This window comes from Podarcis erhardii (assembly GCF_964252035.2).
Source record: "Podarcis erhardii genome assembly, chromosome: 14".
Lineage (NCBI taxonomy): Eukaryota > Metazoa > Chordata > Lepidosauria > Squamata > Lacertidae > Podarcis > Podarcis erhardii.
Genome location: NC_138503.1, coordinates 1,388,402 through 1,532,580, shown reverse-complemented (window position 1 = coordinate 1,532,580; position 144,179 = coordinate 1,388,402). Strand labels below are relative to the sequence as shown.

At 43.2% G+C, this 144,179-nt stretch overlaps 1 protein-coding gene across 5 annotated transcripts; it reads right to left on the bottom strand.

Annotated features, from left to right (window-relative positions):
• Window positions 1-48,069: 48,069 nt before the first annotated feature.
• Window positions 48,070-143,967, bottom strand: LOC309328751 (neuronal acetylcholine receptor subunit alpha-7). 5 transcript variants are annotated; one of them, XM_081839078.1, is made up of 10 exons: window positions 142,309-143,966; window positions 135,304-135,443; window positions 100,028-100,072; window positions 83,938-84,047; window positions 64,207-64,286; window positions 61,826-61,993; window positions 58,187-58,381; window positions 52,080-52,166; window positions 51,003-51,112; window positions 48,070-48,842 (listed from the first exon to the last, which is right to left on the bottom strand). In XM_081839078.1, exons 1-10 carry the CDS (start codon window positions 142,361-142,363, stop codon window positions 48,324-48,326), a joined length of 1,509 nt encoding a protein of 502 aa, XP_081695204.1. In that variant the 5' UTR covers window positions 142,364-143,966; the 3' UTR covers window positions 48,070-48,323. The 5 variants fall into 5 exon arrangements, with proteins under 5 accessions (XP_081695204.1, XP_081695207.1, XP_081695206.1 ...); XM_081839081.1 differs by having other exon boundaries at window positions 142,887-143,964; XM_081839080.1 differs by lacking the exon at window positions 61,826-61,993 and having other exon boundaries at window positions 142,309-143,967.
• Window positions 143,968-144,179: the final 212 nt, after the last annotated feature.

The following is a 144,179-nucleotide window of genomic DNA, read 5'->3' as shown; positions in this document are numbered from 1 at the left end:
TGAACCTGTTGCACAATAAACTTTGATCTACAGCTTTTTGCTCTGGTTGGTGGCTGGACTCCTTCTTTGTTCCACAGGGACCCATGGGCTTAGCCCAATGAGCTGGGTGGCTGAGCAGCCTCGCACCCTGAATTTTTCATAACATTGGGAACATTGGTTTCTGGGCGGGAGTTGATCACGGTGTGGATTGCCAAGCATGCCTTCCTCTTGGCACGTTTCTTCCTTGCATCCTGAGTTCGAGTGTCTTCAAAGCCCATGACACCTTTGGTAAAGGCTGTTCTCCAATTGGAGAACATGTTCCCAGATTTGTTCCCAGAGTTTCCTGTGAAGCAGATTTGTTTATTTATTCGGAAAATTGCTTACACAAATGCATACATTCAGAGAAATGTGCATGAAAATGCGTAAGATTTCTGTATATCTAACAAACAAAAAAAACAAGTTGATGCAGAAATGGGACAAACTGAAATAAAGATTGGAGAAATTTAAAACTGAGAGAAACTGAAATTTGTTTGTCCCTAAAACCTACCATCAGCTGCTGGTCAAGTGTGGAAAGCATAGCTGAAAGGGCATTTTGACATGGCAAAGGAAGTCGTGGCATTACCACGTTCCGAACCAGGCAGCTTTTTGATAAAATGAAGCCTTGTTTGCAGGATTTTATTATCCCTTGAGGACTCATACATTTCCACATAATCTTAAAGTGATGTGTGGGAAGTCAAGTCCCACAGCCACAGCCGGAAACCCTACTTTATTGATTTTGTTTAGGATTTTTTCTATCTCCAGTACTGTACTAACTAATCTATGACAGATAACTAATCTCTCCCCCCCCCATCATAATCTTTCTGCCAGATAAAATATTTTCTGCTGGTAGGAAACAGTTGGTTTATTAAAGGGAAGATCAATATGAATTTTCTCTAGCATGACATCCCACCATTTATGAGCCTGTGATTTGTGCATTTATTTAGTTTGCTTTATCAACTGCCAAAGATAAATCACCTATTCATCTATTTTCTTTCTGTGTCTTTGTAATTGCATTATAATGGGGAAGGAGAGCTGGAAATAATGCCAATATATTTCACATCTGGCAACCAATGAGTCCCTTTGGTTTCAGATAGTACATGGGTAGATGAACCTAAAAAGCCTGGGACAGAAATTTTCACAGTCCTCTGGTGGCTCTGGTGGCTCATTTACCAGCAGTAATGTATTTAGCGTTAACTCTGGAAGTGTAGACTCAATTCTGACCAAACTCACCCTCCTTGTGCATATTTTGCTCTCCTCCCCCCCTTTGAAAATGGAGAGATTTGCCTGTCTCCAGTCTGCAGGGACCTCACCTGTTCCCTAAGAATTCTCAAAGATTAGACTGAGGCTCCCAGATAACATCCCTTGGATGCAGCTCATCAGGCCCTGGTGATTTGAATTCATTTAAATTAGCTAAGTGTTCCCTTACTACCTCTTTTCCAATCTTGGGCTGCAGCTTCTTCCTTCCATCATTTATTCTCTTATCTCCAGGCTGGGCATCACTTTCCTTTTGAGTGAAGACAGAGGCAAAGTAGGTTTTGAGCATTTCTGCCTCCCTCTGCCCCCAGTAGCATTTCTCCATCTTCTACAGGCAGAGGATCTACCACTTGCTTGTTCTTCCTCTTGCTTTGCATATAGCCAAAGAAACCTTCATTATTATTTTTACCTCTCTTGCAAGCCGGAGCGCATTCTGAGCTTTAGTCCACCTGACATTCACCCTGCAACTGTTGGCTACTGGTTCCTATTCCTCCTATGTGATGCTTATGTATTGGCTCCTTTACATGTGATGTAAATTATTTAAAATGTGACACGTCATGCAGAAGGCAAAAGCATGACTAGGTCAATGAATTTTTTAAAAATGCCAGATGGCAGGGCACATCAAAATGTAAATTTCCTCAAAGATCCCACTCATGTGTTAACTCAAAACTGGTTACCTTGGCAAGATCTATTAAAAAGAAGAAACCTTCACAGAATGATTAATCTCTCTGAGAGGTAGAGAGAGGGGTCTATTGTGTGTGATGAATATATATTTTCTATGAGGGTGTTGTTCATGTATTCAGGAATTTTTAGTTGATTAATCATCTAGATACACAGGTGGGTTGGGGTTGATAAGTCCATTAAGACCAGGATTTGAAACTGCCTTGCTACATCACTGCCATTAGCCCAGTATTGCCTGCTCTGACTGGCCTTTCCCATCACCTGCCACCTGACCCAGCTGACCATGCAGAAGATCAGACCCACCACCTTGTACATGCAAAGGACGTGCTTTACTTCTGAGCTCCTCTCCATTCATCCCCCTCCCCACCCCACATGTTACATTCCTGCCCCTGCCCTTTCCTCCTCCAAATACTTATTTTGCTTAAACTCCCTAGAGAGGTGGCAGGTGATTCTTATACTTGCCACTTGACAATGCTCAGATGATCACTTTCTCCACAGAACTATGCACTACAGTCATTTTAAACATCCCCCAATTTCTTCTGTGGGCTTTCAAATGCATGTTGGGTTTAATCCACATTTCAGGAGGTTCATTTATTCAATAATACAGTTTGAATAGACTTTTCTTATTTCCCTTCAGAAAAGAGGAAAGATATTTTTTCTAGGAAACATCTCTGAAAAGATTCTTTAATTATGAAGCATTAATCCATATTTGCTACCACCATCATCACCTCAGTGTCAGATTAGGAAGTGTAAAAGAATTGCTAAGAAAGCACCAAGAGTAACGGCTTTACCTTCTGCCTACTTTCAAAGTGCTCCATTAGTTCTTTTTTTAAAAAATAATATTTTTATTAATTTTCATCAAGAAAAATACATATTGCACCACATTACAACTTTAACAAATTTTCTCATTTTTGGACTTCCTTCAGCCTCTCTGACAATCATCCAAATTAAACTTTTTAATTACACATTTCCTAAATTTGCTATTGCCTTTTAACATACCCTTCCACACCTGTTTTTCTTTCTTACAATATTTCTTAGGTTTTTACAGAGCTTCTTTAAATGCCACTAACATTATTTCATTATCACTTATACATTCCCAATATTCCACTAGCTTTCCCCAGTCCTCGATGAACTTTTGATCTCGTAGATATCTGATCTTCCCTGACAGTTTATCAAGTTCTGCATAGTCCATCAGCTTCATTCTCCACTCCTCCAGTGTTGGTACTTGTTCCTGTTTCCATTTCTGGGCCAGTAACATTCTTGCCGCTGTTACTGCATATTGGAAAAGTTTTTTCCAAAGTGCTCCATTAGTTCATCCTGATGCTCATGCAAGTAACTTCTCTTTTTAAAGGGCATTAGTTGCCAGTGAGGTCTTACGTTGGTTGGAGAGTGATTCTCCTAGGGAGATAAAGTAGCAGGATTTATGTGTGGGAGAGGGGGTGGGGGTGAATTTGTGTGAATAAGCAAATACATCTTTGCATTGCTGGATTTTAAAATAACAATATAGCAACAAGATTTGCAGGATTCACCAGTGACATTGTCTAACTTGGTCACCAACCTGACCCACAGTAGGGGGCATACCCTCAATCTGATTTTTGCTTTGGTGTTGAGGTTAATGGTCTGGAAATAGGGAGGGTTTCGGTGACCCCATTGTCATGGACAGACCACTTCCAGTTGACGTTTGGGCTAACCGTACCAACTTTCCCCTGTGGGGACGGGAGACCTGTCAGCGTGGTCTGTCCTTGGAGACTTATGAACTCCAACGGATTCCTGAATGCTCTGGGGGATTTTCCAGCAGATACAACTAGTGATCCTGCCCAGATTCTGCCTTGCTATGGAACAGCAAGATGTGGAGGACCATAGATGCGGTTGCACTGTGGAGCTACATGTGATGAAACACACTAGGGTGCAGGTGACGGAAGTAACACTATGAAGATGACCAAACACATGCTAGAGCCCATACGGGTACCTACTGAATGGCAAGAAGAGGGTCTTCTTCATTTCTTCCATCCATTGGCCAGTGAAGCTCTTCAGGGTGTCAACAAGTATATCAGAAGATGGAGCATGGGACACCTCTATGATTTGCTTCCTGGGCACTTTGAGGACAGAGTCATTTGTCTCCACAGAGAGTGAGATACTAAAACTGATGCAGCCCCAAATGAGCTGTCCAGTCCATTCCATTTGCATAGGTCAGGTGGCTTGAGAAAGTAAGTTTGCCATCTGTTCAAAATTTGCCAGAGACTGGACTTTCGGTGCTTTCTGCCATAATGGAGGCAGCTCCCATGTTAGCAGAGACTGACAGCGGATCGCAAACAAGGATGAATGAGGGTAATTGTCCTTGCAAGCCCCCTCCAGGGTCGGGGGGAGTTGAGCTCCACTCGCAGATCATCTGATACCTGACTCTCGTCCTGACACGGAGACAGGATGCAGGAGGCACTGAGTGCAAAGCAATTTGCTTATTGGTAACCCTCTGACACAGCCATTATAGGCAGGGGTTCTTCTGTTTATTGGAAAGAAATTGGATCTAATTAACAGACGTGTACTGGACTAATGAGACAAGATAATCTGCTAAATGAATCAGCCACTGAGCGGCAACATTTTGATCTGGAGAGAAGAAGATTTTCTTCGTAATGAAGTGCGGTATGTTGGGGGAGGGGAACCTTTACCCTTTCTTTTTATATACCATGTTTGCTGCGTTATTGATTCGGCAAACCTCCCCCTGAGAGTTAATGGAGTGATAAAAAGCAAGAGGAAATCACTGAGAACAAGATAATATTTATGGATTATTACAAAATATATGGAACCGTGAGATAATATTGATATGATTAAAGCATCAAGCTCCTAATGAATCACAATGAGAGCTATGGCTTTTGAAGATCTACCATAGCTTTGCTGGGATGCCAGTTTGTTAGCTGCTGAATGTGGGATGAGAAAGATAAGCTGGAGAACTACCCGGGGCTATGGCGGGATGCCAGACCTTTTGTTAGGCCTTGACAAACAAGATGGCGTTTGACATGGAAAAATGCAACACTTGTGAGCAAAGAAGAGAAGAGAGAGAAAAAGTGGAAGCAGAGAGCCGTATATGGATTACAACATGAAGAATGAAGAAATAAAGAGAAAATAAACATCTCACAAAGAAATTTGCAGGACATAAACTCCTCTTGCAGAAATAAAATTTATTAAATATGCAGTTACAAATGAAAGTCATGGAACTAGTGGTTGTAAAATAAAGGATCAAGATCAGAGCTGTTGTAATTGGAATAATCAAGACTATGGAAGCAGAAAGAAATAAGAACTTTGTACCCTTCAATCCAACACATGGGAAGTCACCCAAAATTGTTTAATTTGTTATTTGCATAATTGGCTGTTTACAATTACAATTACAATTACAATTACAATTACAATTGCATTGTAATTTGGTATTGTGATAATGTGGCTATTTTGGATCATTGTACGAACTTAATTCATTCCAGAGGTCCGTTCTTAACCTGAAACTGTTCTTAACCTGAGGTACCACTTTAGCTAATGGGGCCTCCCTCTGCCGCCGCTCAATTTCTGTTCTCATCCTGAGGTAAAGTTCGAAGTGTTTGTAACCCGAAGTGTTTGTAACCTGAAGTGTTTGTAACCTGAGGTACCACTGTAATTAAAAATTAATAGAAGTTGTTATACAAAATTTGCCAGAGACTGCTAATGTTTGGTACCAGATCCAATCTCCAGAATCTCCAAATATTGCCAAGAAAAATCCCTGTCTGAAACTCTGGACAGCCACCATCAGTCACTGTAGACAATATTGCGCTTGGTGGACTTGGTTTAAGGCAGCTTCCAAAGTTCCTATGAGATGCTACACATGATGCTTTCTATTTAAAAGAACAAGAAAGCAAACAGGGCAACCCTGTGCCTGCTTCCATTGAAGCAAGTTGCACTGGGGTCAGTACGATTTACGCAGATTTAGTGGGGCCTCTAGCGTTCTCTAGAGGCAATTCAAGGTTTTTCATGGTTTTGATAGACTCCTATTCAAGGTATGTTTGGGTCTATATGTTGCAGAATGCAATGCTCAGCATTGACAAACTGAGCAAGCGTGGAGAACATGGTGTTTTCCTAGGATATGAGAAAGGGTCTTATCGTGTCCTGATCACAGACACGAAAACCATAAGGCTGACCAGGAGTATTGACGACAATCCACAATGGGACAGAGTTGGTGTTTTTCAGTGCCATCCCATTTGTGATGATGGTGCAAAAGGGGCAAAGAAAGTTAAGAGGGAGGCAAGTTCTGATGTGATTGATAATTCTGATGCCAATGTAGATCCAGATGATGGCACAGATTATCAGGGCCCAAAAGCCTCAGGTGAGTCTGACGCTGATTCAGACTTAGCAGCTTCATATACTTTAGCTCCCCATTCTCCCAGAGAGGAGGAAGCACCAGAACAAGAGGATCAAAGAGTTTTGCGCAGATCCGAGAGAACAACCAAGGGTGTACCACCGAAAAGGTTTTCTGAAGAGTTTGCTAAGGCTGCGGTCACGAGCAACTTTGGTGGGGTTTTTAAACCTAGCATGAAGTACATTTGAAAGATCAGGATTGAAGGAGCAAACATGTGTTTGAGTACTGAAAGTGGTTTGTTCAAATCTGCCTAATTAGAAATGTCAATTTGTATTTGAGAGGAAGAAATGTGTGTGAAGATTTTTCTAGAAGCTGCTTATTCATTTGTGTGTTCACAATGTGTATTTTGTGTAAACTGCAGATTGAGATTTATGTTTTAACCCTTTCCTAATGGACACAGAGTGGTTGCAGTAACTGTTAAATGGTATTATTAAAGTGTCTTATATAAAGGGGGAGAGAGATACCTACAGATATGTAAACCAAGGTTGTAAGCAGAGAACAACTTTTGGAGTGTGTGTGTAAATTGCAGTTATATTAAAGACTCTTGAAATGGTCGGATGAAATGGGGGAGGATGAGGAGATTTCACGCCTCCCATATCCAAGAATCTCCTGACGAGTCTGCTGATTCTCCAGAGAGGAGGAGCAGTGTTCTGCTTTCTACTTATTCAGCTCCAGCAGCAAGTCGGTCAGTCAGTGTGTCGGAGAGAGAGAGAGACTGAGTGTTAGAGATCGTGTGTAGAGATAAGGTTGCTGCTAAGAGCAGCTGCAGACACTCAGTGCAGCATTCATTTATGCTTAGACCTATTTAGCTCTGTATATAGTTTTGTATTATAGTTGTAGTTATAGAATAAAAGAAGATATTCTACAGAGCTGCTCTCCAAGTCGTGTATACACTGCCAGACTATACTCTGCTGTGTGACGACTGTATTGTGGAAGTGAATCCAGTGCTCACAACTCTAAGCTGTGAGTCCACAGCACTTTGACCTGTTCCTGTGTAAAAGGTGGTCTCTGGAAGTGCTACCCAGCTCGCCTAGCCCAGTCGGGGTTGAAGTGCATGAGTCCAGAGGAAAAAACAGAATGAGAGGAAAGAGAAAATTTGGAACCTAATAAAAGAAGGGGAGAAGAAACTGAGATCTAAGCCTAAGTCTCATGAGATTTTAAGAGAAATAAAGTTTTATCAAACACAATATATGGAACTGATGAATCAGGAAATAGAATGGAAAATAAAACAAATGAGGCAAAAGACCTTCGAGTCAGCAGATAAATGTGGGAAGCTACTGTCATGGCAATTGAAAAAGAGACAAAAGCTCAATACGGTGACATCACTTGAAGTAGATGGGAAGTTTATTAATAAACCAAATGAGATAAGTAATTGTTTTCAAAGTTTTTTCAAGAAACTGTATAAACAAGGGCCAAAGAATGAACAAGAGATAGAAGAATTTATTGAAAAATACAGCCTACCAAAAATTTCGGAAAAAAACAGAAGGAGTTTGAATGAGAAAATTACAGATCAGGAAATAGAGAGTGCCATTCAGGATATGCAACTAGGGAAATCACCAGGACCAGATGGACTAACTGCGAGATACTATAAAGCATTGAAGGAATGGTTATTACAACCATTGAAAGAAGTTTGTAACCAAATCTTGGAGGGGAAAAAGGCTCCCGAATCGTGGAAGGAAGCATTCATCTCACTTATACCGAAGACAGAAACTGAGAAACATCAAGTCAAGAACTACCGCCCTATTTCACTTTTGAATGTGGATTATAAAATTTTTGCAGACATTTTAGCAAAAAGATTTAAAAAAGTTTTGTTAGAGGAGATTCACAGGGACCAAACAGGCTTTCTACCAGGTAGACAATTGTCAGACAATGTGAGGAACATTATAGACATTTTGGAACTTCTGGAAACTGAAATAAATAGAAAAGCTGTGTTGATTTTTGTGGATGCAGAGAAAGCCTTTGACAATATTTGCTGGAGTTTTATGAAGAGGAATCTCCAAGGGATGGGGGTAGGCCAAAATTTTGAAAACGGTATAGGTGCAATATATTTTGAGCAAAAGGCTAAACTAATTGTAAATGGTATGGTTATGGACGAGATCCCAATAGAGAAAGGGACACGACAGGGATGCCCAATATCCCCCCTATTGTTTATATCGGTACTGGAGGTTTTCCTGAATATGATTAGAAGGGACCAGCTGGTTAAAGGAATACAGGTCGGAACTAAACATTATAAGTTAAGAGCATTTGCAGATGATCTAGTTTTGACATTGCAACAGCCAGAAGCCAGTACAAAAAGAGTTTTGGAATTAATTGAAATATTTGGTCAAGTAGCAGGTTTCAAATTAAATAAGCATAAGACAAAGGTGTTGGAAAAAAATCTAACGATGGGGGGAAAAGATAGTTTCCAAAGAGAAACCGGTTTGGAAATTGCAAAAAGAGTAAAATATCTGGGGGTGAATTTAACATCTAAGAATGTGAACTTATTTAAAGATAATTATGAGAAATGTTGGTTGGAAGTGAAGAAAGATTTCGATATATGGTCTAGGCTGAAACTTTCCTTGTTAAGTCGAATTGCTGTAATCAAGATGAATGTATTGCCGAGATTGTTATTTTTGTTCCAGACATTGCAAATTTTAGACAAGATGGACTGTTTCAAGAAGTGGCAGAAAGATATATCTAAATTTGTCTGGCAGGGCAAAAAACCCAGAATAAAATTTAAGATTTTAACTGATGCAAAGGATAGAGGGGGCTTTGCCCTGCCGGACTTAAGACTTTACTATGAAGCAGCAGCTTTTTGCTGGCTGAAACAATGGCTACTTCTTGAGAATACAGATATTCTGGATCTGGAAGGTTACGATAACAACTTTGGTTGGCATGCATATTTATGGTATGACAAGGTAAAGGTTCATAGAAACTTTAAAAACCATATTGTCAGGAAAGCACTGTATAATGTATGGAACCGATATAAAGATTTGTTAGAGAGTAAAACCCCCAGGTGGTTGTCACCAATGGAAGCCAAGGCGGTAAAGAGACTGAACATGGATTCAGACTGGCCAAAATATTGTGAAATTATAGAATATGATGGTGAAAAGTTGAAACTACAGAGCTTTGAGAAATTGAAACCTAAAGTCCGAGACTGGTTACATTATTACCAGATTAATGAGACCTTTAAGCAGGACAGGAAACTAGGATTCCAGAAGGAGAGGTCAAAGTTAGAAACAGAATTGTTAGAACCCAATACTAAGAATTTGTCTAGAATGTATAATTTGCTGCTAAAATGGAACACACAGGATGAAACGGTTAAATCAGCCATGATTAAGTGGGCACAAGATATTGGTCATGATATTATGTTTGCTGACTGGGAGCAGTTATGGACCACAGGTATTAAATTTACGGCATGTAGTGCCCTAAAAGAGAATATAATGAAAATGATCTATAGGTGGTACATGACCCCAGTCAAGCTTGCAAAGATATATCATTTGCCCAATAGCAACTGTTGGAAGTGTAATGAATCCGAAGGAACTTTTTATCATCTTTGGTGGACCTGCCCGAAGATTAAGGCCTACTGGGAAATGATCTATAATGAAATTAAGAAAATCCTTAAGTGGACATTTGTAAAGAAACCGGAGGCTTTTCTCTTGGGCATGGTAGGCCAAATGGTTCCAAAGAAAGATAGAACATTTTTTATGTACGCAACAACAGCAGCAAGAATTCTTTTGGCAAAGTATTGGAAGACTTACCTACTCTGGAAGAATGGCAGACCAAGGTGACTGAATTTATGGGACTGGCAGAGATGACCGGCAGAATCCGTGACCAGAGGAGAGAGACAGTGGAAGAAGACTGGAAAAAATTCAAAATCTATCTTAAAAATTGTTGTAAAATTTCGGAATGTTAAGATGTCAAGGGATTGGATATAAAGAATTACAGCTGTAAAAACTTAAGCTTAAAAATTTTTTAAAGGGAATTAAATATAACAATGGATGAAGGATTGCTAAAAAAATTTAAAACAAGAATGCAGTGAAGGGGAGGTTTGGGGAAGTCGTGTTATGTTTGTTTGTTTTTTGTTTATGTTGTAAAATTAATAAAAATTATTTAAAAAAAAAAAATGAAGTGCATGAGTCCAGTTGGTGACACTGGCTCAAGGGCGATGCTGACATGGGCATCAGATGCTGCAGCCATATCCTCACAAGATGCTTTCAGATACATATATTACTTGGGAGGTACATCAGTGCCTGTAAAAGGAATGAAAATACTGAGTGCAGTCAGAGTCAATCCATATTCGTTACTGTGAGTTATTATAAGCATCCAGTAAGGGAAACTAATCCATTTTGAGTTTCACAGTCTGTGTGTGTTTTGTCATTCAGAGCCCTGATTATATACTTTCCTGGTTTTGACAATAAATGTTCCCTTAGTGAACAGTCAAAGAAGCCTGTGATACCATAAATAAATTCATGTCTTTGGAAGTATTTATTGTGTATGGCAAACTAAGTAGCTGATTTAAATTCACAAAACTAGCAACCTGTTTTATTATTTCTCTCTCCACCCCCCACCCCCAACTGCTCATCTCAGTGCATTGCAAAATTATTATTGCATTCTATGAAGGGAAGCCCATTTTTAAATTTCTATTATTCAAGCCTATGTAGACTCTGCTTCAGGGACAGGCAACCATTCTCAGGCACATTCACCTCCATGCAACCCCACAAGGGCAACAGGCGCATGGTGAGCATAGTTAAACTGCAGCAGTGCAAAGTTTAAACTATGGAACTCACTGCCACAAGAGGGGGTGATGGCCACCAATTCAGATGGCTTTATAAGAGGATTGGACAAATTAATGGAGAAGAGGGATCAGTCCATGCTAGGAGGCAGCAATGCTTCTGAATGGCAGCTGCTGAAAACCACAGGAGGGGAGGGGGCTCTTGTGCTTGAATCCTGCTTGCCGGTTCTCTGTTGAAACATCTGGCTGGCCACTGTGAGAACAGGATGCTGGGCTAGATAGGCCATTGGCCTCATCCGGGAGGCTCTCCTTACGTTCCTGGTCCTGCAGCCAGCAGGTGGGCTTACCAAAATGGAAGGGCCCTCTAACTCAGCCGTCAGATGAAACGAGTGAATAGTAAGAGAACCCATACAAGTAACACTGACACAACCCCCCCCCAAGTAGAATAATAGAAGCATAACCACCCAACCCAACCCCATTCACCATTCCCCCCCTCTGCCCCCCTTTCTCCTTTTTCCTACTTGTTTAAATCAATTCATGAACCAAGAACTTATACATTGACCATTAATAATGAAACATAAGTTGTAGATATTTTTCCACATTTATTATGCTATTTTTGTGATATACAAACGACATGAGAAAACTTGGTATACTTATTTGTATAACATTATTCTTGTTTATAAAACCCAATTAAAAAAAAAGCTCTTTTTCTCAGCAAGCTCCCAGTTCATTTCCTTCTTTGAATCTTCTCATTCTCACTGTTCTTAGCACTTCTGCCTATCATACCTTTCCCCCTCAGGGTGCCAAAATTCCTCATAAAATTTAATTAAGGCTTCATAATGCTCCATAAAAGATAACCCAAGTTTATTTTTACAAAAACCTTTAGGATGAAAGACTCAATGTGCTGAGTCAAAGAGGAATAGCCCTTTCTCTGTGAGGAGGCCACAGATACGGAGACGCCAGGCTAATCAACATGCCTGCAAAGCCTCAGTCAAAGCCTTCCTGGGATCCTGCCTACCTGCCCCACATCACTGGCTGCGTATTGTCACTCCAATCTGACACTTGCAGGAGTTGGTCTCACAGTAAACCTTTGCTCATCTCCAGCCGCAGGAGAAATGTGGGTGTCTCAGCCGTGCCAAAGGGACTGGAACCTCGGGAAGATGGGAGAAGCCTTGAATCCAGCTGTGGAACACTGCGAGTGCTTGTATTCTTGTTAAATGTGCAGGGACTGTCTCACCTGTTCTCCATGTGCTCACCTGTTTTTTCAAGGTACCCTCTAAAGTTACATGTATAATAACATTTTTTCAAGTTAAAATTATAACAACCATTTCACATTATTAAACATGAGTCAACATCTGTTGAATTATCTCTGACAAGACAAATAACGCCATTATCACTGATATTTTCCCTCCACAAATATGCTTTTAAAAGAACAAATAAGTTTAAATGAAATAATCTCTTTTTGTCATTGATAAATAGGGAATAAACAAAGGGGGAGAAAGTCCTGGCTGTGTTTGCTATGTACCTCCTTTTTTATCGTAATTACTATTATTTCCTTCTGCTGACCTGCCGTCTGAATGACCTTGAATAACATATCCCCATGGTTTTTGTGTTCCACAAAAGAGTAAATCAAAACGGGTGGACCTCTGATGGACAACCCAATTTGCTTGCTGCCTGAAATCAGTTCTTCAAACACCATGAGGCTTCCTATTATGCATTGCTATCTTCCACTTGTGGTGGACTTCAGGAGACAGAAGAGCAATGTCCAGCCACTTTGATTGATGGGGTCTGTGTGGAGAGGGTAACAACGTTCAGATTTTTGGGTATTGAATTACAGGAGGATCTGTCCTGGAGTGTCAACACAAGGGGGCTTGTGAAGAAGGTGCAGCAGAGACTGTACTTTTTGAGAATCCTAAGGAAAAACCATCTTCCGCAGAAACTGCTGCTTGCCTTCTATCACTGTGCCATTGAGAGCGTGCTCACTTATGGCTTATGTGTGGGGTACGGAAGCTGTACTACCCAGGACAGGATGGCGTTGTGCAGAGTTGTTAAGGCAGCAGAGAGCATTGTTGGCTGCCCACTCTCCACCTTAGAGCAGATTTATTCCACAAGGTGCCAGAGGAAGGCACTGGACATAGTAAAAGATCCATCACATCCTGGTCACTGTCTCTTCGAGCTCCTGCCGTCGGGACGGAGATACAGGACGATGAAGACAAGAACGAGCCGTCTCAAGAACAGCTTCTTCTCCAGAGCGATCTCGGCCCTGAATGGGAAACCTGGACTTTGAAAGTCATCTAATCTTCCTTGCTGTATTATACTGTATTGTTTTAATTAGTGTTTTTATAGTTGTTCTGATTTTGAGTGGAGTGCCCTACCTGGGTGGATGGAGCAGCCAAGTAATTCCGTTGTCCCCGAGAGGGGGCAATGACAATAAAGATGATATTATTATTATTATTATTATTATTATTATTATTATTATTATTATTCTCATCAGATTATGGTATTCTACAGGCAAAGTGGGTGGTGAAAGTAAGTGGAGCATACTAGGCAGATATGTTTACCCATTATTTAAGTCAGACTTTTTGTTTAAGTGAGGTTAGTACTATGGGCACAATGTGGGCACACACTTTAATGGAACGTAAAACTTTCCTGTAAAAGAACCAGTTATGGTTATGCATGGCTTTCAGCAATATTACCTACAGGGTGAATTTCATATTGGATGCATTACTCCCCATTAAAACTCCCTCTAAAAACTTGAGGTGGCATATTATGCTGTTGGGTTATTACATTCAGATTCAGCTTTGATTAATTGGGTAACTTGAAGCAGAGGCCTTGGGCAACAGTAGCTAGATGGTGAAAACACAAAGATTATGAACATTGAAGACCATAGTGAGGTCTTTCATTGAGAAATCTGTGGTAACTCAATGAAAGTTAGGTGTTGACAGACTGGGACTCTCTGTCAAGCTTCTGCAGTATACTTGAGTCTGCTCTTACATGTGAATGCTTGTATTTTTTGTACTTCTGGTTTTCCCATCACAAAAGGATGTTTGCTTAGAAGTGTTTAGGAGTTTAGGATGAGGCCTTTGCACCTCTCAGGTCTCGAGACACCCAAGATTGAACCTACCCAGGTGGCAGCTGAGGGATGGTAAGTCCTGGCAGTAGCTCACCCTGGCATGGAGAAGGATGATGTAATGGAGGCTCCCCCCTCCCCCCCCGAGGTATCATCCTGTGGCCCTGAGAACAGCAGCTCTGGGGGAAACCAGAGGACTCCTGATGCCAAGAGGAACACTTTCTCTGCCACTACAAGTGCTAGCGCAACAGCAAGAGGAGGGCCCCCTGAGACCATCGGGCATGGCATTGACATCAAAGAGGGCATTTACTGATCCTGCCCCTCCTTCCTTTGCCCATCCCCTGAGGTCGCCTGGTTGTTCAGGTTGGCAGATTCAGAGATCATTCAGAGATCATTCGAGTAGACTCGAGCTGGCGCGTGATGCTACAAGAACTTCGTCTGCTACAAGAACCTTTTTTCTTTTCTTTTCTTTTCTTTTCTTTTCTTTTCTTTTCTTTTCTTTCCTTTCCTTTCCTTTCCTTTCCTTTCCTTTCCTTTCCTTTCCTTTCCTTTCCTTTCCCCCCTTCCTTTGCCATTTGTTTTAGTTTTTTTATAGTTCATTGTTCCATGATAATATTTAAGTTTTGCTTGCTTACTGTTAGATGTTTGATTGTTGTTCTCCCGCTATTTAGGTGTTTTTTCTTCCCTGAATGTATGTTATATGGTAGTTCTGTTTTGTGGTTAATTTTTTAATTTAATTAATTGGTTTGTCTAATATTATTAGGCTGACAAAGAATATAATAGTTTCATATAATCAGAGAGGTAGCTGATGTTTAGCTGGTTTGTTCTACTCGACTAATTACAGTTATTGAGTTGTTTATACTATAAGCAGAATAACTAGGCTGGGGAAGAATAACATCAATTGCCATCAATGGAGGCTAGTATGAGGCTTGGGATTGCTACCGTGGAGGGGCGAGGGAGGTATGGTGGTGGGGGCAGATGTTATAGGCGAAGGGGATTGAGATACGGATATGCTCATACCACGTCCAATCTGCGCCCCATCCCAAGGGACGAGGGTAGGGTGAGCAAGGATTACTCACCTCTGTCACTGGTGTTGTGCAATGCCAGGTCTATAGGCAACAAAACTGCCGCCCTGCAAGATTTTTTTACCTCGCAGGGGGTCGACCTGGCTTGTGTGACGGAGACCTGGGTGCGCAAAGGGGAAACAGTTACCTTATGAGAGATGGTCCTCCACCAATCCCGGACTGTGGGCCGGGGGAGAGGGGTGGCATTATTAATCCGGGAAGATTGTTCTTTCAGGGCTCTACCATCGCCATCGATCCCCGGCATTGAATGTGTTGGCCTGGTGTGGGGTTCTGAGGAGAGCTTGGCTGTCTGGCTGGTGTATCAGCCACCTAGCGCACCAGCAGCCACCCAGTCAGGCCTACTGGAGGCGGTGGCTGGCTGGGCCTTGGAGTTCCCTAACCTATTGGTATTGGGGGACTTCAACATCCATGCTGATGCCACTCCTCCCTCACAGGCTCTGGACCTGGTGTCTTCCATGGCGACACGAGGGCTCTCCCAGCTTGTTTCAGGCCCCACACATCAAGCAGGCCACATGCTGGATTTGATCTTTGGTGTAGATATAGATGTGATCATGTCTCCTTCGATGAAGGTGCAATGGTCTGATCACTACGCTCTGAAAGCCAGGATTGACTTTCCACCCCCACCCTGCTTAGGTGGCGAGCTGATTAGGGCTCACCCGCAGAGGCTGATGGACCCTGATAGATTCCGTCAAGCCTTGCGGGACCTTGCTCCCCCTGGCGACTCATTGACTGAGCTTGTTGAGGGCTGGAATACCCAGCTCCTGGCAGCCATCAATGAGATCGCACCTAAGCGCCCTCTGCGACCCCACAGAAACCGGGTTTACCGAGGAGCTCCGGAAAATGAAGCAGGACCTCAGACGGCTAGAGTATGGCAGGGGGCCCATGACGGAGGGGCAACTCCCATCTCTTGCGGGGGCGCAATTAGTGCCAGCACCGTCCGTTAAGAGTTTGGGTGTAATCTTCGACACCTCCCTTTCCATGGAGACACAGATTGCAGCTATAACAAAGACGGAATTTTTTCATCTCCACCAAGCTAAGCAGTTGGCTCCTTACCTTTCTCGCCCTGACCTAGCCACTGTGATCCACGCAATGGTCACCTCCAGACTGGATTATTGTAACTTGCTCTATGTGGGGCTGCCCTTGAAACTGACCCAGAAACTCCAGCGGGTGCAGAATGCCGCGGCAAGACTCCTTACAGGGTCTTCGCTGCAGGATCACATTCACCCAGTGCTATACCAGCTGCACTGGCTCCCGATGGAGTACAGGATCAGGTTTAAGGTGCTGGTTTTAACCTTTAAAGCCCTATATGGCCTAGGACCCTCGTACCTACGGGACCTCCTCTCCTGGTATGTCCCACAGAGGACCTTACGGTCTTCAAACAAAAACATCTTGGGGACGGGCCACAGAGAGGATTAGGCTGGCCTCAACCAGAGCCAGGGCTTTTTCGGCCGTGGCCCCGATCTGGTGGAACGCTCTGTCACAAGAGACTATGGCCCTGCAGGACTTGACATCTTTCTGCAGGGCCTGCAAGACAAAGCTGTTCCACCTGGCCTTTGGCCAGGGCACAGCCTGACCCCCTCCTTTGGCAATCCTTACAGAACTCTAGCCCAATGGTTGCCATTAATCTGATTTGAATTGATTTTATAATGAAATGATTTTAGAATGTTGAAGGAATGGGTTTCTGTGCAGTCAGTCTGAAACAGGACCCAAAATCCACATTTTTCCTTCTCCGAGGGAGCATTTTTAACTTGAGCTCTTGAGCTAATGCAAAAACAGAAACCCAGCTGTATAAACAAGTGCTCAAAGCCCTCTCCTTTATCAGTCCGTGACGGCAATGGATGGCCTTGCCAGTTCCGAGTGGAGCAGGGATGGCACATCTGGGTCTTATCTTACACACTGCCACACAGACCTTGTCAGGTCTGACAAGAGACCCGGGAATGGTGCCAGGAGTGCTCTTAGAGTTGGTGACCTTCCTGCCCCAAGATAAGAGTATAGGAACAGGAACAGGAACAACCTTTTATGGTCAAGAGTACCGGAACAGGAATATCTGTTTATGGTCATGGATGTCAACTTACGTGTATAAGCTGACGTGGTTGGATTCCTAGGGAAGGGGGACAGGGTGCCTGGAGGATATATATACTACATGAAATTTCTCATTTCTTTGGACTTGCTGTGGACTGACCACGCAATTGCCTTCTGCTATCTGGAGAGCAGAATAAACTCTTTCTCTGAAACAAACTTCAGTGTCATTTGACTTCCTTCCTCCCGTCTGAGAGCAACGCTCACCCAACCAATCGGTAAAGTCCAATAAGGCTACATTTCAATGTTGTTAGCTGCTCTGAGCCCAGTTTCAGCTGGGGAGGGCGGGATATATATATATTAGTATTTATTAAGTGGGGAAATGGTAGTGAGAGCTGTCTGGTGTTGAATTCAGTCGGTTTCAAATATATAATTGAATTTGGTGCTCAACTTGTATTGGCTGTAGGATTCTGAAATTCTGAATCCATTGACATTGCTGGAATGAACTGTATCTGAGGTAACTATCATGCTATAAACAACCACCAACACTTCAATCCTATGTACAGTTATTAATGGGACATATTATTTCATCCCATCAGGGTTCCTTCCTGTTTGTTTCCTGCTTAATTTTCTTAATGTTCAGCTGAACTTCCTGGACTGTTCAGTTGGTTGGAGCAGGTGCTGATACATTTGATTCCCATATGGGACAGCTGTATATTCCTGTATTTAAGGGAGTTGAACTAGATGATTCTCAGGGTCCCTTCCAGATCTACAATTCTATTATCCTAAGTGCCCTCCTTTCTTTCTAATTTGAGAACAAGTGGAAGGGTCGGTATTTTATTTTATTAAACATGGATTGATTTTTTATAATAATAAAAAACACCAATGATCATAGAGCTTGGGGAAAAGAAGAAACCCCCCCCCCCAAAGAAAAAGCTGTCTGAGAACAAATTGGTAGACTTCTGCTCTCTCTCTCTCTCTCTGTGTGTGTGTGTGTGTGTGTGTGTGCAGCACACTAAATTTAGAAAACAATTACTTTCACCTGCTTTTGCCTCTATTCTTATTTGAGTATAACTCCCTCAGACCATGGTGGCTTATAATCCGAGGCAGCCATGGTCAAAACTGAAACAGAGCAGTCTTTATTCTGGATGAGTACTTCCAGAACCCTTTGCCTCTGGCCCCCTGCTGGCATGCAGCCCCACAACTTCCGCCTGGGGGAATGGGACCCTTGACAGCAAAAGGCTGCCCATTCTTAAGGAAGGGCTCAATGGCTGAGCATCTGTATTGCATGCAGAAGGTCTCTGGCTGAGTCCCTGGCATCCCCAGGCAGAACTGGGAGAGAACCCTGCCTGAAACCCCGAAAAGCGGCTGCCACTCTGTGTGGAAAGTGCTGAGCTAGTTGGACCAAAGATCAGACTCACTAGAAGGCCACTTCCTACATGTTCCTATGTTATCACAGAGCAATAAACCCAATTAGTTTATTTTTAAACTAATCAGGATATCCATCAGAGATGCAGCCAACCTTTTACAGACATCAATTTTCACAAATGAATGAATTTTCAAATAAAGTTCTGGAAAGTTTATAAATTTTGGCTACATTGTGTTCTGACATTTTAATTTCATGAAAGTATTTCTGATACCTTCATTGACTATGCAAAAGCCTTTGACTGTGTCGACCACAGCAAACTATGGCAAGCTCTTAAAGAAATGGGAGTGCCTGATCACCTCATCTGTCTCCTGAGAAATCTCTATGTGGGACAAGAAGCTACAGTTAGAACTGGATATGGAACAACTGATTGGTTCAAAATTGGGAAAGGAGTACGACAAGGCTGTATATTGTCTCCCTGCTTATTTAACTTATATGCAGAATTCATCATGCGAAAGGCTGGGCTGGATGAATCCGAAGCCGGAATTAAGATTGCCGGAAGAAATATCAACAACCTCAGATATGCAGATGACACAACCTTGATGGCAGAAAGTGAGGAGGAATTAAAGAACCTTTTATTGAGGGTGAGAGAGGAAAGCGCAAAATATGGTCTGAAGCTCAACATCAAAAAAACTAAGATCATGGCCACTGGTCCCATCACCTCCTGGCAAATAGAAGGAGAAGAAATGGAGGCAGTGAGAGATTTTACTTTCTTGGGCTCCAGGATCACTGCAGATGGTGACAGCAGCCACGATATTAAAAGACACCTGCTTCTTGGGAGGAAAGCAATGACAAACCTAGACAGCATCTTAAAAAGTAGAGACATCACCTTGCCAACAAAGGTCCGTATAGTAAAAGCTATGGTTTTCCCAGTAGTGATGTATGGAAGTGAGAGCTGGACCATAAAGAAGGCAGATCACTGAAGAATTGATGCTTTTGAATTATGGTGCTGGAGGAGACTCTTGAGAGTCCCATGGACTGCAAGAAGAACAAACCGATCCATTCTTAAGGAAATCAGCCCTGAGTGCTCACTGGAAGGACAGATCGTGAAGCTGAGGCTCCAATACTTTGGCCACCTCATGAGAAGAGAAGACTCCCTGGAAAAGACCCTGATGTTGGGAAAGATGGAGGGCACAAGGAGAAGGGGACGACAGAGGACAAGATGGTTGGATAGTGTCTTCGAAGCTACAAACATGAGTCTGACCAAACTGCGGGAGGCAGTGGAAGACAGGAGGGCCTGGCGTGCTCTGGTCCATGGGGTCACGAAGAGTCGGACACGACTAAACGACTAAACAACAACAACAACAACAAATTTCTGATACCTTTTTGTTATAATAGCTTCCCTCTAAAAAAGTGTTAAAATGTCTTCTAATCCTCAAAATAGCAATCGGTGTCAAGGGTTCCCGAATTGAAATATCCCTGACTGTATTTAAGAGATGATATAATAAAGGAAAGCAGTATATTCATGGTCTGCAAGCTGGCTGAACCACAGAGACACCGATAATTCCCTAAGTTTTGGAGAAAGTTGCATTATTCATCAGGTGGCTGATAATGAGCTCACATTACTTGAAACTTTGCATCTGTTTATAAGCCACATTGCACTTTATGAGACTTATCATGATACAGAGTGGGGGAGGCTCTTCAGTACAGAGCCCTGGGCCTGACCTCTGATTGCCTAACATACGCTACCACAACGCAAATAATGAATTCCTCACTATGGAGATAAAAGTGTAATGCAGAGTATATTTTTTCAGTTATAAAAAGTCCTTTGTTGCCAAGCTAATAAAATGTGATAGCTCCCCCACTCCCAAGATTCTCTCGGTAATTTTAAAATTTTATGAATGCTCGGATGTCTGAAAAGGAATTAAATGGAAATTGTGAAAAAGGAATCAGATGTGCTTTGTGTACCAATCACCTGTTTTTCATAGCTGGGAGGATCTGGTTTAGGGCTCTGAATGCAGACGTGAAATGAAGATTCATCAGCTTCTGATGTTGCTACGGCCACTCAAAAGCAGCATGAGTGACTGCAGTATAGAACTTGAGCTAAAGAGACTTCACCTTAGATTGGCCTCCCCTACCCAATGTCCTCCAGCTGTTGTTGAACTGCAACCCCATAATCCCAGACCACTGGCTAATCTGGTTGAGGCCAATGGAGCTGGCAGTCCAGCAACATCTGGAGTTGGGGAAAGCTGGGTGAGATGCCATTCAAGAAAGGACTTACAAAAGTTGACAGATTTAGCAATGGTTGTTTAGCAATGCCTTATCCAATGCTCTCTGCTAATGCAGGAGCTCTTGTGCTAGAGGCAGGTGAGCTTTAATTATATAAATGTAGAGTTGAAAGAGACCCGGGGGTCATCTAGTCCAAACCCCTGCAATGCAGGAATCCTGCCTACAGCTGTCACAGCTGTGTGGGCTTGAATCGCCAACCTTCTGGTTAACAGCCAGACGACCTGGCCCATTGTGCCACAAGGCCTGTTGCACAACAGAGGAATCCAACACAGCAGCTCACCTAGTGGGAGCCAATGTGGTGTAGTAGTTAAGAGTGGTAGACTTGTAATCTGGTGAACCGGGTTCACGTCTCCGCTCCTCCACATGCAGCTGCTGGGTGACCTTGGGCTCATCACACTCGTCTGAAGTCTCTCAGCCTCACTCACTTCACAGAGTGTTTGTTGTGGGGGAGGAAGGGAAAGGAGAATGTTAGCTGAGTTGAGACTCCTTAAGGGGAGTGAAAGGCGGGATATAAAGTCCAAACTCTTCTTCTTCTTTGTGGAATTCCACCGCCAGTTGTGTTACAAGGTTATCAGCAACTGTTCATGCATTCTCTTGCTAAACAACATTCCACCGCTGCAAACATTTCACAAGCAGAGCAAAGTATACTGCTAAGTTGCTTTAACTTAGCACTGCCTTGGATAAAACCCATGTCTAATAATAATAATAATAATAATAATAATAATAATAGTAAAATTTATACCCCGCCCATCTGGCTGGGTCTCCCCAGCCACTCTGGGCGGCTCCCAACAGAATTTTAAAAACACAATAAAAGATCAAACGTTAAAAACTTCCCTAAACAGGGCTGCCTTCAGATGTCTTCTAAAAGTCATATAGTTGTTTATTTCCTTGACATCTGATGGGAGGGCATTCCACAGGGCGGGTGCCACTACCAAGAAGGCCCTCTGCCTAGTTCCCTGCAACCTCACATCTTGCAGTGAGGGAACTACCAGAAGACCCTCGGAGCTGGGTCTCAGTGTCCAGGCTGAATGATGGGGGTAGAGATGCTTCTTCAGGTATACTGGGCAGAGGCCATTTAGGGCTTTAAAGGTCAACACCAACATTTTGAATTGTGCTCAGAAATGTACTGGGAACCAATGTAAATCCTTTAGGACAAGTGTTATATGATTTTGGCGGCCACTTCCAGTCACCAGTCTAGCTGCCGCATTCTGGATTAGTTGTAGCTTCCAGGTCACCTTCATAGTAGCTCCATGTAGAGCACATTGCAGTAGTCCAAGTGGGAGATAACTAGAGCATTTACCACTCTGATGAGACAGTCCACAGACAGGTAGGGTCTCAGCCTGCGTATCAAATTGAGCTGGTAGACAGCTGCCCTGGACACAGAATTAACCTGCACCTTCATGGACACCTTTGAGTCCAAAATGACTCCCAGGCTGCACACCTGGTCCTTTAGGGGCCCAGTTACCCCATTCAGGACCGGCACTGTCCGGGCTCTAAGCAATTGGAGAGGGCACTTCGGAGCCAGACAGTCGATAGCCCTGGTTAACTCCGCATTCCAGCGGGCCACCAGGGACTCAGATGAAAGGCCATCAGTATGGGATAAAGCATCCCCTACCACTCTCTGGAAACCATTTGGATCCATCAAGTGGCGGGGGTGGACTATCTGAATCGATCCCACCTCCCTGCAGAGGGGAAGGGTCGCGGAGAAGTCCAGTTGTACCAGGAAGTGATCTGACCATGACACTTATTTTGTTTCTCTTTTACTTAATGTCAGATCACCCACATCAATAGAGGTGAACACCAGGTCTAAGGCAGCTATGAGTTGGACCAAACTCATTCAGGGACAACCCCATGGAGGCCATGCTTTGCACAAAGTCCCGAGCAGCCCCTTGTAAGGTTGTGTTGACATGGATGTTAAAATACCCTAGGACAACCAAACTAGATGTCTCCAGGAGAACATTGATCATGACCTGAAGCAGCTCGGGCAGGGAATCCTTGGTGCAGTGGGGAGGTTGGTACACCAAAAGGAATCCCGTACTATCCCTATTGCCCAACTTCCAGAACATGCACTCAGAAAACTGGGTCTCCCCGACAGGACACCTGGTGCAAGCTAATGACTTCCTAAAAATCACTGCAACCTCCACCCCCATGCTGCTGCCCATATGACCTGGGTTGCTGTGCATAAGAGAAACCTGGTGGACAAGCAGCAGCAAGGACAGGCCCATCTGCTTCATCCAGCCAAGTCTCTGTTACACATCAAAAGATGGGGCTGCAGAATTTCTGGTTTGAAACCCTGGAGAGTCAATAATATCAGACCTCTCAAGGATTACTCATTCTGACACATATCTGGTCCTATTACCTCACTCTCATGTTTACTGAGGCAGGTTGCCACACTTGCCACAGGCTTCTTCCTATGTTCCAACACAAAATGCCCATTATCCCTAGAAGCATCTGTCTGGCCCTTGTTAGAACGCTGAACAAAATAGATCTCTGTCCAATCTGAATAGGCAATTATTATACCTTTCATAACAAAATATCCAACTGTCTTCCATATTTTACTTGTCTGCCTGACTTAATCTTGACATCCTGGATGAGCACCCAAATTTGAATATATTTATCCTATGGGTTTCATGCCACATGAATGCACTGGAATAAGATACATATTCAACTGTAACATGCATATGCAAATCTGGTTTTTGTTTTTGCTTTGTATGGACTTTTGTTTTTAAAAATGACAGATTAATGCAGAAGGACAAAATCAATGTAGGAATGAACACATGCAAAACTGACTGGAAATGGACCACTTGTGGGGAAAGCAATAGGATCAACAGGGCGAGCTTGCAAATTTCTGGCTTCAGCATTTATGAACTTTGAGAGAAAGATTCTCAAGCACTCCTGAGACCTAAATGTATCGGAATTTATAGAATGAAAGTACCTGTCTCTGCACATTTTAGGCTGCCAGTATCCAACTCAGGTCACCAAGAGAAGAAAAAAAAGAAGCTTTTTCTGATTATCCTAATGCTTCCATTTGAGCCTCTCTATTAGAGCTGGAGATTGTTTTCATTAGGTTGCTGGATGTGTTTAGCCAGAGGGAAGTATTGCTCTCACCCATATTAAGTCTCTGCCTGAAATGAGCATCAGAAAATGGTATAGTTGCTGGCCAGAAGCAAGGGCTCTCCCTTCCCTGCGTTTAGAGCTACACTAGAGATCTGTTGTAGCTCAGCTGTAGCTGTGGGTGAGGATTATTCACTCACCAGAAGACAGGGTGGTAATGAACACTCCATGGCTTTTTGTGATCCGTGTCAGAGGTTCTACAACCCCTGTGGGGACCAATGAGGTGGGGCACCAATTCCTGTCACACTCCCTGATGGGCTGCAGCGAGGGACCAGTTCAGGTGCTTAAGCTCAGGAGGGCAGTGAGAAGTGACCCACAGATGGGCTGGAGGTTAGGTAACAGGTCAGGCGGGTGAGAAGCAAAGACCAGCAATAAGGACAGAGTCAGAACAGAGTATGTACACAAAGGGACATGTTCCTTCACCTTCAGTGGGAGTGCCTGGAAATTAAGACATTTTGAGATTAAATTGGATCTGAAATACAAAAACATTATACTTGGTCATGTTGAACTTACACCACAACTCCTTTTACTACCTATCTTTGAGGGTGCTAATAAACAATGTGAAACAAAAGAGCTGTTAACTTATCTGTTAACTGCAACCTGTCTATCCATTGCTCCAAAATGGAAAGAATTCAAAAGGATTCAAACAAAAACATCTGGAAATGGGCTAACACACAATCTCCATGTTGCTATAAGCACAGAGAAGCCAGACACTTTCTTTATGATTTGGTGGCCTTTTATTTCATTTATTAATGACAATCATGGGACAGACAAATTATCATCCATTCAGCCACAGATATGGATATCATAGCATAAACAAATGAACATCAAATAGCATTGCTGTGAAAATTCTCTGCTGGCCTTTCTCTTCATTTCTTTGGGAAATTGTAGTCAAACATAACTATGCATGTGTGCTATGTTAGTGCACAAAGTAGTTAAGACAATACAGCTGGATTCCTAGACTCAGCTAAGTCACACACACCCCTTCTCTGACAAGGGAGGAAGTGAAGCCTTCTTTTGCTGCTCCCTCTCTCATCCGTGCCATGTAACTCATCAAGGAAGATGTGCCTAAGCAAGCTCCAAGCTTAGAGCATGAGTTTGAAACTAACTTTCTGTATTTTCTAACCAATAGTTTCTGCCTATGTTCTCCTTGCTGCTGCTTGGATAAATGCATGAATTTGACCTTCAAATCTGTAAGTAAAGCATTTTTTAAAAATATATTTTTATTAAGTTTTCAAAAGTTTAACATATATATTTCAATACATAATTTTATCTTTTTCTGAATTCCCATCCCATTTTCCATGGTGTTTCAATTTCTCCCTTCTGCTGCATAATACCTTCTAAAGCATGTTAAACTCACTTAGCATTGGAGAGTGAGTTTACCCCCCTGTGTTTTGAATCCAGGCACCCAGCTGATTCTTTTGTTATTTACTCCACACACAGTGATTCATATTTTCCACCAACAATTTCCACTACAATGGCAAATAAAACTCTACCCAGACTCATTCTGATTACTTGTAGTTGCACAATGAAATGAAACCAACAAGCATTAGAATTTTTAAATGACTTGTATGTAATTGAACAGTACCACCGACGGCTACAGAGATGGGAGAGTGGGGGGAATCTGTGGTGTTTCCTTTTAATTATTATGCTTTATGTTTTCATTTTTAGCTTTTTAAACCTATAGAATCCAATCATCTTTTTAAAAAATAAAGAATAAATTGAAGGCTGCATTCCAAAAAAACAAACATAGGGTTGGAAAGGGGCAAAGACCACAGGCAGGCAGGGTGGTAGTGCTAAAGGTAAGCTGTTTGGACATAAGCTAGCTTGGCTTTAAGGCATTATGGGGCCTGGTGTGTCCCAATCAGTTTGCAAAATCAGCTGCCACTGTGCAAGCCAGGAGATCATCTGATTCTCTTCTGTGGCCCTCCATTTGCTGCTGGACCCCAACTCCCATCTTTCCTCTGCCCATTGGCCATGCTGAATGGGACTGATGGGATTTGGAGTCCCAACAACATCTAGAAGGTCACAAATTTCTCATTCTTGCCCTACGGCCTCATCTACCTGACCTCCTGAAGAGCCAGAGTGCAGCTGCTGCATGAAGGAAGGCTCTAGAGACTGGATACTGGCTGCTCTAGTTTGAGTCCCCAGATGCTTACATTCCTAGCGGCAGAGTTCAGCTGTTCAGCCATGCTCAGACGGGGGTGGGATTATGATATCATCAGCTCTGCATTGTAGTGCATGTATCATCTTCTGACTCACAGCGACAACCTCCAGTAAGGCCATTGACTCCCTCTCCTCCAACACACCTCACTGGCTGCCATCATTGTTTTTGCCCTCACTGCTGCTTCACAAGATCGTGACCCACCCTGTGTGTGAGTTGACAGGTGCCCCCCCCCCCCCGAGATTGTAGAAACTTGGTGTGGTTCAGAGAAATGGATCTTGAATTCAGTAAGAGCCCCGTCTTTGGTCATTCATTTGTGATAGCGGTTTACTCTCACCAACATCTCATCATTTGATGCTTACCATCTAATAAGCAATGAGCATCCATGCTCATGAACTTGATTCTGAATACTCATTGAAGACATCCAAATGACTAGCATTAAAAGATTCCAAGGAGCATCTCTGTCTCTCTATCTAGCTATGAATCACAGTCTCTTTAAATTACTTCTGTCCATTTGAGATTATAATGCTAGTAAATTCCTTATCACATTCCTATAACAGCTAGCAGCCCTTTAGCACATAAAAGTGATTTCTCTGTAAAATCTCCCTCTATTTTCAAGTCAGCATATGTGATTGTGTTCCATTACATTTGAGTGTAAGTTCATTGCATGGAGCTCCTTGAGGAACAGAAGAACTGGGTCTTTTAAAGGTGGGATGTAATCAGCTTGTGTTCTTAAACTTTCATGTCTCTTTAGGTAGAAACACATGGCCAAATATGGTGACAGCTACTTTCCCTTCTGTTGGACTGCAATGTTTTGGCTTGTTTAGTTTATAACACTTGCTTTCCCATTACCTATACTCCAGGGATGGAGAACATCTGGCTCTCCAGACGTTGTTGGACTCCAACTCCCATCAGCCCCCACCCAGCATGGCCAATGGTCAAAGATGATGGTGGAGTCTCCTTCTTTGGAGGTCTTTAAGCAGAGGCTTGACAACCATATGTCAGGAGTGCTCTGATGGTGTTTCCTGCTTAGCAGGGGGTTGGACTCGATGGCCCTTGTGGTCTCTTCCAACTCTATGATTCTATGATTCTATGAATTGTAGTCTGGAGGGATCATCACTTGGCTTAGAATTCCCATCACCTCTGAACTGCATATCCAGCTATTCAGTGTTGCTGATAGTGTTTAGATTTGCAAATGATATATAATAAGCACAATCAGTTTCATTCTGAGGCAGAACATTCTATTAAATGTTTTTCCCCATTTTTTTAAAAGCTATTTTTGAAGTTGTCGATACACCTCAATCACCGTGAAGAAAATGAAAATGATTTGTTATTTATGGCTAAATGCTATATAATTATTTCCCACAAAGGGCATCAAAGTTCATTCCATAACTACTACTCTGCCATGAAAGATCCTCTTTTTGCTTGAAGAGCAGGAAACAGATAATTTAGGTATTAAGGACTGCATAATAAGTACACCAGCTCTTTGACGACAAGAAGGTTACACATCCAGATGGCTGGATACCATTTCATGATAGCACTGAGAGGAGGGGGAGATATATTCCCCAAATGTTTATACAGACAAAATCTGAAGTGAAGGTAATGAAACATGAAGAATTGACAGGAGTAATTAAAGCCAGGGGAATATGAATGAGACTAGTGAAGGGCATGGCAGCCAATTCTTCCCCATATCATCGTCAAAATACTTACACCAAACGACAGAGAACTTGGAAGAGGGCGACTGGTTAGAGAAAAGATTTATGCTTTGCTGTACAAGTAATATAATCTACCTTCTTTAAAACTCAGTCATAAAGGTATCATAAAGCCATCTTCAAAAATGCGTACAGAATGATCATAGAATCATAGAATCATAGAATCACAGAGTTGGAAGAGACCACAAGGGCCATCGAGTCCAACCCCCTGCCAAGCAGGAAACACCATCAGAGCACTCCTGACATATGGTTGTCAAGCCTCTGCTTAAAGACCTCCAAAGAAGGAGACTCCACCACACTCCTTGGCAGCAAATTCCACTGTCGAACAGCTCTTACTGTCAGGAAGTTCTTCCTAATGTTTAGGTGGAATCTTCTTTCTTGTAGTTTGGAACCATTGCTCCGTGTCCGCTTCTCTGGCTAGCCGAAAACAACCTTTCTCCCTCCTCTATGTGACATCCTTTTATATATTTGAACATGGCTATCATATCACCCCTTAACCTCCTCTTCTCCAGGCTAAACATGCCCAGCTCCCTTAGCCGTTCCTCATAAGGCATCGTTTCCAGGCCTTTGACCATTTTGGTTTGCCCTCCTCTGGACACATTCCAGTTTGTCAGTGTCCTTCTTGAACTGTGGTGCCCAGAACTGGACACAGTACTCCAGGTGAGGTCTGACCAGAGCAGAATACAGTGGCACTATTACTTCCCTTGATCTAGATGCTATACTCCTATTGATGCAGCCCAGAATTGCATTGGCTTTTTTAGCTGCCGCGTCACACTGTTGGCTCATGTCAAGTTTGCGGTCAACCAAGACTCCTAGATCCTTTTCACATGTACTGCTCTCAAGCCAGGTGTCACCCATCTTGTATTTGTGCCTCTCATTTTTTTACATTTCTCCCTGTTAAAATTCATCTTGTTTGTTTTGGCCCAGTTCTCTAATCTGTCAAGGTTGTTTTGAAGTGTGATCCTGTCCTCTGGGGTGTTAGCCACCCCTCCCAGTTTGGTGTCATCTGCAAATTTGATCAGGATGCCCTTGAGTCCATCATCCAAGTCGTTGATAAAGATGTTGAATAAGACCGGGCCCAAGACAGAACCCTGTGGCACCCCACTAGTCACTCTTCTCCAGGATGAAGAGGAACCATTGATGAGCACCCTTTGGGTTTGGTCAGTCAGCCAGTTACAAATCCACTGAGTGGTAGCATAGTCAAGTCCACATTTTACCAGCTTCTTTACAAGAATATCATGGGGCACCTTGTCAAATGCCTTGCTGAAATCAAGGTAGGCTACATCCACTGCGTTCCCTTCATCTACCAGGGTTGTAATTCTGTCAAAAAACGAGATCAGGTTAGTCTGACATGACTTATTTTTCAGAAATCCATGCTGACTATTAGTGATCACAGTATTCCTTTCTAGGTGCTCACAGACTGTTTGCTTAATGATCTGCTCCAGAATCTTCCCTGGTATTGATGTCAGACTGACTGGGCGATAATTATTTGGGTCCTCTCTTTCCCCCTTTTTGAAAATAGGGACAACATTTGCCCTCCTCCAGTCTGCCAGGACTTCGCCTGTTCTCCAGGAATTCTCAAAGATGACTGCCAGTGGTTCTGAGATCACATCTGCCAGTTCTTTTAATACTCTTGGATGCAGTTCATCTGGCCCTGGAGACTTGAATACATCTAAACTAGCCAAGTATTCTTGTACTATCTCCTTAGTTATTCTGGGCTGTTTTTCCTCTGCTGAATCATTTGCTCCAAATTCTTCAGGTCGGGCATTGTTTTCTTTATCGGAGAAGACTGAGGCAAAGAAGGCATTGAGGAGTTCAGCCCTTTCTGTGTCCCCTGTTTGCATTTCACCATCTTCTCCTCTGAGTGACCCCACTGTTTCTTTGTTCTTCCTTTTGCTACGAACATACCCATAAAAGCCTTTTTTGTTGCTTTTAACCTCTCTAGCAAGCCTGAGTTCATTCTGTGCTTTAGCTTTTCTGACTTTGTGTCTACACGTGCTGGCTATTTGTTTGAATTCCTCTTTGGTGGTTTCCCCCCTTTTCCATTTTTTGTACACATCCTTTTTAAATCTTAACTCAGTTAAAAGTTCTTTAGATAGCCACCCTGCCTTCTTTAGGCACCTTCCATGTTTCCGTCTCATTGGTATTGCCTGAAGTTGTGCTTTCACTATCTCCCTCTTAACAAACTCCCAGCCATCATGAACTCCCTTTCCCTTTAGTATTACTGTCCATGGGATCTCACCCAGCACTTCCCTAAGTTTTGTGAAGTCGGCTTTCTTAAAGTCAAGAAATTGAGTCCTAGTATGCTTGGCTGCTCCTTTCCGCTGTATAGTAAACTTCAGAAGAGCATGATCACTCGTGCCTAATGATCCTTCCACTTCTACCCCACTAACCAGGTCATCAACATTGATCATTATGTGGCCATTGTTAATAATTTCTCTTCCACCTTCAACCCTTTCCTTGCACTTCCATGTGTCAGCAAAGGGGAGTGATGTCTCTTGAAAAGAGGAGCATCAGCAGGTGACCATGTCAGACCACTGGACCATCTAGGCAGGTTTTCTGTATTCTGACAGGCACCTGTTCGCCAACCCATTAGGCAAGTGGAACCCTTTGCCGCAGGTGGCAGATTGTGAGGGCCATGAGTCAGGGTCCCCTGGCTCATTCACATCTGCCACCTCCACCCACCAAGAGAACCACTCAGTGCTGTTTTGCCAGCTGGCCAATTAAGTGTTGCTGTGGTGAATGGAACTGCTGGTCAACCAGCCACTACTCCAGCCCAGATACAGCTGCCTAGGGCTCTAAGAGCAGCAGCACCTGAAGCAGAGTGGCTCTAGTGCTCATAAATCCCTGCCTTGGTCCAAGGAAGGGACCTTCTGTGGAGTGAGGTGTTTGGAGTGAGGCAACCCTGGAGAGCAGGAGGAAGGATACCATGTCTTTCAGAGCAAGACAGTACTGAGGTTAGAGGAGGAGGTGGGGGCAGGTGGTTAATGGGGGGCTACAGCTGTCACTGTGTATAGGGAAGCGGAGGCAGCTGGTCTGCCTCTGCTCAGGTGGCAGAATGTCTTGTGCCAGCCTTGGAGGCCTTTATAAGCATCATCCATTTTAACTGAAGGTGTCTGGCGTTGGATTTGGGTCATTTGGCACACAAAGCACGTGCTCTGCTACTGAGCCAGGGTCTCTCCCCTTGATAGGAGTTTGAGCTGAAGCCCAGGAGTTGAGGTGCTGTTTCTTCTCATAGTGCTGCTAAGCACTTAACTAAAGAGGAATGTCAACAGCTGCATCTGTGATTAAAAGAAATGTGAAAGTTGCTTTGGTTTCTCAGACCCCCTGTTCTAGAGAATGGAATCTACTGAAAATATTTTTTTTCTCTCTGCTCCAACCTAACCTTGTTTTCTTGTTTAAGAAAACCAGAAACTTAAACTGTCATCAAGAACCAATCTGGCAAGGCAGAATGAAACTCTAGAAAGAGAGAAAAATATTTCCTTTGGTGCATGGGGCTTAAAATAAGCTATTTGCTTGTGCAATTTATTTCTCTATTTACTCTGTTTCACATGCCTCATATTGACAAACCAGAGTGGGAAATATTAAAGACTATAGTGTGTAAATCGTTTTACACTCCATCTGAAATGTAAATGTGTTTTAGAAAGATTTCCCTGTCTGTCAGCAAAATATAAAGCCACTGATTGTTCCATTGCTGTGGAGAGCAGAAGGCTGCAAAATGTAAATACTTATTTACATTCATACTAATTATATGAGTCTTCAAGATATTTCTGATACAGTTGTGCTCTGTTTTCATGTGAGGGAATCAATACTGCTGTTTTTATTTTTCCTGCCTTACAGAGAATTTTTTTTGGGGGGGGGGTGTCTTGGAAGAGATTGTCCCCATCTGTTGAAGCATCAGCAGAGGGTACTTCAGCACCTTCAGAGACAACCAGTTTAACTAAGGCAGGAAGGACTCATTTCATCCCCAGCCATTTGTGATCTCCCCACCACTTGTGGGGCAATCCTATACATATACTCCCCACTGAGTTCATATATGCAGCCCATGTGGTTCACAGGGGGGAGAAGAATGAATCCCACCCATCTTGTAAGTCCCCATACACACATTGAACATCTCTGCAAGAAGGAGGCCTATCTCCATACAGTTCAGTCATGCCACACAAGGCAGCATTTATTTTCATGTGCAGCCAAAAACATGGAATATGGGGAGTGTGTGGTTGCAGTGAAGACTAGCTGTGCCCTGCCCTCTGTGTTTTGCTGTCTTCTTTGAATGCCCCAATGACCCTTTCTCTTCTTGCTAGAGACAACACTTTCAAATCTTCCTCTATCTTCCTCTATCTTCAACACCATTTCTTGCCTTTGACCACTGCCCCCGATGGTTGTGGTGGTGTTATTTATACCCCGCCCATCTGGCTGAGTTGCCCAAGCCGCTCTGGGCAGCCTCCAACACATATAAAAACATACTAAAACATCAAACATAAATAACTTCCCTGAGCAGGGATGTCTTCAGATGTCTTCTAAAAGTTGTATGGTTATTTATTTGCTTGGCATCTGATGGGAGGATGTTCCACAGCCCGTCCAGTTCAGCACTCTGTCCTCACAGTGGCCAGCCAGATGCCTCTGTGGGAATTCTGCAAGCAGCACCTGAGCCCATCTGCATTCCCTTACCTGCCTGAAGTTCCCAGCAACTGGTATTAAGAGGCCTGACACCTGCAACAGGAGAAGATTCAGGACAGGTAAAAGGAAATACTTCTTCATACACCACATAGGTAAACTATGGAACTCACTCCACAGGAAGTGATGACCATTAACCTGGACTGTGTTAAAGGAGGATTTGACAAACTCATGGAGGAAAGCCCAGTGAATGGTTACAAACCAGGATGGCGCTGCTCTGCCTCCACAGTCAGAAGCAGCAATGCTTCTGAATCCCAGTTGCTGGAAGCCGCAGGAAGGGACACCTGCTTTTGTGCTCAGATCCTGCTTGCAGTTTTCCCAAAGGCATCTGGTCAGCCACTTTGAGAACAGGATGCTGGACGAGATGGGCCAGTGGTCTGAGCCATCGGGCTCCTGCCAGGTTCTTATGAGACAGTGCATGAGGTTGAGGTGCATGGACCACCCTTGTGGTCCCACCCCTCCCTGCTTGAAGACTACATCCTAAAACTTTGTCCCGTCCCACACCCGCCATCCGCATAGGAAGAGATCATGCCTCTGAGTTGGGAATGAAATTTCTCCTAATCCCATTACCATTTTAATTTTTCTACATTTTAACTGTATTTCTGGTCCAATGAGAACTTGTCACTAGAGATTTATTATCATTCCCCACCCCCACCCCACCCCGGCGGCCTTCATTTATTTTCCTTAAGCAGCTTGATTTTTAAAAAAGGACAATCTTCAAACCAAATCCCTTCAAATGATTCTCTACTTCTCCATGCCTTCTCTCCTACTCCCCCCTATGCCTCATTACATGAGATAAAGTCATTTAACAAGGAAATGTCTATTTTGGCAAACACTATGAGGTAAATGATAAAAGTTCTGGAAATATTGTGACTTCAAAAAGAATAAAGTAAAGGTAAAGGAACCCCTGACCGTTAGTTTCAGTCATGAATGACTCTGGGGTTGCGGCGCTCATCTCGCTTTACTGGCAGAGGGAACTGGCGTACCGGCGAGTCATGTGGCCAGCATGACTAAGCCGCTTCTGGTGAACCAGAGCAGCTCACGGAAACGCCGTTTACCTTCCCGCCGGAGTGGTACTTATTGATCTACTTGCACTTAGACGTGCTTTCGAACTGCTAGGTTGGCAGGAGCAGGGACCGAGCAACAGAAGCTCACCCCGTCGCGGGGATTCGAATCGCCGACCTTCTGATCGGCAAGTCCTAGGCTCCACCCGCCACCCGCATCCCTCAAAAAGAATAGTTCTGCCTTAAAACATAAGCATAAAATTGTCATTAATGGGCTGGATTTCGGTTGTTAAGATGAATGTATTGCCAAAGATGTTATTTCTGTTCTAAGCCCAATTACAGAGAATGTGAAATGTTTTAAAAAACGGCAGAAAGTTTTATCTAGATTCATCTGGCGGGGGGGGGGGGGGGACGACAAGAAATAAATATAAACTACTTACAGACTCTAAAGAAAGAGGGGGATTTTCCCTGCCAGATTTGAAAATCTATTTTGAAGCTGCGGCGCTTTGCTGGATTAAGAAATGGATACAACTAGAAGATACCAACGTTTTAGATTTGGAGGGATTTGACAATGTGTTTGAATGGGATACATATTTATGGTATGATAAAGTAAAGGCCCATAATACTTTTAAAAACCATGTAATTAGAAAATCTTTGTACAATGTATGGATAAAATATAAAGATCTCTTGGAAAGGAAGACACCCAGATGGCTTTCGCCAATGGAGGTGAAGGCCCAGAAAAAGTTAAATATAGACACCAAGTGGATGAGATATTCAGATTTGCTAGTGGAGGACAAAGAAAGTTATAAATTAAAACCATTTGACCAAATTAAAGACAAGTTAAATTGGTTACATTATCACCAGATTAATGAATTGTACAAATTAGATAAGAAAAATGGTTTTGCTTCAGAAAAATCTAAGTTGGAAATGGAGTTGTTGGACTCTAAAGTTAAAAATTTGTCTAAAATGTATAATTTACTGTTGGAGTGGCATACAAAGGATGAACAAGTTAAATCAGTAATGATAGACTGGGCAAGAGATGTGGGACATAATATAATGTTTGAAGTGGGAAAGATTGTGGAAGAAAGGGGTCAAGTTCACTGCATGTACGGTGTTAAAGGAAAATATTATGAAAATGATGTATAGATGGTACTTAATCCCTGCAAAATTAGCAAAGATTTATTACAATAATGATAATCAATGCTGGAAATGTAAAGAAAAAAAGGTGCCTTTTTTTCATATGTGGTGGACCTGCCCCAAGGTGAAAGACTTCTGGGAGAAGAGTTATAATGAACTGAAAAAAATGTTGAAATATACACTTACTAAGAAACCAGAGGCCTTTCTTCTTGGAATAACAGGTTTGGAATTGCCCAGTAAAGATGTTAAATTATTTTTGTATGCCACAACTGCAGCAAGAATTTTGTTAGCGAAGAATTGGAAAACACAAGAAGTACCAATAGTGAAAGATTGGCAGATGATAGATTTTTTGGAGCTGGCCGACCTGACTGGAAGAGTCCGTGAACAGAAGGAGGAGGAGTACCAGGAAGAATGGATGAAATTTAAAGACTATTTAGCTAAATATGTTAAGATAACTTAATTGGAAAAGCTTGCAAATAATAGATAGGTTTAGGATTTAAATATGTAAGGATAGGATTTAAGATGTTTAAAGCTAAATTAGAAAGAATGAAAGATGTTAAGTGATCAAGTTAATATTATGAGAAAATCGATTTTGGAAAACTGTTAAAATAATATATAATGAAATTCAACCAAGGGGATTTGAGGATGTATGGATGTATGTATGTTTTAAATTTTTGGAAAATCAATAAAAAAATTGGGGGGGGGACCATAAGCATATGAGAGAAACAGCATGGATATTACTGTAATATGCTATTCAAAGCTGCTATCTGGGTTTTTAAAGAAAGATAACAAGTTTGAATGATATGAAATGCATTTTGTAGTGATTCTACAGTTCAAGCTAGCTGGTTTAATCCTCTCCCTCCCCATCCCCTATGACCACCATCCAGGCAACATACTCTGGGCTTAAATTTTAATTTTCCTTTTCTCCTAGAAAATTGGAAACATGTATACAGTAAGGCAATCTATGTGACCTTTCCAAAGCAGCAGTTATAAATAAAAAATTTCCCATTGATTTCCTCACTTGAAATTAGTACATTATTACCAGTCCCCTCTTGTTTTCCACAAGGAAGAGTATGCATTGGCATATCAGACATTTACGGTCTATGAAACTTTTGCATGTGATCAGTCATAAGAAGGGCTTTTTTTCAGCTGGAACTCACCGGAACTCAGTTCCGGCACCTCTCAGGTGGGCACCATTGCCATTCTAAGAGAACAAGGGAGGCGTTCAGGGTGAGTTCCGGCACCTCTTTTTCTAGAAAAATAACCCTGGGTAAGTATCCTCTACCCCAAGGAAGGGCAACCTTATGCCCAGAGGTGAAATGCCACCCTCTAAGTCTAAGCCTCTTCATCTGGCTCCCAGGACTTCCCTGCGGCTATAAGTCCGCCTCAGCCCCACCCCTTCCCCCAGGCCATGCTGCTCACCAGCCCCACTTTGCAAAAGCAAAAATGCTACCTTTTAGTGTTTCTTCCTGGCTGCACACTTTCCCTGCACCTCGGAACACTTTCCCTGCGCTCCGATGATGACTCTTGTACCACAATTAGTGACCTTGTTTTATGTGTTTTTCTTACCACTGGTGGCAAAGCCATGAAATTCAGAAAAGTGTCTCCAAAATGAATAATTGGTTTATGTCAGTACATAAGTTCTTTAACCCTTGTAGGAGTTTACTGAGCACATGTGGATTAGTTGAGCTTTAACTGTTATTTTACTAGGCTGTTTAAAATTCAGCCATTGCCCAATCTGATATACATTCTTTTTGTGAGTCACAGATGTTGGCTGTCCTTGTTCAAGTGATACATCATTGCTGCACACCTCACAAGAAGGCAACTAACTCATTGTTCTGAATCTCATAGCAACTTGGGTGAGAGTGCTAAGAATTACATTGGTGAGTACAAGTGCCATCTGAATGAGTCAGTGCAGTGTAGTGGTCAGTCTGCTGGATTAAGAGCAGAGAGATCTGGGCTTAAAGCCAACTTGTACATGAAGCTTGCAGGAAGATCAGCTGCTACCTGTCAGTCTGACCTCTCTGGCAGGGTTGTCTTGAAAATTGCATGGAGAGAGCACCTTGTCCCTAGAGACCCTACAAGAGCAGAACAAAGCCAAGGCCAGTCTCCCCCAGGCTGGTGTCCTCCAGATGTTCTGGACCACAACTCCCATCCTCCTTGGCCAGGTAGAGGTTGCTGGGAATTGGAATGGGAATTGGGGGGCACTGGGCTGCAGTTAGGCTGGCCTAAGACCTGAATATTTTCTGCTAGCTCTCTATTTTGTATCCATCCCCTGGAAAGAGCTCTAAAGCCATCTGGAGTTATTGGATGGACTGTGGGAGACCTTTGTCTTCTTTGATATATTTAATGTAATTGTCCACCCTCTCTTTCCAAGCAGATTTAGTCAATGAGCTCTATAAATAATGGTTCCTGGTGACTAACTGTCATTTCCATCCTCACATATTTCCAAGCCTTTGCTTACTCAGCAAGGGCACATTCTGCACTTCGCCAGAAAATAACAGCCTGATTGCATCCTTTTTTTTGCAATGTGATAACTGAAATATATTAGCACATGGTTTCCTCTGGACCACTCTTCTGATGAAAAATAGAGCTGGCATCCATGGGTTTTTTCTAAATGCAACCTTTGGACATCTGTTTCTTGTTCCAACTGTCTCAGCCATTTTATCATCCTCTGTTAAACACAGCACAAATCAGAGACATACTGAAGGATTGCAAGTGTTTAATTCTTATGGGGCTGGGAAGAAAGATCATAAGGAAGATGAAATAATGGCTTTATATGGAGGGGCTCATAGCATCAACACCCCAGCAGAGATGGCTTCACAGCTTAGGAGGCAACATACAGAGCAAGCCTGCTTTCTAACCCAGCTGTCACACAACCAACCTAGCTGTTGTCCTTCTATTTGCCACCCAGGGGGGAGGGAGGAGCCCACCTATTTATCCTCCAGCACAGGGTAATACTAATGAAGGTACTTAGGTAGCAAACTGAGTCATTATCTTAGAATTGCCTAGTTCAACCAAAGACTCTTCCATCAGATTTTAACCCTTGATGAGTACAGGACCCCAAGAATTGGGAGGGACTCAAAGCATCGTGCAGCCTGACCCCCTGAACCTACAACACTCTTTCTGTGTGTATCTCTGTTTATATTCTGCGATAGCTCAGTTGATAGAGCATGAGACTCTTAATCTCATGTTTGTGGGTTCAAGCCCCAACATTTGGCAAAAGAGTCCTGCATTGCAGGGGATTGGACTCCATGACCCTTGTGGTTCATTCCAACTCTACAACTCCTTGATTCTATGATTATATCATTCTGCCCTGTCCCAAGATAACAAAAAGCAAAGCAGCAAACAGTAACCCTACAGCAAAACAGAGCACAATTCAATTTAATCTGATGGCATTTCTCCTTTGTTCCTCTACTTCAGGGGTCGGCAACCTAAGGCCCATGGGCCGGAAGTGGCGCACGGAGGCCATTTAACCAGCCCACAAGCCGCCCCCGAACCAAGCCACCCACTCGGCGAGTTCCCACATGCTGCACTAAAGCAGCCCAGCACGGTGTGAGGACTGTCTTCCGTGGTGGCGGAAATCACTTCTGTGCATGCCCAGATGCCAAAAATTGCTTCTATGCAGGTGCAATTTTTGGTATCTGGCCATGCACAGAAGCGATTTCCAGTGCTGCGGACATGCGCAGATGCACTGGCCCGGACCACAGAGGATCTCTACGGGAGTGATCCGGCCCATGCCCGGTAAGCCTTGCCGACCCTTGTTCTACTTCATCCTCATAGGTCAGACTCTGAAAAACCAGTTACTCAAATCTGGACTTTGGTGGATCTTTGGTGGGAAGAATTTCATAATTTGGGGTGGGATAGTGGAGCAGCCACTGAGAACAGCTGCTCCTCCCCCCTCCCCATAACCCTTCAGGGTCTGATTCCCTGTGTATGCAAAAGGGACCCTGAATTGTATCCTTTCTCATTATTCTTCCAATATTGTCAAGGGTGGACCACTAGAATTTTTAAAAGAAGTCTCATTCCAGCCTCAAGTCAAGGCTTAAAGTTAGGTTCCTCTGCCATGGGCCTTGATCTATTGCATTCACTCATGCCGCTTGAGTTTCAGTCAGATGAATAGATTTGACATATTCCTTATTTAAGGAGAAGGGGAACATTTTCAAATGGTTTTTATGGCATGTCTACTTTCCTCCCCTCTCCCCCCGAGGAGAATGGGAAATCAATGTTGCTACCATCTGTGGAAAGGGGCTATAGATTATTTGTAGACTTGTGACAGTTCCTGGCATACATCATTTCGCAATTCAATTATGCAGTTTGTGACGCTGCAGCAAGGGATATTGATGGCTTCTGAACTCAACTCATGGAAGGGATTCGGGCCAAAAGTTGGGCCAAAGAAGCAAAAAATATAGCAGGGGATTTTGGGGGCCTGGTGAAATCCTGAGGTCAAGAGACTGAGTTCTCAACTACATATCTTGTTCGACATCTTTATAAATTACTGAGATGAAGGAATTGAGGGAATGCTCATCAAATTTGCAGATGACAGATTGCTACAGAAAAAACCTCGGGCCCAAACTAACAAAACAAACTAACAAAATGAATTTCAATAGGAACAAATGTCAGGTTCTGCTCTTAGGCAGGAAGAACCTGATGCACAAATATAATATGGGAGACACCTGTCTTACTAGTAGCATATGTGAAAAGGATCTAGGGGTCTTGGTGGACCACAAGCTGAACATGAGTCAACAGTGTGATGCAGCTGCAAAAAAGCTAATGCTATACTGGGCTGTATCAACATTAGGAAGAACTTCCTGACAGTAAGAGCTGTTCGACAGTGGAATTTGCTGCCAAGGAGTGTGGTGGAGTCTCCTTCTTTGGAGGTCTTTAAGCAGAGGCTTGACAGCCATATGTCAGGAGTGCTCTGATGGTGTTTCCTGCTTGGCAGGGGGTTGGACTCGATGGCCTTTGTGGTCTCTTCCAACTCTATGATTCTATTTTAAGTCTAGTGTCCAGATCAAGTCATATTACCTCTCTATTCTGGCTTGTTTCAGTCCCCATGTGGGGACTATGTCCAGTCATGGGCACCACAGTTTAAGAAGAATGTTGCAGAGGAGGGAAATCAAAATGATAAAGTGTGGGGTAATTGAGCATTATGATGAATGTTTAGAAGAATTCAGTATGTTGAGCCTGGAGAAGAGAAGATTGAAAGATGAAAGGATCTTGTTTTCTGCTGATCCAGAAAGTAGGACCTGAACCAACAGATACAAATTACAAGAAAGGAAATTCCAACAAAACATTTGAAATAAGTTTTAGTTCGTAAAAGCTGTTTGACAGTGGAACCAGCTCTCTTGGAAAGTGGTGGACTCTCCTTCATTGGAGATTTTTAAACACAGATTGCATGGGATTCTTTAGCTCTGATTCCTGCATTCAGGGGGTTGGACAAGTGACACAGGGTTCTTTCCAACTCTACAAATTCTATGATTCTATGAAATCAAGAATTCCAGGTTCAAATTGTACCTCAGCCATAGACCTACTAAGGAAACTTAAACCTGGCTGCCCTTCTGTAATATTAGGACAAACTGTCATGTTTTACAAGTTTATTGTAAAGATTAGAAATTAATATTTCAATGTTAGGTTTTTTAAAGAGGTCTTTTACACCTAGAATTTTAAATTTTTGATGGCTGTTGAAATCTTGACTTAAAAAACCCAACAACATCCAGCTTCCTGGTGAGTGAAGGGCTATACCCAGGTATTTAAAGCGGGTGACCTGCTCAATCTTATGTCCGTCGATGTACTTACCATACACATGATTTGGGCCTCTTGGCAAAGACCATGATTTGGGGTTTTTGGCAGTTGAGATCCAATTGGCTCTCTTTACAATACGCAGCGAGTGTTTTCATGGCTGTTTTAAGGCCAATCAGTGTTTTAGAGAGGATTGCAGTGTTGTCTGTGTAAAGCGGCACCGAAATAGGATTTCCTGTAAGTTTTGGAGGATGGAAATTTATATTGCGGAAAATAAGGGATCATATCATTTATAGAATAATTGAACAAGGATGGGGCCAGTATGCATCCTTGTTTGACTCCTTTCTCGGTTTCTATTGCATTGCGTAAGTGGCCTTGGGAGGTACAACACACTTTTAATGAGGTCGCTTCATGTAACATGTGTATTAGGTATAGCAGGCGTCTATCTAGTGTTGAGGTCTCCACTTTTTCCCATAGCTTTGTTCTGGAAATAGAGTCAAAAGCTCCTCTGAAGTCAATAAAGGCCACAGAAAGAGAAGCAGTTTTACTAGATGAGTACTTCTCTATTAGATGTTGGAGAACTAAACACTGGTAGATGGTCGAACGACCCTCTCAGAATCCCGCTTTAAAGGGCTTTAAAGGTCAGCACCAACACTTTGAACCGTGCTTGGAAACGTACTGGGAGCCAATGTAGGCCTTTTAAGACCAGTGTTATGTGGTCTCGGCGACCACTCCCACTCACCAGTCTAGCTGCCGCGTGACCTTAGACTGCAATTTGTACTGTGATGTATGGAACATATAAAATTGTCTTATACAGAGTCAGACCATTGTTCCGTCTAGTTCATGGGTAGGCAAACTAAGGCCCGGGTGCTGGATCTGGCCCAATCACCTTCTAAATCCAGCCGGTGGATGGTCCAGGAATAAGCATGTTTTTACGAGTAGAATGTGTGCTTTTATTTAAAATGCATCTCTGGGTTATTTGTGGGACATAGGAATTCATTCGTGTGTGTTTTTTTCAAAATATAGTCTGCCCCCCCCCCAAGGTCTGAGGAACAGTGGACTGGCCCCCTGCTGAAAAGGTTTGCTGACCCCTGGTCTAGTTCATTGCTGTCTACATTGATGGGCACTGGCTTTCCAGTGTTTCTGACAGGGGACATTCCCATTCCTACAGGGAAATGGTGGGGACTGGAATGGGGAGCTTTTGCAAAGAAGACAAGCGCTCTACTACTGAACGACAGTCCACCCCAAAAGGCAGAGTTGCATAGTCACAGAACATGTGGTTGTGATCAGGTATTTGGGAATGAAAACAAGGAGCGGCATTTAATCGCCAACATCTCCCCATGCTACCCACTGATCAGTTCAATTACTGGTTATCTAAGTGGCCAGACTCTGCATTTTGCAGCTCTCCCCCCTTTTTCTTGTATTTTTGTTTTTGCAGCACTACGCATTCATTCTTGACCTTGTTCAGTATAATAAATAATAATAATAATAATTTATGTATACCCCGCCCATCTGGCTGGGCATCCCCAGCCATTCTGGGTGGCTTCCATCAGAATATTAAAAACAGAATAAAACTTCAAACATTAAAAACTTCCCTAAACAGGGCTGCCTTCAGATGTGTTCAGTATATTCAGACATAACCAGCATCTTCAACATAATTTGGCTCAAAGTGAAGTTCAAAGCTGAATTGCAGGCATTCTCATTTTTAACAAAATCTCAGTGGGACTTTGCAAAAAATCAAATTAATTTCAGTTAGGAACTTAACATAACTTTGGGTGGGGATAGGGCGGTCTAGTCTCTTGGGCTTGCCAATCGGAAGGTTGGCGGTTCGAATCCCCACAATGGGGTGAGCTCCTGTTGCTCTGTGCCAGCTCCTGCCAACCTAGCAGTTCAAAAGCATGTCAAAGATAAATAGGTACCACTCTGGCAGGAAGGTAAACGGCATTTCTGTGAGCTCTGGCACTTGTCATGGTCCTCCATGCACCAGAAGCGGTTTAGTCCTGCTGGCCATATGACCCGGAAAGCTGTCTGTGGACAAACGGTGGCTCCCTCGGCCTGAAGCGAGATGAGCGCCACAACCCCATAGTCACCTTTGACTGGACTTAATCATCCAGGGGTCCTTTACCTTGTTTGCCTTTACCTAGGGCGGTCTAGTTCCCACAGTTGTCAGTGGAATTTCAAATCAGACTTGGAAGCATCTCTTTGAGCAAAATATTTAACGAATATTGAGGAAAGCCAAAAGATTATTGAGAGTAAGAATATTTTTTCAGTAAGATTTCAAATGCCACATCAGTTATTTATTCATGATGCGTTTATATCCTGACCTTCTTATAGATTAGAACTCAGGGCAATGGACATGAGGTTCCTTCCCACGTGGTTGACTTGACTTCCCAGGCATTGACTTGAAACAGACATGTTTTGCTTCAGAAAGTGTGGTTAGATATGCCTTCAGACCATAGCTATTCTTTGTCATCAATAAGATTTTTATCATGAACCTGGACAAAATTCAGGATATGAAGCCATGTACACGAGTGAAGTGTCAGAGGAGGAGGAAGAACCAGCTTCAGTGATGAGTCCAAGTGACGCCCCTTTGCACCAAGAGCCCATCTCTCTACCATCTCCCAGTGTGAGGAGGTTGTACTCCCATCATCCAAAGCTTTTTGCCCAGAAGTCCCAATGAAGCCACAGGGGCCACCATCCCAGTGAAGCTGACGGTTGCTTAAGCAGGCAAAGCCCCTTCAACAAAAAGAGCTAACCATCCAGACAGGTATCACTCTGGGACTCTACCTGAAGCAACATTTGAACCTGCTCATACAATTTTCCAACTTGAGAGCCTGCATGGGAGCACTCTCCAGGGCGCTAGCTAGAACCTGAACTAAACTTTGCATTGCTTTGCCCTGAGCTTTGCTTCAGTTTCGTTTGCTGAGCCTTCAGTACTAGTCTGTCCCTCCTCAAATTGCTTGGTTTAAGGGAGCTGTTTGCTTTTGCTGTTGAGTCTGTGTACATTTTTCCACCTGCTGTTCAAACATTGTTTTTATTTGGTTGTTTTATAGTTATTGTACTTTCCCTTTTATGTTCTCTACATGGCTTCCAGAGGCCTTTCTAGGGTGGTTTATAAACTATAATGTCAACTATCAAATAATAAATAAATGTGATGGGTCTGACCTAATGTAGGCCCATTAGCATCTGGTTCAACGTGAAAGTGTTTTGACAGAGCCAAATAGCATTATTGAGCCAAAAAGAGCTGTTAAAATGTGGTTTTTAAGAAGGCTGAACCAAAGGTTATCCACAAAAAGCTTCACACCATGGAAAAGCAGGGCTGAATGCTACCTGGCAATTTTCAAGGGGGTAAAATTGGGGGAACCATTACTTCACATTACTATTGAGCTCCTCTCAGAAGCCCCATTGGTGACCACACTTTTCTCACCTCAAAACCCCTCTGATGTTACATTACTTGGTGATGTAGTGTCACTGTGATGGAGGCTTCTGGGGGCAAAAAGGGGTGCAGCCATTTTGTTGCAAGAGTCCCCACCAGATCATTACTTTGTCATGATGTAGCATAGTTCCTGGGAGGGGGAAGGCAAAGAATATCTCAGTGCTGAACATTATTATTATTATTATTATTATTATTATTATTATTATTATTATTATTACCCCGCCCATCTGGCTGGGTTTCCCCAGCCACTCTGGGCGGCTTCCAACAAAACACTAAAATACAATAACCTATTAAACATTAAAAGCTTCCCTAAACAGGGCTGCCTTCAGATGTCTTCTAAAAGTCAGATAGTTGTTTATTTCCTTGACATCTGACAGGAGGGTGTTCCACAGGGCGGGCGCCACCACCAAGAAGGCCCTCTGCCTGATTCCCTGTAACTTGGCTTCTCACAGCAAGGGAGAAGGCCCTCAGCGCTGGACCTCAGTGTCCAGGCAGAACGATGGAGGTGGATACGCTCCTTCAGGTATACTGGGCCGAGGCCGTTTAGGGCTTTAAAGGCACCAGCACTTTGAATTGTGCTTGGAAACGTACTGGGAGCCAGTGTAGGTCTTTCAAGACTGATGTTATATGGTCTTGGCAGCTGCTCCCAGTCACCAATCTAGCTGCCGCATTCTGGATTAGTTGTAGTTTCACCTTTGTAGGTCACCTTCAAAGGTTGCCCCATGTAGAGCGCATTGCAGTAGTCCAAGCAAGAGATAACCAGAGCATGCACCACTCTGGCAAGACAGTCCACAGGCAGGTAAGGTCTCAGCCTGCATACCAGATGGAGCTGATAAACAGCTGTCCTAGACACAGAATTGACCTGTGCCTCCATGGACAACTGTGAGTCCAAAATGACTCGCAGGCTGCGCACCTGGTCTTTCAGGGGCACAGTTACCCCATTCAGGACCAGGGAATCCTCAAAACCTGCCCGCCTCCTGTCCCCCCAAAACAGTACTTCTGTCTTGTCAGGATTCAACCTCAATCTGTTAGCCGCCAACCATCCTCCAACCACCTTCAGACACTCACACAGGACCTTCACCGCCTTCACTGGTTTCGATTTGAAAGTGAGGTAGAGCTGGGTATCATCCGCATACTGATGAACACTCAGCCCAACCCCCCTCTCCCAGCGGCTGCATGTAGATGTTGAAGAGCATGGGGGAGAGGACAGAACCCTGAGGCACCCCACAAGTGAGAGCCATGGGGTCTGAACACTCATCCGCCACCACCACTTTCTGAACACGGCCTAGGAGGAAGGAGCGGAACCACTGTATAACAGTGCCCCCAGGTCCCAGCCCCTCTAGATGGTCCAGAAGGATGTTATGGTCAATGGTGTCAAAAGCCGCTGAGAGATCCAGCAGAACTAGGAAACAGCTCTCACCTTTGTCCCTAGCCCGCCGGAGATTATCGACCAGTGCGACCAAGGCAGTTCAAGTCCCATGATGAGGCCTGAATCCCGACTGGAAGGGATCCAAATGGTCCGCTTCTTCCAGGCATGCCTGGAGTTGTTCAGCAACCACTCACTCAATCACCTTGCCCAAGAATGGAAGATTTGAGACTGGGCGATAGTTGGCCATATTGGCCGCATCTAAAGATGGTTTTTAAAGAAGCGGTTTAATAACCACCTCTTTCAGCAGATCTGGGAAGGCTCCCTCACAGAGAGAAGCATTCACCACCCACGAAGCCCATCGCCCAGCCCTTCCCAGCTAGCTTTTATAAGCCAGGATGGGCAAGGATCAAGGAGAAAGGTGGTTGGTTTCACTCGTCCAAGCAGCCTGTCCACATCCTCGGAGGTAACAGATTGGAATTGATCCCATGCAACTTGACTAGACAGGACTCCAGCACTCTCCCTCCCCAGCCCTGCTCCCACGGTGGAGTCTACCTCTTCCCAAATCTGAGTAACTTTATCCGCAAAAAACTTTGCAAAATCATTGTAGGAGATCATGTGGCCCGTACTAGGCCCCAATGTAGCAGGTGGTTCCACTAAATTGCAAACCACCTGAAAGAGTCTCCTGCTGCTGTTTTCTGCAGATGCAATAGAGGCAGTGAAGAAAGTCTTCTTCGCCATCGCTACCGCCACTTGGTAGGCTTGACATTGAGCTCTAACCCGTGTCAGCTTCAGAATGAGTTATCCGCCACCGGCACTTTAGCCGTCTCATCGATTGTTTCATCGCCCTCAGAAACCACGGGGCTGTCTGGGCTCCATGCAATCAGAGAGGGCGCTTCGGAGCCAGACAGTCGATAGCCCTGGTTAACTCTGCATTCCAACGGGCCACCAGGGAATCAGCTGAAAGGCCATCAATATGGGATAAAGCATCCCCTACCACTCTCTGGAAACCATTTGGATCCATTAAGTGGCAGGGGTGGACCATCCAAATTGGTCCCACCTCCCTGCAGAGGGGAAGGGTCGTGGAGAAGTCCACTTGCACCAGGAAGTGATCTGACCATGGCACTTCTTTCGTTTTGCTTTTACTTAATGTCAGATCACCAACACCCATAGAGGTAAACACCAGGCCCAAGGCATGTCCACGGCTATGGGTTTGGCCAAACCTATTCAGGGACAGCCCCATGGAGGCCATGCTTTCCACGAAGTCCCGAGCAGCCCCTTGTAAGGTCATGTTGGCATGGATGTTAAAATTCCCTAGGACAACCAAACTAGGTGTCTCCGGGAGAACATCCGCCATGACCTGAAGCAGCTCGGGCAGGAAATCCTTGGTACAGGGGGGAGATCGGTACACCAAAAGGAATCCTGTACTGCCCCTATTGCCCAACTTCCAGAACATGCACTCAGAGAACTGGCTTTTCCCAGTAGGACACCTGATGCAAGCTAGTGACTTCCTAAAAATGACTTCAACCCCCCTCCCCACCCACAAGGCCTGGGTTGCTGTGCGTAAGAGAAACCTGGTGGACAAGCAGCGGCAAGGACAGGCCCATGTGCTTCATCCAACCAAGTCTCTGTTACACATGCCAGGTCAAGTCCTCCATCCATGATCAAGTCATGGATGGCAGTGGTCTTATGAATCATTGACCTAGCATTGCACAGCAGCACCTTCAGGTCATGTGGGTATCCCTTGCTGATTCTAGTATACGCCCAGTCAGGACCAGACCCGGAGGCAGGGATAGTCCTCAGACAACGACTAAGCCTGCCTCCTCTGTAATGACATGGTCTGGTCTTAGCTTAACTCCTCCTCCTACCCGTGATCACTGAGATCGGTTGTCCCAGTGCATCCCCCCCTGTGGAACATGCTCCAGCCATTTTGTTGGCTGGGACCCACTCCCCGGCAGCCCTCCCCTTAAGAACAAAATAAAACTCTTTTTAAAAAACACACAATAAAACAATACTAACAAAAAACTGTAAAAATTACAAACACATCAAAATCAAACAAATTCCCGAGCCCAACCAAACATCCATCCCACCCCCCACCCCCCCAAAAAAAAAATTCAAAAGGGAAAAAGAAAATTTCAAAACATTTTAAAAAGAACTCTGCACCCCTCCGAGTCCTCCTGGACAGCAGCAGCAGTAGCAGCAACCGTCCTTATGAGGCCTGTCAGGCCCCACCCTGGGCCAAGTGGTGAGTGGCAGGAGCAGGGCCCTTAGGCACTCATGCAGGAGTCCTTCCTATGCACTGGAGATTGTTGTCCATTGGGATTTGTGGGGTGGAAGGAGGAGAGGCCAACAGGATGTGGAGCCAGAGTCAATGACAGGCAGAACCAATTAATAGTTTTGTCCCAGTCTTCCTCCCTACTGCTGAGATGTAAAAGGGGCAATACTGAGATCAAGGAGGATGGAGCTGGCAGACAAGGCAAGCCCCTTGACTACTTGTAAGTAGGAAGGAAGGCAGGTGGGGCTGGCTGAGGGCAGGCTGAGGTTGGTGGGGCAGTTCCCCCTGCCCCCCAGTGGGCCAGCCTCCACTGTTCCTATCAGTAGTCATCAAGACCAAATCTGGTAACCATTTGGCAGGAACACAAATGATCAGAGTTGCCTATATTCTGTATGTACTCCAGGTGTGCTAGCTTTCCATGTATGGAAATGAGGACCTGGTGCTCAATTTGCCATCCCAATGGCCTCTGGTTCTCATCTCTTTTGAAATAAAGACCGTGTCTAACATGTGGGGTGGGAAAGTGTGAAGGCATATAGGAACATAAAAATAAACAATACAAAGAAGATGCAAATAGACTTAAATAATTTATTCTGGGCACCAGATTTGGTAAATTGGGGAGATGGTGCCGTATACAGAAGGCCCCAGCAGTTGCCAAGGCTATTAACACTGATACTGTCCGTTTCTTAGGCTGCACCTCCCAAAAGAAGTTTGCATCCAATCATCCTATATAAGCCAAGTGCACTAAATATGCTATTGCTACTTAACATATTTTAATAGATTGCCAACATAAAAAACCCCCTTTTTTTGCAAGTCCACAAGTGCAGGTCAAGCAAAATCTTTAGAAACAGCCTCTACAAAATTGGGGGCCGACATTAAGATGCCAATGGTACAAATTATTGTGAAGACTGAAAACGCCATCAAACAGAGGCGGTCCACAACAGAAGCAGCAAACTTCCATTCATTGCAAATGGCTTCTGCCTCATCCTGGTCTCGGAACCGGTTGGCAATATATCGGACCTCCTCTAGGATCTTTGCCAGTTCTGGGTCAGTTTCAGACGGATGTCCACTGTGAAGGAGGTTGTCTTCGTCAGTCGGGGAGCAAGTCATTCTCCCACAGATCACACCGGAATCAGTGGTAGGGGTGCAATGGACACCTTCCAGGCCTCTGAAGCCTATGTAGAGCATATTCCCATTACTGGATTGCTGCCCACTCACAGTGTTTACATCTATGCTGGACATACTGCATCGACGCTGTTTATGCTGGCATGCTGGTCGCACTTTGTCCTCCCCTGGTCTTTTCATTCTCAGGAACCAGGCACACCAGTTGAGAAGGATGATTCTGGTCTGGGAAACATGTATAAAAACACACCGTAGCTATTATATCTTGGAAGATATCTGGCCCCTTGCATGTTACTTGCTTGTCTAGCAATGGTAAGGTCATTGACCAATGAGCCCTGTGCCTGCACTCCACTCTGGTTCATACATTCAGTTGGGGGCTAGCACTACAAGAGTGTGGAGGAGGAGGAGCAGTCTTTAAAGGGGAGCCCAAAGGAGCACATTCTTAGCATGCAGGAGGTGCCAGGTTCAATGCCTAGAATATCCAGCCGAAACAGGGATGGGCTCCTGTGGCTCTCCAGGTGTTGCTAGATAACTTTAGGAAGAAAGTAAGTGCTGTTGGACTATGAAATGGACTACCGTAGAAGGTGGTGGACCCTCCTTCACTGGAAGTTTTTAAATGGAGGTTGTATGGCCATCTGCCAGGGATTCTTTAGCAGTGATTCTTCATTGCAGGACATTGGGCTGGATGACCCCTGGGTTCCCTACCAACTCTACAGTTCTACGATTCTTTCCATCCCTACCTGTGACCCTCCAGATGTTATTTGACTCCTGCTTCCATCAGCCAACATGGCCAATGGTAAGGGATGATGGGAGTTTTAGTTCAGCAACATCTGGAGGGCCACATGTGCTAGTTACATGACTAGCCAGTCACATGAAGGCCAGCTTACACAATTCTCCCCTCAAAATAGTGTGGGAAAGATCATATTAATTAGGTACACACTTGGATGGCCCAGGTTGTACTGGATACTACAAAAAGGCTCCTGTTGCTTCTCTACTTCTTCTACTGCCAAACTGTCCTATCCTAGCTGAATGTATGAGCAGGGCTGGCCCACCCATGAGGCAAGATGAGGCAACCGCCTCAGGCAGCAAGATCCACGGGGGCAGCAGATTCCAATTTAGATCTTTCTCTCCCCTCCCCGCCCCGTTCCTGATGTAGTTCTTCCATCACCCTTTCTTCCCTAGTGAGGAGAGGGGCTCCATTTTGGGGTCCACCTCAGGGGCCAAAATGTTTTTGGCTGGCCCTGTGTATGAGCCAGGGTCTTGTGAAATCAAACCTCCCCATTGGCTTCTGAGCCACACATGTGCAAAGTGTCTTCCAGATAAACTACTTTACAAAAACCTTTTTGTTCAGATCTCTCTCTCTCTCTCTCTCTCTCTCTCTCTCTCTCTCTCTCTCTCAAGACAATAATGTCTAGGCTTTGCAATTTGCCCAGTTTCCTCCTGTTTTCATCTCAAACTCTCCAAAATCAAAATACTGTTTTCAATCATATTTAACACACTATTTTTAATCATCTTCAGTTTTGCTTTTTTTATTGACAGTTCAAACTCTCTTGGTGCAGGAATGTTTAAGAGCTATTCTTAAACCAGATGTTGGGGATATATATATCACCTAATGCAAAAAAAAGATCTCACAGAAACTCATAAACCACTTTTGAATATCCTGTCTTCATCCTCTCTACTGTTTGTTTGTTAAGAAACTACCTGGTGATTAGCAAAATCAATGGTCCATCTTGCCTAGCACACGCAGCCCTGACTGGTAACAGCTCACAAAGGTCTCAAGCAGAAGTCCTGAGATCATTTTTATGGGAGGGCATCATGATGGACCTTGATGCCTTATTCCATACAGCCTAACATACTGCCTTTCATTTGACAACATAGAAGGAGTATGTATTTAAACATAGTGAAGTCTGAAGACACAAATGCATACATATGTTTGTTTGGGATGAGTAGAATCTGCTCCAATGGCTGAGATCTGACTGCAGTTTGAAGCACGTCCAGCTACTTCATAAGTAAAGATTTTTAGAAATGTTTTTTGAAGTTAGAAGGATAGGAGACCAGGGACCAGGCAGAAAAATCCAAGGTTCAGGTCCCCTGAGCCACTCACTAGCAATGCTCCTGACCTGTTGCCTCCAGAACTCCACCTCCCATCATCCTTGACCATTGGCCATGGTGGCTGAATGGCCACAGGTCCCCCATCTCTGATGTATGGCTGAACTATGCTTGCAAAGACATATGTGCTATCAATCCATTTCCGTTTGCTGCCTCATCCAACTAATATCTGGGGAACAAGAATGACTTGCCTGCTCCTGTAGCAGGACTGTGATCTGCAGGGTTTCAGTTATATATAGACAGGGAGGGGAAAATATGCATCATCTGGGCTCTTACCCACTTGGGCATTTTCCCCCCATCTGGATCATGGTGGTGATACTGCAAAACGATCACGGTAACCACAACTGAAAGTCCGACAATAATCATGGTGCTTGCAAAATACTGTGCTGCAAATGGAGAGGAGAAGACGATGAAGAGGAGGAGGAGGAAATAATGACCAGGTTATGGGGAGAATTTAGGCTGCAATGCCACTTCAAATAGCTGTCATTCACCTAATAGTCTAACATTGTAGTCCAAACGCTGTTGGACTACAACTCCCACCATTCCTGGCCACTGGCCATGCTGGCTGGGGACTGATGGAAGCTTGAGTCTAAGGACAGTCTGGAAAGCCACGGGAGAGAGGACAGTGCAGTTGGTAGAGCATGAGACTTAATCTCAGGATCATGGGTTTGAGCCCTACATTGGGGAGATTCCTGCATGGCAGGGAGTTGAACTAGATGACCCTTGTAGTCCCTTCCAACTCCACAATTATTGGAGTGCACAGAGCCCCCTGTGGATATGGGCATTTTATTCTATCCTGCCAGAAAGTAAGCACAGGATGAGTGCAAGACAGGAAATACTTCTGCACATGTGCAGTATTTAATTCCTTTTATTTATTCATTGCATTTATACCTCACCTCTCCTCCAAGGAGCCCAAGGTGGTGTCTCTGGTTCTCCCCTTCTCCATTTTATCCTCACAACAAATCTGTGAGTTGGGTTAGACTGAGAGGCAGTGACCCAAGGTCACCCAATGCGGATTTGAACCCTGGTGTAACCACACTGACTCTCTTTTTATAGAATGAATGAAGAGATTAGAAGCCCCTACATGTTGGAGGCTCTGGGTCATGGCAGTAGAATTAACCACTTAATTGGCTACCAGCACCACAGCATAAACCTTTTACTTTTAAGCATTGTAATTTCTTTCCTCACTGAATATTTGCCAACTGTGCAATTTCCTACCCCCAAACCATAAGCCAAGACTTCTAAACCAGTAAATCTACTGAACACACACAATTCCTGATCTATATTATTGTGGCCTTGTTGCAAGTTTGAATATAAAATTGCTCACTGAACATTAATTCTGCTGTTACTCACCTATTAATGGCACTGAATCAGATGTTGCTGGCATAATTTCGGCCACCAGGAGCATAAACACTGTGAGGGAGAGTAAAACGGTGATTCCTGAAAGGCAAAGTATTGGTATGGAATCAAGACATAAAGGCACTCTCGGGGTTGAGGAAAAGAGGAATGAAATTATTAAGAGGCTCACATACTAATGAAAATATGTATTTCTTCCCCTACAAGGAAAGGTTGCAGAGCTTGGGGCTTTTTTATTTAGAAAAAAAGGCAAGTAAGAGGTGACATGATAGAAGTTTATAAATTATTCATGATATATAGAGAGAAGATAAAGAAAAGCTTCACCCTCTCATATAACACTAGGACATGTGGGTGAGATCCTGTGGTCAGAAATAGTCAAAGAGAAGGGAGTCCAAGAAGGATGGGAGATTCTATAAGGAGAAATATTGAAGGCAGACAATTCCAAAGGCAGACAACTCCAACAAGGATGTGTAAGAAATGGAAGAAAGGGGAAATCACAAAAGAGGAGTAGACACAACTAGCCAACAGTTGCAAGGTGAAGGTCAGGCTGGCTAAAGCTCAGAATGAGCTTGCAAGAGAGGTTTAAAATAATTTAAAAGGTTTCTGTGGCTATGTTTGAACCAAGAGGAAGAACAAGCAAGTTGTAGGTCCTCTGTATGGAGAAGATGGAGAAACGCTATTGGGTGACAGAGAGAAAGTAGAAGTGCTCAGCACCTGCTTTGCCTCTGTCTTCACCCAAAAGGAAAGTGATGCCCAACCTGGCGATAACAGAATAAATGGTGTAAGGAGGGAGCTGCTGTGCAATATAGGAAAAGAGGTGGTAAGGAAACACCTAGCTGCTTTAAATGAATTCAGATCTCCAGGACCTGATGAACTTGATCAACCTGATGAAGGAGCTTGCGGGTGTAATCTCAGAGCCTTTGTCTATGACCTTTGAGAATTCTTAGAGAACAGGTGAGGTCCCCGCAGACTGGAGGCGGACAAATGTCCCCAACTTCAAAAGGCGGGAGGCAGAAAAACCAGGTAACTACTGACTGGTGAGCTTGATATCAATACCATAAAATGTCCTAGAACACATAATTCAACAGTCAATCTGTAAGCACTTAGAAAAGGATGCTGTGATGACTAAGACCCAGCATGGGTTTCTCAAAAACAAGTCATGTCAGATGAATCTCATTCCTTTTTTTGATAGAGTTACAAATTGGGTGGATATGGGGAATGCTGTGGACATAGTGTATCTTAACTTCAGTAAGGCTTTTGACAAAGTCCCCACTGAGGAAGCTAGTAAAATGTAGGTTGAACGAGGTAACTTTTAGGTGGATTTGTAGCTGGATGACTGACTGAACCCAAAGAGTACTCATTAATGGTTCCTCACCATCCTGGGGAAAAGTGACAAGTGGGGTGCTGCATGGTGGTGTCCTGGGCACGTTGTTGTTCAATGTGTTTATTAAAAAGACTTGGACAAAGGAATTAAGGGAATGCTCATGAAATTTGCAGATGACACCAAACTGGGAGGGGTAGCTAATAATGCAGAAGACAGAATCGGGATACAAAATGACCTTAACAGATTGGAGAACTGGGCACAAGTTAACAAAATGAATTTCAATAGGGACAAATGTACAGTTCTGCATTTAGGCAGGAAGAACCAGATGCATAAATATAAGATGGGGGACACCTGACTTGCCAGTGGTACATTTGAAAAGGATCTAGGGGTCTTAGTGGACCACAAGCTGAACATGAGTCAACGGTGTGATGCAGCAGCAAAAAAAATCCAATGCTATTCTAGGCTGCATCAACAAAAGCCTAGTGTCCAGATCAAGGGAAGTAATAGTACCACTCTCTTCTAACATGGTCAGACCACATCTGGAATACTGTGTCCAATTCTGGGCATGCACCACAATTTAAGAAGGATGTTGACAAGCTGAAATGTGTGCAGAGGAGGGCAACCAAAATGATCAAGGGTCTACAAACCAAGCCTTACAAGGAGTGCTTGAAGGAGCTGGGTATGTTTAGCCTGGAAAAGAGGAGAATAAGAGAGATATGACAGCCATCTTCCAATATCTCAAGGGCTGTCACATGGAAGAGGGAACAAGCTGTTTTCTCCTGCTCTGGAGGGCAGGACTTTCTGACAGTAAGAGTTGTTCAGCAGTGGAACAGACTCCCACAAGTGGTGTTGGACTCTCCTTTCTTGGAGGTTTTTAAGCAGAGGTTGGATGATCATCTGTCATGGATGCTTTAGCTGAGATTCCTGCATTGCAGGGGTTGGATTGGATGACCCTTGAGGTTCCTTCCAACTCTACGATTTTATGATTCTGTGAGTTGTTGGAGGCTGAAGGGGCAACAGGATTTGGTGAGCAAGGAGAGCCTGTGACAGAGAGCAGTTCTGACTCAGAGGCTGAAGCAGAGGTGGGGGTGGGGCAAAGGCTGCAGAAGAATACAAATTGTCCTACTGTGACAAGCTCCCCTCCCCACTTGTCTCCAAGGACACACAGAGTGATGCACAGAGTGGAACAGAGATTGGAGATGCCCCGTTGAAGTTTGAGACTGCTTGGGAAACTTCTGGCAAAGTAGGAGGCTTAGAGGTGGGTGAAGGTGGGGAAGCTCAGTCCTGGCAACTGCTCTACTGGGGCAATACCTGCTGAGATGTATTGCTGAGTTGTATGCCGTTTCTTTGAATAAAGAGTTAGCTTCTCTGAGAAACTCTTGTTTCTTGCTTGCTGACCTGCGTCTGACTCCAGTCCTGACAGCAGGCTTCCTTTGTTTCCTATATGTGCAGCCTTAATTGCATTACTACTACTACTACTATTACTATTACTACTACTACTACTACTACTACTACTATTACTTGGAAAGAGCCCAGAATGTTTCTCCTCCCTTCTGTGTATTTTTGTAGAGTTGTGAATTGTGACCTTTGGCACTTTTTTTCATTGCTCATCACTTGCACAGAGAAAGATGCTAATGTGAGCCATCTTTTGCAGATGCGTCCTTTCCCAATAATAGCAAACAAAGCAAGAACAAAAGTTTAACCCTGAACAAATGCCCATTGTTGTAGTTGTTTAGTTGTTTAGTCATGTCCGACTCTTTGTGACCCCCTGGACCAGAGCACGCCAGGCACTCCTGTCTTCCACTGTCTCCCGAAGATTGGTCAAACTCATGCTAGTAGCTTCAAGAACACTGTCCAACCATCTTGTCCTCTTTCGTCCCCTTCTCCTTGTGCCCTCCATCTTTCCCAACATCAGGGTCTTTTCCAGGGAGTCTTCTCTTCTCATGAGGTGGCCAAAGTCTTGGAGCCTCAGCTTCAGGATCTGTCCTTCCAGTGAGCACTCAGGGCTGATTTTCTTAAGAATGGAGAGGTTTGATCTTCTTGCAGTCCATGGGACTCTCAAGAGTCTCCTCCAGCACCATAATTCAAAAGCATCAATTCTTCGGCGACCAGCCTTCCTTATGGTCCAGCTCTCACTTCCATACATCACTACTGGGAAAACCATAGCTTTAACTATACAGACCTTTGTTGGCAAGGTGATGTCTCTGCTTTTTAAGATGCTGTCTAGATTTGTCATTGCTTTTCTCCCAAGAAGCAGGCATCTTTTAATTTTGTGGCTGCTGTCACCATCTGCAGTGATCATGGAGCCCAAGAAAGTAAAATCTCTCACTGCCTGCATTTCTTCCCCTTCTATTTGCCAGGAGGTGATGGGATCAGTGGCCATGATCTTCGTTTTTTTGATGTTGAGCTTCAGACCATATTTTGCGCTCTCCTCTCTCACCCTCAATAAAAGGTTCTTTAATTCCTCCTCACTTTCTGCCATCAAGGTTGTGTCATCTGCATATCTGAGGTTGTTAATATTTCTTCCGGCAATCTTAATTCCGGCTTGGGATTCAGTACTTTTATTTTTTTACAGAATAACTGTTTCTCTACAATATATTTTTTGAAAGTTATTTGTTCACTATGGATTTGGACACTTCTTAAAAAACCAGAAGCAAATTTTACATGATTGTTTTTGAGATCAAGAAGCAGGCTTTCTTCTATGTTGGGATACGGTTGGATGCCATTTTGAACCAAGATGATGGACTGGGGCTGTGTATACACCATACATTTTAAGCATGATTCCTCCCCCCCCCCCCAAAAAAATATCCCTGGAAACTATGGTTTACCCCTCACAGAGCTTGAAATCGCAGACTACAGCTCCCAGGATTCTTTTGGGGATGTCATGTGCTTTCATGGTATGTACACAGTTTGATCCTTTCAAAACCTGCAATTTTTGAGGGGGCGGGGAGGCTGCTGTTCTTTTCCTACATCTATATTTCCCTGGGTTCATGGCTGTTGCAAGAAGTGCCTGTGGGGCACTGAGAGCCTGGGATTGTTTATTTGTTTGTTTGTTTTTTAAATTCAGCCACAGTAGACTTTAAAAAAAAGAATTAAAGCTTCATTTAAGTTATATAGAGAGAGATAATATAGATATAGATATAGATATAGATATAGATATAGATATAGATATAGATATAGATATAGATATAGATATAGATATAGATATAGATATAGATATAGATATAGATATAGATATCTTCCATTGCTCTGCTATAATGATGGTGGTGATGATGATGATGATCGTGATAAAAAAATCCACACGAAGAGCTCTTGTGAACTCCACAAGGAGAATTCTAGACAATTGCAAGGCCTAGATCAGAGGCCTGTGGTCTTTGGAGGACAATTGCAAGGCCTCTACAATCCATCATAGAGATGCAGAGTGGGAAGGTATCCCAAGGGTAATGCACTTCAACCCCCTGCAATGCAGAAATAATTATAACCAAAGAACCAAATCTCTTCCCATCTGAAAGTTATTCCTATTGTTGAGCTCAAACCTCCTTTCTTGTAATCCATTGGTTCAGGTTTTGCCCTTTGAAGCAGCAAAAAAGAAGCTTGCTACATCTTCCATATGGCAGCCCTTCAGATCAGTGGCGTAGCGTGGGTTGTCAGCACCCAGGGCAAGGCAAGTAATTTGCACCCCCTAACCCTGGATTTGCGCCCCCTAACCCTATCCCTAACCCTAACCCCCAGATGTTGCGCCCGGTGCGGCCGGCCCCCCCTGCACCCCCCACGCTACGCCACTGCTTCAGATATTTCAAGATAGTTCACCTCTCAGTCTTCTCTTCTCCATGCTAAACATACCCCGCTCCCTTAATCATTTCTCATAAGGTTTGGTTTCCAGACCCTTGATCATCTTGGTCATCGTGCTCTGCACACCTTCCAGCTTGTCAATACCTTTCTTAAACTGTGCACACACAGCCGCCAGGGAATTTTGAGGAGGTCCCTTCCTTGAAAAAAAATTGGGGGGCCCAATGGCACACCTGCCATTGGCACGCCCACACAGCCCTCTCACACCTTCCCCTAATTGAAGGCGGTTGGAGTATCTTGACTTCTCCTGTGGTGGGACTGAGTGGCTGTGCAAAGAACAAACAGCAGCACCATGTTTCTGGGTCAGAGGGGGCAGGTGGTGGAGGTACGGGGTGCTGCTATTGCCTGGGTTTAGGGTTAGCGAGGCATGGAATGGGGTGCAGTCAACATCATCCTAGGAGAGGGAGGGGAGACACTTTATGTCTGTTGTCCCTACTCAGCCACACATCCCAATACATTAGCAGAAAAATAGTACAATATCCCTCATGAGGGTGGGGATACTTGAAAAATGTCTAGCCAAAATTCATGCAACAAATGGATGAATTTAAAATCTGCATTAGAACTACAGACACATTTCCTTCTTTTTAAAAAAATGCAAACTGGTGCAGAAATGTAGTGAACTGAACTTCAGAATGGGGGGGGGGGATGAAAGTGAAAGAAATTGCATTTGACAGATTCATCCATCCCATTTCCAGGGTACATATACAGTCTGCACTGCAGTATCCCTCCTTCTGTGATTGTGCCATGAATTGGTTCTGTCCCCTTTTCATTCATCTTCCTTCTCTCTCTATCCCTGGGCCATGCATTCTGTGACTTCTTGAGAGTTTCCACTTGTAACTACTTTCTCCTTGCCAGAAACTGACTGTGACATTTAAGCTGAAAATGCATGCAAAATAGCTTTGCTTATATACAAATAGAATAATATGTTTACCGAGTGAAATCTTCTCCCCAGAGTCGGCTGGAAGCAGGAAAACGAGAAGGGCAAGAGCTGAGATCAGCACACAGGGGATGAGAAGATTGAGCCCATAATACAGAGTCCTCCGTCGCATCGTCACCGTAAAGGTCACATCTGGATAAGGCTCTTTGCAACAGTCATAGAAAGATTCGGTTCTTTTCCCGGGAACACCTGTGGGGGTGGGACAAAAGGTCTCCTGTGAATTTCACCAAAGCAATTACTAAGAAAAGTCTCCCAGGGTTATTGCTGAGAGCAGATGTGGGCACCTCATGGCTCCCAGGCCACCTGTGGCCCTGGCAGAACTTCACTGAAGCCCACATGGATCCTCCAGCCGCCCCTCTGTTACCACCAACATCACTACCTGCTTCCAAAGGTTGCTGCCTCCCCATTCAAGGAGCTTAGCAAAGGACAGCAACTGATACAAATAAATGATTATCTGTCATCAGAAATTATCGTTCTCCAGCCTACCAAATACTGCTTTGGTTGTGTGATACCTGTCTGGTAAGCCATTGAGGCTACAAGTCAGAATAGCAGTATGATTGTGATGGGGATGACAGTGTGTGTCAGGAGAGTATCCCATGTGCTTCCACCCACATGTAAAACTGCTCTGCCTCCCATCACCCCACCAAGCAGAGGTTTAGCAGCTGAGGGAGCACATCTGTAAGGGGGAAGATAAGGCTAGCAGTGACTACTAGCCATGATGACTATGTTCTGCTTCCACTATTGTCGGTGGCAGGGCAGGCCTCTGAACACCAGTAATTGTAAATCACAAGTAGGAAGAATGCTGTTGCCTTCATGCCCTGCTTGTCTGGCATCTAGTTGGCCACTGTGAGAACAGGATGCTGGACTAGATGGGCCATTCAGCAGGGTTCTTCATATGTTCTTAGGATGATGCAGAGCTAGCAGGGCTTAACCAACACTCTCCTCCCTGCATATCTCGTGTGTGTGTGTGTGTGTGTGTGTGTGTGTGTGTGAACCCAGGTCCCACTCACTGCTGACTCCAATCATAGCACCCCTGATCACTCAGCCACTACCTAGTAGCAAAAAAATGTTACTCCTTCCTGGTCAAAATTCTCTTGAGGTATGCACCTTGCTGAAGCTAAGCAAATCTAGCTCTGGTCAGTGGTTGGTGGAGGAAACTGCCTGGATTTTGTCAAGCTTTGCTGCCGCTATGTGTAGGCCATCCCTTGGTAGAAGTGGCTTCTTTGTTCTGTTTTAATTTGTTTTGCTAATGCTACAGGCAGTGCTGCTTGTAATGGAACAATTCCACTTTCGCTGTCCTAACCACCATATTGTTAACCCCCAAATGACCAAGATTTGTCCTGAGACGTATTGGGGAAGGCAAACTTTTATGGCCATCAGTGGAGGGTGATCACCCAGATGTTACTACGACTTGTAGCCTCAGTGGCTTACGAGACAGGGCATCTGTATGAACAGTGGGCTCCTCTTCCTCACCCTGGTAACTCACTCTCTTTCCTCAGAGTTAGAAACACCTGAGAGATGTACTTCTACAAGAGACTTCTCAGCACCCGCACCAGTCTACAGTTCCTAGTTTTCCTTGGGGGAAGGCCATGGTCTGTTAGCCTCATTCTGGGTGTGACCTGCACACAAGGTGACCAGAAGCCAAGAAAACAAGAGGGAGGTAGAATTACATCTCCTTGGCAGTACACTTCTAAGGTCTTGCAGAATAGGGATCCCCCTGTGAGATCTCATGAGGAAAGGGAAGGCCGTTTTGCCATGAGAATTACAATTTCACTGGGTCTTCTAGGCCACTGGTTGACAGGGCTGGAAAGGATTTCCCCCTCCCAATCTCAATTGCTCCACTGGTTGGGATGAGGGTCACCTTTCCCCAAGTGGACTTATGTTTAGCATTGAATGAATTCTGTATAATTTGGCAGAAATGACACTGGGCAAGAATAGCATTGGAAAGGTGGGCCCCCATAAGGGGCCTGAGGGGAGTGCTGGCTGAGGGATGCCCTAAGCTCATGCTGGGGCCTCTGCCTGACTGGAATCTCTGTCTCTGGATGCCCAGTGAGAACCTGGATGCTTGGCTTACACCTCAACAGGGTTCAATGCTGTGTGATTCCCATGGAGCGAGGCTGGCACTTCCCCAACCCAGTAAGGTGCCTTTGCAATGGCAGGGGCTGAGGGGAAGGAGGAAGTGATCCTTACCCTACTGCCATGCCAACTCTGCTTACCTTCTGTATTCAAAAAAGATCGGGCCTGATTTCACCCACACCTGTGCCATTTCTCAGTTTTTACATCACTCTCACTGGGCTGCAGTTTGCATCTACCTGGGCAATGCAAACTCCAGATAAGTGTGTGGTGCAGAGCAGCATGTTCAAACTGTTTAGCCTGTTTTGAAGACTTGTATAATGCAAGGGGCTAAATTCATCTTCAGGCTTATGAGAATTAAACACTGATAATGCAGGCAATGTATAAGAGCATTAACTGAGATTCTGCTTATCCTTTAGGTGCTTTAGAGAAGAAAGACCCAAATCCCTTAGCCAATTTTTGCAAGTCTTACCCCCAAGCCCTTTCATTCAAACAGAGCTGTAGCTCTGCAGTAGAGCATCTGCTTTGCACAAAGAAAGTCACAGGTTCAATTCCCAGTGGCATCTCCAGGTAGGACTGGGAAATCCCCTCACCTGAAACCCTGGAGAGCAGCTGCCAGTCAGTTTGGGAAACACTGAGATAGATGAACTAAAGGACCAACTCAGTATAAAATAGCTTACTGTGTTTTAGTTTACTTTCCTTTAAACTGTTCTGAATATTTCATTATAAATTGCTACGATACATTCTGGGAACTTATGGTGAAGGGAGAGTAATAAAACAATTAATAAAGTTTCTACTCTGCCAGACTCATGGACATGCCATGAAGCTGAATGTTGGAAGAAAAAGTACTTCTTCATCATGCAGCACACTGGACCTTCTTCCCCCAGGAGGCAGTGATGGCCACCAACTTGGATGACTTTAAAAGAGGATTAGATCAGTACACAGAAGAGGGCTCTCAGCAGCTACTAGCAGGGATGGTTATGCTCTGCCTCCTGTCAAGGGCAGCAATGCTTCTGCATATCAGTTGCTGGAAATCACAGGAGGAGAGAGGGCTCTTGTGGTCAAGTGCTGCTTGAGGGTTTCCGACAGACATCTAAGTAAAGAAGAGCCTGGGCAAAGAAAAACATGTTGACATGATACTGGGTGAGATGGGCCATTGACCTGATCCAGCAGGCTCTTCTAAGGTTCTTCCAGCAAAGCACTCTAGCATCCTATTTTATTTTTAAATTAAACATGTAGGAGAGAGGACTGGCCCACCCTCGTATTGTTCAAGGAATATTGTGATCCTTCCCTAATCCTTGGAGCACTTTCCTGCAATCTGAAAATCCAAGGAACAGAAATGTGTGTGAACACGATGACAATGATCTAACACTACTTGTGTTTCAGATGGAATTGAAGATTGACATAAAAAGGCTCAGCTAAACATTTAAACAGGACCCAAGAGAGTATCCCGATGCCACTGACAAGGTTCATTCTAAGGCACATCAGTTCCATCTCTGGAAGCGAATCTCCCTGACTGAACTGAAGGCAACTGCATTTAGGAATATCCATACAGCTTACCGACTAAATCCCACTCGCCATTTGAAATGTATCCAGATATTTCTGCTTCTTGCATTTGCAAATCCAAAGACCATCCACCGTAAGTCCAGGATCCAAACTTCAATTTACATTTCTGGACATCAAAAGGAAACCAGCGCACATCTATGGAGCAAGAACTCTTGAATATTCCTAGATGGATGTTTTGGATGAAGGGAATATATGTATATATATGAGCAGACATTTCTCAGCAATTCTCTCTCTCCCTTTTGTATAGCTGCTCGCAGGAAATTCCCCCCACCCTCTGACATTTAAAACAACTGATCTGCTTGAAAGTGTTTTTCCCCAAAGCTGAATGAAAATAAGGGTATCAAGGTCAGCACCGTCGTTATCAAAGCAGTGACATTCTGTACTCTCTCATTTGAGGATTGTTGTTCATTTCGCTTTTATTTCACAAAACAACATTTCCACTTACACCCAGCCACCCAGCCACCACTGAATTATTTCATACGCACATAAATGCTCAACCTCAGGTATTTCCAAATGTGAACCTCACAGATCCATTGCAGCTGCAGGAACAAAGGCATCACTTCACATGATTATTTGCAGTTGTGACTGATTCACACCTTCAGTGAATTCAACACACTGAAATGATCTTGTGTGAATTGAGACGCCAGAAAAATTCATATGGTTAGAAAATGAACTCTCATAAGGTTTATTTATGTATGTTTATTGCCTGTCCATCACTGAATGGCTCATGGAATATCACAACTTAAAACAACATACAAACTGTTCAAACTAATTCATTGAAACTACAAAGCTTGATACCATTGCAAGGGCAGCAAAACTGGAGGGCAACCCAAGCACACCAACAGGGTAAACATCCACTCACCCAAAGCCCTGGGTAAAGAAAAACACTTTGACATGATGCCAAAAACGGTTCCATGATGGCGCACCTCAGAAGGGAGGGCGTTCCACAATCTGGGGGCCACCACCACCAAGAAAGCATTCTCACTTGTGCTGAAATCTTTCTAGCTTCTTTTGAATACAGTATTGGGGATAATGTTAAATTCATCTGCTCATTGCAGATGAATTCTGTGACCAAGGTATTTGCATGTGTGTCTATTTCCAGGAAGCATTTCCATCACACCCATAAAGGAGACCCAAGGCACAATGACTAAAGTGGGGAGAGGTTATATCCATTTAAAACATAGCAATATAGAGGATCTGCAGAAAAAAACCCATTCACCAAAATTGAACATAGTCCAAGCAGAAAAGTTCCCTAAGGAGGGAGGAATCATCTCCCTCCCAACTCCTGGGCATGTTTCCAGGTGTCTCATGTGACCACGCAGCAAGGGCTCAAGCGAATTCTTCCTCCCTGCTGCCAAGACCTTGGGTCTGTTAACCTGACAAGCACATCATGGCTCTGCTGGCATATCATTCATCCTGGTGCACATGCAAAGCCCACAGGGCATCCCTGATAACCCGCCAAGCAAATGCTGTGCAGGGTGGCCAAATAGTGCCCTCACTGCATAAATGCCTCAGGATTTTAGCCCACTAGATCTTTAATTTCTCTTTCCTACTCAAACCAGACACCAGATGGAAAGAAATTAGATGCCATTCTGAATACATTACTCCCAACTGTATGAAGCAGGCAAAAAGAGGAATTCCAAGGCCAATGAGGAGCTATAAAAAAGAAAATCCTACTCAGTCCCTTTTACGGGTGACTAGCAAAACCCACACTGCATAGGGAGGGAAGAAGAGGGGGAAGTTTGGGGAAGAACTGGCTTATAAATTCACCCCAGGAGTGGGAGTGGTCTTTCCCCAGCACTTTGCAGCCTCCCTGGCTGTCTAGACTTCCTGATCTGAAAAAGGAGGCACTTCATGATTTGACTGACACATGGGCACCAGGAAGGCTGCATAGAGCTGGCGAAATGATTTGAAGAATGAAAGGAAGGACAGTCACAAACACCCCTTGGCCACCTCAAAAGAAAAAGAAAAACATGACAAACATGAGACACAAACAAAATATTCCACCCAACCCAATCAACTAAATTTTCTCTCTCCTTGCATAATTTTTGAATGCAATTTCATTTTTCATTAAATGATGGGGAATGGTTGGGTAGGAAAGGGGGGGTTCAGCACAGCACTACCTTCAATAAAAAGGCAACCACTGATGCTTTGAGTTTTCTCTATCTTGGGTTGCATTTAATCTGAGCCAAAGAAGAATGTCTTTCTTCTTCCATCCTGACATTACTGAGGTGGTGGCAAAAGCTGTTATGGCTGTATAAGGGACTTCTGTCTGCCTCTTGTCTGACTGATTTCTGATCTCCTCTCCTCATCTATGAAAACACACCAGGGTCCCTGCAAAGCAGAATTTCCACCCGGCAAAATACCATTCTTACCTGGGGGGAGATACTGGCAGTATCCTGACGAGTTCACCAAAACATTGGTATGAAATGTAGCATCAAAGCGCTCATCAGCACTAAAATGAATAATGAAGAAAAGCAAATTTAGTCCTTCAGTTTAAAAATAAAAGATGGTTTACTGCAAGGTGTGAAGCAGTTTGAGTCTCAGACTAGGAACTTGGAAACGAGGTATCAAATCCTCCCACTTGGCCAGGAAGCCACTCATAGAATCATAGGACTGCAGAGCTGGACGGGATCTCAGGAGTCCAATGCAGGCAATGGAGGAATTTCAATTGAACCATCCCTGACTTGTGGCCATCCAGCCTCTGCTTAAAAACCTCTAAGGAAGGAGAGTTCATCACATTCCAAGGGAGTCCGTTCCACTGTCAAACAGCTTACAGCCATAAAGTTTTCCCTTTTTAATTTATTTTTATTGAAACTTTTCAGCATATATTACAATAAAAAACAGACTAGTCTAAATAAAAAAGAAAAAAGAAAAAAATACAAAGCCCTCTGTCAGAGGTAGATCTTAACCCTTGTCTCACACAAAGGGTGTGGCCCCTCCCACCTCTCACCCGGGAGCTTCCCTTTCTTCTCCCACCCTGGGAAATCTTCCCTTCCCTGCCTCTCACGAAGGGTCTTTCACCCAACATCCATCACCTTCCTGTGTGTACTCTCCTTAACCCAGAATAGAGGACCTCAAAAAACAAAACATAGGCAAATAGAATGCATAGGAGAAAGAAAAGGCACAAGAAATAAAGAAAAGGGAACAGAAAAGGAAAGCAAGAGAGAAGGAAAATAAATAAAGAGAACTTCTGATTCACCATCTGTCAATTATGTGTGTAAGTTATTCAAAGTTTTCACTCCAGAATGGCATCCAGCTATATTCCAAGGCAATATCCAGCTGTTCCTCAATCTGCTAGACAGTATTTTCCTAATCTCCAACCCCATTCATTTTCTTTTCCACACAAAAAGTCCAAAGGGGGCTCTTCAATTGTTATTGTTGCTAAATGTTGAGAATAGTCTTTTTCCAGTCCAATATAATGGCTTTATCTTCAAGGAATTCCAACACCCATTATTAGGATAATAACCAATAGTTATTTATTTGTTGTATATTCATTCATTCATGCCATATTTTCCAATCCCATTTCCTGTTGGTCATGATTTCCCATCCTTATTTAGAAAAAAGTTCCTCCCATTTCCTGTTCTTCCATTATTTTTCCAGAATAATTGCTAGAGGCTTGCCAGGTTTTTCCTCTGAAGTCACTCCAACTTGTACACAGGATCCTTTCTCTCTCGGCTCGATCTCTGCCATCTCAAGATGTTTCTTACTATCTCTGTCAATAGTTTCATCTCACTCCTCTGGCATCACAACTCTGACATTTGTCTATTTCACTCCTCCAGGCAGGTGGAGGTCTTCTCCATTCCATCCTCTGCTACCATTTCACTCTCCTGCCCAGGCAATCTTGATCAGTATTTTCCCCCAAAGGCCCGGTTTATTATGCGGTCTGAGCATTTTACACATATTAGCTCTGAGCTCTTTCAGTTGCTCATCCTATAATTGTCACATGATACCAACAGTGGGATATTGGGCAATATCTTTGCCATATTGGTCTCCACCTTAACCGTCTCTGCCTTGAAAACTTGTGTCTGTCTCTTTAAGAGAGAAGTGGCTTCCCATGCTCAGGAATGTAGCTTCACTTCTGTAGCCAGCATCCCAAAGAAAGGATGGTTTTCAAAGTAATATAAAATAACCATTCTTAATAAGCAGAGAAACCTTATCCATTTGTAATCTTTCTTAATCTCAAATAATTAGATACACTTTCATATTATTTTTCAGCCTGCTGGTTAATGTTAGTTAATGTATGTTTATGCCAGCATTCAATTTGCTTTCTAGGTGAAGTTTAATTGGCAGACAGATTACCCAAATCACAGCTAGTCCAAAACCAGAAGTAGTTAAAACAGGGGAGGCTTAGCTGACCTGATGCTAACCTTCAAGACTATTGGTGTCTGGGCACAAACCTATTGTCCTCAGTTTGAAGAACAGTCTTCTTCAGAGCATGTGAGGTTAACCCTTTATCTCCCTATCTCCCTTTATGTCTTGGTTGTCATTAATCACCACATAATTACCGTATCTCTGCCAACAACTAGCCAGGGATCTTTTCCTCCTGGAAGTACAGTCAGAAAATTCTTCCTGGTGCCACTCATTATAACCTACCTCACAGGGTTGTTAGGGGGATTAAATGAGGATGGGGAAAGCATGTACAGTGGTACATGCGGAAGTTGAACAGAATTCGTTCCGGAAGTCCGTTCAACTTCCAAAACGTTCAGAAATCAAGGCACAGCTTCCAATTGGCTGCAGGAAGCTCCTACAGTCAATCAGAAGCCACAGAAGCCCTGTCGGATGTTAGGGTTCCAAAGAACGTTCGAAAACCGGAACACTCGCTTGGTGTTTGGGAGCCAAAACGGACAAGTACCAAGGCGTTTGGGATCCAAGGTATGACGGTATTGCACTTGAGCTCAGTTAGTAGAGCATGAGACTCTTACTCTCAGTGTTGTGGGTACAAACCCCATATTGCACAAAAGATTCCTGTGATGCCATCCCATCAAGTGCCTTTATCTTCCATGAATTTGTCTAATCCTCTTTTAAAGCCAAGTTGTTGATATCCACTAGTACATACTGTGGTGGAAAATTCCATGGTCCAACTATGCACTATGCAAAGAAAGTGCTTCCTTTTGTCTGTTTCATTGGATGACATACACCCCCCTTTGGAAAGATAAAAACTTATTTCTGCCTACTTTCTCCACACCATGCATGGACACTTCTATCATGTTCCCACTTTCTTGCCTTTTTTCTAAATTAAAACGCTCCAAATAAAACAATTATTGTTGATGTAGTTGCTCCAGCATCCTGATTATTTCTTTTGCATTTTATGCAACTTTTCCAGATGTCTCTCTCGCTGTCTCTCTCTCTCTCTCTCTCTCTCACACACACACACACACATACACACACACACGAGGTGTGGTGGCCAGAGAACAGTACACAGAGTGTTTCAAGTGTGGTCGCCCCCTACATTTCTTTTGCCCTCTTCTGATTTCACAGCTGGAGAAGCACAGGACTCTTTGAGAAGCTCCATTAAGAAGAAATTGGTCGCTCTGTGTTTCTGGGTATCATTTCCCGAAAAGACTCTTATGGAAGTGGAGCAGATTTAACACACGCACACACATAGGTGCCCTAGCTTGGTCACGCAAACATTTCACCGAAAATCTGGACTGATTTATGAATAGTGCAAAAATGGCACCTCATGCCTCTACTTAGTGCATATTAGCTCCTCCTACTCATCCAACTGTTGAAGAGGGTGCAGAATGTTAGCTTCTAATCCAGATACATGGTGGACATGTAAGAAAGTGGTTCAGTTCTGGCAGGGAGTGACAAAGCTGGCATAAGACACTCCTAACCACAGAGGTGACTTGGTGAATTCAGCTTCCATCCACTCTATGCACATGCCATAGCGCTCATCAGTTGGGTGTCTGCTCCACTAATGGGATTGAGAGCCACATGGAGGGGACTCCAAAAAATCAGAGTGTCAACCCTTCAGAAATGACCCTTGTAGAAGTTGACAAATTGGCAAATGTGCATGTTAACAATTACTGGAGAGAAATGAAGGGAGCCTGCCAAAATGCCTTTAGCATAGGCACGCGTTTAGCTTGGAACCACCATTGTTCCTTTTTAAATCCTCCTGTAGGATAGACTTACCTGGGCTGATTGAAGCAACAATCCATTTTTGCAACAAAGTTAATATCATCCCCTACAGCCATGGCCTCCCTCAAAGAATTCTGGGAGCTCTAGTTTGTAAAGTGTGGTGGGAGTTGTTAAAGACCCTTATTTCCTTCCCTGTGCTATAAGTCCCAGAGATCCCTGTGAAGAGGGGTTGACTGTTAAACCACTGCAGCTCAGTGAGGGGAACAAGGGGTCTCCTAACAACTCTCAGCACCTTTTACAAACTACAGCACCCATAATTCTTTGGGGGAAGGCATAAGAGTTTAAAGAGGAATATTGTGCTTTAAATGTATGATGTGAATGGGGCCTTAGGCATGATAATCAGAGGCTTTATGTCACTGAACTGCAGTGGCTGAAGACTAATAGCCAGAGAAAATCTTTCCCCCTCCTTCTTTGTGGGCTTCTTAGAGGCATCAGCTTGGTCACAAAGAGAAGCAGAGTGCTTGTCAGATCCAGCAAATGCAATTCTTATATAGGATGGATCTATCAATGCAATTAACCATAGTAAACCAAAAACAGAACCTCCGCATACAGGGAGGTTTGAGTACCAGACACTCAGGATAAATTATGAGTTATGAGACCATCTTCAAACAGCTGAAGGGATTTTACATGGAAAATAGACCAGGATTCTTTTCTGCTGCTCCAGAGCATAAAATCCAAACCAATGGATTCAAATGACAATAAAAGAGATCCCAACCAAACATTAGGAAGGACTTTCTGCTGGTAAGAGATCTTTGATAGTGGAGCAGACTACCTCAGAAGATAATAGACTTTCCTTCTTTGGAAGTTTTTTAACAGAGGTTGGATGGCCAGCTGTCAGGAATTCTTTAGCTGTGATTCCTGTATTGCAGGGGGTTGGACTACATGACCCTTGGGTATCTTCCAACTCTACAGTTCTATGACTCTACACTGTCTTCTGCCTGTCAGTCAAAACTGTATCTTCTTACTGTGTTCAAAAGTTGTGTACTTTACTGTGTTTCACTGTCTCAGTATCACTGTAGAGGTTGACCAATGCACAAAGCCCCTATGGTATTCCTTCAGTTTTCTTTAACTTGGAGAGAAACCAAATTTACAAGGGGGCAAATGATTTCAACAAGATTAATCTAGAACAGAACACCTGCTATGAACATCTGCTAACCCATCTCACACCTGAAAGGTTTCAGAGGACTCTGATTTCCTCTCCTCCAAAATTTATCTATGCAGAACCCAAGCCATGACCCAAATGCTTAAGCTTAAAACAGCCATTGGACTTGACAGATGGACGTGGTAGGCACAGTGAACCTTAGAGCAGGGTTCATCCCAAATCATTTAACATAAAGCACACTGCAGGGAGAGGTTCTCAGAGTATATCAAAAGCAAAGTGGGTTTGTCAGCTTTGAGAGAAGGAGCATTCAGGAGGGTGACAGAAGACCCATCTTCTCCACACACAGTGAAAGCAATATTACGAGTCAACACCACCTGGAAGAGCAACATTAATCAAGTGGGTGTATGGAAGGAGGAGGCAGGCGCAGCTGCAGCTGACATATTGGCTATTCTAAGTAGATGGGAGATGGAGAGAAGCAATGTGGTTTCTTTGTACCCAGCAGGGATGCATTCAATCAACAGACATATGGCAAAGAGAACTGAAACCTCCACAAGGCAGCAGGGTGACCACAGAGTTGTTGCACCACAATGGATGAAAAACGGTGGAAGAAAAGCATACTTTTGATGTGGTGCAAAAACAGATGTCTTGATTGTTTTATCCTTTCAGTCTTGGACCTGGGACATGCCAGGAGAAGGGAAGATAGTGTCAGTTGCTCAGAGCCTTTGGCGTGGTTCCTCAACTGCAGTGTCCAATCAACAGTGCTTCTAGTCTTGGACACAGATCCTAGATAAGATGGGCAGCATTCTTCAAAGCCCTGTTGAGCCAACGCGGTGCCAATGCTAGAGGGTTGGGCTTCGATGGGAGAAGGGGATAGGTAGAAATGTCCAGTACCAATTTGAAAAGTTTTAGCAGAGGCAGGAAGGAATCCATCCTCCTCTATCTAAAACAGGGATAGCTTATGAACATCATCCCTGACCATCTGCCTTGACAATGGCCATGCTGGCTGGGAATGACAGGATGTTGGAGCATCTGGAGTGTCACTGGTTCCCGAGCCTTGGTATTAACATGGCCTGGGGAACCTGTGGCTCTCCAGATGTTGCAGGACTCAAGGTGCTATACATGGTTCTCCCAGTCCTCATTTAATCCCCACAACAACACTGTGAGGTAAGTTAGGAGGAGAGAGAGTGACCAGCTCAAGGTCCCACCTTGTTCCCAGGGTCCCCACATTCAAATTTGCACTAAGTAGCTTGTTGCCTGGCTGCAGCTGAGGTTTTTTTGTGCACCCCACCAAGCTGAAAGGGACTTGTTTCTCTGTTAGAGGGCAAGGGATTGCTGTCCAATCCACTCACAGCCTAAGATGAAGGATGAATGGGAATCTTAAAGCAGCCTCACCCCCACTTGCACTGTGGCACTTTCGCTTTCACCAAAGGTAGCATGTAAAATCATATGAAAACTAACAGGTGCTTTTGATCTTCAGCTATTCAAAGCCAGTAATAAATTAAAAAACGGTTCAGTGCAGAACACAGACTCCAGATGAATCAAGGGCTATGCTGCTATGGAAATGTGTTGAATTGCTAAAGAGAAGCAGGGATCCCTTTGATCCTGCAAAGGCTACCCAAGAAGAACTGACATCCCCAAAAAGCTTATATTATTCTATGTTTTTACTCTAGCCAAGGCAGGACCAAAGAAAGCAAATTTTCTGTATCCTCACAAAGGCAGGCTCCAAATTATAATGCAGTTCTGGTAGTTCACCTTTAAGGATGTTAGCCAGGCAGTGTCTGCTCCAGGTTTAGGGTGGTCCTTGTCTTCAGGGACCTCCCTTCCTGAGCAGACTGTAGCTGTAGCTCAGTGGTAGAGCATTTGCTTTGCATGCAAAAAGTCCCTGGAGAGTACAAGGGAACAAAAGAGTGAAAAGCAAGAAGACAAGCGACCTGGGAATATTTAAGCACCCTGTCAAGCTTAATCCCACTCTCAGAAATGCAGTCACAAGGCAGGCACTTCTCTCCAGCGCATAAATATCAGTCACTGTGCATGGATACAGTGTCCAGCTTGGCAAGATAAATGAGCATGGACAGCCATGAATGCAGAACATCATTTCCAAAGGGCAATTTGCCAGCTAAACAGCAGGAGATGAGAAGGCAGCTTTGGGGAAGCTATGGCATAAGTTTTTTAATGATGTGCCTCAGATGTTTTTATATATGTGCACACACAGAGGGAGGGAGAGAGCTTTGCCGTTTCTCAGCATTCAGCAAGGAAGTTTGAAAGAGCACAGGGGTTCCATGCTGAGCACCCAACTCTTGCATCCCAATAACTGCACTTCCCATCTACCAGTATTTACAGAAGCACAACCTGTACACGGTGGCAGAGAGCAGTGGGAGCGGGGGCGCCACCCAAAGGGGTGGGGTGTGCGTTCTGGGGGCGGGGCGTGCCACCTGTGGGGGCAGGGCACCCAGCATGGGGGGGCAGCCACTATGGAACCCCACCGGGATCGCGCTGCCCGGGGCAGTGTGCTCCCCCCATCCCCTCTTCCTCCACCAGTGCTTGTACATGTCACAGGAGCGATCAGTATAGAACTGCTGTAGCTGCCCTCCAAGCTGCCTCTGTAAGGGATTTCCAACTGCCAAGAGGGGGGGGGTCACATACCCAGATATTTAAAGCTGAAGCGTTGTTTGATCATGTGTCCATCTAAGCCATGGGTAGGCAAACTAAGGCCCGGGGGCCAGATCCGGCCCAATCACCTTCTAAATCTGGCCCACGGGTGGTCCAGGAATCAGCGTGTTTTTACATGAGTAGAATGTGTCCTTTTATTTAAAATGCATCTCTGGGTTATTTGTGGGGCATAGGAATTCGTTCATCCCCCCCCCAAAAAATATATATAGTCCGGCCCCCCACAAGGTCTGAAGGACAGTGGATCGGCCCCCTGCTGAAAAAGTTTGCTGACCCCTGATCTAAGCACTACTTATGTGGGCTTATCTCTTGGACAAGACCATCCCCTCCATTTTGCAATAATTTATATCTAGACTGCAAACCTTACCAAGTTGCCACTGAGTTCCTGCTGCCTGGGGCTGCTGCCTCACTCTGCCTAACAGAAAGGCTCACCCAGACTGAGCTGGAGCAACAGGGAGGCTAAAAAGTGGGGCATTTCAGCAATGAATTTTCCCTCCCTCTTCATTCAGTTAAGCCTTCTGTGATAGATGCTGATCGTTAAGGTAAACACATAAGAGCACAGTTAATAACCCCAAAGAACAAGCAGTGCAATGCTCAGAACTAAGTCCTTCGGGATTTGATGGGGCTCACTCCCAGATAAGTAGGGTTAAGAATGGGGCACACAAATGTAGGCTTGGCTTAATATCTTTGTGCACTGCTATGGAATCCCCAGTTTATAATTTATAAACAAAACAATACAATACAAAAACTATGCATTATTTGTGATTATGGTTATCATCAGCCTCACCAAACATATTGACATATAAACCAGGCTTGTACTGAGGGCTTATCCACACTTACCTTTCCTCTGCTCTTTCCAGGCATGCTCCACACTTTAAAGGTCCATGTCCAAGCAGCCCTTCCCCCCTCTGGAGCTTTCCCAAGGAAAACACGTTCCTTAAAGCTCAATGGGAGCAAACGGCAATCCATGGAAAACTCAAATGTGCTCCAATTGAGTGCTAAAGAGCAGGTTTTCACGGGGAGAGCTTGGTGTATTGATACTGAACATGTGCCTAGAAAGAGCGGGGCAAAAAACAAGTGTGGGTAATCCATATGTTTTCTCTGATTTGTGGCAGGTCTCCAAGGTCTCAGGCAGAGAACGGTCCACCCCAGATCTCAACACAGCCTGCTACATAGAATTGTAGAGTTGGAAGGTACCCCAAGGTTCATCTAGTCCAACCCCCTGCAGTGCAGGAATCCCAGGTTGTTAAAGTTTGTGGGTCGTAAATCCTTTGACCCACTGAGTCTGCTGCAACAGTCCTGCGATAAATTTGATTTACTGCCACTCCGACAAACTCCAATGGCGCCCACACGCTTCCACTTGCGCGCTGCCACTCTTCTCAGTTGCCGGACAATAGCAGAGTTCACACACAGAGTAAAATGGCTTCTCTGTGTCAACGTGGTGTCTTCAATAACTCAGCTCGACACCAGTGCTTCTATTCTAACACTCTTTATTTAGAAGCATAACAAACGGAAAAGAAAACCCACAGAATTTAGCTGCATGTTCGCAGCACACTGTCTCTAACAAAAACGAAACTACCTTGCCTCACATTCTCAGACAGACTGCTCTCCAGAGAGAGCTCAGCCCCCACAGAGCACAGATCAAAGGAAAATGCCCGGGTCATGTGGGCAATGCACCCAGTGAACGCTTCTGGAGTGTTAACTCTTGGCTGTCCAGAGAAATATGGATCCTGTTGGGCCAGAGCCTCTCCGAGATTTGGGGTTTAACATTAAGGACTATCCAAAAGACCGGCAGAGAGGAATTGAAAGAGATTTAAGAGCCTCGGATGTGAGATCTCCAGGCTAAACAGTATATTGAGACTGATGGACACTTGTTGGGGACTGAAACCGGGAAAGGGGTGGGTGGAGTTTGGGAATCCAAAGGGTATATAATTATAACTTGCTCTGTTTTTATTTTGTTCTGCTATCAGTATGGAAATTGGGAAAGTCGTGGAAGGGAAATTTTGGTCGACTTTAGGAAAAATGTTTAAGAATGAGTAACGATGTATAAGCATTGATGTTTAAGTTTGGATAAGTTAAAATTGGTTTTTAAAATGGTTTAAATTAAATGAAAATAAGGTTTGCAGAAATAAATTGAGGAAATGGAAGAAGAGGAAAAGTAAAATAACAACATGTTAAAATAAATTATTAAGTTAAAGTTGAGAAATAAGTAATAAGGATTTGCTGAGTTAATAATTTAAATTGGAATACAAGAAGGGGAGGTGTGAGGAGGTCTGAGAAACAAGTCAAATGAAAATAAGTAACTGAAATTTTATGCGTTTTTAATTGTTTTTTAAGTTTTTGATTTTTGTATTTTTGTTATTTCTTGTCTATTTTTGTTTTTGTGTGGTTTTTTGAAAATGCCAATAAATATTCATTTAAAAAAAAAAAAAAACTCTTGGCTGTCCAGAACCACAACACAGGTAAAGAATCCCTGACAGATGGCCATCCAACTTCTGCTTAGCAACCTCCAATGAAGGAGAGTCCACCACCTTCTGAGGGAGTCCTTTCCACTGTCAAACAACTATTACCATCAGAAAGTTGTTCCTAACAGTGAGTTGGAACCTCCTTTCTTGTAATTCGAATTGATTGCTTTGGGTCCTACCCTCTGGAGCAGCAAAAACATGCTTGCTCCATCTGCGACATGAAATTCCTTCAGATATTTAAAGGTGGCCATCAAATCACCTCTTAGTCTTCTTTTCTCCAGGCTAAACAGACCCAACTTTCTCACCCTTTCCTCATAAGGCTTGGTTTCCAGACCATTTATTTTTTTGGTCAGTTGAAGATACCAGGGGTTGAACTTGGGACTTTCTGTATGCAAAGTGTGTGCTCTGCATCTGAGCTGTGGACCATACTTTAACATTCAAAAAAAGAAAAATTGACATGAATTACTTCTATTTGTCTTGGAGCTGTTATCTGAACCCAGGGCCACTTGTGTAAAATGTTTTGCAGGAAATCTTATGAAGTTCTAATGAGATTTTCTAGTTCAAAAATGAGGTACATGTTTATTATTCAGTGTAAAAGCCTCTTCTGGCGAGATTGTTTGCGTTATATTAAGGAAATGACATTCTTGGTATAGACGTGAATTACATTGAATCAAAATTAAGTGCTCTTTCTCATAATGCAATGTGACTTTGTGATTAAGGCTGAAAGGAAAGAATCATAATAACAGCAACCATATTGCACAATTAAGCGACAATTCTGTGCAGTTTGCCAAACCATAACTTGATTATCCACTGGTAGAGATAGAAAGATGTGTTAATTTCAGTTTCTCTCAATCCCTCATTTTTTTTCAATCTTCAATTCACTTAATCTCATTTCCGCATCACTTTGCAGTTTTTTAAAAAGCTGCATGTGAGGCTTAAAGAGACTTCTGGATCAGTCGCGATCACATAAAGGTCGTGAGTTCATCCAGCGAGCTTGTCGGGATGACTCAGTCATAGAAAAGAGTGAAAGGGGGGGGTGAATGCAACACAATACCCCTAAAAGGGCTCAGAAAAGGATTCTGAGCTTTGACCGAGCCAAGCGGCACAAAAAGGGGTTTCTCAATGGCTCCTGCACTTAGTAAAGTGGCAAGAGAGAGGGAGAACCCCAGCCTTCCCTTTCTATGAGATGCCTCGAAAGCCTGAGCGATTCAGCTACAGCTCTCTCCATAATTCAAGACTAAAATAATAAAAATAGAGGGAAGACAGCAAGAGGAGGAGGAGGAAAATAGGGAGAAACCATAAAGAACATAGAAAACTAGATTAGACATAGGATGAGAACTTGAAGAAACTTTTCACTTTCTTACTCTTAATTATAAAACTACCACGAAAAGAATAAGGTATTAAAGAACCAATTCACAAGGGGAACATATAGATAATACATAAATAGCAACATGACAACAAAGAAAAAACAGGTAACAGGTGTAACCTTGGCAACAGGTGTAACCTCGGCAACACCTGGAACACAATCAAGAAGCCCTTCCACAATAGAGATTGAGCCCAATTTAGATATTAAAGAACTGAGTGTAACTGGGAGGCCTCCAGCTGCAAGATAAAGATTCTGAGAACCAGAGATTGACCTTGGACCATTCAAAATGTTGATAGGAGAAGCTATTTTGACTGCATTATGCAAGACGAACTATTTGCTGGAAGAGATTCATGGAAAGATGGATGATATGACTTTTAAAATGGATAATTTGGAACAGAAAGTGACTAATATGGGACAAGTGAGAGCTAACACAGAAATAATTCAGGACCTGGCACAGGAATCTACCCTGGCAGAACAAATGGTGGAGGAAAAGGAGAAAGTTGTTGTTTTTGAACCTAAAATAACACAAGCGGGATCCTTAGTTCTACAGAAGCAAATTGAGGACTATAAATCGAGGCCTTCTATGATTGAATTTAGAAAAAGCCAGATTTTGAGGATTGGATCCCGGCTTGGACTGAAGAAGGAAAGTTGGAAAAATTAATCCAGGGATTAATTGACTTTTGGGATATGGACTTGGATTTGAAGGAGATTGAAGTTTTGGGGGCCTTTGGATCTGGAGGAATTTTGAAATATGTTCTGAAACACTGTTCAGACCCTAGCAACGATGGAAATTTGGTTGAACTGTCCAGAAGGAATAAAAGTAATGTTAGGATGGAGCTCTCTCGAGACTTGCACCCAAGCATTAAAGGATATGAAGATCTGCAGAAGGGACATGGAAAAGAGTTAAGAGCCTCAGACGTAAGATCCCCAGGTTGATGGAATGGAATTGACGGAAAGGACTGGCAGAATCCGAAACCAGGGAGAGGAGTTGATGGAAGATTGGAAAATTTAAAGTTTATATATAGAAATATTGCAAAATTAATGAGTGATAGAAAAATGATGGATTGATAGTTTATGGATTTAGCAGAAATGTTATAAAGAATTAAACACACACAAGCATTTTAGTTTTAATGTTAAAATAAGGTTAAGGGAAGAAGAAGGAAAAAAGAAAAAATTGGTGAAAGGAGGGAAAGTAACGTTATATTATATTGAGATTAATTACAGAACAAAAATAAGAAAAGATGGAAAGGATTTGCTGAAATAGATAATTGAATTAGAATACAAAAAAGGGAGGTGTGAGGAGGTCAAGGAAATAAGCGAATGAAAAATAAGTTGGGAAGATTAGTTGTGGTTTCCCCCCCTCTTTTTTCTTGTTGTGTTGTGATGTGTTGTCTTGTTTTTGTCTGGTGTTATTGTTATTGTTTTTACTTTTGCTTTTTGTAATCCTTGAAAATTTTAATAAATATTATTTTTAAAAAAATAGATATTAAAGAACTGATACTGGGTATGAAAAAAGAGATGAATGAAAATATGAAAGCGTTAGATGTAAAATTAGATTTAATGGGAAATAAGATAGAGCAGAACTCAAAAATAGTTCTGGACCTCTCTGTACAGATTGAAAAATTCTCTGACAAAAGTAAGGAATTAGACACAGATAGGCAAGAATTAAAAATGAAATCCAATAAGTCGGACAAAGCATTGAAAAAGAACCAGAATGAGTGCAAAGAGATGAAGAAAAGCCAAGAGAAAATGAAGGAAGATCTTGTGGAATTAAAAAAAGATGCAAGAAACAATGCTGGATGCAGTTGTGACACAGGAGATGCAACAGAGAGAACGGATGCTGAGATTTTGAGGAATAAGAGAGTGACAAGAAGAGAGTATCGAGGAACTGATAATAAAGGAGCTGGCAAAATGGCTACAAATCCAAGAATAATATTTCTCTATTTGTATGGACAAAGTGTTCAGGGTCAAATCAAGGTTTGTGAGGTCCAATAAATGGCCAGGAGATTGTCTTGTGTTCTTGAATTCAAGAATTCTAAAAGATAAAATCCTACAAACTAACAGGAAAAGGGGGCTGAGAATTGATGATAAAGATATTATAATACTAAGAGAAATTCCTGCAAGATTGCTAAAGAATAGGGTAAAATATAAATACTTAGCTGAGGCATTGAAAAAGAATGACACCCCCTTCAGATGGGAATTCCAGAAGATATTTCCTTTACCTTTAAGCAAAGTAGAAAAAGATTTACAACAGAAAGTGAGGTAGAGAAATTTTGGAGGAAGTATTGTAAGACATTAGGAGGGCAGAATTGTGGGGAAAAGGGGAACCTAGAGAGGTAGGGATAAAGTGGGATGTCAAATCCAAACTCTTCTTCTTCATCGCCATCTACTTTGAAAAAATAAATGGGATATAATATAATATAAAAGAGTGTTGATTAATAAAAAAACTAGTTGATGAATTTATTTCCTCAGATGTTGTTAAGAAAAGAGGGGTAGTTATATATGCAAACTCAAGATTCAACCTGGAGCCTTTATTTAAGGAAGAAGAAGGGAGAATGATGGCAATAAAAGTGGCATATCAAAAAGAAAAAATAATTATCATTGGAATCTATGCACCAAATGATAAGAAGGCGGAATTTTACAAAAAACTGGAGGATAAACTGCTGGACTATTGTGACAAAAAGATCATATTATTAGGAGATTTAAACTGTGTTACCTCACTCGATATGGATAGCACAATGCGAGAGAGAGAAAGTATAGAAGAGAGATTACCGTTAACCTTCTTCCAACTGGTAGAAAACTTCAGTCTTCAAGATGCATGGAGAGTTAAACACCCAAATGAGAAACAATTCACACACTGTTCAGAAGCAAAACATTCTGCAGGGAGAACTGATAAAATTTGGGTCTCAAAAAACTTATTACTAAAGATAAAAAAGCAGAAATTCAATCAAAAACACTATCAGATCACAATCCAACTATGCTGGAAATAAGAGAAGGAAGAAAAACAAGAAGAAGAGGGACTTCCGGGATAGCGCGAACGGGTAATGGCGGATTCCCTCCGAGTTCCGGAGGGAATCGGCTCCGCTAAGGACGGGTCTTGCCGTGCCGGCGACACGGGGACCCTCAGAAACCGCAGGCGCTGAAGCCTGCGGACATGGTGACTCGGTGGGCACCTTAAGCGCCCTCCCCGACCCGCGAAGAGCCTTTTTAAAGGCTACGGAGTGGACCGGAGAGTGGCGTGGCGCTGAGAGTCGATCGCTGCCTTGGCGGAGCGAAGCCGCGAGCCATGACCGGAGAGCGCTATCTTTCTTCCTGAAATTTGGACTGAAACAAATAACCCGTGAGTAGAAGGAAATTTTGGCACTAAAAGTTTTATACCTAAAATTGAGTACGATCGGGGGTGTGTTAAAAGGAAGTCCGCACTCCCCCCCCCCCCACAGAAAGATTCAAAGCAAGGAGAGGAGCACTAAGGCGGAAAAACTTTGGTGTTTAAATAGACATTCTCATGAATTGGATTACAAAGTTATTGTGCTGGAGTGGAAAAGAGTAGAATTTCGGAAGCCTTTTTTTCTTGGCAATCCCCCCCCCCTTGGACCCGGGAGCGCCCTGCGTGTGAGCCCGAGGAAAAAGAACAAAGAGTTTGACAGCTGTCAAAGAGCTGTCAAACGAGTGGTAAAGATTTGGAACCGTATTGTTAGTACTTTCTTGGACTAAAAGAGCTACAGTAAAACTGAACTTTTAGAAACAAAGTGACTGGGAATAACAAAGTAGCGGGGAACAACAGTAACGGATTGTTGGAATAAGATCATGATGGAAATCCCCCTGGAGGGAACTAAAGATATTGCAATGGCTGCAGAAGAGAAACTATGGGCAGAGATTGAAAGGATGTTTTTTCTCGTGGGAACTTTACAAGAGCAAAGTACCACAATGAGTAAACAACTGGAGACTTTCGGTTTGGAACTGGGCAACCCTGCTAATGATACAAAGCTGGTGGAAAAAAACTCTGCAGCTGCAGAGGATGAGATAACTTCGGAATTGGGGGAAAAGAAAGAGGAAGAAGGAGAGGAATTTCAGGTGGAAAAAATCAACCAAAAGCCGGCAACTTTTGGGAACAAAGGATATAAAGGAAATGACAAGTGGACCGCAAATCTGCAAAAGGAGAGAAAGAGAAAGGAAGAAGTCCCTGAAATAACTGGAATACTGGACTATATAAGAGTAAACAAGTTTGATTGGGACTTCTTCATTTGGCTGGAGTATGAGAGATTGAGTGGTCCTGAGCAGAAACTGATACTGACTGATTTGGAAGGAGAAAAATATGAGGGGCTGGTGACAGAACCTCCTCAAAAAGAGAGGGCCAACAAAATGGACTATCAACAAAACTGGTGGAGAGAGACTAACTGGGGCTTAAGAGCCTCTGATGTGAGAAACCCGGGCTAAAGCAGCCAATTTATTGGGACATTGGTTTGGGAAGGGACAGAACCGGGGCAGGGAGGGAGGGGAGAGTAGAATGACTGAAATCTGAGATTTAGAATTGCTATATTATGATTTTAGGTGTAATATGGGAAGGGAGGAATTTATGGGAAAAAACTTAGGCCGTCCTTAGAGAAATGATTTATTGTGTAAAATTGGATAAGCTAATGGGTCAAGCATAGGTGATAAATTTTAAGAAAAGACAAGAAATATTTAAGGGATGAGAGGAAATAACTTGCTGAGATAATCAATGAAATTGGAATGTGGGAGGGAGGGTGCGGGGAAGTCAATGAAAGAAGGTTATGAAAGTAAGGTTATGAAATTATGTATGTTTTGTTCTGTCTTTATATGTTTGTTTGTTTGTTAAAAAAATTTGAAAACTCAATAAAAATTTATAAAAAAAAAAGAAAAACAAGAAGAAGATGGAAAATTAATGAAAACATCCTAAACAATGAGAATATATTAGGAAAAGTGAGGGTGATTTCAATAGAATACTTTGATAACAACTTAAACCAGGGAACTGATATAAATACCGTATGGGATGCAAGCAAAGCGGTGATTCAAGGCTTCTACATCCAACAAAATATAACCCAAAGAAGAGAGAGAGAAAGGAATACAGTGGTACCTCTGGTTCCGAACTTAATTTGTTCTGGGGGTCCAGTCTTAAGCTGAAACCTTACTATTGAAATCGCCCTCACTTTTCCTAATATATTCTCACTCCCCAGTAACCATGATGGAGGTGCAACAATCAATTTCCAAAGCAAAGACAAGAAAGTCACCAGGTACAGACGGTTTATCTGCAGTGTATTACAAAAAATTAGAAGACATATTGTCAGATCTGATGAAAAAAAGTCATGAATGGAATTTTGAAAAAGGGGGAAAGACCAAAATCATGGGAAGAAGCTTTTATCACTCTGATACACAAGAGTGATACACAAAAGAGTGGCAAGAGAGATTATTTGATTACCTTAAGTTGGCAAAACTGACGGATGCAATTAGGGAACAGTCTAAACAAAAATTTCAAAAAGAGCAGGGAAAGTACAAAGATTTTTTTAAAAAACCAAAAACAGTGCCCTCAAATTAAAACCTGGACTTGCTTGGAATAATTTTTGCAAAACAAAATATGGTTTACAAATACAACATATGGAGAAGGGTAGAAAAGACGAAATGAGAAAGAAACAGTTTATCGAGTTTAAAATCAGACCTGCATTGGGGAGGAATGAAATCTACTAGAATTAGAATAAGAATTAAAGATTGGCTAACATAAGTCCGCATGCAGATACTCGCAGATATATGGGTATACAGTGGTACCTTGGGTTACATACACTTCAGGTTACATACGCTTCAGGTTACAGACTCTGCTAACCCAGAAATAGTACCTCGGGTTAAGAACTTTGCTTCAGGATGAGAACAGAAATCGTGCTCCGGTGGCGTGGCAGCAGCAGGAGGCCCCATTAGCTAAAGTGGTGCTTCAGGTTAAGAACAGTTTCAGGTTAAGAATGGACCTCCGGAACGAATTAAGTATGTAACCAGAGGTACCACTATATGTTTTTCATTTATTTTGTGTTTTCTTTTGTAGTTTTGTAGTTTGTTTTCCACATGCCGTGTGTGTATGTGCTGTAATAATAAGTTAATAAAAAGCATTTACAAAAAAACAAAAAAGCTACATGAGAATCTGTATAAAATTTCATGCACGTTTCTCTGAACACACACATTTTTGTCCAACAGATGCATTCTTGCAATCCATTTCCCCCAATATTATTCATTTTTGCACACCAGTGGCACTAGTATACATTTTGTGCATTCTTTGTCCTGAACTACACATTTTTGGTTGTCAAACTGCATCAGAAAATTCAAAAAAGTAAGAATTTTGAACAGCAGTTCCAGTTTCTCTGGACAACCTGTTTACTCGGCTTTCATCCAGAACTGCTTGTATGAAGTTTGCATGGTGGGTAGGCTTTGTCTGGTTGTTCTTGAGAATTCATTGTCATTTGTTTGTAAGGAACTTATACATCCTAATTTGCTTGCAGGTATTTATCTGGGTTCCTGATCATCATTCATTCATCCCACACTTTTCAATGCATTTACTCATCACTTTCAAAACCAAAGTGGATTTGCTGTGCTAGGTTGAAAGAGCACACTTAGGACTCTTCCAGACTTCCACACAGGCCTCGGCTTTAAAACTCCTTGTCCAAGCATTGTTGCTTTTTATCCTGGTGCTTTCCCTGGGAAAGCCCATGTTTTATCACTGAATCAGAGGAAATGGCAACCAGGTTTTCCATAGATTGCTGTTTCCACCAATTTAGTGAGAAAATGAGGGTTTTCCTAGGGAAATCACAGGGATAAAAAATTGCTTGGACATAGCGCTTCAGTCTGGCTTGGAGGTCTACAGCAGACACACACTCCCCCGTAAGCACACCATTTTGATTATTTATTTATTTATTTTATTTGATTTATTAGATTTCTATGTCATTTTTCATTCAAGTGAATCCCTAAATGGCTTACAAAAAATAAATAATAACAACATGATATAACATAATTTTTACCCATACACTCTCTATCTGCCTTCCATGCTGCAGGTATTGGATTTCTTCACAAGCGTACACATCCCTTACATATAATGCTGCTGCTTCTCCCTTCCTGTTTGGTTGATTTCTTTTGAACAGATTATACCCCTCAATTCCTACATTTCAGTCATGAGTCTCATCCCACCAGGTTTCAGCAATGCCTCCAGGTCATATTTGCCATCCTGTAATAAGAGTCCAAATGCTTGTTTCCCATACTCTGTGCATTTGTGTAGAGACAACTGAAACCATGAGTTGTTCCCTCCAGCTGCCTCCTTCTTGCAGTTTCCTGCCCTTTAGCAGGTTTCAGCAGCAGCACCTCACTTTCCTGTGCATCAAAGAAGCTATTATTCCCGGTACAAGGTATTCCCCTTTTATCTGTAATACTGTCTCTCTCCTCCTCAGGATTTAGTTTAACACTCTCCTGATCAGGTTCACAAGAGTCTTAGCAAACACATTCTTGCCAACCATTGTGAGATACAACCTATATCTTGCCAGATGTTGTTCCTCATGGAATTGGGACCATGGTCCAAGAAGCCAAATCTTTTCTGACAACATCACCTGGAAGCATGGATAAAGCCAGGAGGCAGCTGCCCCCCCCCATCTAGTAAATAAATAAAAATACCGAACTAACTGCTGTCCTTGCTCCTCAGCAAGGTGTCTGAGGTGAAATCAATTTTGAAACTACAGTGACACAGCATGGCTCCTGACAGTCCCACTTCTGTGTGTCACATTCTTCCAGGGATTTGTCTCCTGCATGGAGTGAACGCCCTGCATCTCTGTCCCAAGACAGTCCACTCTGGTATTGTGATAATTTCTTCATCTTGCCCAGTAGCTCGAAGTGTGGGTAGGCAGACCTCAGATTGCTGTACTTTCTCTTCCAGCAAGGCAACCAGCTTGCACTTGCTGCAGGTATAGTTTTGCACTTTCGCCAGCAGAAATAGAAACATGGCACAGGTGTGGTAGGTCACTGCAACAGCTCCCTCACCATCCATGTTTCTTGGCCCTGTACACACAGTGAGGCCTCCTTCTCAAAATGCCCTTGCAAATGCCCTTCTTACAAGTCCTGTTTGTGAGCTCCCAGAAGCTGTATTCAGCTCAGTAGAACATAAAGAGATGGTACTTATTACTTGATGCTGCAGATTTGTGCTTAAAGTGTCTTTGATCATGGATTTGAGACTGATTTTATTGTATATTTTTTTGTACTCTGTTGCATATTCTATGTCATCAGCTATCCTGTGTTCCTATCTTGGAGTAAGGGCAGGGTATGAAAACTATGTATAATAACAACAACAACAACAATTCCCACCTTTTGCAGCATGTAAGCCTACCTGTTATATAGAAGGATATCCGGCTTCCATATCTGGCCATCAGGAAAACGGACGTTCTTCACTCCAGGATATTCTGACATATTCCACTGTAAATAGTAGTCTGTCCAGTACTGGAAAATTAAGAATAATAAGCAAACACACACAGGTTAATTTAATTTTCTACTAGCAGTAGCTTGTTCCTTCCAGAGTATGGCAGAGTTAGGACTCAGATGAATGTCTTGCCTGGAACTCTCAAGAAGTGGCATTTTACTTGCAAAAAAGCCCCAGATTCTACAAATTGTGCATTTAGCAACTGAGGCAGGGGTAGAGGGTTGGGAGAACAACTGAAGGCATTAAAATTTCATTTTTAGGTCACCCAGTTGCACACAGCAGCCTGTAAAAGAAATGCCACTCTGCTTGTGACTTACAGTTTGTGCCATCTCAAGCATGAAATTGGAATATATATATTAAAGGTCCCACAGAGGAAATAGGAAGCTGCCTCAGATTGTTCATCTAGCAGGGACTTCCGGGTTAGCGCCATCGGTAATGGCGGATTCCCTCTGACTTTGAGGGACCAGCTCTGTGGAAATCGGGTCTGTACCGCTGCGGCGAAGCGGAGACCCTTCAAAAATCACAGGCGGGTGAAGCCTGTCAGCATGGGACTCGGCGGGCACCCTTTGCGCCCCCCCCCCAATTTGCAAGGAAACCCGACTACGGGCTCCGGAGCGAAGTGGGTGAGTGGCGCGGTGCTGTGAGTCAACTGCTGCTTCCACGGAGCGAAGCCACACAGCCGTTACCGGAGAGCGCTGACTTTTTCCTGTGACAATTTGACTACAAAAGCAACTACCCGTGAGTAGGATAAATTGAAAAAAGGAAGGAAAAAAAGGTCTAATTCGGTACCGAAGCAGGGAGGCATAAACAGGAAGTCCACCTTCCGCTTTTTGTAAATAGCAAAGAAGTTGTAAGCCAAAGCCTTGGAAAGTTGATCGGAAAGGACTAAAATCCCAACATCAAAATAAGTGAATTCCCCCCTTGGTTGCAGGAGAGGAGGGGGGAGAGGTTTGGACTATATTTGCCTGCAAGAGAGAGGGAAGGAAATAAAAATCTATTGCTCAAACCTGGGAATGGACTGCCAATGGACAATAAGACTGCCGCATTGTGAAATGCACTGTTTGTGAATAGAATACTTTTTGACATCCAGCTCTGCAAGGGAGATACATTGTTTCTGGCTGTTTCCTCCTGATCTTAGAAAGAAGGGGAAGTAACTGAAAAGTAACTGAAATTGAAACTGTTTTTACTTTGTGAAATGGGGGTTTAAAAAGTGCTACTATTTAATGCAACAAGTACAGACTGTTACTGTGTCCCCCTAGAGGAAGTTTCTGAAATTGTTACAATAATTGGGCCAGGGGAATTTTCCACTTCAAAACAAATTGTGGCCGTGGGATTGACCTTGGGCATTCAGCTGAAGTGTTATGGCAGATGGAAAAGAAAAAGTAGACTGGCTCCAAGACAAAACAACAAGGTCTGGGAAATCTTTTCAGCCAAGAGCATCAACATCTGGTCCTCCTGCCTCATCTGCGGTTGCATTTACACAACCTAAGTCAAAAGCTATGTAATCTGAAGAAGTTTTAGCACTTGCATTAGGTAAGATAAATGAATCACTGGAAAAATTAAGTAAACAAGTGGTTGAAGCATCAACTAAAATTGATCAAAACACTATAAGCATCAACAATTTGGGTCAAAAGGTGAATACTAATACAGAAACTATTGAGAAATTGCTACAGGAATCTACTCTGACTCGACAGACTGCTGAAGAAGCTAAGGAAAAAGCAGCCGCCGTAGAGGAGAAGATACCAGACATACAGAGGCAACTTGAGGATCACAGGTCGACGCTTTCTATGATTGAACTTAAGGAGAAACAAACGAACTTGAGGATCAGAGCTGTGCCTGAATTAGAGAAGGACAGTCTGATAGACTTTCTTATGCAGGAATTTGCAGACTTCTGGGATTTGGACTTGGAGAAAGAAGAATTTAAGATAGTGAGTGCTTTTAGACTTGGAAGAGGGGGGAAGAACAGGGTGAGAGACTGTCTGATTACCCTTCAAACAAAAGAGGAGAGAGACAAAATTTTGAGCCTGCACTTTCAGAAGACCTTGGAAATACATCAGTCAAAAGTGGAAATATTTAAAGATATTCCAAAACATCTTTTGGACCTTAGGTCCAATTATGGAGATTTGGTTGCCCTGCTGAGAAGGAATAGAATTGTTTTTAGGTGGGAATTTCCCCAAGGCCTATCTTTTAGCTTTAAAGGAAGAAAGATAAAAATAAGATCAGCGGATGACAAAGGAAAATTTTTGTTTGTTTTTTTTAATAATATTTATTAAGAGTTTCCAATTATAACAATATAAAAAAAACAAAACATCAAAATTTAAGATCTTATTTTCCATAACATCTTTCCAGGACTTCCCCTCCCCTCCCCCTCTTCTATTCCAATTCTTACAAATAAATTCAGCAATTTATTATCCCAAATTTTAACCTTATTATCATTAACCCAATTTAAAAATATTTTCCCATCTCCTAAGATCGACCTATTCCCTTCCGCGCGTTCCCCCCTTTAATATACATAATAGATTAAAATATAATAAAATAAAATATGATTTTGCAGCCTTTGGATTCCAAATTTCCCTCCCCCTTTTCCTGGTTGCGTTCCCCATATTGATCAACATCTGATGTCTTCCTGGAGCTCCCACATTTATTTAAACCATAGTCCTTTACCAGTCTTCTTTAATTTTAAATGTCCAATCTTGGAAGGAGTCTATCTCAAAAAGGCCCATTTTTTCCATCCAGATTTTTATATACTTGGGAGTAAAACTCCAATTTTATTTCTTAAACCTTTCAAATCTGGATGTCCCAAATGTTCCCACTTCCAACTTTGTCCAATTCTTATTATTCTTGTTGTTCTTGTTAATCTCTCTCCTCTTTCTTTTCCTGTTTTCCTGCACAAATGTTCTAATTCCAAAAGCTTCTAAATTCCACTGCAGAGGCTCTGTTATTCAGGAACGAAGCATGATGCCAAGTCCCTTCCATTTTTCAATAGATAAGTCTATTGTCTACTTTAGTGTGTAAACCTCTGTAGCCAAAATAATGTTCCATTTCTGCAGTTTCCCAGGAGATAAAAAGTTCTGTCAAATTCGATGCCAACAACTTGTAATATCCCTCGGCTCCTCTAGGTGGATTGTAGTAACTCAGTTCCCTTCCAGATCACGTCCACCAGTCAAAGTAACTTATTATTCCTTGTTTTAAACATTTTGTATCCAATTTGTAACAAATTTAACTGGCAAAGTCCTCGTAACAAAGTTCTCATTTTTGTTCTTCTGCCTTGACAGCTCTTTGACAGCTGTCAAAACCTCTCCTTGTCTTCTCCCGGCGCTCTAACTAAAACGCTCCCAGGTTCCGGGGGGGGGGGGTTGCTTTTTGAATAAATTCCACTTTTCTCCTCCAGCTCAATCTTATAATTTTCCATCGCGAAATTTCATAACTTTATCAAAATAAGGTTGCGCTCAATCTTAGATGTTAAGTCCTTTACTTTAGCTCCTCTACAACAGGGGAGGGGCTGACTTCCTTTTTATACCTCCCCCGCTCGTTCCGAATTCTTTAAAAATTTCTCGCCTTTTTTAATCCAAGTTCCGATTACTCACGGGTTATGCTTTTAAGTCCAAATTTCCAATGGAAGAAGTCAGCGCTCTCCGTCGAATGGCATGCGGCTTCGCTCGGCAGGGGAAGCGGAGGACTCAAAGCACCACCACCCCCGTGTCACCCGTTCCGCAGCCTTTAAAAAGGCTCCTTCGCGGGTCGGGGGGGCTCAAAAGGTGCCAGCCGAGTCACCATGTCCATGGGTTTTAGCGCCCATGGTTTTTAAGGGTCCCCGCGTCGCCGGCGTGGCAGGACCCAGCCCCTACCGAGCAGGCTCCCTCCGGAGCTCGGAGGGAGTCCGCCATTCGGCGATGGCGCCAACCCAGAAGTCGACAAAGGAAAATTTTTGAAAGATCATGGAGAAGACTTGCAGAAAGAATCTGGAGAAGAGTCAAGAGCATTGGACAGAGAACCAACAGACAGAGGACCAGAACAAAAAGCACTGGACAGAGGATTACTAAAAAGATGAATACTAGACATAGCAAGATTACCCTTTGGACTGGACTGCCCAGAGAAAGTGATAATAACACCACAGACAGAACAAGAGCAAGCACTTGGTGTAGTTGGAGGAAAATCAGAGTAACTACATCATGGCTCTGCAACTATTAAGCTGGAATACTAATGGACTTAACTCCCCTCAAAAGAGGAAAAGAGTCTTCCATTTATTAAAAAAGGAACAATTGGACTTGATTTGTCTACAGGAAACACACGTGATAAGGCTACATAGGAAAGTATTGATTAATAAAAGATTGGGCCAAGAGTTTATTTCATCGGACAAAGTCAAAAAAAGAGGAGTAGTAATCTATGCAAAGGAGAGCCTATCACCAAAATTTATATTTAAAGATGACCAAGGAAGATTTGTGGCAATTGAAATTCAACTACAAGGGGAGAAATTCTTGACAGTAGGAGTTTATGCACCAAATGAGGAAAAATCAGATTTTTTAAAAAAGTTGCATGAGACTCTGATGGACTATTTGGACTACAATATGATCATGATGGGAGATATGAATGGAGTGGTATCTACAAATATGGACAAGGCACAGAGACAGGTAGTTACTAAGGACGGCAGACTACCAAAAACCTTTTTTGAGATGACTGATAACTTGGATTTAGTTGACATCTCGAGAACAAAGAACCTCTTGGGTAGAGAGGGAACTTTCTTCTCTGAAGCCAAAATGACATGGACAAGAATTGACCAAATTTGGGTAACTAGAAGACTGGCTCCAAAGACAAGAAAAGTGGAAATTTGCCCTAAAACTTGCTCCGACCATAACACTGTGAAAATGGAGATGAAACTTGCACCAATTGGCTCCTTCAGGTGGAGGATGAATGACACCTTGTTTAGGGATGAAGAAGTGACTAAGAAGGCCCAAAAAACCTTGAGAGATTATTTCGAGATAAATATGAATACTACTGTTGAAAAAAGAGTAATCTGGGACGCAAGCAAAGCGGTTATGAGAGGGTTTCTGATACAACAGAATGCAATAAAGAAGAGAACTCAAAACAAGAAAAAAGACAAAATCTTGGAGAAAATAAAGGAAGGTGAGAAGAAATTGAGAATGAAACCAAAGTCACAAGAGATTCTGAGAGAAATAAAGTTATATCAAGTACAATATATGAAAATGATGAATCAGGAAATAGAATGGAAAATTAAACAGATGAGACAAAAGACATTTGAGTCAGCTAATAAATGTGGGAAATTGCTGGCCTGGCAAATGAAAAAAAAGACAAAAACTTAACACTATTATAAATTTGGAAGTGGAAGGAAAGAATATACAGGACTTCCGGGTTGGCGCCATCGCCGAATGGTGGACTCCCTCCGAGCTCCGGAGGGAGCCTGCTCGGTAGGGGCTGGGTCCTGCCGCGCCGGCGACGCGGGGACCCTTAAAAACCATGGGCGCTAAAACCCATGGACATGGTGACTCGGCTGGCACCTTTTGAGCCCCCCCGACCCGCAAAGGAGCCTTTTTAAAGGCTGCGGAACGGGTGACAGGGGGGGTGGTGCTTTGAGTCCTCCGCTTCCCCTGCCGAGCGAAGCCGCATGCCATTCGACGGAGAGCGCTGACTTCTTCCATTGGAAATTTGGACTTAAAAGCATAACCCGTGAGTAATCGGAACTTGGATTAAAAAAGGCGAGAAATTTTTTAAAGAATTCGGAATGAGCGGGGGAGGTATAAAAAGGAAGTCAGCCCCCCCCCCTCCCGTTGTAGAGGAGCTAAAGTAAAGGACTTAACATCTAAGATTGAGCGCAACCTTATTTTGATAAAGTTATGAAATTTCGCGATGGAAAATTATAAGATTGAGCTGGAGGAGAAAAGTGGAATTTATTCAAAAAGCAACCCCCCCCCCCCCGGAACCTGGGAGCGTCTTAGTGAGAGCGCCGGGAGAAGACAAGGAGAGGTTTTGACAGCTGTCAAAGAGCTGTCAAAGCAGAAGAACAACAATGAGAACTTTGTTACGAGGACTTTGCCGGTTATATTTGCTACAAATTGGATACAAAATGTTTAAAACAAGGAATAATAAAGTTACTTTGACTGGTGGACGTGATCTGGAAGGGAACTGAGTTATTATAATCCACCTAGAGGAGCCGAGGGATATTACAAGTTGTTGGCATCGAATTTGACAGAACTTTTTATCTCCTGGGAAACTGCAGAAATGGAACATTATTTTGACTACAGAGGTTTACACACTAAAGTAGACAATAGACTTATCTATTGAAAATGGAAGGGACTTGGCATCATGTTTCGTTCCTGAATAACAGAGCCTCTGCAGTGGAATTTAGAAGCTTTTGGAATTAGAACATTTGTGCAGGAAAACAGGAAAAGAAAGAGGAGAGAGACTAACAACAAGAATAATAAGAATTGGACAAAGTTGGAAGTGGGAACATTTGGGAAATCCAGATTTGAAAGGTTTAAGAAATAAAATTGGAGTTTTACTCCCAAGTATATAAAAATCTGGATGGAAAAAATGGGCCTTTTTGAGATAGACTCCTTCCAAGATTGGACATTTAAAATTAAAGAAGACTGGTAAAGGACTATGGTTTAAATAAATGTGGGAGCTCCAGGAAGACATCAGATGTTGATCAATATGGGGAACGCAACCAGGAAAAGGGGGAGGGAAATTTGGAATCCAAAGGCTGCAAAATCATATTTTATTTTATTATATTTTAATCTATTATGTATATTAAAGGGGGGAACGCGCGGAAGGGAATAGGTCGATCTTAGGAGATGGGAAAATATTTTTAAATTGGGCTAATGATAATAAGGTTAAAATTTGGGATAATAAATTGCTGAATTTATTTGTAAGAATTGGAATACAAGAGGGGGAGGGGAGGGGAAGTCCTGGAAAGATGTTATGGAAAATAAGATCTTAAATTTTGATGTTTTGTTTTTTTATATTGTTATAATTGGAAATTCTTAATAAATATTATTAAAAAAAAAAAGGAAAGAATATACAGAACCCAGTGGAGATTAGAAAATGTTTCCAGAGGTATTTTAAACAACTATATACACAAGGGTCACAGAAAGAAATTGATATAGATCGATTCTTGAAAATAAATGGAGTACAAAAAATCTCTCAAGAAAACAAGCTAATGCTGAATTATAAAATAACTGAACAGGAGGTAGAAGGTGCCATCCAGAATATGCAACTGGGTAAATCTCCAGGGCCGGACGGCTTAACTTCAAGATATTATAGATCCTTGAAAAATCCTTGAAAAATTAGATAATACAACCACTAAAGGAAGTTTGTAATGAAATTTTGGAAGGGAAAAAAGCACGAGAGTCGTGGAAGGAAGCTTACATTACACTTATACCGAAAACTGAGTCTGAGAAGACACAGCTTAAGAATTACCGCCCCATATCTCTGCTTAATGTGGATTATAAAATTTTTGCAGATATTTTGGCTAAAAGATTAAAAAAAAGTATTAGTGGAAGAGATACATAAAGATCAAGCAGGCTTTCTCCCGGGTAGACACTTGTCTGATAACACGAGAAATATAATTAACATTTTAGAAAAATTACAAGTGAATATTAATACCAAGGCAGTTTTGATATTTGTGGACGCGGAGAAAGCTTTTGACAATATCTCTTGGAGTTTTATGAAGAAGAACTTACAGGGGATGGGGGTTGTTCAAGGTTTTGGAAATGGTATAGGTGCAATATATTCTGAACAAAAGGCTAAACTAATTGTTAATAATGTGGTGACGGAGAAATTTAAGGTAGAGAAAGGGACACAACAAGGTTGCCCAATCTCCCCGTTGCTTTTTATATCAGTCCTGGAGGTTCTTTTAAATATGATTAGGACCAATTGGTTAAGGGTATACAAGTCGGAGCCAAACAGTACAAATTGAAAGCATTTGCAGATGACTTAGTATTGACATTACAGGAGCCAGAATCTAGTACTAAAAGAGTATTGGAACTGATTCAAGAATTTGGTCGGGTTGAAGGTTTTAAGTTAAATAAGTTAAATAAGTTAAAAACCAAGGTTTTAGAGAAAAATCTAACAGTGATTGAGAGAGAGACGTTTCAGAAGGAGACAGGTTTAACATTGGTCAAGAAAGTGAAATACCTGGGGGTTGATATGACAGCTAAGAATGTGAATTTATTTAAAGATAACTATGAAATATGCTGGACGGAAGTGAAAAAAGACTTAGAAATATGGTCAAATTTGAAGCTTTCATTGCTAGGCCGTATTGCTGCGATAAAAATGAATGTATTGCCAAGAATGTTGTTTTTGTTTCAAACACTGCAAGTTTTGGATAAAATGGACTGTTTCCAGAAGTGGCAGAGAGATATTTCTAGATTCGTCTGGCAGGGCAAGAAGCCCAGAATAAAATTTAAAATACTAACAGATGCAAAAGAAAGAGGTGGATTTGCCCTCTTGAAAACACAGACATTTTGGACTTAGAAGGTTTCAATAATGTATTTGGGTGGCATGCATATCTGTGGTATGACAAGGTCAAAGCACATAAAGCATTTAAAAACCATATTGTCAGGAAAGCATTGTTTAATGTCTGGACAAGATATAAAGACCTACTTGAAAATAAAACCCCAAGGTGGTTGTCACTGATGGAAGCGAAGGCTCAGAAAAAGCTCAATATGGAGGCCAAATGGCCAAAATATTGGGAAATTTTGGAACAAGAGGGAGATAAATTGAAATTGCTGAGCTTTGAAAAACTAAAAGACAAAGTGTGAGATTGGCTTCATTATTATCAAATAATGGAGGCATACAATTTGGACAAGAAAATTGGCTTCCAGAGGGGAAAATCAAAATTGGAAACAGAACTGTTAGATCCCAAAACTAAGATTTTGTCAAGAATGTATAACTTGCTGTTGAAATGGAACACTCAGGATGAAATGGTGAAATCTGCTATGATAAAATGGGCACAAGATGTGGGACACAACATTATGCTGGCTGACTGGGAACAGTTATGGACCACAGGTATGAAGTTTACGGCATGTAATGCCTTAAGAGAGAATATTATGAAAATGATATACAGGTGGTACATGATGTAATGGGATAAGGGGGCTACTCGTGCGTAAGCGTTTAAGCCCTCAAAGCTTCACAGTCAGTTTCTAAACTCTCCCAGTCCGCGGAGCCATGGGTGCATGGCTACCTCAATCGCTGGCAGAATCCGTCAGTGGGCACTTCCGGAATTTACGCCAACATAAGAGTTCCTTGATGGAAACTCTCCTTCTGGATTCTCTACGTGACAGTTTCCTGCGCGGAGTAGGCGTCCCCAGCGGAGGTCCTGAGCCCTCCCCGCTGTTCTCACTGGAAGCATCTTGGAGCCGTTCCTCCGACTGAGTTTCTGCAGGAACTCTCCCTCTCCCCCTGCTGGTTCCTTCCTCAGCATCCGAGGGTCTCCTAGCCTCCTTGAGCCCTTCCACCACCTGCCTCTCCGATGGCAGTTCCCTAACACATGACACCAGTCAAGCTTGCAAAAATATATCATTTGCCTGATAATAAATGTTGGAAATGTAAAGAGACTGAAGGTACATTCTTTCACCTTTGGTGGACGTGCCCAAGGATTAAGGCTTTCTGGGAGATGATTTATAATGAAATGAAAAAGGTATTTAAATATACCTTTTTGAAGAAAACAGAGGCCTTTCTCCTGGGCATGGTCAGCCAATTGGTGTCAAAGAAGGATAGAACTTTTTTTATGTATGGCACAACAGCAGCAAGAATACTCATCGCAAAGTATTGGAAGACACAAGATCTACCCACCCGGGAAGAATGGCAGATGAAGGTGATGGAGTACATGGAACTGGCGGAAATGACTGGCAGAATCCGAGACCTGGGAGAAGAGTCGGTAGAAGAAGATTGGAAGAAATTTAAAGACTATCTACAGCAGTAATGTTACAAAGGAGTATGTAAAAATGGATTGTTAATAGGTGAGAATGTAAAGTTATAATATTTTAAGATAAATTATTAAGATAAAAGCAAAAATGGAAAGGATTTGCTGAAATCGCTAATTGAACTAGAATACAAAAAAGGGAGGTGTGAGGAGGTCAGGGAAACAAGCAAATGAAAGACAAGACATGGAAAGGTTGATTTGTTTTTAATTGTTTTTACTTTTCTGTATTTTGTATTTTTTGCTTCTTTTTCTTTTTTTTCTTATTCTTGTAACTTTAATAAATATTATTTTAAAAAAACAACAGATTGTTCATCTAGCTTCTCTCCTGCAGCCTTCCCCAACAAGTGTCATCCAGGTGTTGCTCAGTTACAGTTCCTATCAGCCCCAGTATGACTACTGGTAAGGGATAATGGGAACTGTAGCACACAGGAAGTGGCTGGCACACCAGCCCCCCACTCATGATGTCAGCCTGATGGTCAGCTGTAGAGAGATGAACCAAACAAACCAGGAGAGGCTAGGCAGGTTGGCCCTGCCAGAGAAGAAGCAATGCTCAGCCAGCTGGAGGATGAAGGTGTGGTGCGTGGCACATTAATAGAAGGACTCAAGCTGGGCGGAGGAGAAAGGATGGAGGTGGAGTGGTAGAATAAGGAAAGAGGAAAGAGCTAGGCTGTTTAGCAAGCCTTGCCACAGTGACTTAGGACACAGCAGGAGAGAAAGGAAAAGCCAGCAGTTCTGGAGCTAGCCAGCCCAGTGGTGAGTCAAAGAAGAACATAAGAAGAGCCTTCTAGATTAGACCAATGGCCATCTAGTCCAGCATCCTGTTCTTACAGCGGCTGACCAAATGCCCCAGTGGGAATCCCACAGGCAGGAATCAAGTACAAGAGCAGTCTCCCTTCCTGTGGCTTCCAGAACCGGCATTTAGAAGCATTGCTGCCTCCCACTGTGGAAGCAGAGCAGAGTGGTGGACATCACTACTTCCTGTTTAACCATGTTTAACCATGTTAGCTGAAGAAAGCAAGTGGCTTCTTACACACCTGATAGAGGACTTAAGAGGGAAGCAAGAGTGCTTAGCTAAGCAGATCTCAGAAGGGCATCTGAGTGAAGAGCTCACGTGTTGTTTTCTGAAGGAAAGTTAAGTCCTGGGGCTCTGAAGACCCTTGAGATCCCTAGTGGGAGAGTGGAAGCTCTTACATAGTCTGACTTCATTCAGAGAGCATCAGGTGGAGAAGACTGGTCTACTCTCACCAGCAGTGAATCTCCAACATTTCATACAAGGGTCATTTCCCAGCCTTGTCTGGAACTTTTACACATCAGGCCCTCCCATTGTGGCATGTGATGTCACACATGTGTGACATGTCATGTGTGTATGCTGGGCACCCACAATGATGGGTGGAACCTGGTGAGCCTAACCTGAGTTGCTGTGCTCATTAAGCCTGACACTCCTGTGCAGATCCTGTTCTGCTAATAAAGAGTTAACTCCAGCTTGCTTGGTTATTTACTGCTGGCTCACCCTTGTCACTATAGGAATGTTAAGGATTGTAGGAAAGGATATATTGAATAAATATTATCCTTCCTTCACTCACACTAGTGAGTGATGTAGCAAAGCAAATTCCCCTTAATTTAGCTGGAAGCTAGTTTGATTTGTTTGAATCTCTTAGTTAAGATTATTTCCTGGTGTCCCCTTTTATCCCTCTTAAAAGAATAAAGACACAAGAGTCTTCCTGAGTAAAATAACAAAAAGTTTACTCACATTTCGGTTCACGATATGATCCCTGAAAGGCAGGCTTTTCTTAGCAGTTACATAAACAAAGGCAAGCAAGAGGCCACCTTCCAGCCAGGCAAGAGCACTTGAACAGAGCATGGTGTGGGGCTCAAGAGGGGCAGGGCTTGGAGAGAATCCTGTGGGCCAGAAGAGGAGCCTGGCAGGCCACATTCCCGCCCTAAACGTTTGCAAGGCTCCTCCTCCTTTGCATTGTGTTTGTCTTGACTGCAGCCTTGTGAGCTACCAACCTCAAACAACAGGGGACAAAGAAACATGGTGGGCTGAAGATCCTGTACTGATTTGCACTACCCAGCCAGCTTCTGCGCAAGGTTAAGTGGAGATCACCTAAGGCAGGTTCCTATAATTTCACACCAGTGCTCCAATCATTAGTTTTAGCTTCAGAAAGTCACACATTTCCCCCAGATGATTGTTTTGCTCCACGCAATGCATGAAAGCTTCATTCCAGGGAAATTTGACCTCTTGTTTAGCTCCAATCTGCACTATGTTTTTTCCTTTCATTTGTATTGGGCAGTTCTTTTGCAACTCAGTATGCTGTTTACAACCCTGTCAAAGCAGCAAATGACCAAAGGGGTGCTCCTGTGTGCCCTCCAGCTCTACAGGTGTCAACTGCTGGAGGTCGTCTCCAGTCAGGATGCCCAGTGATTAGCTCTTGTCTCTCCCAGTGCTTGTGACACTGATAAATCTGTCCTTGATTAAACTGCCTGGGTTCTTCTGGGACCAGTTTTTAAAGCTGATGAAAAGTTTTCTTACTTTTATAAATAACTTGTGCCTTTTCCACATCTTCTTTTAAAATGCAAAGGCAGCAAAAGACAAACTTCTTCTTTTTGTCTCATCAGTATCAATCAGCCAATATGTTTAACTATGCAACACATGATTAAACCATGGAACTCACTGCCGTGGGAGGCAGTAATGGCTACTGAGCTAGATGGCTTTGTAACAAAAATAAATATATGAATAAAGGACTTAACCATGTGAGGCTGACATAAAAACCCTGCACAAGCACTATGCAACAGAACGAAAGATCATTATTCCCCCTCCTCTCACTTTCCCCCCAAATAACGTACAGTATATAACAGTGTCTCATACTGAATGCAAATGAACTGTGAAAAAGACTATGAATTGAAAGTGGAAACACTATAGGTGCCCCTTTTTGTTTATTTGTTACAGAGGAAAATCTTTAATAAAAACTATAAAAAAGAGGATTAGAGAAATTCATGGAGGAGATGGCTGTCAAAGGTTCCTCTCCAGGATGGCTCTGCTCTGCCTCCACAGCAGAGGCAGAAATGCTTCTGAGCGCCAGTTGCTGGAAAACAAGAGGGGCAGAAAGTCCTTGTCTTCACATCAGGCTTTCCCCCTTTTCTTCCTAATGTAACACTAATGTCTCAACAAATGAAACTGATGTGTAGAAAATGTAACTTGACATTGCACATACTTTTGTAAACCAAGAAATCTTTAATAAAAAAATGTTTTTAAAAAAATCCAGCTTGTATACTCATATTTCAAATAATCTAATTCAAAGTAGTGCAAAAGCCTTGTCTTCATTATTCAATAAATGCTTCCTAGTTTGTTTCAAAAATATCTTGCCACTGTCTTTTTCTGGTTTATTTTTATAAAATGTGTTAATGTTCTCATTGACACAAATTCCCAGTGTTTATCAATCCATTCTGTTGATTGGTTGGTTTGTAATCTTCACTTGCTTGCATACAGTAACCTTGATGCTTTCAACATATAAGAGACAAGTTCCTTGTGTCCATTCCCTACAATGCAGTGTTTTTGAAAATCATACGTTGATAAAAGTGCTGTGAGTGCCAGCACAAAATGGATGCCATGGGCAGCAAAAACAGTACTTGGTACTGGGGAGGACTATAAAAAGAAAGGGGAGGAACCTTGCATATATGTAGCTGGTCTCTTATTAAACTATCAACTTTTTCCCATTTTTAAAATATACTGGTGTTTCCACCACATATGAAACTAATTCCCATTTTTTGGCATTTCCAGTTGAATAGTTCTTTATCTTCCGCAGTGTCCCCCGTTCTGCATCCTGTAACCCTCCCCTCAAATTGTTTAAAATGGAGTTGTGTAAATACACTTCATGTCAATTTCTGGTAACACCGTTATGTCACTGTGTCCTGCTGCTCAAAGCACCGTGCAACATCTGAAATACAGTCAGTTGTGAGCAAAGAGCTCTTTGATGTAACTGATGGTTGATACTGAAGGTGTTATGTACTGAGCTTGGATCCTAGAACAATAGGCAGGTAAGATCCTAGAAGGCAGCAACTTGATTGGTCTGCAGGAGCTGCCCAAAATGGTCAAAGGCCTGGAAATGATGCCTTATGAGGAACGGCTAAGGGAGCTGGGCATGTTTAGCCTGGAGAAGAGGAGGTTAAGGGGTGATATGATAACCATGTTCAAATATATAAAAGGATGTCACATAGAGGAGGGAGAAAGGTTGTTTTCTGCTGCTCCAGGGAAGCGGACACGGAGCAATGGATCCAAATGTTGGGATTCGCAGGATGATGAGTAAGTCTGCAGGCTTCAACAGGCTGATGCAATACTCTGTGAAGTGCTAGGTCAGAGTGACTCAGCAGGAATGTGATTGGCTATCACCTGTTTTAAAAGGAAAGTCTGTTCAACAGTAGTTGTGGTTGTGTGGTGGTTGTGCTGTGGTGTGGTGGTGCTCTGGTGGAGAGTATTCGTTTGCCTTAAGGAGCAGGTACTATGTATGGACTGTTTTTGTAAATACTTGTATATAGCTCACATTAAAAAGACTGCACTGAAAAGAAACCTGGGACTCTGAGTGTTTCGCTAAAAAACACCGCAAGGAATTCACGACACCAAACTACAAGAAAGAAGATTCCACCTAAGCATTAGGAAGAACTTCCTGACAGTAAGAGCTGTTCGACAGTGGAATTTGCTGCCAAGGAGTGTGGTGGAGTCTCCTTCTTTGGAGGTCTTTAAGCAGAGGCTTGACAACCATATGTCAGGAGTGCTCTGATGGTGTTTCCTGCTTGGCCCTTGTGGTCTCTTCCAACTCTAGGATTCTATGATTCTATGATTCAATCCGGGTCTAGGAGGAAGTCAATCAGCAACCTGACTGGGCTGCAGGAGCAGCCCAATCAGGCTCCAGGAGGGGAATTGAATCAGCCAGTCATGCGGGACCCATTGTGTAAATAATGTATATATAGCCAGAGGTTTTGGGGGGAAACTCATTCACTCACTGATGACCATGAGCTGAAATAAAGAGCATGAAATCAACACTCAACTCCAAGTATATTTCAGAAGGAAATGAATGCAGTGAAAAAAGTGGAGGGATGGGAAAAGAGAGTAGAAATTTATGAAGTTAACTTCCAGATTCAGACGACTTCAGGAGTCCTTGTGAGCACTCCTCGCTTTTGATTAAGGGAGGTTTGCTCATTTGATGTTTGTACTATCCATGTCAGTGGCAGACCTTGGGGTTTCAAATTTCAGTGGTGCTCTGTACAATACCAACATTTGGCACGCCCCCCCCCCGCCTCTCACCTTCCATTACACATCGTAGTTGTGGCGCCACCAGAGGAAGGTGAAAGTCAATGCTGTCCATTTGGGACAACATCTGATAGCTGGCCTACCATAGTATTCGGGATTTCACAAGAGTGGACAGCTGACTTACTGACACACACTCAGCATGTCTGACCATATTTGACAGCTGGCATGCAGTAGCAGTTAATGTCTGACACTCTCTTACAATGGAAAAGAATCAATATTTTATTAAATGAACTCATTCACTAAACCAATCACAAGGAGCAAATATTGGGCTTGTCATATTCTGTTTAAGGTCTTTTTGCTGTTTTTACTGTAGAACATCTGCTTTGCATGCAGAAGGTCCCAGGTTCAATCCCCAGCATCTCTATGTAGGACTGAGGAAACACTCCTGTCTGGAAAACTGGAAAGCTGCTGCAGGTGAGTGTGGATGATACTGAACTAGATGGACCATTGGTCTGGCTTGATATATAGCAGCCTTCTGGGTCTCTGCAGTTTCACTTTCCATGGTGCCCACATGTTTCTTTTAAAGGGAGGAGCTGTAGCTCTATGATAGAGCCTCTGCTTTGCATGCAGAAGGTCCCAGGTTCAATCCCCAGCATCTCTGGGAAGGGCTGGGGTGTCCCCTTGCTTGAAGTCCCAGAGAGCAACTGCTAGCAAGTGTAGACAATCTGGAGCTAGATCTTGGCATATGATAACTTCCTAAGTTACTGATAAAATCACCCTCTTAAAGGAAACTTCTAAACTTTAACACTCACCATGTGTAGCCAAATGTTGGTGGTTAAAACTTGGTTCTTTTCATCCTGCCAAAGGAAAGGAAAGGAACAAATCAATGTTGGTTGTTGTTCTTTTTATTTTTATTTTTAAAAAGCTGTTATGAAGAGTTATCGAAATAGCTTTCCTCTGCTATGAATCTCAAATAGCTGCCTGCTCAAAACCAAAGGATCCTGCTTGAAAGGCATCTAGTTCCTTCATAATACCTTGCGTCAAGCACTTTCAGAAATAGGTCACTGACTAATGTGAATTATCATTCCAGTTGATACAGGGCATCAGGCTATTTATTGCTTATGGGTTATCCTGTGTGACAGCTCAACCAGATCCTCTAGAGCAGGGGTGGGTTCAGGCTTTTCAGATCAACTCTGGGGGGTTTTAATAGATCTACTGGAGGTGCAAAAAGCACACAGCTAGAATGAATGAACTGGGTTCCTTTGTGCACATTCTGAACCTAAGTTATTGTCTGCCATGCCAGACCTTAACTGGGGCCACAGTCCTTGTGCACAGAAAGCCCATTCCTGGTTAGCATTCTTCATTTCAGCTGCTTAATTGCAGTGGCAAAAGTCCTATCATTTTTAAACAATTTGGAAATCCAGAAACACTCCTTGATCAACTGTAAAGCACCCAGAGATTCCACTCTGCCTCCTGCCCAACCCTTCTCTGGAGAAGTCATCAGGTGAACTTGGAGACCAGAAGCAGCCAGCAGGGTGCACTCCGGCTGTTACTGGAGTACAGTTCCCATCATCCTTGACTGTTAGCCATGTTGGCTGAGGCTGCTGCAAGTCGGAGTCCAAAAACATCTGGAGAGTGCCATGTTGGCTACCCCTATCCTAGGCTGAGAGTTGCTTTCAGACATTGAACAAATTAGCTCCCCACCAGCTGAATCCACAAAGCCCAGGAGAAATTAGGGATGTTTACATGTGTTAAGTGAAGACATGAGAGGGACTGGTGGTGCTCACCCATCCTGTACTCTAATGCTGCTGTGTCTACTGGCCACACACCCTTGCCAGGTATACACTTGACATTGCTAAGAAATAAGGATCACTTCCACATGTGTCCACTTATAATTCAATTCCACTACATTTCTGTATTAATAAGATTTATAAAAAAACAACTGCACAATTTATTTAAATAGGTAAATTTCTAAATACATTTTCTCTTAAACTGCACATTTAAAAAAAAAAAATGCAGTTTTCATTTTCTTTGCTTCTTCACTGCATCAGAAAAGCAGAATCAGTTCTACTCTAGTCCAGAAGGTGTGGAAAGAGTCAGTTCATAGCAGAATCAGAAGATCAAAATCCTCAAGAACTCTTTATAAAAAGGGGGGTGGTCTTAGATGGTGGGAGGGTGAGAGGCTGAAAGATATGTTGATGTATCTCATCCCATGAGATACAAAAAATCTCATAGGAGAACTTTTGGTTCAACTCCATCTTACCACCTGCCTCTCAGGAATAGCCCCAAACTAGAATGAGAGCAAACAGGTCATCCTCTGAGGCTTTTGCTGTCACCAGCCCTACATGTGGGGAGACCAAGTGAAGACAGAGGCCTGACAAAAAGAAGAGCTGATCTAGACCCATCATAATTAAGACGGAGAAATCTATGTTACAGAGGAGTAATGGCAACAAGTGAATACCGACTGACCCATCCACAGCTGGGTCCAGCATCTGCCCATGCATACCTATGTATAGCTGGACCCCGCCCTGCTTAACAATGAATAAAAATAGAGAGGTTCCATTTGGGCAACAGACCAAGCAAATTAGCCTCTGGATTTGGGTTTGCAGGTCAATTTGGCGTCTGTGCCTCACAGCTCAGGTGTCCTCTTGGGTGGATATTTTGTCCACGAAGATTAACAGCAGCTGTACCCACAGTCCATCTGTCACAAATAAGCACTGCCTTTCAGCCAAATGGTTATTTAAGAACCTTGGTGAAAATAGACTTTCTTTACCACCAGGACTCCCATTGATGCCTGAGGAAAACAATCCATCACTCTTTATCTGTGTTCTGTTTCCTTGAAGGCTTTGTCCATAATGGCTTCCTAAAGGTGTGGCTTGTTACCACAGTGATTCACAACCATACCTCATCCATGTTAATGGCAACATTATTACTTTCCATGCATACAGAAATGTGTGTAATTCATCAGACAAGCAAATGGCTATTGAAGGGAGTAAAAAAATGGAATAAATGAAAACCCTGCTTTCCAAGGGGATGAATCCATTAAGCCTTGAACACCTGCCTGGTTAATGACATCCTCAGAAATGCTCCACGTTGGCTGCCCAGATGCTTCTGAAACCAATTCAAGGTGCCAGTGCTAACTTTAAAGCAGAATGGGAGGGGGTGAGCAGCCCTCCAGATGTTCTTGGACTCCAGTTTCCATGAACATCAGACAATCTGCCAATGGTTGGGGGGGGAGGAGTTGGCTGGCATCGATCTGTCTTGGGAGACAATGGAAGAGTGTGGCTTTGGGGGTGAAGTCAAACTATTGGAGAGTTACAGAACCTGCTGGGTCTGTAGAGACTGATACAGGAGAGATGTTTTCTGGCAGCTGGGGCAGGTGAAGGCATCCAGTTGTGCTGATGCAGTTGTGCTGTGGCATTTCTTCTTTCTGTGCTCCTCCCACTAGTCATTCCATCTCTGGTCACTGCTGTAGATACATGACCTGACTGAGGCACTGCCTCTTCTGCAAGGCATTTCCACGTGGCAGTGTTAATGTTGCCAGCTGTCATATCTCATTTGCAGACTTTTTTTTATAATGCAGAGGTGGTCTGTCAATGGGCTTGGTGCCAGCTCCCCATAGAGCATGTCCTCGAGGATCCTGCCATCTTCCATTCTGTGGACATGAGCAAGCCAGCATAGATGTCACTGAGACAGGAGTGTGAATGTGCTGGGGATGTGGGCTTAGGGGAGCACATCTTGGTTTGAGACTGTGTCAAGATCAGTTGAGAAGGCCCTCCTGGTCATTTCACCACCCTCAAAAGTCTGTGGGTGGCAGTTAAGGACAGGGCATTCTCTGTGGCAGCCCCTAAGCTGTGGAATCTCCTCCTCATTGAGGTGCACCTGGCTACTTCATTGTATTGCTTTGCTCATACGTTGAAGACATACCTCTTTAACCTGGCCTTTGACACCTAGGAGAGATAGAGTAGAGCTGATGTCCTGGACTGGCTGGATGCAGAGGAATGGGGGGAGGCACCAGGTAGGGAACCCCTAGGGGAAGAAGTGGTGGTGGGATGATGATAAGTGGTCAGAGGGAGAAGAAGGAGCAGACTGGGAGGAGAAGGTGTTTGAAGCAGAAGAGGTAACAGGGTTTATGGAGCAGGAAGAGGCTGTGACAGAGAGCAGTTCATACTCCAAGGCTGGAGAGGAGAATGGCCAAGAAGCAGAGCTGAGACAGACTGCTGAAGAATCCAGGGACTCTCCCCCTCATGCTACAACCAGCTCCCCTTCCCCCTGCTCTCCCAGAACAGAGATTGGTTGTGCACAGACACAGTTTGTGAATGCTTGGGAAAGACCCTGGAGAGAAAGTGGTGGGAAGGTGGGGACTTCAGTCCTCACCACTGCTTTGTTGAGGCAAGACCTACTGGGAAGAGCTGCTGGGGTCACTAGACCTGCGTTGTTTTGGTTCCTTTGAATAAAGAGCTACCTTCACCTACACCATGCTTTTCATTGCTGACCTATACCAGACTCCAGCTCCTGGCAGAAGCAGAGATATAGTGATGGGCAGGGTGGGTGTATTTTTATATTGTTGTCCCCTGCCCTGGAGCCTTGTGCTTGAAGTGAAGTGGGACTCAAATAGCTGAAGGAGCACCTCTCACAACGCTAGCCTGCCCATGTCTTCAGATCCACCATGTGGGTCTTGCCCCGTCACTGAGTGAAGTTTGTGATGTGGCCACAAGGGAGAGAGACTTCTCATCCACTGGATAATGTTTGTGATGTTGGTGCCAGGTCAAAACTCACTTATTTGTCCAGGTTTTGTGCTTAGTCTGACCTGTCTGCCGGCTGCCTGTAGTGTTTTTATTTACAAGAATGCTGCTTTGTTTTAAAATGTGTTATATTGGATTCATTTTGTTTTTCCTTTTCCCCGATGTACTACTTGCCCTCTGATGGAAACAGGAGAGGAGGGCAGGTAAGGAAGTGAGGACACCATCCCATACCTGCCTGTGGATCAACTCAGAGCTGGCCCTCCTGCTGCTCTTTTCCTTCTCCATTCATGTTCCAAAGAATTAAAAGGTCCTCCATTTTCCCAGGAAGAAGACTTAAGACAACTTATTAGGTTGAAATATAATGAATCAGAGACTCTATCAATCAGCCAAATAACTAAGTACGGGAGGAATCAATGATGACATAAGAGGGAAGCTGGGTTTGTAAGCCAACTGGTTATTTGCTCCTCAGCCAAGGGTGGAGGAAGTGTCTCCCTGCTGTCCAGGGTTCACCAAGATGTGCAGACCAAGTACCTGCAAGCCTCCACCTGTGGGTGATGACACAGGAGTACCCCTTACTCTCCCCATCATGTCTCAGGGGAGCCGTGAATTAAGGGCTCACCTTTCCTCACCTGCTGCACTGAATGCCAAAAAAGGCAAAGAATGCCAAATCAGCACAAACTGAACAGTGTGAAACAGGCAAAAGCAGGAAGTCCCAAGTGCCAATTAGGAGCTCCCCACCCCCGTTTCTACTCAGCACCATAAAAGACGGCTAGCCAAAGTCCACACTATAAAGGGAAGGAGGGAGGGCAGTGGGCAGAGTAGCCTTAAATACCAGACTAGCCTGCACACTCCCACTGGTCTCTCAGGCCCACCTGGTTTCAGGCCCTGTCCCAAAGAAAAAGACCACCTTGAGGTCTCTTTCCCCAAATGGGGGGGCATGAGGCAAATCCACTTGCACCACTGAAATACCCACTCAGCCATGATGCTCACTGCGGTGAGCTTTGGCCCATCACTGCCTCTCTCAGTGTAACCTACCTCACAGGGTTGTTGTAGGGATTAAATGAGGGAGAGAAGCATGAAAAGCTCCTTGGAGAAAAAGGTGAGAGACAAATAAAATAAATAACACAAGTGTGGAAAGCCATTAACTTTCATTTCTTTCTTCTTCTTCTTTGCCTTTTATCATTCTGTTTTTCAAAGGCTCTCGTCTCTCCCCACCCCAAGGCATTTTCTTGTGGGCCCATCCCTTACATGGCTTTAATTTTTAAAATGAAAGATTTGTAGCTTAACCACTGCATTTTAAAAATGACTGTTGTACATTGCTTTGGGGGCTCTGGTCCAGCCAATGACTGGGATATAAATCAAATGACTGTCTGTCTGCCTAACTGAAAGAATGAAGACTCAAGTGCCTAGATTATTGTTTTTTCTTCTCTTAGGGAGTTATCCTGAGTTTACATGAGCTCTTAAGAGCCCCATGACTCAAATGTCATGACAAGCCATCAAGAAAAATGGGAGTGGAGAACCATGTACCTTACTCTTGTTCCTGAATCACTAATTTGTACAGTTTGGCAGAGCTCACAAGTGAGCATCAGTGACGAAGAAGCAACTCCAGGCAGTTGCTGCTCACTCTCTCCCTTGTGCATTTCATGACTTTTAAAATTCGGGATGTGTAAGAGAGCATTCTTGGGCATAATAGCTCCCGCTCAGATTACTGCACCAAAGATTCCCTTCCCTCAAAATGAATCTTCCAGCCCCTTGTTACCCAGACATAAAAATAGCACAGCAGGCCGAAGTACAACCAATAATGATGCTGCCTGCCAAACAATGAACAGGATGGATTTTCCTTTTGCAAAAATATCAGTCTTCATATTGGCAACAAATAAGATGACTATTGAAGGGTGAATAATTCCAATGGGTTGTTGTTGTTGTTGTTGTTGTTGTTGTTGTTGCCAGCGGGAAGGGGGCCCACAGCTGCATACAACATCTTAATGAGCAGAAAGACCACAGTGCCTCAGGAAATCACCTTCCAAAGGCCAAACCATGTGCTATCCCTTTGCCATAGAACATCAGCAACAGTTTCAAGACCAAAAGAACATGTGAACTGAAATGCAGCATCCTTTGAAATTTGCATGTCTCTGAATTGCAATTCTCCTGCCACATAATGTGTGCAAAAAATACTTCCCTGCAAAGGTAGATAAATGCTCAAATAATCTTCTTTGGAAAGGTTCTGATGAAGAACAAGATGAGTCAATTAAAGACTTTGTGAGGAAACAGAATGTGGAGTTCAATACAAGGTGACACGGGAAAGGGAGGGATCTGCTATACAGGACTAGCTCCTCATGCAACAGATTCTACAGATACAACTTCTATAAAAAATGGCCTGTAGTGAACACATACTGCAGCACACACACACCATGCTGGTGTCAAAATGGCTGTTCTGTTGTGGTTTGGCAATCTATTGTGGATGCTTTATTCAGAATTCCCTGCAGGCACACATAGTAAACAAGGAGGTGGGTGAAGCTAAAAACGTAGGATAAATTGCTTTGTGTAAAGAAGTATTCATTCAGAATAACACAGTGAATTTATAAGCTCAAGAACAGGTCTCACTTCATGTATCACCCACCAATCTACCTGCAAGGCAGAGTTGCAAATACCCAGGTGACACCATTAGAAAAAAGTATATGGTACAGATAGGGATGGAATGTTCTAAACATCTTGATGTGGGCTAATCTACACATTTCATTGGAGATGTGTTATAGCTTAGTGGTTGAACATCTGCTTGGCATGCAGAAGGTCCCAGGTTCAATTCCTGGAATCTCCAGATGGGGAAATAATCTCTGTGTGAAATTGTGGAGAGCCGCCATATAGACAATAATGGACCAAGGGGTCTAACTCAATAAAAAGCAGCCTCCAACATCAGCTGGACTCGTTTGGTTATGTTAAAATCTACATTTCTTAAAATGAACAATTACAGTTGTTGGATCACATATCAGGCACATGCAATGTATACATATAGGGCACTGTTTGTGTGTTGTGCAATATACAAATTCTGTACATAGTTCAATATATACATTACTATTTTTCTAGGAAAAAAAGAGGTGGCGGAATGCCTCCCTCATTCTCTTAGAATGGCAATGGCACCTACCTGAGAGGTGCTGGAACTGAGTTCTGGTGAGTTCCAGCTAGAAAAAAGCCCTGAATATAAACTCACTGGTTTTTGTATTCCCAACCACAATAACTTCAACTCTAACTCTCCTCCCTCCCAGTCCCAGGCCACATCTACTGATCATCACCAGGCTGAGCTAACAAAGACCTCATCCTGAAACCTTAGTGCATGGGTGGGGAACCTGTAGCCCTTCAGATGATACTGGACTCCAGCTTCCATTATCCTAGACGATCAGCTATGCTGCCTGGACCTGATGGAGGTTATAGTCCAAATGCCTGAATAGCTCAGTTGGTAGAGCATAGGCCTCTTAATCTCTCAGGATCATGGGTTTGAGCTCCAGGTTGGGCAAAAGATTCCTGCATTGCAGGGATCCCTTCCAACTCTATGATTGTATGAAATTTGGAAGGCATCATGCTGCTTCCCCCTGGCCAAGAGTGGATTGAATGACATTTTCCTCCATCCCTATCAAACAGACAGGAAGTAGCAATGAGTCTACATCATCAGTCAGAAGTCTCAAGTGGCAAATATAATTTCAGGACCACGGACTGAGGCTAACATGCAACTGAACAAAGAGCCAAGAGCAGGGGGAGCTAATGTGGTGCTGTCCAGATGTTTTTGAACTACAACTCTCATAATACCTGATCATTTGCCATGCTGGTTGGGGACGATGAGAGTTCTAGTCCAACAACATTGGGAGATGCTACATTGGCTACCCCTGGCCTAGAGTATAGCTCCAGAATTGATCAGAACCCTACTGAAAGTTTAAATAGGGCATTGCCTTTCTGGAGAAGAACCGTCATTTGAGGGGAAAACACTTGGGAACTTGTAGCCCTCCAGATTTTATTAGACACCAGCTCCCATCATGCCTGGCCATTGGCTATGCTGTCTGGAGCTGATGGGAGTTGGAGCCTAAGAACATTCCTGGCTCTCAAAGCAGACAAATGTGTGCAAGATGGATTCAGTGCTCTGGTTCAGTTTGAGGAAGCTTCTTTATGACTTCTTGGCTCCCTGCTCTTATTTGTTTGTTTCCCCATAGGATGAAAACTGTCGTCTTTGGCTAATGTATGCCATAAATCAAGGAAGAAGAATTATGGATGCAAGGGAACTGCTGTGAAATTATCAGTGAACCCATTTAGCTGATGAGAGCAGCTTTTAATTTACTCTACTTTTATTTTCTGCTTTCTTCCAGCCCTTCCTGAAGCAATGCTAACCCTTTCTCTTCCATCAGTCATTGACCAAGTAATAACCCTCCAACTTGCAGGTTAAATTGTTTCACTGTTAATTGCAGTAATAGGTTAAGACCAAATAATTAATGAAGGGATGTTCATTGTGGCCAGTCAGGCATGGGAGGCCATAAATTCTGTCTAACAGAGTTGAGTGCCAGCATTCTTGCATGGACAATAAAATGAACTCTGGGCAGGAAAGAGGTGTTTAAGCATTAAACAGTGTGGCCTTTTCCAGCGAAATTCTCATACATTGCTACTTCATCCTTCACTTAAATCAGAATAAAATGAACAGGGGAGGGGTTTCTATATTTCTGAGCAATAAATAGAAGCATCTTGCTAATATTTGCTTTTTGAGGGGTAATTAAATTCAAGGTTTGGAATTGAAAACAAAACTGCAAATATAGTAGTGCCATTATAAAAATCATTGGTACACGTTGGTATGGTGTAGAGTTGAAAAAGTTTCAGAAGAGGGCAAGCTCAGTGATCGAGGCAATGGAGCAACTTCCCATAGAGGAAACGTTGCAGCACTGGGAACTTTTCAGTTGAAAGAGAAGGCAAGTGACAGCTGACATAAGAGAAGTTATAAAATTATTCATTGCATGGAGAAGGTGGATGGAGAAAAGTTTTTCTCCCTCGTTCAGAACACTAGAACACATAGCTATCCAATGAAGCTAAATGCTGGATGATTCGGAACAGATAAAAGAAACATAGCACATAGATAAACTATGGAACTCACACCTACAGGAGGCACTGATGGCCAACAACTTGAAAGGCTTTAAAAGAGGACTGGGCAAATTCATAGAGGATAAGGCTGTCTATAGCTAGGAGTCACGATGGCTCAGCCTCAATGGTCAGAAGCTCTAATGCCTCTGAATGTCTGGAATCCATGGAGGGGAAAGTGCTCTTGTGGTCAAGTCCTGCTTGCGGGTTTCCCACAGGCATCTGGTTGGCCATTGTGCTGGTCCAGATAGGTCATTGGCCTGATCCTGCAGATTCTTATCTTCTTAAGTCTCACTGATTTCAATGGTGGGGGGAGAGAGAAGCTGTGCAGTTCTATGCACTCTTACCCAGGAGCAAGTCCTATTGAGCGCAGTAGACCTATGTAGTATTGCATTTTGACTCTCTCCCTCCAGAATCAAGTGTCCCAATCTGGTCAGATTATATATATATATATATATATATATATATATATATATATATTGCTTTTTTTAAAAAAATGCACCTTAAGGTGGTCTGATAATGAATGGCCAACATGAGGCTGCAGCCACACCCAAAATGCTACAAGCAGAAGATAAAATGATTAAGGCAACAGCACTGCTTAAAAGGATCAGTGGAATTAAATTGATCAAAAGCAGATTATTAGAATCATAGAATCACAGTATCATACAATTGTATATTTGGAAGGGGTCCCTAAGGATCATCTAGTCCAACCCTGTGTAGTGCAGGAATCTCAACTAGATTATACATGACAGATGGCCACCCAACCTCCACTTACCATATCTCCTCACAGTCTCCTCTTTTCTAGGCTAAACACACCCAGCTCCTTCAACTGTTCTTCATAAAGCTTGGTTTCCAGACCCTTAATCAACTTGGTGGTCTTGCTCTGGGCACATTCCAGCTTCTCTTTTTTTAAAAAAAATTCTTTTTATTAAGTTTCAGTTACAACAAACAAAAAACATTAAACAAATAAAGAGATCAAAAACCAAACACAGAAAAAAGAAAAAAGAAAAAGAAAAAGAAAAAGACATGACAAAAACCGTTTCAGACATACAAATTGACTTCCTTCCCTGCTGGTTTCGGGTTTCTTAATTAAAACCTCCATTTTCTGCAGCTGGTATTATTACTGAGTTGTACATCGTAAGTTTTATAACAGACCTGCTATAGTTGTTAAGTTTCTATGATTTCCTTCAATATATGCCATAAATTTATTCCAATCGCCAATAAACTTTGTATTTTTTTGGTTTCTAATTTTTTGCGTCATTTTTGCCAATTCAACAAATTCAAATAATCTTGATTGCCACTCCCTCACCGTTGGTATATTTGTACTTTTCCAATTTTGTGCAATTAGTATTCTGGCCGCTGCTGTCGAATATTGAAACAAAGTTTTGTCTTCTTTTCTAATTTCATCCCCAATAATTCCTAATAAAAAGGCCTCTGGTCTTTTAGGGAAGGTGTATTTAATTTTTTTTTTAACTCATTGTAAATCGAATCCCAAAATTTCTTCACTTCCTCACACGTCCACCACATATGAAGGAAGTTGCCTTCTTTTATTTTGCACTTCCAGCTTCTCAATATCCTTCTTAAATACTGGACACAGTATTCCAGGTGTGGTTGATCCAACAAGCAACACACGCCCTTAGGAAATGGGGTGGGCACAACTTCCATGTGGCAAGCGTGGCTGTTCTCTGAAATGGGTAAGCAAACAGGAACTCCTTCTGGAAGGCTGGGTGTGAGGTCTCTGTTTATGCCTGTGCTGGTGTCCCTGTGTTTCAGGCTTTACTTTTGGACAGAGTTTTTCTTCCCCTAAAACCTGTATCATATCACCTTCCATTTGTTTAGCACATTTAAAGAAAGCTTCCCTTCTCTGTTTCATTTTCTAAAATATGTTTTTATTGATTTTCCAATATTGTTCCAATATCAGCCTCATTATAACAGTACCAATTTTATCCAATTGATGCAATTATTAATGCCAATTAGTCCAATGTCAAATTATACAATTTAATCAAACTGGCCTCCCTGCGTGCTAGATTTGATTACAGTGGTACCTCAGGTTAAGTACTTAATTCGTTCCGGAGGTCCGTTCTTAACCTGAAACTGTTCTTAACCTGAAGCACCACTTTAGCTAATGGGGCCTCCTGCTGTTGCTGTGCCGCCAGAGCACGATTTCTGATCTCATCCTGAAGCAAAGTTCTTAACCTGAAGCACTATTTCTGGGTTAGCGGAGTCTGTAACCTGAAGCATATGTAACCTGAAGCGTATGTAACCTGAGGTACCACTGTACTTATAATCCTTTATATAACAGCTGCAATCTGGTGATTTCATTCATGTTGGTATAATAGGTAATTTATAAAGTTTCAGGTGAGGAACTCTAAATGTAATCCTTATTCTTTTCTGTGTGTGACAGTTCCCCCCCCCCTTGATGTTTTCCCGTCTATTGTGTTATATTCTTCATTCCTACAACTGTTGATGGTTCCCGTCATGCCTCGGGAAAAGCAGTTATCTCACAGTTTCCAAAAGTCACTGCATCACTTGGTCCCATGATTTGGCTTCTAATAAACAAGCCATCTTCGCCATATTTCCAGCATAGGAAGAATGGTCTGAATTCAGATTGCAAATAGTTAATCCAAAAGCTTCTATTCCTGCAGCTGATAGACACATTTCTTGCTTACCGCTGATTTATGGCCAATTGTCCTTATCTCAAACACATTCCTTTGTGGATAATGGAGGTTAGGGAGGACCTTGCTCCATATTTTCAAAGCGTTGTGTCCCCCCCCCCTTCCCTCTCAGTTCCTTTCTCTCACACACATAGTTCCAGTTTTGTTAAATTCCATATTATATTCCAATTTCTTCCTTCCTCACTTATATAGATATTTTTTAAAAGAACTTGTATTCCAGGGAGAGTTGCTGTATCATAAATGTAGAGAAAATCTTTGATATAAGCAAACTGTAGGCTCCCCTCCTCCCATCGTCTCGTTCACTGAATGAAAACCCCTCTCAATCCAAACTTTTTTAATCCTTGTGGCTGGGTTCATTTTTGCAGTTTCTTATCTCACTATCTCTAGCACACACCTGTAAAGGTAAAGGTAAAGGGACCCCTGACTGTTAAGTCCAGTCGCAGACGACTTTGGGGTTGCAGCACTCATCTCGCTTTATTGGCCAAGGGAGCCAGCGTACAGCTTCCGGGTCATGTGGCCAGCAGGACTAAGCCACTTCTGGCAAACCAGAGCAGCGCATGGAAATGCCATTTACCTTCCCGCCAGAACGGTACCTATTTATCAACTTGCACTTTGACGTGCTTTCAAACTGCTAGGTTGGCAGGAGCAGGGACCGAATAATGGGAGCTCACCCCGTTGCGGGGATTTGAACTGCCAACCTTCTAATCGGCAAGCCCTAGGCTCTGTGGTTTAGACCACAGAGCCCAATTTAAAAAACCCAATTATCAGAATAACCTGTGCTTCCAAGAATGGGATCGAGGGGTCGCAGCAGCCATAGTGCTCCATGCACTCGGTGCCTTTGCCTGCCCTCACATTCCATAGGGGATCAAGCGAGTGCCAGACCACCAGGCAAACTACAGGTGAGAACCAGGTTCCTCCTCCAACCGAAGAGGAATTCAGAAAATGCAATTCCCCCATCATTTTCTGATTATCTCCATCTGTCTCTCTCCACAGTGTTGGAAGAGGCACCCATCCCCTGGTGCACAGGAAATAGGAAGCCTTCCCTTCTCTATTTTGTAACACTTGGAAAAGTGCTCTGATAAGGATGGATGTTGGCTTTAAGACTGACATAATGGCTAACCAATCAGTGTTATGCATAGCCCTGCTCTGAGAAGGAGAGGTAGCTTCACAGTTGATACAAGGACCAGCCAGATAGCACTGTGAACAGCCCACATAATAATTGACACAAGGACTAGCCAATTAGCACTGAGCAGGGTCCAACTCTGAGAATGAGGCAAGGTAGCTTCATGATTGACACAAGGGGCCAACCAATCAGCACTGTACCAATTTAGCTTCCACTGACTGGAAAATCAGGTCCTTCCTCAGCTTGTTTGTGTGCTCTTTGAGTCCTAGTGGAGGGTGGGGGACAATGCAAGCCGCTCAGGTTCCTATTTTCATAGAATCATAGAATCATAGAAGCAAGGCATTTGACAAGGTGCCCCATGATATTCTTGTAAAGAAGCTGGTAAAATGCAGACTTGACTATGCTACCACTCAGTGGATTTGTAACTGGCTGACTGACCGAACCCAAAGGGTGCTCATCAATGGTTCCTCTTCATCCTGGAGAAGAGTGACTAGTGGGGTGCCACAGGGTTCTGTCTTGGGCCCGGTCTTATTCAACATCTTTATCAACGACTTGGATGATGGACTCAAGGGCATCCTGATCAAATTTGCAGATGACACCAAACTGGGAGGGGTGGCTAACACCCCAGAGGACAGGATCACACTTCAAAACGACCTTGACAGATTAGAGAACTGGGCCAAAACAAACAAGATGAATTTTAACAGGGAGAAATGTAAAGTATTGCACTTGGGCAAAAAAAATGAGAGGCACAAATACAAGATGGGTGACACCTGGCTTGAGAGCAGTACATGTGAAAAGGATCTAGGAGTCTTGGTTGACCACAAACTTGACATGAGCCAACAGTGTGACGCGGCAGCTAAAAAAGCCAATGCAATTCTGGGCTGCATCAATAGGAGTATAGCATCTAGATCAAGGGAAGTAATAGTGCCACTGTATTCTGCTCTGGTCAGACCTCACCTGGAGTACTGTGTCCAGTTCTGGGCACCACAGTTCAAGAAGGACACTGAGAAACTGGAACGTGTCCAGAGGAGGGCAACCAAAATGGTCAAAGGCCTGGAAACGATGCCTTATGAGGAACGGCTAAGGGAGCTGGGCATGTTTAGCCTGGAGAAGAGGAGGTTAAGGGGTGATATGATAGCCATGTTCAAAAATATAAAGGATGTCACATAGAGGAGGGAGAAAGGTTGTTTTCTGCTGCTCCAGAGAAGCGGACACGGAGCAATGGATCCAAACTACAAGAAAGAAGATTCCACCTAAACATTAGGAAGAACTTCCTGACAGTAAGAGCTGTTCGACAGTGGAATTTGCTGCCAAGGAGTGTGGTGGAGTCTCCTTCTTTGGAGGTCTTTAAGCAGAGGCTTGACAACCATATGTCAGGAGTGCTCTGATGGTGTTTCCTGCTTGGCAGGGGGTTGGACTCGATGGCCCTTGTGGTCTCTTCCAACTCTATGATTCTATGCTGTGTTAGCAGCACCAAAGTGACTTCCTCAGGATGCAAGTCTGGACAGTGCGTCTGGAGGTCCTTGGTTGCCCAGACAATAAGACCACCCTCTTGGCCTTGCTGATGTGGTCTAAAGGAAAGCAGAGCAGTATGTTTGGCACCAGCTTGGCTGCAAGAGTTGCCAGAATGATGTCTACAAGGAGCTATCCAAACTTCCTAGGGACTCCACTCCAGATTTGTGTAGGGTTTACTCCTTAGCCTTTTCTTTTCCCAAAGATATCTTGCAGGCAGTGGAGGTTTAGGATCAGAATTTCCCTTCTCCTAGATGAGGTACCTTTCCAGGTTGACAAGCCCCATCTGCCCATGTCCCTCTGTAGCATCTGCAGAAACTGTCTTCTTGATCCACTCTTGGTCTCATCCACTCCATCCACTGGAGTCTGTCTTCACATGCTGGGGTAGTCCCTAACTCACCGAGGGTTTGAGACCCATTGGCTACCTTCACCAGGTTTAGCCAGCCAGTCAAAGCCATTCCGAGGTTGCATTCCGAGGCTGCTGTCACATGCTGGCAGCTTCCAGGAGCCACAGGTGAGAGATGAGTGCAGGGTGCCAACCAAAGGTGGGCAAACTATCCCAGAAGGTGCACAATGTGTCCCCCACCAGAGGTGCTACCCCTCCCCTAACACCCAATACACCCCATGATTTTTGATACACACCTGAAACCCCAAATCTCTGACCAATGTGGAGATGGGGTAAACTGAACTCATGACTGGAAAAAATAGGAACTTGAAACTGACATATCTGTCTACCCCCCCCCCAATGTACGTATAGCATGGAAGATATGTTTAATCAATGGCTATTAAGATGGCAGCCAAATAGAACCTCTTTTCAGAGTCAAGCCTGTGATTCTGCAGGGGGAAATGACACCATCTAAGGAAGAGAAGTGGGACTGCATGGAGATTTGTGGCAAATCCTTGAAACCCCTCCCTTCCTCACAACCAGAAACAAACAGGAACATTTCCATCTACATTTTTGCAAGAATGCATCAGCTAAGCTTTGAAGCTGCTTCCCTGCCTTAAAAAAATGACAGGTTTTGCTCCTTCTAGGTCAGACTTTCATTCCAGAGTGGAGACATCTGGAAGGTGTCAGGCTGTGTGAGACATATGCAAATAAGGCTCTTCTACTAGTCAGGAGTGGGAGGCAGCAGGCAGAAACTCTTGTTACAAGTTCTGCAAGGAAACTCAAATGACTTTCCTTAACTTGGAAGGGTTTTGCAAAATGAACTGAATTTTAAAAGCTGCTAAAGACACAACAGCTTTTGCACAATAAACAAAAGTTTTCAATAGCCATCTCTAAAATATTGTTTTAAAAAATCATATGAAAGCAGGTCAGCAATGGCTCCTAGACATATTTGCATATTTCATGTCTGCATTTGAATATGAAAATCTGTGCCAATGTTGTTGTCTCACAAAGCAGAGCAACATTGTCATGGCTGATCCCCCCTCCCCCCCACCGCTCTGCATGCACTGCCAAGCACTGCTCAGAAGATTTTAAGGAAGTTCAGATAGTCAACGTCTACAGATCTCCAGTGTTTGAAAATTTCCCACATTATACATTTTAAACTAATAAAGGTTTGATCTGCTACATACTAATGTATCTTTTTTACTGCTGCAAGGCAAATTATCTTGCTTATTAGGTAAAAAAAATAGTAAGGCAGTATCTGTGGAAACTGTATTTGCACTTCCACACATAAATTGAAAGTTAGTATTGAAAGCTAAACTCATATTTTCATTTTGAAGTCAGGAAGTTTCAAATAACTATAAGTGTATGGGTATTAATAACATTTTTTAGAAGTTGCAAAGAATGTTTTGCAAAGCAGATGTGCATGTGTAATACTATATAAAGCAGCCCTTCACAGCCTTGTTCCTTCCAGATGCTGCTAACTACAACTCCCATCAGCTGCACTCATCATGGTCAATGGTCAGGCATGGTGGAAGTTGCAGTCTACAACATCTAGAGGGTACCAAGTTGAAAAGACCCCTGTAAAGAGCATGGTGTGCTTCATACATAAGTCTTGCTCTTGCAGATGTGTAGATGGATGGTGTACATGACATATATCTGTGTGTTTGTGTGCATCCAGAGTGAGCAAGGAGCATATCAAAGCATGATTTGTTTCCTGTTCTGTGGTGTGGAAATGCAAGGCAAGGTCCAACAGGGGTGTAATGAAAGATGTGGTTTCGGTGGGGTTCAGACAGCGCTCCAGGAACACAGAGCTCCAAAGTTGTTCCAGCGAGCAGCTAGCTGAAATTGAGTCCTTATATACACCTGCAAGCTGCTGATTGACCTCAAGGAACTCAGTGTCCTCCTGCAATCTCCTGCTACTATGGAGCAGGATGGGCAACATATTTACAATGGCTGTAATGTCAGCTTTGGGGGCAAAGACCTGATTGAAAAGATTTTCACCAGTGAAAGGTCAGCTGATGGTCAGGGCTTGCATAGCACTGTGCTCAGAAACACTAATGATCCACTGGTTGTTTTTTGCTTTCAAACCCCACTTTTGGCTCAGTTGTGTCTTTACCTGCTCCACACCTAACATAAAATGTGACATCAACAGTGATGTCAGGTTTACAGCAGGTGGGTGTGGCTTAACCATAGACCTGGAAGGAGGCTTGGTGGGCTGAATTAGGTCTGTGGGTTGGAGGTTCCCCACTGCTGATATATGGTAGGTCTTAACTAGTACTTTTAATGATGCTTAGAAACATACTGGTAAGTTTTAAAATGGGAGCCATCCATTGCTGGCATTTGTCTGCCTCAAGAGACAATGGAGTGAACCTTGGGGGGGGGTGAAGTCAAACTGCTGCATTAGCAGCAGCAAAGTGACCTCCCGAAGGCACAAGCCTGGGCAGTGTGTCTGGAGGTCCTGGGCTGGACAAGACCCCCCCTCTCATGGAGTGCTAAGTGTAACTAAGAGTCCTCTGCTAAGTTTGCTCTTTTTCCTTTTCTCTTCACATCCCTTTTTCCTTTTGTGTCATATTTTATTAGACTGCAAACCTCCAGACTCTCTTCCTTTATAATTCCTGTACAGTGCTTACAAAATTGTATAGACTTTAAACATGTTTTATAACACTAATTGAGGGTGGCAGGTGGTGCTGTGGTCTAAACCACTTGGGCTTGCCAATCAGATGCTCAGCAGTTTGAATCCCCACGACGGGGTGAGCTCCCATTGCTCTGTCCCAGCTTCTACCAACCTAGCAGTTCAAAAGCACACCAGTGCAAGTAGATAAATAGGTGCTGCTGTGGCTGGAAGATAAATGCCATTTCTGTGCACTCTGGTTTCCGTCACAGTGTCCTGTTGCATCAGAAGCAGTTTAGTCACGCTGACCACAAGACCCAGAAGGCTGTCTGTGGACAAACGCCGGCTTCCTTGGCCAGAAAGTGGAGATGAGCAACATACCCCATAGTCAAATCTGACTGAACTTAACCAAAAGGTAAGCCATCCTTTACCTTTTACCTTTTTACTTTTAATAGCAATAATAATACACACAGCTCTGTCGACAGTTTTAGCTTTCAGAGTGGTAAGACGTTTCTAGGCACACAACCCAAGGGGACTCTACTCCAAAACCTTTGTATTGGGTCCCAGATCTCCTGCCTCTCCCCCATTTTCTTTCTTTCCTTTTTAAACCTAACTATTTTATTATTATTTAGGTATGTATTTACTTTGCTTACAGGGCACCTGGGTGCCCTGCAAAATACAGTGCCAGTGAGATCCCACCCACCTGACAACTTAAACTGCCCAGAGGCTAATTAACCCCTGAGAGTTTGGCTTCTCCCCCTCTGAAAGTCAGCCTAAATTTGCATGTATATCTCATGCAAATTTGTATCATGGATCTGTGACCTCAGATCTTTTAAGTACCTGGACAAGAGCCAGCAAATCTTGCACAGCTAACCAAAGGTGGCTGCATGCCCAGAAAAGCAAATCCAGGAGGTAGCATCCCTGTTCTGTCAGTCAGTGATTGTTTGCCTGCCCTCCATTCATCATCCTTCCATTACCTGTTTGGGCTACATTTAACTGGTGCCTTTTAGCAGCGCAATTATCTCATCAATCTGAACAAGGATTTTGTTCCCAGACAGCATGATGGAAGATTCCCTGGGAATCTTCCTGAGGCTTCAGAGCTAAGTAACGCTAGAAAACAGTTCTACGCAAAGAACAAACCTATAAAACGATTGTTAAGCTGCTCTGGAGATAAACATGTCCTGCAGTGCATTTGTCCAGAGTGTTAAGGAAGCTGATCGATCACTTTGTCAGAAGGAACATCCACTAAAAATGCAGTAAGAAGAGAAGAACTGAGAGTCATTTTCACAGAGGAAACTCCTCCATACATGCCTGCCTCGAAAAATATTACCACCATCCTGTTGTTGTTGTTGTTGTTGTTTTAAAAAACCCACTTTAGGTTAGATCTTTTCTTGTTTAGTGTCAAAGCCCACAAAAGAAAAACTTCCCAGCAGCAAAGACAGAACTTTAGAAAATGTCCAGACTCCTGTTTCATGATAGGAATGCAGAGCTCAACCTACCCCGTTTTCTGCAGTTTTTTAAGAAAAACATTGTACTTTCACATTTAAATTGTTGATCTTTCCTTTAAAAGGTCACATTTTTGTATGATTTTTTCTGAATAGACACATTTCGCATGTCATTTCCATCTACAATATGTATTGTGCATGTTTTTCTATGCAGTCTCCTAAATACATTTACACTGTAGAATATATACATTTATATATGCATTTTAGAAACTTGAAAACAAACCTGAAACAGCACTGCAAATTATATTATATGAGTATTATATGAGTAATCTGATCAATACTGTGTTCTGATTTGCAAATAGGATTGGAAATTGCAAATTAGCTTAGTTCATTTTAAATGTGGGTTGAATGAAATTCTCCTCCATCCCTATAAAACAGTCAGGAACTAGCATTGAGTCTACAGCATCAGTCAGAAGTTTCAAGTGGCGCAGGTAACTTCAGGACTCTGGACAGAGGCTGGCATGCAAGAGAACAGAGTGTCCAGAGCAGGGGGAGCTAAGCATTGAGCAGAACCGTACCAAAAGTTCAAACAGTTAAAATTACAATTGTAATGCTAACAGTATTCCTGCAGTAGTGTCCCCATTTATGGGAGAAACACTTTGGTTGTGGAAATAGATCTGACATATCTGGAAATGTCATGGTGGTGTAATTGGGGATGATGGGGATTATGTAGCCAGGAAGTCATTCAGGAGGCAGAAGCTAGAGGAAGCATAGTAATATGGGGGTTGTCTCCCTTGTCGTTGATGCAAAAGGCTCCCCAGTGGCTGCATCCTAAGGTGGGGGGAATGTGTGTATGTCTATGTCTTAGGGTCCACATATCCCTCTTAATCCAATGCTAAGATTTGTGAGTCTGGACACTGGACCATAAGTGATCCCTTTTGTTTTAGATTTCTGTTCCACTTATTTTCTAGTGGGACACAAAGGCTCCAACTCTGCCCACTGTTGCTTCCCAAAAATGAGTATTCAATGACACACTGCATCTGAACATGGAAACTCAGGCTGCTGCCAAAAGACTTCTCCCCCGTGAAGTTGTCCAAGTCCCTTTTAAATCCATCTAAGCCAGTGGCCATCATTGCTACATCTTGTGGAAACAAGCTCCACAAGTTAATGGCACGTTGTGCAAAGGAGTCCTTTTTTTCTCTGTACTGAATCTAGGGAGGACCAATTTCATCTGCTGACCTTGAGTTTTCATGAGCTGAGAGAGAGAACAAAACTTATCCCCACTCACGTCCACCACATGTGCCATTTTAGAAGCTTCTGTCTATAGCCCCCTGTCTTTTCCTAAATTAAAACAGCCATAAATGTTTGTTTTTTTCTACCCAGTTTGCAAGGGGACAACTCTCCTCCTCCTCTGCCTTGTTTGCCACAATTACTATTTCCCAGCATCAGTTGAAGGTCACTGGGAAAGGTCTTACTCCCCAGCAATGTCCAGATTGCAACTCACCCCATACATGGAAATAATGTGTAAATGTTGCATGCTAATTAGCAGCTGCCCTCCACTTAGTTTCTGATGTGGTAGCCCACTCTGCTATTCCTTTGCAATTGGATATATTTAATCCCCCCCAAAAACTTATATAAAACGGAACTGACATGAGCGAGGGACACTTGAACCATGCATGCCCGAGGCATAAAAATTACACACAGAGCAGTAATTCTGTTAAGCATTAGCTGCTTAATGGTGACCATAACTATTCCATGGCATGTGGATTTGCTGATTCTGTTGTTTTAGTAAGAGTTCCAGTGTTAAATGGGGAAGTTTTATGATCTGGCCCCAGTAGCCTATGGCAATCAGTCATGTACAATCTGTACAATGTGCCTCTGTACCTGCTTAGGAAATGTACAACTAGAGAACTTTGTAGCCTGATCATTTGCAGATTTGCTGCAGATCATACCTTTACCATTAAGGATTATTAGCAACAGAAATAATTATTTGGAAATTGTGAAAATAGCCCCTTTGCTAACAAAGTCAGCTTTATCCCATTAAAAAAACAATCAAAGTAATTGATTCACAATGTCCACCTAATTTTTTACATTTTGAATAGCTCTGATGAGCTACTGGAGGGAACTGTGTCCTCAGTTACACTGACCACATTTAAGATCCTCCTGCCAGAGTGATCCAGTTTCTGTTGGCTTCATTTGCAGTACAGGCAGGAAAGTGGTTGTCAATAGCCCTGCTGGGGTTGATGGGACCGCACAGGGTGGGAATAAAATCCTAGGTGTCAAAAGGAGGTGAGAAAGGAGTTTACTAGGTATAATGTAAAAAATAGAATAAAATAAACTATGAGCCTCAGAAATGAAAGGCATGGACATTTACAGGGTACATCAGCCTTGTCACTGATGTGTCTATGTTTAACAAGTTGATTCCACAATACAACAAAATCCCTGTTGGTTGGTTGGTTGGTTTTACATTTTATGATTTGTCATAATGGCAATTGACTATTAATAAATTTTTATTATATATTTATATTTCTTGACTATTTTCTTTTGCATTTCTAGGTTTTTGCGTAATGGTCACTGACAATTTTATAAGGGGTCAATGAAACCCAGGTCTAAGTACAAAGGAAGAAGTGGGCCTTTTCAAGGGCACAGGAAGTTGCTTGCAGGATAAAACTGAAGAGTCACTTGTTCCAACATCCTACTTGCTACATTGACCAGCCGGATGTTTCTCAAAATGCTTGAGTGGGGTGTGAAAGCATTTGCCCAGCCTTTCTTTTTCATATGTACTGGACCCTGAGATCATCCTCGGAGGCCCTTCTTCATGTGTCTCTCCACAAGAGGTCCACAGGGTGGCAACATGAGAACAGGCCTTTTCTTCAGGGGCTCCTCATTTGTGGAATGCTCTCTCCAGGGAGATTCACCTGGCACCTTCATTATATATTTTACGGTATCAGGAAAAACACCTCTGCAACCAGGCCTTTGGCTGATTTGAAAATATGTTGGGGCGGGGGCAAGTTATTGGATTGTTTGTTTTTTTATTATGTATTTTCTGTTTTTATATTGTGATTTCATATTGTAACCGCCCTGAGACATGCAGGTATGGGGCAGTATACAAATTTAATAAATAATAATAATTTGTTTTTACCCCTGGAATCTGGTATTTGCACCTACACTCTTAATAAAGAGGTGAGACACTTGCTATAAGACAAACTAGGAACACAATTATATTTACAAAGCATGGAGATATGCAATGGTTTGGAAAAGGCAATCAGTCAGTGGCAGAGCACCTGGTTTGCATTAAAAAGCTCCTGGCTTCAGTGTCTGGCATTTCCAGGTAGTTTCTGATGTGTCTGCAGTCTCAAACTCTGGATATCTGCTGCCACTCAGCACTGACAATACTGAGTTAGATAGACCGTGAATCTGACTTGGTCTAAGGCATCTTTCTATGCTCCTCTACTCCTATTCAAACAGTGTGTGGGAACCTACCCAAAACAGGAGTCACCGCTGCAAGTCTGATGCCATTCTGAGCTGAAAGCAATATACTAACTGCTTCTGTCCCATCTGGCTCCCCTTCTTCTGGCTGGGTTGAAGGATGCCTCACAGAGCTCACACACACTAGCCCCAAAACTCTGGCTGTGGGTCCCTTTCCCTGCCTCCAAGTCTCAGACCCTAGATAAGAGACTTGGGGACTCCCTGCTCACCATCCTGGTGCTTTTGAGTGTTCATCAGTGACTTAACTGCAACTTAGTTCCTCACAATCTATTCTTTTATTGACTTACTTACTTAAAGTTAAGGGGACCCCTGACCGTTAGATCCAGTTGTGGCCGACTCTGGGGTTGCGGCGCTCATCTCGCTTTACTGGCCAAGGGAGATGGTGTACAGCTTCTGGGTTATGTGGCCAGCATGACTAAGCCGCTTCTGGCAAACCAGAGCAGAGCACGGAAACGCCGTTTACCTTCCTGCCGGAGCGGTACCTATTTATCTACTTGTATTTTGATGTGCTTTTGAACTGCTAGGTTGGCAGGAGTAGGAACCGAGCAACGGGAGCTCACCCCGTCACGGGGATTTGAACCACCAACCTTCTGATCGGCAAGCCTTAGGCTCAGTGGTTTAAACCACAGCGCCACCCGCGTCCTTACTTACTTACTTATACTGCCCTTTACCAAAAGATCTCAGCGTTGTTCACAGCATAAAAATACAAAATAAAAACCCAAAATACATAATAAAAACAAGCACAAAACAAACCAATAAACACCACTCCCTTCACAAACACATTTAAAAGGACATAGAACATTAATCAGCCCAAAGACTGGTTGGCACATAAAGATGTATAATGAAGGTGCCAGGCGAGTCTCCATTGGAGAGAGCATTCCACAAACGGGGAGCCACCATAGGAAAAGGCCCTGCTCTCGTGTTGCCACCCTCCAGACCTCTCATGGAGGGGGAACACAAGGAAGGCCCTTGGAGGATGATCTCAGGGCTGGGTTGGCTCATATGGGGAGAGGTGGTCCTTCAAGAATGCAGTCCTGAGCCATTTAAAGCTTTATAGGTCAAAACTAGCACTTTGAATTGGGCCCAGAAACTAATTGGCAGCAGTGCTGTTGAGCCAGGATCCGTGTGAGATGCTCAAACTGCTTTGCCTCAGTGAACAAGAAATGCCTGCCAGTTGTGGTCAAGGCCCTTGTCTATTTAGTCTCCCCCCCCCATCATTAATCTCTAATCCCCCTTAAACATACAGTATGAAGGCAGAGGGAGGTGGAACCTCGGCCCACTGGCCAAAGGCAGCCCTCCAGGCCTCTTGGTCAAGCCCTTCAGACTTCCTGAGCTAAGCTCCCTCCCAAGCCCCACGACTCCCCAGCCCTGCCTTGCACTGCAGATGAGAGATTTTAATAGGCTGGAATGCATCCTTATTGTTTTATTTTATTATTTGAAATAATAAAATAATCCATGAGGTCCCAGAGCAAGTGACAACCATTTATTTTATTTTTTAAAAAATAATTTTTATTAATTTTCACAAACAAAAACACACACACAAAAAACATACACAAACAACACATGACTTCCCCATACCTCCCCTTCACTGCACCCTTGTTTCCAATTTTTTAGCAATCCTTCATTCCATTTTTATATTTAACTTCCCTCAGGTTTTCTTAACTTAAACATTTACAGCTGTAATTCTCTGTTTCTTATCCCTTGACATTTTATCAGTCTGAAATTTTACAACAGTTCTTAAGATATATTTTGAATTTTTCCCAGTCCTCTTCCACTGTCTCTCTCCTCTGATCACGGATTCTGCCGGTCATCTCTGCCAGTCCCATAAATTCAGTCACCTTCATCTGCCATTCTTCCAGAGTAGGTAATTCTTGCATCTTCCAATACTTTGCCAAAAGGATTCTTGCTGCTGTAGTTGCATACATAAAAAATGTCCTATCTTTCTTTGGTACCAATTGGCCGACCATGCCCAAGAGAAAAGCCTCCGGTTTCTTTGCAAATGTCCACTTAAGGATTTTCTTAATTTCATTATAGATCATTTCCCAGTAGGCCTTAATCTTTGGGCAGGTCCACCAAAGGTGGTAGAAGGTTCCTTCACATTCGTTACATTTCCAGCATTTATTATTGGGCAAATGGTATATCTTTGCAAGCTTGACTGGGGTCATGTACCACCTATAGATCATTTTCATTGTGTTTTCTTTCAAGGCACTACATGCCGTAAATTTAAGGCCTGTGGTCCATAACTGTTCCCAGTCAGCGAACATAATATCATGACCTAAGTCTTGTGCCCATTTGATCATAGCTGATTTAACTGTTTCATCCTGTGTATTCCATTTCAGCAACAAGTTATACATTTTAGACAGATTCTTAGTATTGGTCTCTAACAATTCTGTTTCCAATTTTGACCTCTCCTTCTGAAATCCTAGTTTCCTGTCCTGCTTAAAAGTCTCATTTATCTGATAATAATGTAACCAATCTCGAACCTTGGATTTTAGTTTCTCAAAGCTCTGTAATTTAACCTTTTCACCATCATATTCTATAATTTCACAATATTTTGGCCAATTAGAATCCATGTTAAGTTTTTTCACCGCTCTAGCTTCCATTGGTGACAACCATCTGGGTGTTTTACTTTCCAACAAATCCTTATATCGATTCCAAACATTATACCAAGCTTTCCTGACAATATGATTTTTAAAGCCTTTATAAACCTTTGCCTTGTCATACCATAAATATGCATGCCAGCCAAAATTATTATCATACCCTTCCAGGTCTAGAATGTCTGTATCCTCAAGAAGTAGCCATTGCTTCAACCAGCAGAAAGCTGCTGCTTCATAGTAAAGTCTTAAGTCCGGCAGAGCAAAACCCCCCCTATCTTTTGCATCAGTCAAAATCTTAAATTTTATTCTGGGCTTTTTGCCCTGCCAGACAAATTTGGATATATCTTTCTGCCACTTCTTGAAACAGTCCATCCTATCCAGAATTTGTAATGTCTGAAATAAAAACAACAATCTCGGCAATACATTCATCTTGATAACAGCAATTCGGCCTAACAAGGAGAGTCTCAACCTAGACCATATGTCAAGATCTTTCTTAACTTCCAACCAACATTTCTCATAATTATCTTTAAATAAATTCACATTCTTAGATGTTAAATTCACCCCCAGATATTTCACTTTTTTTGTTATTTCCAAACCAGTTTCCCTTTGGAAACTATCTTTTTCCCCCATCGTTAAGTTTTTTTCCAGCACCTTTGTCTTCTGTTTATTTAATTTAAAACCTGCCACTTGACCAAATATTTCAATTATTTCTAAAACTCTTTTTGTACTGGCTTCTGGCCTTTGCAGAGTCAAAACCAGGTCATCTGCAAATGCTCTTAACTTATAATGTTTAGCTCCGAGCTGTATTCCTTCAACCAGCTGGTCCCTTCTAATCATATTCAATAACACCTCCAGGACCGATATAAACAATAGAGGGGATAATGGGCATCCCTGTCGTGTCCCTTTTTCTATTGGGATCTCATCCATAACTACACCATTCACGATTAATTTAGCTTTTTGCTCAGAGTATATTGCACCTATACCGTTTTCAAAGTTTTGGCCTACCCCCATCCCTTGGAGATTCCTCTTCATAAAGCTCCAAGAAATATTGTCGAAGGCTTTCTCCGCATCCACAAAAATCAAAACTGCTTTTCTATTTATGTCAGTCTCCAATAGTTCCAAAATGTCTATAATGTTCCTCACATTGTCTGACATATGTCTCCCTGGGAGAAAGCCTGTTTGGTCCTTATGAATCTCCTCTAGCAACACTTTTTTAAATCTTTTTGCTAAAATGTCTGCAAAAATTTTATAATCCACATTTAAGAGTGATATAGGGCGGTAGTTCTTAACTTGATGTTTCTCAGTTTCTGTCTTCGGTATAAGTGAGATGAATGCTTCTTTCCACGATTCGGGAGCCTTTTTCCCCTCCAAGATTTGGTTACAAACTTCTTTCAGTGGTTGTATTAGCCATTCCTTCATTGCTTTATAGTATCTCGCAGTCAGCCCGTCTGGTCCTGGTGATTTTCCCAATTGCATATCCTGGATGGCACCCTCTATTTCCTGGTTCGTGATTTTCTCATTTAAAATCCTTTTGTTTTTTTCCGAAATCTTTGACAGTCCATATTTTTTAATAAATTCTTCTATCTCTTGTTCATTTTTTGGCCCTTGTGCATACAGTTTCTTAAAAAAACTTTGAAAGCAATTACTAATTTCATTTGGTTTATTAATAGATTTTCCATCTACCTCGAGAGATGTCACAGTATTCAACTTTTGTCTCTTTTTCAATTGCCATGACAGCAGTTTCCCACATTTATCTGCTGATTCAAAAGTCTTTTGCCTCATTTGTTTTATTTTCCATTCTATTTCTTGGTTCATCAGTTCCATATATTGGGTCTGATAATACTTTATTTCTCTTAAAATCTCCTGAGATTTAGGTTTTGATCTCAGTTTCTTCTCTCCTTCTTTCATTTGTTTCCAAATTTTTTCCTTCTTCTCATTCTGTTGTTTCCTCTTTATAGAATTCTGCTGGATTAGAAAACCACGCATCACGGCCTTGCTTGCATCCCATATTATTCTTCTTTCCACATCTGTTCTTAGGTTTATCTCGAAGTAGTCTTTCAGTGTCTTTTGGGCCTTTTTATAAATTGCTTCATCTCTAAATAGGGTGTCATTCATTCTCCATCTGAAGGTTCCAGCTGTTGTCAATTTCATTTCCATCTTTACTGCATTGTCAGAGCAAGTTTTTGGGCAGATTTCTGTTTTTTTAACCATTGGTGCCAGATTGCTAGAAATCCATATTTGGTCAATCCTGGTCCATGTCATTTTTGCTTCAGAGAAAAAGGTCCCCTCTCTTTCCAGAGGGTTCCTTGTTCTCCAAATGTCAATCAAGTCCATAGTGTCAGTCAGTTCGAAAAAAGTCTTTGGTAGTCTCCCATCCTTGGAAATTACTTGTCTTTGCGCTTTATCCATGTTTGTGGAGACAACTCCGTTCATGTCACCCATCATTATGATTTTAAAGTCCATAAAGTCCATTAAGGTCTCATGCAACTTCTTGAAGAACTCAGCCTTCCCCTCATTAGGTGCATAAATTCCTACAATCAAAATTTTTTCTCCTTGGGCTTGAATTTCCACTGCCAGAAATCTTCCTTGTTCATCTTTAAAAATCATTTTTGGTTCCAATTTTTCCTTAACATAAATCACCACCCCTCTTTTCTTAACTTTATCTGAAGAAATAAATTCCAGTCCTAATCTCTTATTTGTCAGGAGTTTTCTATGTATCCTGGCAATATGAGTTTCTTGCAAACATATTATGTCTAAATATTCAAGTGACAACCATTTAAACTCCACTCAAGTGACAACCATTTAAACTCCATTCAAGCAGAGTCCCCGGATGCTGGCGAGCATAGAGAGGTGTGCAAGCACATGCAGTAAGAGGCCTGTGGGCAGAGGCTAAAAATGCCAGTCTTGCTCTGCCTAGTTTTGCCTCTGGTGCTGCCCACCAATGGCCTGTGACCCCCAGAAGGTTATCCAGAAGGGAATGTGGCCCTTGGGCTGAAAAGGGTTCCCTGCCCCTGGTGTAAGGTGAGCAGCAACCAGAAAGAGCTCCATCCACCACCCCCCCAGTGGCTAATTTGGGAGACACCCAAAGCCAGCCACCCTCCTGGACCTTTTCAGGACCAAGTAACCTTGCCTTGTAACCTGGGCAGAAGGCCAGAAGCAGAGCTCAAATTGCAAAGAGCAAAGTGATTTGGGGTGGGAGTTATACACCCTGGCCTGACCACTCCCTCACATTGGCTACAACACTCTGAGTCCTACATATCCTGCCTTTGGTGGGAGGGGATAGAGAAGCAGTGCTCAAGGTATTCTTCCTTGATGCATGGAGGGCCCATTCCTGTCTTAAGGCTAAGAAGGATAGAAAAGGAGTCCTGCTGGATCCAGCCAGGAATGCATCCCATCCACTGTCCTGTTTCCCACAAGAGTCAATCAGATGTGCAAAACATGATGCTGAATGAAAGGTGATTCTAATAAAGGTGCCAGAGCATAAAAGCCTTAAGGATCAGATATGCAAATACCAACCCCTCAGTTACAACACATTTACTTACTTTATGGGGTTTTTAAATTACCAGCCAAGAATTATGCAGCAGTACCTGGTTAGCTGATAAATACTGAAAATACAGTAATAATGGGTGAAATATGATTCAGGTGATGAAGCCAGCTCTGTGAAGTTTTGCAATTATTATTTTTACATGGATCAAGAAGCTGTAAAATTCTCAGGGATCAATATTTTGCATAAAACAGATGATTTGTTGACCAAGAATTTTATGCTGTTAAGGAAGGAAGTGAGATGAAACTTTGATACATGGAGTGGTTGTAACCTGTTTTAAAGGTCACGTGTTTCTGTTAGGATGAAATCTTGATACATGGAATAATTATAATCAGATTGAAAGGATGTGCGTGTTTTCTTTAAAAAGGAATGCTCCATTTGTTTCTGCTTCAAACATTTCCAATTAAAGTGACAGATACAATTTACGAATGCTTTTCAAATATGACCATTTAAGACTATTGTGTTATTTCTCAATAAAAAGAGCTCAGTGGCCCATCTAGCTCAGCCTCCTGTTCTCTCAGTGGCCTGATCCCTGGGGGGGGGGGGAGCAGGCAGGATTTGAGCACAGAGGCACCCTTCCCTTGCGTGCTTTCCAACAAGTGGCATTCAAAGCATTACTACCTGCAACCCTGGAGGCAGAGCCATTGACATCGTGGCTCATAGCTTGTGATAGCCCTCTCTGCCATGAATTTGCCCTTTCCACTTCTGTAGCCATCCAGGTTAGTGGCCAGCACTGCCTCCCACGGGAGTTCCACAGTTTAACTATGTACTGCGTGAAAAAATACTTTCTTCCATCTATCCTGAATCTTCCAACCTTTAGCTTCATTGGATATCCCCAAGTTCTAGTGTCATGAGAGAGAAACTTTTCTATATCCACTTTCTTTATGCCTTGCATAATTTTATAAACTTCTAGCATATTGCCTCTTACTTGCCTTTTCCTCTAAACTACAAAGTCCCACATGTTGCAACATGATTTGATTTTATGATTTTATATGTGTTGGAAGCTACCCAGAGAGGCGGGAGCAACCCAACCAGATGAGCATGGTATAAATAATAAAATTATTCTTATTATTCTTATTTTTTCATATCCCAGTGCTCTTTATTCTGGATTAAGGAGGTGGGGTAAACAAATGACAATGGTGCCCAGAAACCTCTCCATCAGCTGGGTGGCACAAAATATGTTCTCTTCACATGAATGGCTTTCTGAGTACCAATGCTGAACATCACTGCCAGTTCTGGAGAGGGAGAAGGGGAGGTACAGCGACCTCAGCATGGTGCAGATGTGGCAGCAGGAGCATTGGACTGGCACTGCCACTGCCACTGTACCCACACTGCGCAGAGATCCCCTCTCAGGAACCATCAGGACATGTTTGGCCTTCTGAGGGCAGGTGAGCAACAGCACCCTGTGTGGCTAGCTTAAGGAGCACAGAGCAGGCTAGTCCATGTGAAGTAAGGCTGAATTAGGCTCCTGCCACAATCCCTAGCATCTGCCACTTGAGGCCCCTGCCTCACTCAGCCTGATGACAGGGCCAGCCCTAGCCATGTGAGCTGCAAATTAGCAAAACCAAGGAAAAACCTCATGGGTGGCCCTTGTCTTGGGTCTTCTGCTATATCAAGTCTAAGTTGTATCTCGAATGCAAGTTTTTGTATTAGTATTATTATTCTTTAATATATATTTATAAGTTTTCCAATTACTATAGAACCTCAGGGACAGGTAAACAATAAAAAATCTCAATAATACGTCCAACTAAAGGCGGGGTGTGCAAAACCTAAACATCCAACCTAAAATATTGACAACCATGTTACAGATAGGTAGCCGTGTTGGTCTGCCATAGTCAAAACAAAACAAATTCCTTCCAGTAGCACCTTAAAGACCAACTAAGTCAGTTCTTGGTATGAGCTTTCGTGTGCATGCACACTTCTTCAGATACACAGTGTGTGTATCTGAAGAAGTGTGCATGCACACGAAAGCTCATACCAAGAACTGACTTAGTTGGTCTTTAAGGTGCTACTGGAAGGAATTTGTTTTGTATTGACAACCATATTTCTCTAGGTGGCACGGAGAGAGATACCTGCAAATCTGAACACTATATGAACTAAAAATCTCCCCATACTGAATGTAATTGAACAGGATCTTCCTGTCCCTTAGAGGCCAGTAACTTATGTGTTACTTTTTTCTGCAATAACCAAATTCCAGGTATTTTTATAGCATAAGGATATAGTCAAGTTTTTAAAATGGCTTACACTGCTGTGCTACAGAATTCCTGGCAGCATCCATGTCAAAAGTTCCTTTTGGCAAAATATCTTCAAAGTACACATCCACATATTTAGTAGGGAAAACTGGGAATAAATTTGAATATGTGTTTAGTATTCTTTGATAACTCCTGATAAATTTCATTCCAGAATAAAACAACCCTGTGATCCTTCCCATGAGGGATGAGGGGGAAAGTGCCTTTATTCCAAATTGTATTGATAATGTTTTATAAAAAGCTGTGCCTGTAGAATATTTAACTGCTTGGGATGGACCATTAGTTAGAAATATGTTTGAATTTTAAAAACAACAACAAAACTGATAAATCTCAACTTGCCTCCTAAGAATGCCATTCCACCATTGAGGGGGGGGGCAAATTTTCCGCACCCATCCTCTCCTGGAAGATGACAAGACAAGATGGAGACAGTTATTGCCTGATGGCAATTTTGCCGAATGGGGAGAGGCAGGGCAGGGGATTTAAGCCTGCTCCACCTGTACTCTGTCTTCTTCTTAATTTGACACCCATTTTGCAGTGTGGACCTTAAGGCAAGTTGTCTGTTTCCAAGGGGCTGAGTAGTGGATTTAAGGGAGGGGAGATCCTGACCGGCTTTGGGTCTTCTCTTGTTTGCCTCCTCCACACTAATTGGCATGTAGACTAGGAAAGATTAATCTCCTACCTGAGGTAGTGTTGGGATGTGGGTATCTCTTAGTTGCTGTTGCTCCCCAGGTGCTGGGGAAGGGTGCCCTCTGACCAGGCGGACACATGGGGTGAATGTTGGCCAAGGGAGACATGATGTGCCTGGTGGGCTCATATACCCCAACTGTAGCTCTTAACTTGCACAGGTGATGTGGGTTGAATTACCCCCATCTATTAAAAACTACCTGCACAAATTTGATTTGGTTACATTGATTGAATTTGGCTAATCAATTTTGTTTTGCAGGTCCTCAAGTTGTTAAATTTTAATAAAATACCTACATTTCATTGTCTTGAGTCTTCATCCTGGTGTGATGGCAAATTGAGGAGGATTGAGGTTTCACAAAGGAAAAATCTCAAAATAGAATGGTGGATAGGAAGGATAGGCCCCCCCCCCACTCCAATCTGCTTACAAAACTCAAACAATTAAAAGAACAATATTGATTTGATGAGCTTCCCCTAAGGCTACTGTAAGTAGGAGAGGCTGCAGAGTTTTGATAAGCAGCTTATATATCTTCTGGGTTCCACTGCCAAATGTGCCTGCTACTTTAGCAACGGTTTGCTTTCCCATATTTTCTTCTCCTTTTGAAGAGGGGCATTTTTCCCACAGAAGCCATTCTCATCCATGTGAATGCCTGGCACATCCAGCTGTGAATTAACAAGCAAGGGGATGAAGGAATGAGAAGGCCAAAGGACATTTGCTATGAGAGAACCAGATGAGCAATGGAGCAGGATCCATGTCAGAGGAGGCATGCAATACCTCAAGTAATCTAGTCAATGATTCCTTCTAAGTATGCAAAGCAGAGAGATAAAGTAATTGGGAAGTTTATGGCTAGCAGAGGATTCTACTTTGGGGGATCTTAAATGGTGAATTATTGGGGACTGCTACATTCCACTTCAATTTATTCCTAAAACTTGTCTTTAGAATCATAGAATTGAAGACTTCGAAAGGATCCTAAAGGTCGTCTAGTCCTGCCCCTTGCAATGCAGGAATATCAGCTGAAGCATCCATGATAGATGGCCAGCCAACCTCTGCTTAAAAACCTCCAGGAAAAGAGAGTCCACAACCTCCCAAGGGAGAGAATTCCACTGTCAAACAGCTCTTACCACCAGAAAGTTCTTCCTGATGTTTAGTCAGAATCTCCTTTCTGGAAACTTGAAGCCATTGGTTCAAGTCCCACCCACCAGAGCATTAAAAAAAAAATATTGCTCCATCTTCCACGTGACAGCCCTTGAGATATTTTAGGGTAGCAATCATATCTTCCAGGCTAAACATACACAGCTCCCTCAACCTTTCCTCATAAGGCTTAGTTTCCAGACAATTGATCCTCTTGATTACGTTACTCTGCACACGTTACAGCTTGTTAACATCCTTCTTAAACTGTGGTGCACAGAATTGGGCACAGTATTCCAGATGTGGTCTGACCAAGGCAGAATAGAGTGAGACTATTACTTCCCTTGATCTGATGCAGCCTAGAATAGCATTAGTGCTTGCTTGCTTGCTTGCTTGCTTGCTTGCTTGCTTGCTTGCTTGTTTGTTTGTTTGTTTGTTTTGCTGCTGCTGCTTCACCACACTGTTGACTCATGTTCCAGCTTGTGGTTCGCTAAGACCCCTAGATCCTTTTCACATGTACTGCTAGCAAGCCAACTGTCTCCCATCTTATATTTGTGCATCTGGTTCTTCCTGCCTAAGTGCAGAACCTTACATTTGTCCCTATTGAAATTCATTTTGTTAGCTTGTGCCTAGTTCTCCAATCTGTTACGGTCATTTTGTACCCTTATTCTGTCTTCTGTGGCATTAGCTACCCCTTCCAGTTTTGTGTCATCTGCAAATTTGATGAGCATCCCCTAAATCCCTTCACCTAAGTTGTTTATAAAGACGTTAAACAACAACTGGCCCAATACAGAACCCTGTGGCACTTTTAAAAATGTATCTGTTACTACCCCTGTGCATGGCTGGGATGGGGAAGATGCTGAACTATTGGTCCCATCATCCCTAGTCATTGGTCATGCTTGTGGGGCTGATGGGAGTTGGAGTCTGACATCTGGAGGAACACAGCTTCCTGCATCCCTGATGCTTGGCCACCTGCTCAATTTAGTATGCAAAAGTTGCCATTGTTAATGGATTTTATGAAGTACATCATGAAACTTAGGTGCCTTTCAGGGGGTTTAAATATGATGTGAGCCAAATTGAGCATTATTTTGACAATGGAATGGTGGTTGAATAAAAATTCTCCAGATAAATAAGTGGGTGCAGAGTGTTATCCTAATCAGCTGACAACCTGCCCTTGATTTCCATCTACTGTGGCTATTGTTAAATTTTGCAATCCTATGTCTGATATACCCAGGAATAAGGAATCACCAAACGTTGCCCTTGCCTGTTGGTCATTCACATATCAAGCAGATCAACTGCAGAATTTCTATTAGTGTCACACCGGGAGGAAAAACTTCAGGAGTGTTTTCCCCCAAAGTGTCTGAAAAAACAATTTCACAGCTTTAGACAACAAAAACAGTTACATAACTCTAATAATTTTTCTTAGATTGTTCCCCCCACCCACAAAATATTCTACTTAAAGGAGCAAAATAGCTTAATCCATCCTATAAATAACAGAAAGTTTATTGCCTTGCAATAAAAACAAGAGTATTTGCTATGGAATATATAGAGCAGAAGCCAGAGGACGGAAATGCAACATTTTAACAGTCTTCTTTAAAGTCATAAACCAGAAATGGAGGAGAGAGGAGGCCTCTAAAGTATGGTTACCAGATGTCCCTGTTTCCCGGGGACAGTCCCCGGATTTACAAATCTGTCCCCAGACAAAATCCGTCCCCAGATTTCATTTAATGTACCCAGATTTATATTTTAAGTGTTGTAGATTTATTAGTAGGGAATGAATGTTGTGATTGGTTCAACGACACAAGACACATCATATGGAGACTTCCAGCGAGGCAAAATGGCGGGCGCCATGACAGTGAGCAGCCCCTGAAGCCAGCCTGAGCCAACTGCACTACCAGGCTGGCTCTGGGCTGCTGAGACTGCCGCTGCTACTGCCACTGCTGACAGGGACCTGGGGACGCCTGGTGCGTCAACTGGGGGAACTGCTCACACACACACACACACACACACACACACACACCATGACCCAAATAGAGCTAGGAGTGAGAGTTCCCAGCCAACTGCCCAGTGGTGCTCTGGGGCCAGGAAAACCCCAGAGCCGACGCAGAGAGGAGAGGAGAAGGAGAAGGAAGAGAGAGAAAGAGGAAGGAGAAAAAAGAGGAGAGCCCCGACCTCGCTGCGCCACTGCCGCCGCTGAGGAGGAGAGATAGGAGAGCACCGGGAGGGCAAGGACATGTGGCTGAGCCCAAGCCCGACCCAAGCCTACTCCACGGTGGCTAGTACTCCAAGAGAGCAGGCTGGGGCCCAGATGAAGGCCACGCGACAGAGGAGACCACAGAAGAGAAGATATTACTTCTTTTTTTAGAAAAAAACTTGTTTAAATAACTTTTTTTCTCTCTTTTTTTTTTAAAAAAAGTGTCCCCGGATTCTTTGAAAAAAATCTGGTAAACTTACTCTAAAGGTGTACAATGGACAATTTATTATGGCCCAATGCATTTCATAAGGTGGCATGGGTGTAGCCAGGGGGCAGGGGGGCAACTAAATCAAGTAAATACATAAAAATACTTAACTAACTGACCAGTTGCATTGCAGGTAATATCTCAACCCTGCAATGAAGGGCTTCAATTTTGCCCATTGACTTTGTGTGGTCCCAGTCCCACAAATGTATTATTGTGGATGCCAAAGCACCCGCAACCCCCTGTAATTGGTTCCAGTGTTTGCCAGTGAACCTGCTACTACATAAGACCTTATCAGTCACTGAGATCTGGATTATACAAATGAAAAGACTTACCACATCCATGATTTGCCTGAGGCTGAGGCTGAAGGAGACAGTGAGCGGCTGGGAGTCATTGGCCACAGGCCTTTCCAAAGGGTTGTAATTCTTCAGGAGTTCCTTGTAGAGTTTCCTCTGGTACTCTCCCTGCAGGGACACTGGAGAAACAGAGGCAAATATAGAGGAGTTTACAAAAATGTCACTGTCAACTCAATGTCACTGACAGGTTCAAAACTCTGCTCAAATCAGCAGTGGGTAGAGCCAAACAGCTAAACTGTCATGCTACTGAAAAATCTTACTGAGATCCGGTGACAGGCAAGCGCTCAGAGTGCAACCCTTGAGCCAGAAAGGCTCCATTTAAATCTCAACTCCACAAAGCACTCTGCAGGTAATGTCATGTGCTCTTCCACCATGGTGTTTTGAACCACAATTCCCATCAGCCCCAGTGCAGGCAAAACAAATGGAGGCTGCCAGGGTTGGCAAAGACTGCCTTAGGCAATCCACTGCTTCTCAGTCTAGCCTGGCATCTGGCATTTAATTTTGCTTTAGTTCAAAGCAGAGAGAGAGAGAGAGAGAGAGAGAGAGAGAGAGAGAGAGAGAGAGAGAGAGAGAGAGATTCGCCTAGGACCAGATCACTTCCTTGGCCCTTCTAAATCAGGCATTTTTGGAAAGGCGCAAAGCTTCATTTAATTGTGAGTTGTATCAAGGATGAGGGTTAGATGAGATGCCGTGGCTTTAAAAAGATGAAGAAGACTCCAACCATAGATGTAGACACACACACACACACACACAGAGAGAGAGAGAGAGAGAGAGAGAGAGAGAGAGAGAGAGAGAGAGATATTTCTTATTCCTGCAGCCAAGAATATATTACAAGCTCAACTACACCACTGAGGTCCAGTGGGGATGACCAGTGAACACAAAGTATGCCTTCAGTCAGAGATAATTTGGGAATTACCAGCAAAAAGAGCCCTAGACAAGAGTGGGAGTGTGAGGTTGGCTAGAGTCAAAATGACCTGTCAAGATCCATTTTAAAAATCATCCTGGATTCTATAAATCCATCCAGTAGGGTCTGGACAAAGTGTACATTATTCAGGGGAAAGGAAACAGAGCCAGATCTCACAAGTGCACATGATACTAAATATTTAGGTGGTCAGTTGCTGCTGCTGTAGACCCTGCAAAGCTCACTTCTCTGGGTTGCTGTTGTTATTAATCTGAGTTATTACCAGCCCTTCCCTATAAGCGCCCAGGGGGGAATCACAATCATTATGGGAAAGGAATCCCGCAACTAAGGGCTGCAGCAGAGAATGCCCTATCTCCTGGACCACCACCAGCACTTCTGCCAAGAGGCCTCTCTGATGATCTCTGCACCCAAGAAGGCCTCTAGGGAAGGAGGCAACCTTTCAGGTGTTTGGGGCCCAAGTGACTTTGGGCTGTAAGCACTAGCATGAACACCTTAAATTGGGCCTGGAAACCAACTGGCAGCCAATGCAGCAGTTTTAAAATGGGGATTATAAGAGTTCTGAATGCAACCGCTGCCAGTAACCTGGACACTGCATTTTGGACCAAGTGAAGGTTATTAGTATGCATTGTGTCTGTACAGGATTACAGTTGTGAGAAGAAGTTTCGGTGTCCAAACAACATAGCCATCTCTTCTCAAGTGCTTTCTCCATGTACATCCTCTGAACAGTGGGAGACACTCCTCCAGATTACTTCCCTTGCAGAAGAAGTGGGGAACATCCACCCCACAGGCTAAATTGGGCCTGGTGGGGCTCCAAATTTGGCCAATAAGTCATTAATAAGTCAATAAGTCAATAAGGCATTAGATCCATTTCAGTCCGGTTTCCGTCCTGGTTTTGGGACGGAGATGGCTCTGGTTGCCCTAACAGATGATCTCCGTAGACAACTGGATCGAGGCGGGTCAGGACTGCTGATCCTTTTTAGATTTGTCAGCAGCCTTTGACATGGTCAATCATGATCTTCTGGACCGCCGCCTCGCAGACGTGGGGATACAGGGCTTAGCCCGTAACTGGTTGTGCTCTTTTATCTCTGGTCGGGGACAGAGGGTGGCACTAGGGAGGGAAATGTCGTCGCGCCACTCCTTGGTATGTGGAGTGCCGCAGGGCGCAATTCTTTCCCCGATGCTTTTTAACATCTTTATGCGCCCCCTTGCCCAGATTATCCGGAGCTTTGGGCTGGGCTGTCACCAATATGCTGATGACACTCAGCTCTATCTGCTGATGGATGGCCACACCGACTCGGCCCCGGATACACTGACCAGATGCTTGGAAGCTGTGGCTGGATAGTTTCGTGGGAGCCGATTGAAACTAAATCTTTCGAAGACACCCGTTAAGAGTTTGGGTGTAATCCTTGACGCCTCCCTTTCCATGGAGGCGCAGGTTACAGCAACAGCCAAGGCGACATTTTTCCACCTTCGCCGCATCAAGCAGTTGGTCCCTTACCTTTCCCGCCCTGACTTGGCCACAGTGATCCATGCGACGGTCATCTCCAGGCTTGACTACTGTAATTCGCTCTATGCGGGGCTGCCCTTTAAGCTGTCCCAGAAACTCCAGCGGGTACAGAATGCTGCAGCGAGGCTCCTCACGGGGTCTCCCATGGGAGCATATTCACCCAGTGCTTTTCAAGCTGTACTGGCTCCCGGTGGAGTACAGGGTCAGATTTAAGGTGCTGCTTTTGACCTTTAAAGCCCTTCACGGCCTAGGACCCTCGTACCTACGGGACCGCCTCTCCCGGTATGCCCCACGGAGAGCCTCAAGGTCCATAAATAGCAACACCCTAGTGGTCCCAGGCCCTAAGGAAGTTAGATTGGCTTCAACCAGAGCCAGGGCCTTTTCAACTCTGGCTCCGGCCTGGTGGAACGCTCTGCCTCATGAGACCAGGGCCCTGCAGGATCTGATTTCTTTCCGCAGGGCCTGTAAGACAGAGTTGTTCTGCCTGGCCTTTGGCTTGGAGCCAATTTGATTCCCTCCCTCCCTCTCTCTCTCTCTCTCTCTCTCTCTCTCTCTTGTTTTCTTTTCCTTCTCCTCCTGTGACGAGGCTACATTTTAATATTTTAATGTTCCATTATTTTAATGTTGTATTTTATTTTTGTTTTTAAGTTGTAATCATTCTTCTTGTTTTTATTATTGTTTGTAAGCCGCTCTGAGCCTGGCCTTGGCTGGGGAGGGCGGGGTATAAATAAAAAATTATTATTATTACTATTATTATTAATTTCCCCCAAAAGCACACCTACTTGCCCCTCACACCTGACTTCATATGTGTCATCAAGTGTGCATCAGGTGGTGATGTGGCTTCTGAGGAAGAATGTTCAGGACAAATAAAAGCAAGTACTTATTCACACAGTACATAGTTAAACTATGGAACTCTCTCCCACAGGAGGCAGTGATGGCCACCAACTTGGATGGCTTTAGAGGAGAATTGGCTACTCACCATGATGGCCCTGCTCTACCCCCACAGCTGGAGGCAGCAAGGCTTCTGAATAGCTGTTGCTGGCAACCACAGGAGAGGAGAGCTGCTCCTGTGCTCAGGTTCTGCTTGTGGGTTTCCCACTGGGGCATCTGGTTGGCCACTGTGAGAACAGGATGCTGGACTCGATGGGACATTGGCCTGATCTAGCAGGCCCTTTCTATTTTCTTATAATGTTCCCAACTGTTCCTTGGCAAGGAATGCTTGCAGTCAGTGCCAGTCAGCTGGCTGGAGGCAACTGCAAACAGGCTGGAACTGGGAACTTCATAGCACAGCTGATGCCTGCCCAAAGCGGCCTTGCTAGAAGAGCCAAAAACTTGATCTGCTGTGCTATAGAGTTCCCAATGAAAACTTTGTAGCTCAGCTAATGTTTGCCCAAAGCAGGCTTGCTGGAAGTGCCAATCAGCTGATCAACTATGATAACAAGCCCACTGGGATTGCTATTGAGTTTCTCACTGGGAACTCCATAGCATGACCAATATCTGCTCAAAGCTGATTGGTTAGAAAAAATTGCGCTTAGAGCAAGCCCACTTGGGGGAATTGGCATTTATAAGAAGTTCTAAAGCACAGCTTGCTGTAAGTACAAACAATCCTTGTCATTGGTAGTTTGAATGAAGGCAAGTGATGGAACGGATCTCTCTCTGCTCAGGGTTTTTGGCTACCATTGGATACTAGCCTTTTCACCAATTTGACATTTCTCTACTTAAGAAGATAGCTTTGGCAAACTGGTGTCATTCCTCACATTGTGTTCCTGTATATGCATTGACTTGTGCATTTTGTAATGTTTGTTTATTTATTTAGAGCCTTGTACTCCTCTGCTGAAAAAGCTCTCAGAGCAGATTAGATATGATCAATTAAAGTAAGACTGTTCTTGCCCACAAGCTTACACTCTAAGGGCATGACACAAAAGAAAAAGGGATGGGGAGGAAAAATATGAGGGGCCACACATTTTATTTGTCATCCCAATGCATATGTTAGAAAGTGCTGCTGTTCTTGTATCTCCATCTCCTTCTCTTCCCCATCCTTCCCCCTTCCCTTAATTATTTCCCTCTGCTTCTGAAATTCCCTCTGCTTCTGATTTTATGACTTCTACCAAATGTCATATTCATTGATGGGGCTATTATAGAAAATAACAACATCAATCCCACATCAACTCACCTGCACATGTCACAAATGCACACTAGCATAACCATGTACACACAAATGCATGCATTTTGATAAGGATCTGCATATGTGGAAATATCATGTCAGAATTAGACCCTCATTCAAGGGCTTTGAGTCAAAATTGAAACATTTCAATGAGGAAGGTTGATTTGGTCCCAAATGGTTGTATGAATAATTTAGACAGGGAGAGTGAGGATTCCCCACAACCGTCCTGCAGTTATTTAGGGGGTTGGGTGCGCTGCTTGGTCACTGGTTATCTGACGGGAGAATCCTTTCCCAGAACACTTCATGTGCTCACCTTTTTTAAAAAATTGTACACTTAAGCAGGAGCATCAAAAGCTGCTGTGAGGATAAGAACTGAAATGAAGATTCACACAAATTTGAAAACTGGCAAACTTTTCAGCATTCTTTTTTCTTTTTTCTTTTTAATGTCTACATTTTCAAAGTTTCCTCTTGAAGTATTGGTGTCTTTATATAGTTTTGCCAAACACACACACACACACACACACACACACAACCATATAAATGAACATAGCTCAATTGATAGAGCATGAGACTCCTAATCTCAGGGTTCTGGGTTCAAGCCCCACATTGAACAAAAAGATTCCTGCATTGCAGGGGGCTGAACTAGATGACCTCATGGTTCCTTTCAGCTCTATAATTCTATGAATCTATTATTCTAATAATACATTTCATTTATGTTAAACTTCACAGAAATGCTAAGAATGGACCAACTGTATCTTTGTGGAAATTCAACTTTTGAAGGATACTTTTTAAAAAGGGAATTAGTCTTCCTAATTCATTTTCACACAGTTGCACTAACAGTGCAATCTTTTGTATGTCTACTCAGAAGTAACCCCTATCAAGTTCAATCAGGCTTCCTCTTAAGTTAGTTTTTCAGCTTCACAGCACAACTACAACCTGTGTGGAAATAACTAAGTCCCACTGAATTCAACAGAACTTTACTCTCAAGTACTGGATTTCAGGCTTTGTATCTATTTGATGAAGCCAAGATTTGTACACCTTGGGCTTGATGCAAACTCAAGTACTTCAGGAGAGGTTAGTGCATCCTCAAATCTCTCCAAGGAAAATCAATGAGACTTAAAATGCTTTGCTGTAGCCCTTAATCTATTGGGGGGGGGCTAAATCCAACAGTATCTGTCACTGAGAATGTTACAAAAAAACCATATTAGAACAACATAACTTTGAAATGATGAAATGCTTTAGTGACTTACTTCTGTTAGTTACATGATTATCACTGCCTATACTTTTCTGCAGTCAATTTCCCTCTGAACTCCCTGTTTACAATCACCCACCCACCTCCAATGCCATGTGTATGTACACTCAGTGCTTATATACACTAAATGCCATGTGTGGTGAAGCAGTTAAAGTATTGGCCTAGAACCTAGGAGACCAGGGTTCCAACCATTCAGTCATAAGTTCATTGAGGGGCCTTGGTCAGTCGCTGCTCCTCTCAGCCTAACCTACTTTGCAGGGTTGTTGCGGGAATTCAGCAAGGAGGAGGAAGAACCATGTACACCATATTGAGCTCCTTGGAGGAAAGGCTGGATTATAAATGCTATACAGTAATTGCAATAAAGATAGCCTGACAAGGTGGACTCGTCCATGGAAGTTTATGGCATCATAAATGTGTTGTTCTTTAAAGTTCCAAAAGACTCTTGTCCTTTTAAGCTCTCATGTTCTCAAGCGCCTAATGATCTTCAAGCTGAATTAGGAGTTGATAATACAAATCTTTCACCTTACCTGCTGGTGCCCACTATCTTGAGCACCTTCCTGATACCCTGCAATGATCAGGTGAGCCAATTCCAGGCTTTATCCAGAGAGACATGCAGAGCAGGTCCAAAATCATGCATGCTGAAAGCAATCCATACTTTGTCCTTGTTTGGCTAGTATATTCTTTTTGTGATTCTTTCTTTACTTTAGCATATTACTTACATCATTACTATGGAGGTTTTTAAGTTGAGAGAGGGGTTCTCCACACCAAAAACCCTATTAAAAGGCAGGCTCTAAGGGTCTTAAAATACACACCATACATAAATAACATAAATATCATCAAAGTACGCCCTCTTCTCTGGAAGCCACACAAATACCAATATGCAGGGGAAATATCAGGAGGTGGAAATGCTCCCACAAGCTCAGAGGAAACTTCCTCTCTATCCAGACTAGATCATCCAAACTAAGACAGAATGTATGTGTTTGGCGATGTGGGGGGGGGGGAGGCGGGGGAGAGTGCGAGCAATGCCTGTGAGACGTGTGCGGTCCAGACCAAAAGTCCTATTCGGACACTCCTAAGCCACCCCAGCAAACTCTCCTTCAGCACCAAGGACGGCTCCTCGCTCGGAGGCAGCGGCTCACCGTGCACGAGTCCCCCGGCGAGGATCAGCACCACGGACAGCTCCCGGGTCCCCATCCCGGGATCCGGGCGGCGGCGGCGGCGGCGGCGGCGGCGGCGGCGGCAGTGGGTCTCTCGCAGCCCCGGCAGCCCAAGCTGGGTCTCCCGCGGTCTGGAAGCGGCGGAGCTTCCGCGCGAGGAAGGGCAGGCGGCCGGCGGGAAGCTCGGGGATGCCTGGCAGGCGGCGGGCCGTGGAGCCCCGCGCTGGCGGCGCCGGGCTAGATGGAGGCTCCTCCTCTATCTCCGCTTCTCTCCTCCGCCAGCTGCCGGCTCAGCCGCGGCGCCGGAATGCCAATCGCCTGGCGCTGCTTTCTTTCCTCCGCGACCACCCCCTGCTCTCCCCACGTGACGGGTTTCCCTCCTTGCGAGTAGATTCACCGGCGAGGACCATCCGTTACCAGAAGGAGGCTGATCCTGCAGCAGCGACAGGCAAGAATGCAGCACCCCAGCCCGGGCAGAGCCGCCTTTATAGGGGGAGCGCCCAGGCTGGCCCCCGCCTCCTTCTCTCTCGTCCCTCCCTCCTTCTCAGCCATCAACCCACCTCTGGTCCCTTCTGGCTTGGCTCCGGCTCAGTCCCTTCCCGCTCCAGAGTCTGCTTGGGGGAGTTGGCGGCGCTTCCGCAGCGGCGTTTGCCTGCCTGCCTGCCTGCCTGCCTGCCCACCTCGGTCGGTCCCAACCTAGAGCGGAGCCAGGCGCACATGGCAGGCGCACGCTTCCCGGCGGGGGGCGCTGCGGGGAGGAAGCCGTTGGGTGTGTTTAGGGCTTCCTCCCGAGCCAGCGTGCAAGGGAGACTGGCAGGACTTCGGCGCATTCCTTTTCAGCCTGAGATCCGATTGCACGCCCATCTGGAGTCCCATTAATGTGACAGCGGCTTCCGAGTAAACGTAAATGGGCATCGAGGATCCGGTTGTCAGAGCTGCGCGGAGGCAGCTTCGTTGCGATGGAGAGGAGCTTCTCACAGCCTCGGAGGCGCTCTCGGTGCGGTGTGCTGCACGATGTAAAGATCTGCTATAAAATAAATTCAAAATTAAATTGTCACTCACACGGACACTTTAAGGCTGCAATCCTGAACGTACGTATCTGGGACTCAACACCCGCTGGCTACTTCATTATAACCATGTTGACAATATAAATCTGCAACTTTTCTTTTCTTCAAAGGAAAGAGTTTATTGTGCCCTTTGGCATGCAGGCTCCACAAATAAGACAGGTGAAGTTTTTGTTAGAGTAGCTACTCAAGATGCTCACTTACTTGGTGGTAAGGTTATGACTATTTATTTATTTATTTATTTATGCCCAACCTTTTCCTCTGATGGGACTCAAGGTGGCTTACTGATTAAAAACAAGACTCGCTAAAAACTTGGAGGAAAAACAATAAAACTATATGCATGTATAACATCTGTTTGAAACATACAAATAATAAGATCCATTCACCTCATTAAAATCTGCTTCTGGGCATTCAGTCTGTAGGCTACTTGAGTTCTTCAGGAAAAAAATGTTTCTAAAGACTACTCACATACGTTCTAAAACATCCCACCATCCCTGTCTCTTAACACCAGACGGGCATCTTCACTCTACCCTTTGCAGTGCCTGCTAAAAAAAACCCTGATGTATGTTCTAATTTGTTTTAAGTTTATTGCTGATTTTCTCTTTTGAGTGTTTTAAAGAGCTGTTTTAACTGATAATTTTATTGTTTTGTGTTTTTGTAAACTGCTTTTTTACAATCAAGCAGTGTATAAATTTCATTAATAAAATTCATCTGAATGTGATATACACCTGGATTTTCCTATGGGTCGTGACAGGTATTGCACAGACATTAAGCATTATTCAAATTACT

Bases quoted from the DNA above. Each gene is read 5' to 3' on its own strand.
- LOC309328751 (XM_081839078.1), bottom strand. From the start codon at position 142,363: ATGGGGACCCGGGAGCTGTCCGTGGTGCTGATCCTCGCCGGGGGACTC. The intron at 52,167-58,186 runs GTAAACATATTA...TTTGCCTTTCAG, and splicing joins TGGGGAGAAGATTTCACTCG to GAATCACCGTTTTACTCTCC. The intron at 51,113-52,079 runs GTGAGTAACAGC...CTCCATTTGCAG, and splicing joins TGATTCAGTGCCATTAATAG to CACAGTATTTTGCAAGCACC.